This window comes from Anopheles marshallii, chromosome 2, assembly GCF_943734725.1.
Source record: "Anopheles marshallii chromosome 2, idAnoMarsDA_429_01, whole genome shotgun sequence".
Classification (NCBI taxonomy): Eukaryota; Metazoa; Arthropoda; class Insecta; order Diptera; family Culicidae; genus Anopheles; species Anopheles marshallii.
Genome location: NC_071326.1, coordinates 37950708 through 38089595, shown reverse-complemented (window position 1 = coordinate 38089595; position 138888 = coordinate 37950708). Strand labels below are relative to the sequence as shown.

The window sequence follows — 138888 nt, the reverse complement described above, 5'->3', positions numbered from 1 at the left end:
GAACTAACTCAATACATTCTAGATCAACTAGAACAGAATCCAGAAATGGTTCCAATTTTGTCACTTGAGTTTGATAGCCCTGTTTAATTCATGAATATACATTGTCACCACCACAAGGGCACTGATTCTAAAATTTCTGACTTTGATTTGTAAATAAAGTTACAATATTTAAGATTGTTTATAGTTGTTTCGAGTTTGAATAAAAAGTAATACGAAACAAAACTAAAAACTCAGGGTTTTTATCACAGTACTATGAATTTCCATTGCTTTATTACCTACAAGACTTTATCTGTCTCTATCTCTTACCTCTCATCACATTAAACTTTCATAGTCATTGTGAAAACCATTCACCTCGACATTTTTATTACAACAGCGAACGAATTTAAAATTCCCAAATTCCAACCCTTAAAAAAATGCTTCCAAAATGTACAAAATCCAAACAAAGTAAAAAACAAAACAAACCATTTTTTCATTCATTTCCCAACCTAATGCGTCTTTTGCAAATTTTATCTCACGAAAAGTGGCTGAAATCGCACGACCGGATGATTGCACAACCTCCACCACGCGTACGGGGTTGGCATAGCACACACTGGAAAGCCCGTGAAATGTGAAGATTGGGGCGTAAGTGTTTCAGGGGATGGGTAGCCTGAAAATGAATTTATTCAGCGTACCATCATCACCGGCAGCGGCACGGGTACTCCAACAAACAAAGTGGCAAACTTTTTCATCTCCGTGCGCGCCACTCCGTGAAATCGTGACACAACGTGGCCGTGGCCTGCCCGCAGCCTTCTATCTCCCTAAAGCGGTGGAAAACTTCCAACTGGCTAAGTTGTTGATGGGATGGGGGGTAGCGATGAGGGGGAGATGGGGGAAGGTGAAGAGAGAAGGGAGCAAACAATGCATGCTGGTCGCTTTTTGGTGCGTAATTTTCACACTTCACCAATATGTGCCTTTTATGTGGATGTGTGTATGTGTAATCGACTCCAAATTTTTATTTTTCGCTAAAGTCAAAGATCATTCGCCAACGATACGTTCCAAGAAATGTATGCCATTACCAACACATCAGCTTCCCTCTGTTCAGCCTTGCCATTTTACATGGTTGACGAACATTTTCTTATTTTCTCAACACTCTTTCTCTTCCTTGTGATTTCAGATGCGTACGCTTTTAATACACGCTTCACCTGATCAGGTGTTTCACAAAACGCATCATCATTCTGAACGATGAATGTGAAAATACTCAACTCGATACAGAGCTCACACACTCACACAGCAAAAGGCATCAAACTAACCGACCACGATTGCATTCCTCCCTGCGAACGAAAGCGTGGAAGAAAACGAAACCAAAAAAAGCTGTCTTCTCGCTCGGTCACGATGGGTACGTATCGAAACACGAACCGAATGTCCAAGATGTCTCCTATGTGATGGCCAGTCTTATGCTCTGCCCGTCAGTTTACCGTTACTTGACACCGTGCGTCGGTTGCGTTCGTGGCAGAGAGCTCGTTTGCTCCGCACGGTTTCTTTGGATAGTGGGTCTGTTTAGTTCGATAGCAAGTAACGTTTGTTATTCGCATCCACTTCAAATAAAAAACTCAACAACAACAAAAAAACGCAATACATTCCTTGCTGCACAGGTACAGGAATGCGTTTCACAGTACAACGTTCCGACCAAACATCAAAAAGGTGTTGTTTTCTATGCGAACAGGCACAACTGCAAAGGACACACACTGAAGGATTTTCGGTTTTCGAGTACAGACACAGAGGAAGGAATTTCGATCACTCGGGTCGTATGCGGAATGGCCCTACACCGCTTTTCGACTAGCCTTGAAGTCTTCGCAGACGTCGTACATATTTTCGATCAAAACTCTTTGATGTGACGCAGCACGGTACGGACGATCCCCGATCGCACGACGAAATTTGGGTGAAAGCTTCATCTGACCTCAATCGCATTCAAAATCCCATTCTGAACGAGTCTTTTTTTTGTTTTGTTCGATGGTAAAGAAAAAGAAACGTTCATAGTTCGTCGACATTTTTTTCGAGTTGTTTCCGATTTCGAACGTTTCGATGTTTCACGAGCTTCTTTCTTATGGCGAGCAAAATATGGTCCATTCCAAAAGAGCTTTTTTGTTTCTGTTTTACAGTGTTCACTTCTCCAAAGGATACATTGGCGCAGCTTGACTCATCGCAGTAATATTATTGTTCACAGCTACATACCGCGTACATACCGAAAACACACATTTTCGATTATCGAAAATATAATATGAACCTGAGCCCACCACGATTCACGCCCCAAGATTATGAAGTAGTAGCAAAGCCCTTATTATTAGTCATTTTATTAATCTGAAGTTAGTATTACCTCCTAAAATCCTAACAACGTACATAAAAATTTCAAACTATACGGGACAAAGTGTTAACATATTAGCAAAAGTGTAAAATATAAATCATAACAAGTTATGACGTTTTAAAAAAGTATACATTCACAATAAAATTAATACAATTTCAATCATACATTTTAAGCCGATTACAAAGAAAAATGTATACCATATTTTATTAAAATCAAGTCTGATTTCAATCCAATAAGCTACCGCTGTGGTTGGTACAAAATATAAAGAGGCAACAATTAGGACAAAAAATTATAAAACCCTGTTGGAACTGATTGGTTCCGTTTTCATTCAGCATGTACAATAGCAACAGCACTTCTCTCGCCCAATCTAGTACCCAAACAGTTCCACCGTTCCATCCCATATGCTAATTAACGAGTACTGGCGGTCAATGTTGGAAATGGAAAAATCCTTCCCCTTCTTTTCATACTACATCCACAGAAAAAGTAGCTGACAGACCGGAAACTCCCCCCAACCGGTAGTCCCCAGTGGTCGATTATGCATGGGATTAGGATTTCACATATACCGCAAACATCATCCACATGTGCCACGGGGAATCTTTCACCACATCTGTTAATTTAGCAAACAAAATAATCCACCACCCATCCGGCTACCCCGCGCTAACCTTCCCATGTCCCACCTTCAGCTTATTGTTCTCGTAGTGCTGCTGGACTGAATGACGTTGCCGACGTGGGGCAAAGCAGAGATGGCAATTTGCCATCCCACCGTACGTAGCGCTCGGCTTTCATCGCACGAGCTAAACGATCATCCCCTTTTCGGCGGAAGCCAATCACTTTGGACTGCGTGCGTACTGCCTTCGCCGTGCGGCAGGTGTGCGTGCCCACCGATCCGTGGAATCATTCAGATCGATTTAGCTTTTTGAGGTACGCCACACAATGAGTTAACCGCACGCTGACCGTTACCATAACAGACCGCACAACGTTCTATATCACACCGTGTGAAACCGCAACGCCAAGCAAGGACTTAAACCGTTCCGATCCGAGGGTTGGATTTGACGGTGGATTATGTTTTCGATATTTCTGTCGGTTAACCAAAAACAAAAGAAGCGTTTTTATGCGTCAATGCGAAACGGTTTGAGCGCATTAGCACATACTTCCAACAATAGTCAGCTGTAGAGTGCGAGCGACAGTGAATAAAAAGAACGTGTGCCTATGCTTATTTTTTAATTTCGCAATTTCCCACATAAATACTACAGCGAAGGAAGGTAAACTATTTTAATACGCTCACAATATCCATATTGCGCGAACGTCTAGTATAATCCGAATGCTGATATAATGTGACCTTGCATCACCTTAATTAAAACTTTTCACTGAATGTGTCACCATGTTGCTTTAAATTGCTCTGAATAGCTCTGAACTGGTTGCGATCGATGTCATGTCATGGATTGTTGTCGTACTATAGAAGAAGGTGAAAGCTATAGCAAAATCTAAAGAATAGCTTATACGCAAAAATAAGCCACAAATAATCCGTGAATTAGTAGAACATTCATTATGCAGTCCAATATCTAGTCATCAGCAGTAAAAAACAGGAACGATCACACAATGAGGCGCATATTTGAAGTTATCAATTAGTAGTATAATAATAATTTATATAATTTTGATATTAAAAAGTGTCATTTATCATATGGCTAGTTTTATTGTTGTTGGGTTGCTTAAAAGGTATGGTATGCTGGACCTGGGCAGCCCGGTGACATGATAATAGCGGCACCGGTCTTCACACGAACGGACCGGTCCAAAATCCTATCCAGGGACCAATCCCCCAAACGCAGGACTGACTATCCAGCTACGAGTAAATACAGTCAAAGAAAGCCAGAAATGGTAGCCCTAGACCTCAAGAGGTTGTTGTGCCGATATAAAAAAAGACTGAACCTAAAGTGACTAATCTGGATATTCCATCCTGAGAGCATTTTGCGATTTTCGGCTTTTATTTTGCTTGCCGCGTTTCGTTGATTTCTGGTGAAATCAATAAAGCATATCTTAACGAGATGCCAAATTTGAGTCTCTATGGCAAGGAGGCTATCAAACCCTACTAGACTTCTTATTAATATTTTTATTTACTTCGGTGTGAATGATTCTACAACCGGAGTCCCATTGTTGGACCTGACCTACCTTACCCAAAAATTAGGATATGCATGACATGAGGTCAGCTATTCATAACACGCTCAAGTAACAAATCCACCAGCAGACTAGGCACATCCAAACCAACAGCTCCATAGACAAATACGAACAAATACGTTCGTATTTCTATTTTAATTCCAAATTTCTACAAGTCATTTTGAAATTTTACAATCATTGGGTTAATGTTTCAAAGCTTTCTGACTGATGATTCTTTGTCAGACATAAAACCATTGTCTTAAAAATAAATGTAAGCTAAAATTATCCCAATTATTTAAAAAAACGTACAATTTCGTTTTTTATACCTTACCGTGCAAAGCTGACAAATGCAACCAGTGACATCGGATTTTTTATCATTGTCAAACATACACAACCGCACACGTGCCACCAATGTTTAGACCATTCTAGCGTGATTGTTACTATGACACAATTTCTCACTTCCTCACAAGGGCCCCAGTGCTCATCCGGCAGCGCATCCTCAATTATCCTCCCAACAACATCCGCCCGAAGAAACTCGCAACCTTACGCCGCCGGTGAAGAGTGAAATTTCCATCCCATCCACGAGTCCCCAAGGGCACTTGAGCGCTGAGATATGTTGTTAGCATAGCAGCCTTTGATGTTGCTTATCAACGGCACATTACATCGTTAAAAGTACCCGGGGCCGTACCGGGCTTCTTAAAGTTCAGGATCGAGAGTTTTGCCTAAAGCTTCAGTCGAGGGGTTTTTTTTTCTCTTCAGAATTCTCCTGCATCCACTTTTGCCGGCGTGCCCGAAAGCTTTCTATCGCACCCGGCAATGCCTTCGGGTTCGGCGAAGTTATTCTTGTACGGCGCGCCGGAGCACTTTGATTTACGCCTCGTTTATCATTCGACACAAAACCACCGGTGTTCACTGGTGCTACACAGTTTCTTCCTACGGGTCAACCGCGTGGATGGTACGCTCGAACGTGGCGTGATGGGTGAGAGAAAATGAAAATTTAATTAAATATTTATTCCGATGCTGTTCGTTCGCAATCTTCGCAGGGGTACGGTAGCTTTGTGTAACATCTTGCTGCTGTACATAATTTATCCTCACCGCCACTACTACTGCACGGACCATTATACGGCGGAGAAGAAAAGAAAATATGCTATCCCGCTAATCATTATCCTTAACCAGCGGGTTTCCGGTAGCCAGCTGGAACTTGCAAGTGCTCCATCAAGGACAGACTGCGAATAAACACTCCGGTCGCAAAGTGTCACAAGAAAGGAAGGCGAAAAACTAACGAACGCCAACAGGCGAACTCGGCCGAAGCCGTTTGCTGTCCATCCGGCTACGTCATAATATTATGATTCAAGCCCGGCACCTGGCACGTGCACTAGTTCTGGTTCATTATTTTCTGGACAATTTGTATTTAAATTAAGCCCGTACTTTTCGTTCACTTCAAACTCGATGGAACGTTGTGAATGTACAAGTGCACTTCTCCAATCCGCTACCGTCACCGGTGAGGTCCTGATGATCGTTTCTGACATTCGGGAATGCCAAAGATTTGGCACCGGGCGGGGTGTCTCATTTCGTAATGTTTCGCGTACTTCAGCACGTTCTGTCAGCGACGCTAGGTGCGGGCTGAAAGTTTTATTCTTGGCCATTGACGCAGGGTAAAGGTTGCGCTCGAGAAGGCACGATGTTCAAATGTTTTAAAGCTTTGCAAAGTTGTAACACGAAATGCAACTTCAGCAGTGTAGTGTACGTTTGCAATTTGTATCGTTTTTTTATCCCGTTTTTACTTTCCATTCTCTCAACACAACTTTTGTTGCAGTGAAGTAATTGTGCACAAAAAAGAACAGACTCAAAATGTACACTTTTTGTAAAATTGCTCCCACTTGTTTGAGAAGTAGTTTTAGGCCACAAACGGGGTAAAACCCAGCAAAGCGAATGTTGTTAGATTGCCAAAACAATCGGATTACGTCCTGGCCGTGTAGTTTTACTTCACGCGGAAAACTGGCTTGTTCAGCAGTCGGTGCACCCATAAGTTGCATTAAGTTTTCGTAACCAGACATCGTACCCGTAAGATGCGCTGAAAGAACAACCAGTACCGGAAAGAAGTAAAAGCCTTGCAAGTGCGATATCCTGTAGCCGGAAATGAACCAAAGCATGCGACGAACCCGTGCCAAGCAATGGATCCCACCAAACGCGTGGTTCATTTTCCATTTTTCAGAACATTTCAACCGTTCCTTCGCAAAAAGAAATCATAAGCATTAATGCGTTTCTGGTGCGGCTTGAAAGAAAGTATGCCAAACACCAGGGCGCACAGAGCAGGGCGGGTTTTGCTTTGACAGTTAAAGGCCCACAGAACCGAACGGCCGATCTTCCGTGCCCCGAGTGCAGGTCAAGTGAAATGCAATGTTCGCTGAACCCGAACCCGTACCGAACCAGGGCTAGATCCATTATAAATATCATCAATTTTCCTTTGCCCAAAGCACGATGTCATCCTGGCCGGAACAAAACGGAAAGAAACACTTGCTTACCGGTTTTTGGCACCGATTTGCAGCTACAATGCAATTTCCCCCGACCCATAAAGACCACGGCAATAAGATTTACGTGCGCGAGGCAGCGAAGTTTGCTGAAAGCGGCAAAGTAAAGGCATTATGCAAACGACTGACATGAATCCACTTGGGGAGGGTAAATGGGGATCCGGAACGGTAGGAGCGGTTAAATCTCGACCACAAATAAATCATGTCACTTGGAATATTGCTCCAGATAATGGTGAATCCGTCGGTGTTGTTGGACACTGATCGTGCAACAACTGGTTCCCGAATAATGCTGCGTTGCCAATTGCTGCTAAACCACTGCCAGATAATAGAGTGTTTTGCATTTGTCGCGTTGGTTTGGATTTACCATTATTGCAATTTTACCAAGTCTGACAGTAGCGTTGAACAAGAGCGTTCATTTATTTGTAACATAATAAAAAAAACAAACCCGGGGTCCAATCCATCCCATACATAAAAGACACAGAGATGTTTCTGGAATTCGTTTCTAGGAGTGTGCCTTATCAGTACTTTTTTTCGGTCGTAGCATTGAAAACAAATTGTCAACAAAAATATTCTCGAACGCACTTAGGTTTATGCCAATACTTGAACCAAAGCTTATCAAATGTGAGCTGTTATCAACTAGCACCAACATCGGCATTGAAGATTTCACAAAACAAATCAATTTAATAAATCTTTCTTGAATTACTCTGCTCTGTTTTGACTACTAACCACACTTGCTGCTGTTCATGTCCTTGGATATTCTTGCTTATGAAGGAGCCTAGAGACCATTGCTTGTGATTCTTGCTCGATTGTTAACTCGTTATACCACGCATAGAACTTCTCATTATGGTAATCCACTGATGATCCTTTAAAAATATAGGGTCAAAAATTTGTTTGCGCTGAAGAAGTTCTAGTCAGCTTCGGACAATGTTAATGTCTCAGGGGTGCACATGATTGTTAACAGTAACAGTTTAAATTTTTTTAGCAACTTAATGCATATCTTTACAGCAACGCTATAATCGATTCAGTCCTTTTATCTCAAAGTATGGAAAATGTTGGATTTGAATCACCTACTACAGATGTAGTTTAAGTCTGCATAATACGGGTAACAAATGCACCGATAGTGATATCATCATTGTTCTACCAAATCTTATGATTCAATGCACCTGCTACGTAGCTGGACCGAAACATTTCTTAAGCAAAACTAGCTGCTAATCTTAATAACACCAACGGCACGTGTTTTGACTACCAGAAGGCGAACAAATTTTCAATCTAGCTATGTACTATCTCAGAACCTCCGATTAATATCCCTACAAACGCTTCTTAAATATACAAATCTTTAGAATGAAGATGTACAGTAAACATAAAAAAAAGATTAGAGAAACGCATCTCCATTGCTGCACTGGACTGGAAAACGATGTTGTTTAGTTTATTGTGCAGCGGAAATTAAATTTCATCTACCATTCAAACAACTCCGGAAGCGATTTTGTGCGAACTGGCAACGAACTCCCACTCCCCGGCAATGTTGGCGTAGATGAATAGCTATGGAAAGCAGCCGAGTGGGCGGTAAAAAAGGAAACCATCATCTTCAACTTTATTTTCCGAGCATCTGCAGGCTTAGCAGTACTGCCACGCCACATTTCCACCGGCAGTCGCCAGTCTGCCGGAAAAGAATGAACCAACAGCACTGGTAGGAACGTAGGTTTTAAGAAATTAATTTCATAGCCATCCAAGCTGCATCCTGCACTGTCGCGAAAACCAGCCCCGATAGTGTACCTTTCATTTCGTGAACGTTCCATCGGATTGTTGCAATTGTTTAGTCAGCTGCTCGGCTCGCACAATGCGCGTTATGTAGTGTACGGCTAAATTATACCACCACCTCCAAAGGATGGTTCGAGCGCATCATTCTTCTGATCTTTGTTTTGCAACACAAAGATAAATACGGAATGTGAAACATTTGCCTCCATTTGAGGGCGCTCGGTATGCAGCAAAAGTTCGACTGCAAGTTTCTGGCGAGCGGCATGGATACATCTTAATCATACACAGCACAGTGAGCACAGCAGTATCAAGTTTTGCAACGTATGAATATTATTTAAAGACATGTGTGCGTCCTTTTTTAAGCGGATTACGCAACAACCAATGTCAAAAACTGTTTTACGGTAGAGATATTGTCTCGCGAATCGAGCACGAAACGGTACAGTGCATTGTGCCATCGTACGGGGAGTTCGCCATCACTACAATGCACCGCAAAACCGACCATTTCGAAGTGTGTCAAAACTGTTTCAACCACACTACCGCTAGCCAGCTGACTACTAGCTGCGTTCGTGTGGATCATGTTTCCCTTCCTTGTCTACTTTAGTTCCTCAAATGCGAATGCGATTACACCAGCATCGTTGGTAGGAAAGGTGCCAAAAACAAAACCATATAATGAACACTTTACTCTTCTCCCTAGACCCTGTTTTTCACCATCCGCGATGTACCGATAGACTGTGGAAGATTATCACAATCCACTCCTCCCTACTGTCCCTTTTTTCTCTCGCACACCCATTCCGTGTGCAAGGCTGGGCGTTTTACCGTCCCAGCGACCACTGGAAGGAAACCGGTAAATGGTATGTGGCATTACTGTGTTCCGGTTTGCTGATGATTATGCCGGACGCTCGGTTCGGAACGAAAATGAAAACGAAAAACTTCCAACTTCCCAGGGAGGAATTTCTGTCCATCGAATGCATCTGCCAGTTGACATACGCTCTTGATACATCGTATGATAGGGCAAAGAAGAAACTCGACATACGGGTTTGTTGGTGGGCACCAAAGTGGGTCACAAAGAGGTTTTGATACACCTGTTTGTAACATACTCACGAGTGGACATACAGCCCAACAAACTCGAAGATCGTGATCGTGGCCATTCGACGCTTTCCAATTAAAGTGGACTGTCGATAGTTTTTTTCCTGCTACGATTTTTACAATTGAACAATGATGCTGCACCGTTTGTATAATCCCATAATACGCACAACATGTTTTTGATCCAGCGAAACAATGCAGTTTCCATTAGTATGCAGGTGTGTGTACCGCTTAGCATTTCAGTTTACCCCGTTCAGCAAATGACAACAACAGCCAACTTAAAAAGAGAATCTACTACTGCAAACAGACACGACGAATGCTCCACGTGGATTAATTCATTCCAGTCTCGCAAAAAATTGTTTCTCCAAGTTTTCCTCCCGCCGACAGAGCGAAGGAATAGCGAGCCTGTTTTAGTTTTTCCTTGTCAAACAGAATGAAAAATGCTAGTCGAGATGGCATTCCCCGTTTGCCGTTCCACTCAACGGACTTAAATTCTTCACAACCCTTGTCCCATCGCCCATTTCTGCAATGATCCGATCCCACAAACCCACAAAACAAAAGATCCCACCTCTGAGCATCCCTTCCGGTGTGTTCGAAAACCTTGGTGCCTTCTTGATATCACCGCATCCGGCACTCTGGGACGACCGGGTGGAAAATCTAATTCGACATTCCGAAAATCGTTCCGAATCCGTCCCGGGTTTGCGGACGGGAAGGCGAAAGGCTCAAACCGGAAACGAACCGATTTGAGCAACATCCCACGCCAGTGTCTTTCCCAATGTGCGGGAATGATCGAAAAAAAGGAATTCTCAGCAGAGGGCCTACCCTAACAACCGGGAACCCATTGCTCTTGCGTCTTCGTACCGGATTTGGAGCGTTAACTCCGGTGAGGAATGTTTTTCTTTGTTGTTTGCAATCGTACCGATCGGGTCTTTGGTTTTGGGTGTCGGAATTTTGGGTCACCGCTGGATTCATCCGGAACGAACGGAAGAAACGGATCGGCGAAGACACGGAGAGCACTAACTAAAAGCGGAATTGGCATCAAAATTCTACCTCACCTTCGGTAACGATGCTTTCCGTCGGACGTGGAATTTTAGTAGCAATATTAAAATCTTCAAATCCTTGAAGATTGTGACGGCAAAATAGGGTTTTTATAGATTAGTATACGCAAGTCAGACAATGATATTGACATTCGAATTTTATCAGACGAGGTTCTAAGGAGTTTTAAAATATTTTAATTTCAGTATAAATAACGCTTGTATCCAAAGTTGTACATTTAGTTCAACTATTTAATAATTCTTTAAACCTTTTTTAAACTAATTATAAACATTCTTTTCTGCCTAACATGTTTTGCTTTATTCTTTATATTTTGCCAGTTTATTCTTCGTGTTCGACATTACTCGAGCTTGTAATGAAAACACAATCGCGCATAGAAACCAAAGCAGTTTTGTTGAATATAAAACAATAAAAATTAATTACACACAATAAAACAAAATAGGACACTGCCACAATTCCTTGTTACGTATTGCTTGCCAACATACCGTGATTGAAACCATATTATTACTTAATTAACATAATTATATTCCCCAATAGGATTTCATTTGCACAAACCACAATAAACTGGATTGGGCTGCAGAGTTACGGAGCTGAAATACATACATCCTGTCTAACGTAACTTTATACCTTCCGAAACATCCCAAACATTCGCTGGAAACATTCAAGAGGACTTTTGGTTTCGTGATACCATTGTGATTGTTGGCATTATGGTTAGATACTGATGTCGACATGATTCTCCCGAGCATTGGTCACACGGGATACCGTGAATAAATTTGTTTCCATGCTTATGGTTCACCGTCAGCTGACGTCCACAGCTTCAACCGAAAGAGGGGTATCCCCAACAAACGAGACCGGACGTGCTTGAACGTTTTCACCGAAAACCTGGACAGGATGAACGCAAAAAGGAAAGGATTGTTTGTTTTTTTTTTGTACATTTATTTTCCCCCCACCCCCCGAGCTAGCCTCTCCGTTTGCAAATCAGTCGGCTCACCGGTTCCCAAATGTTTGGATCCTTTTGCAAAAAAAAAAAATCCCATAATTTCGCCTAATTTGAATGAGCATAATGATACCGTTTATTATCTGTACGCACCGATCGTCCAGTGGCTTCCGGATGATTGCCCCGTAGCATCTAACGAACCTTTTCCTCCGAAAGGGGATGCTATATCGCCAGAGAGACGAGAACTTCTCGATACAGCTTCACATCAACGGTAGCAACTGACTGTAACCCTCGCACAGAACCCACCGGACAAATAACCTATGCAAATCCAGGAAAAAAGCCCCAAAAGCGATCTTTTGGTTTCCAACCCATGATATATTTCCTCACATGGCAAACACACAAACATACAAGGCTGGTCCCTTTTTCCACATTTAACAACATAAAAAAAGTGTTACGATGCGGGACGAACGAATAGGTCGAAGTCGGAGTGCAGTCAGCTGAATAGGTATAGGAGGAAGAGAAATAAATTCAGTTCAACATATGATTTGTGAGCAATCATAAATACGATGAGGAATCCCAATTTGTCGGTTGCTCCCACCGCTTATTGATACCGAAATCAACATCCTTTTTGTTTTTTTGACCGTATAAGCTGAGCCAAGAAGGAAACAGTAAAACAATACTGCCTTAAGTAGGGATTTAAGGATTTGCGCAGCGCTTAAGGATGTGCACGGAACCGAAAGGCACTCCACAGATGAGAGCACTATGGGGACGAATTATCGTTGTGAATTTATGATACACCGATGCTAAACCCTTACCACCGTACGTACAGTCTCATTTGCAATCAGTTTAGCGTGGGATGGGTGTGTTTGGTTAGGGCCACACACGAAATGTTGTCGGGGAAGTAACTGCCGGACAATAGGACGGATCCGGGATGGATCTGTGCGGAAGAAAAATAGGTTTGTGCTGATTTTACTGTTTTACAGAAACCTAAAGCATAACGATTTACTTTAATAGAGGCATTTAACTAATATTTGATCAATAATAACAGAGATCTCATCTTAACCACATTACCAACATTATGCTAAACTACATAATTATCCCAACTGGAAAATTAAAAAAAATCTAATAGACAAATTCATAGCATTTTCCTCAACAATTTTTTTTCAAACAAATTTTCAATTTTATTTGCTTTTTAAATGCGTTGAATGGGTGTATGTCTCTGTCACAAATGACACCAAGCACATAGACGAAGTTAGAGAAAATGGTTGAAATTACTTAATCGCAAGAAAGTACTGCCTTTTTCATAAAAAAAATATCATAGATTGGCTTACAAACGATTGAAAATAAATGAAAACATGATTATATTATGTTCAAAAACGTGTTTCCCTGCTTCAGTTATCACCACCATTCATTTCCACCAAGTGTCCGACTACTCATCGAAGCTGAAAATTGTATTTACTCATTCTAAACGCTGCACACGCTGTGCATTTTATTTTGCTTCTCCGATTACACTTTCCGTTTCCATTTGTGACCACCCTTTACACGGAACCAACATGGAAACAAGTGTACGGTCGATTCGGGGCCATCTTTTGCCGTGGTGTTCTACAGCACACTACAACGTACCGCTTGGTCCGTCCAGCTGATACACTTACCGCGCACAGTATGGCGTGGAAATCGGTGGAAACATATCGCTACAATAAATTCGGATTGTAATTCAGACTTGTTCGCTCTGCCTCGTTCTCACGAACGTGGCCACTTGCATCCTAACAACGGATTTCTTCGTAAAAACATACAATCATAGAATTCTGTCCTTTCTCAATTGTACTTCAACATTGTACTGGCTGTTTTTTTTTTCATTTTGTGCAACCATCTTTCACCAGTTTTCATACTTTCACACCAACCATCACCATTCGTTGTGTGGGTGCATGTTTGCTTCTGTTCTGAGCTGATGGCGCCAACTCTAACTGTAGGGCTTTTTTATATGTTTTTGTTATCATTTTCTATTTGCCAAAGCACAAGCAACAGAAAATAATACCCCTTTGGTAAATGGTCGAAAGGGAGAAAAAAATGAGGCGAGTCACACTGCCACACTTACGCTTGTCTGATGTTTTTCAAGAGCAGCCAGTTTTGTTTTACTGTGCCAAAAAAAAAGAAACACTTCTTGCTGTGCTTTCACATGCCACACGTTGTAACATCAACATCGTTAAGAAGTCTTTTGAAAATCAGCAGCAGTGACCGAAACAAAAAAAACGCAGCCATTTCACACGAAAAAGTGCAACGAATGCGTCTTCAAACGAACATTTGTTGCATCGAGTATTTCAACACAACCGTACTTGCAAAACGTTGCAAAACCATTCTTCATAAACATCCCGCAACCAAATGACTAATGTGCTGTGCGCGGACAGACAGAAAAACAACCATTCAATGAAAGCCCTCCAAAAACGACGGCTAGAAAAGAACGAATTTACGCTGGCATTGTTGTTTTTTTTGCGCTCCCTTAGATACGCCTTTGACAAAGCAAAATTAAACGCTTCAATCACCGAGACCTAGTAAACCTCACTTTGGTAGAGAGAAAATGCAATGCGTGTGCGACAGCTTTCAAGAGAAGCTACAACAACCACAAAAAAGCACCATCCCTCCCTCGGTGTTCGAGATGGACAGCTTTCTTAACGAGTTTTGCCATCAACGGGAAGCTGGCAGCTCAATCAAAATGTAAATCAGTTTGATCTAGCAGTTCGTTCGGTCCAACTGGAACACAAACGGCCTGTGAAACTTGCCGGTTTTGTTGAAAACCAATGGACAGCTGTGACCAAAACCACGAAAGAAAGCTCCTTCATTAGAATGCGATTCCGTTCAATAGCGATCAGCATTGTCCGGGAACAGCAATTAAGACCAGACCCGTACCTTCTGCGATTGTACGATTGAAGCTCACGCACTCGCCATTGTCGACATTGACCAGCTTTCTCGTGTTTGATCCGACCGTTAGTAGGCAATTGTTTGACTGGTGTTAAAAATGGAGTTACTTTTCTTTTGTAGTTTTATTTTCCACCCTCCTTCTTTCGACGAGTTTTAGACGACTTTTGTTTCTCACTCTCAAGAAAAAATAAGACAAACGTTAGATATGGGGCAGGTCTCAACGCCAGGAACATTAGCTTCTGAACAGTGCAAAGCAGACGCACTGTAAGACAAGGGTCGCCTATTCATAGAGTTCCGAAATACCTCCTTTACCTTCCAACTTCTAGAGAGCATTCTGATTCAATGACTTCCACCAAAAGATGTTGACCTCCCTAAAATTCTTTCCCCATTCCAGCGTACGCTCCCGACAGAAGACAGAAGGGCACACCAAACCATTCTCTCGCATGTAATTCACGCCCTGGCTCACAGGCAAAAGTTTTCCACTTGAATATGAAATCAACTTCCCAGTGAATGAATTTCAAATTGGGTGCCGTGCCCGACTTTTGTACCGAAGCTCACAAGGAAATCAGTGTTTCAGGGCGGTGATGGTGACGGAAACTTTCAATTTTCTTCCTTGCCAGCCGGCCCCGTATGTCCCGCTCGATCCCTTCGCCATCCCATGCCTGCATAACCACCGTGCAATCAGGCAATACAGTTGGCAATGGATATTTAAGTCACGGTACAAGCACGGTGGTCTAATTCTATTCAGCTCATCATAAATGCGTGGGATGGATGAAGAGAACTTCACCCGAGCGCCCACGCAAAGCACACCGGTGCAGGGACAAACAACATTCTCTTGTGAGTTTGTGCCACACATACACAACATACACACATACACTCAAAAAAGTACTTACCTTAATGTTGATACAATTTCTTAGCTCAACCGGTCGTTGAATGTTGCTATGACCTCTGGCAGAAATGCTGCAGAATAACCATGCCTGAGACACGGTGGTGAATGGTTCGGTTTTTTTTTTCAACTTCAACTTCACTTCATCCGTCAGCTTCCTTCACTACCTGCTGCCACGAGAGGGATGATGCTGGGCTTTGGAAAGACAAAAGAAGGTTTTTGTCTTAACCGTGGGCTGTACGTCGTCTCATTCACGCATCAGCTTCCGGGGCCCTTTTGCGGTGCCTTTCGCTCGAGGTACCACACCGCCGAAGAAGGTGGCTAAAGTGCTGCAATGGTGTTAGTGTGGCTGCTAAATACCTATTCTTCTGTTACGGGATCGGATGAGAACTTTCGCACCAAAAGCATAACTAAACTACGGCCTACTAAGATATACGTTTTTGCCGTTTGCCTACTAGTATCCAATAAACTGTAAGTTGTTGTTTGGGGTTAAAAATCAAATATTCTCTTAATGTGCTAACAAATGTTTAATCTCAAGATTAAAAAATAATATCAGCTTTGATTCAAATTTTTTTACATTTTTTTTTTGCCAACCGAAAGGAAGCACTGCTCAACGTTACATGAAAAGCAAACACTTTTCGATGCCACATGTTAATGTGCTAATTTTGGTGCGAATCAAACGTGTGAACAGCTCAACCACACACAACTAGCCCAAATTCCAGCGAGAGAAATGAACGAAACACCACGAAAGGTTGGGCCCTCCACCTTGGTGCGACCGACTTTGTACGGGTGGCCCCCTTTTGCAGACTCCAAGCGTAGAAAATGGACGATCGTACCAATACCATCGTACACGGGCCGCTTCACACGCCGTACACGCAAGTTGGACGATCAACACACGCTATAATGGAGCAAAGGGTTGAAGGTGCCGTGACGTGATGAATGGACCGGAATGGAAGGAAAAAATTTCCCAAAACGGAAACTATGCTTGTTGTTTCTTTTTTAATTAATTATATCTCTTTATCTCTCTTTCTCTCCTAAAGGCCCTTTTATACCAACACAATTTGAGACGATAGACACACTTTTGAGGCTTTTCTGTCGTGATTTTTCTCGCCCAACGCGTCACTCTCTACCATGGTACCAGCATCACTTCACCATGTTTTACCATTCTCTCCCCGAAGAAACCACACACAATGTGACACACACACAAACACATTAATATTCACCATCAGACATCACGGAACGAACATGGTCAACCCACATAAACCGTCGTTCCAGCCGCCACGGTAGCTGCCACGGTGTTAGGAATGGATCTCGCCCGTGACTACAATGGTGACGATTTCCATCGATCACAAGATCTTCGTTACACGAACAAACATCACGACAGACGCACAACTACGGCACATGGCCCGCGAACTGCACCTGACCTTTGGCTGACCCAACTTAATTCTCCACCAACACCGCGCATCAAACAGCACTTAAGCAATTTATTCGATCAAACAACGCTCGACCATTTTAATGCGTTGCTTTTACCATCGATCACGAACCACGTATTGTGAAGGTGAAAATACACAAACAAACAAAAACACAACTCTTCCGCTCACTTGTATGATCGTGTAATTTGGGAGTTTGATGAACTTTTCTATTTCTTTTCATTTATTTATTTATTTTTTCTCACCAAACCTTTCACTCGTGCTTCGCCTGCGTAAGCAAGATCAATTTCTTCTCGCGTTTCACTCACCTTACGACCGCACCGAAACGTTGACGATTGCTTGATCGCTTTTGTTTTTTGCGCTCCGTTTCGCACACGACAACGAATCTACCACGACCCGCAGGACCGACCAACCATTGGCCAGTCGGACGATTCACCTTTTGAAATGGCGATCCAGATTCCGGTTCTGTTTCGACTGCCGCGAGACGCACATGCACTGGCACAGTCGCGCGTTGCTTCGCGGTACACCTAGAAATGATGAATATTGTCGCGATCAGGCCACTGCACAGCCTGCCCGTAGTGCCGTAGACGTTCGTGCCGTGTGGTTTGGTCTCGGTGTTGGTGTACCATCCGCCCAGAAGGGAACTTGTTTGGCAACTTTTTCTCCACACCACGGAGTTCGACGGCAACGGAGTTGAAGTGTGGTGTAGTTTTTTTTTTTGTTACCTTTACTTTGGAGTAACGTTTCTTTTCGAAGTGGTCGCTCTCGCGGCTGACGACTGCTGGAGATGACGAAGAGCGTATATGCCAACAAACAACACAGCGTGGCATGTGCAACACCACCACAGTGAACCAACGCTCCGGGAGATCCCCGGTCTGAGACGCGCGATCATGTGCGGGCAGGTGCGTCAAGATCGGTGGTGGAAAGAAAATGGTTACGAAAGAGAGACACAGCGCAGGGCAACAATAAACGCCGGTAGAGATGGTTCGCGTTTGGGTGAGCAAAGGGACGGAAAGGGAGAAGCACAACGCGCTGTAGCATAAAAAAGTTTGTGTATGCTATGAGCGTAGCATAAACACATACAGCTACCGCAAGTGATCACGCACACATACTGGGGCGAGGGTTGAGCGTTGTAGATCAGCTGTTCCAGAGCGATCTAGAGCAGGGGCGCTCAACATTTGAGTCATTGCATTTGAATCAATTCACAACCGTTTCGTTGGGTTTGTTTTAACTATATTTTTCATTTACATTATATGTTTGACGACGATGCATTTGCATTGGGTAAAAAAAATAAATTATAAATTTTAGGACATCTGGATAACAACTTCGAACCTGCATTTTATCCCCTTATTTGATCTCAGTTTGTTCTTCATTTAACTAACGTCATACTAACGAAATCTTCTGCTTGACTTAATAACCTTTTCTTCAGCTCTAGGGTTTCTATTTTCCCACAAAAAAAAACTATCCAGCCATGGGTGTATGAGAGACAAGGAAAACAAGAAATGGCAGAGCAAATGGCAACACATAGTGATATTGACAGTTCCAGTTTCCGAGATACAATCTGTTTGAGATTAAGTATCTCCAGTGAATTCTTGACATTCTGCGCTGTTCCCAAAAACGACCAAAAGATTACATTCTAATTGGAGTGATACAACTGACAAATTTTGGAAGAAATTCGTACTCTGTCCCGTAAACTCCAGATCTCCGAAAAATCCCAGATGTCTTTGCATTTTTTTAAATCTACTACTTTTTACGGCTTTAACGGTTTGCTGTTACGAAGTGCAGTTTTCTAACTGCAATGGCTAACATACAGTAACTGATAGCAATAGCTGTGGGAGAGTGCGTATGAAAATTTACTTAAATTATTTTATTTTGAAATGCTGGCCTTAGTAACAACCAAAATGATCAACTAGCCAGAGATCAACGAGACGTTTCCGTTACAGAATACCTCAATGACCTTCTAGATGTATGGCATTATAAATACTGCACCGCAAACTGGAACACATTCTCTTTCACAACATGCTGTTCAGGCACAATATAGCAATCCGTGTCACACACATCCAAAAAACTTCGAAGGTTCGTTCTGATACTTCATTCACAGGATTCAACATTATAATTGCAGTATAATAGTTTGCTTTCACTTCTTTTGTCTGACGCCTTCAGCAAACAGACTGCTCCTGTTACCTTTTTACTTCCTGTTAATGTATATGGGCGTACACAGTCTTAAATAGGAATGAACCAAGATTGTTTTGTAAAGTAAAGCTCTTTCCCTTACACTCTTACTTGTCTTCCTTATAAACATAAAGAGCACAGCGCAAAATGACTTTCTATTATGCATAAGTAGAATCATTAATTATGAATAAGTTATGCAAAGTACATGCAATTTCATCGTCCAAATTATTTGATATATTAAACGGAATATCACATAGCTATTTTATATACACCGCTTGATGCATGTACTTCTTAAAATTATAGTCAGTACAACTTTTTCTCATAGAATTTAATCATGAAATACACTGATTAACAACAAACTGAGCTAAGTAGTTTTACTGTAGTTTTAATACAACACTAGCGGCTCATAAATTCCTAGCAGAACCTAACACCAGAATAAATCTCGATACACCAGTGCTTATCCTCCCTGCAACATTCCTGCATCTTTGAAGGCACCAAAAGCATTCGCCTTATTTTCACAGACCGTCCCGCACAAGGGGTAGTGGGATTCAATTACGACATAAAACCGGCACAAAAAGCAGCATAGTAGCAAGCATGAAAGGCACGCAAACGGAACGAGTAATGGCAACCTTTGCCATTCCATTCGACAAGTATGAAGGCGAAAGAAAATTAATTTGCTTTATCAAGTCAAACGACAACGAATAGGTCCTAATTCATTCGAGGGTTCTGCTTGCTGGCTCGGCACCGGGAAGCCTTAGATACGGGACCGGGATTCACTCAGCAGGGTACCCGCGTACGGCGAGGGTTTGTATTTTTGTGTCTTTAGATGGTTGACCTGACCCGTGAACCGAGTCCCCGGACGGCGAAAGTTCCACCCGCCCTTCCGGTCCAGATGACGATCAAGATATCAAAAGGAAGACAACACAGGCTCTAACGCACACCGTCACGCTGTCCCGGCATATGGTTCCGGCAAACGGTTCACGATCCTGTAGCGCCCGTTCCGTTTCCTTTTCTCATAATGATTTTCGTTTTTCCATTTTTTTTTTCGTTTGCGCGAAAAATAGATTTCCACTTCATTTAGTATGATTAATGAGGATATACACTCGCTGGTCGCTTTCGGGTTTGGACCGTTGATGGGTCAAAATGTTGGGCTGGGCTTTTTCTTACTAAATTAACACGCCTAAACATGTTATGCAAAAAAAAAAAGAATAGAAAATCAAAAGCGAGTTCAAAAGATTATGGCATGGGACTGGTACGAATTGTAATAAATTGAATCATTAAAGATACAATTTCAATTGCACGTGAAAGCTCGCTACAATTAATGATAAAGTATTTAGTAGCATTTAAAATGCTTTTCTTTAATTTTTGTTTTGATTGCTGCTTAGAAATTGGTCCGCAATCGCAAACGGAAGAATTCATATTGCTGCCTTATTTACTTATTTATTAATACTATTCATAGATATATAACAACTATGTTATAGTTTAAGCAATTTCATATACCTTATCTGACAAAAGATGATGTTGTTTGATCATAGAAACATGCAATTTTTCCACAAAGCAACGGTAATCGCAAATGTTTATGTTGACATCTAGCGTCTCACTTTAATTGGATACATCTTCTGCACCAGGAATGTGTCTTTGCCACCACCACATTTAACACCACAGTGATAAAGCTTAAATTTTTAGCATAAAAGTCACCATTGCCAGGGTTCACTAGCGCGTCATTAAATTAGAACTACTTGATGGCGTTTAACGATGTGCCGCTTTTCATTTCCTCTCCAGTGGCACCATTAATGTAGCTTTGTCTGATTTATTACCACACCTTGTGCTGAGAGTTCCCTGTTCTGCTGTATGGGTAGGATGCGACCAGTTCGAAAGGTGGAAGCTGTGAAGAGCGAATGGAAAATGTTAAACAAACGCAAATAGAGCACTGGAATACATAATAAGTATGCAGATGAGAGAGTGCGTGAAAGCGGAGCTTGGATTCCGTTTAGCATCAAACTTTACAATTCACTACCTCATACTTATTCATTCATACTGCGCAATGAAACAAAAGGATTCTTCTAGCAACATGGCGACCGCGCGACGAGAAGTGGGTGAAACTGTCCCTTATCAAGCGACAAAGTCTGCAAACTTAAGCATTGTGGAAGGAACAAAACTTCCACAGCGTGCAGAGAGCAGATGGGCGGCAGGGAAAGGCTTAACAGAGAAATGTCAACAATTTTCCTGGCCTCACGCTTCCGTAAGACGTGAAGCGTGGATGGAGAAGCTGAAGGAAGAACCGGTAACCTTCGTCGTCCTCCAGGTCAACCAGGACGTTAATACGTCCGGCACGGGAACCCTCCGGTTAATTCCGTGCCTAATGATGATGGAATGTCCATTTCCACCGGAAGTGAAGTGTAAAGCAACTGTGGACTGGGAACGGCTTGGGAGGCGGACAGTAAGTAGTTATTAAAAACTTGCTGTTGCTTACATAAACAGCACTAGCAGTGCTGTGTGCGCGAAAGTTGGACATCCAAATGGATGCCGCTAGCAAAAGGATTAACGGAGTGCGTTGGGCGTTGATCTGGTCAGAATGACGGTATGTCGAGATTCTTTCCCACCTTTCAGCGACTACCTTTATTTACTGCTAATGCTTTCATTTCATTTCACGCCTCGTCCCATTAACGTACCAGTAGTACACCGTAAAGGTTTCTTTGCCATGGCTAAGGGTATCTCGGAAGCAATTAGCACCGCTGTAGTGACGTGAGCCCGCGAACAGCTAAGCTGAGGGCTTACGGTTTTGTGATAGTGATAAAGAAAGGGGAAGCTTAATGACGTTCAAAGTACTGCTGGATGGGGTGGAAATGGTCACTTTGTCATGGTGGAAAATTTTGCTACATTCGTGCGTTGATAACGAACAGTCGATTTGATTGCTAGTGAGTGTGAAATAAAAGCGGTGGATGGAGGGTTGAATGTGCTTGGTTTGCGGATAAAAGTCTTATTAACTTGATCTAAGGATTTTTTTTGTTAAAGCAAGTTCATCGTTAAATTGGGATTAAAACAGTTAGCAAACATAATTGTTAAACGAAACAATATGAATCACACATTTGAAGTGAGTTTTATTTACTACAAAAATGCTACAATTATAATATGGAAAGGACTTCATGTAAAAACATGAATAAACTATTGGTAATATTTTTAAAACGAACGTGTGCCGTGTAATTTTTGTCTTAAGCCATTCCTGATGAATTTTAAATTAGTACGTTGCATTGTAGGTATGTTAAACATTGTCACATCACAACAACATCACATTGTTAAAAATTAAAAAAATAGACATATGAAAATTAAGGATATAATAATATCAATAGAACCTGATTTTAACATTTATGTGGTATTCATTCATGGATTTACAGTTTTTATGGTTTATTTCTGTTATTTTGATTGCTTTTATCGTGTTTTTTTTATTAGGGTTATTTATTATGAAACTTTTGCGTATATCATACAAATAATTTCAAACCACGAGATGATAAATATGGATGTACAAATTGTGTAATGGTAAAAGCTAAACTAAAATTTCAATTTTAATCAGACAAAGCTCATCAAATAATGGATTGGCAGACGAAGGCGCTCGACCGTGATCGGTTTAGAGGACTTATGCAGCCAGTGACGGATCTAACGGTGGGCGGAGTAGACGGTTTTCTAGGACCCCCGCCCCCCCCCCCCCCTCTTCTGGTCAACGTTTATCAAATCTGCACAGGATTCCTCTCTGTTTAACTGAATTCTATGAGCGATTGTTGGGGAGCCCCAAGCAACCACACTTTAAGCTTCGTCTCATGTCAGGGGCCTCAAAGCTTCTTCCTCCCCCCCCCACGGAATTTTTTTTAAATTTGATCATGACAACCACTCCCCCACTCCCAAACCCCCCTTTTTTAACACGGGGCCCCAACTATCACTCAGCCCAGGGCCTTCAAAGGGATTGAACCGCCACTGTATGCAGCAGTAAAGTAGTTATTTAACAGTAAGTATTTAAGATCATCAAAATTATATTGGAGCAGCTAATTCATTATATAATTTAATAATAATCATATGAATACAGTCACTTTAATCTGCGGTTCAAAAAATCAGACAGCTTATATTCTAACCTTGCACACTTGTTTTCGCCTACATCTATGCAATCGAACCAATTACCCCATCGTAAGGGCATACCAATTATCCCGAGAATAGTTTACGACAATTTCGAACAATTTATTTTTTACATTGAACATCGAATAATTTAACAAATATTATTTTTCTTTTCTGATACGACGTATTCCAGTGCTAGGATCAACATTCCAGACCGAAAACAGAAAATTCTCTTACTGGATTTTTCCACTATATTAAACTTCTTTAGTTTGCAGGAACAAAACTGCACTTTACGGTATTAGCGAAAAAAAAAATATTAATTGATTTCTCAACCTTTTTTAATTCTTGCTTTCTCGAAACACTTGCACGCCCAACCACACACATGCACACGCATCGACCCGGGAAAAACATTTGCGCTCCGGTTTCCGTTTCGCCCGTCCAACGATCGGTGGCGTGTTGCGATAAATTCACCCAAATCCAATTAGGTCACAGTACTTTATGACAGTTTGCGAGATAAGTTTCCCCCTGCAGCACTAAACGTGTACCGTGCGGGAGAAACTGTTCCGGTCAGCTGTTTTCCGTACCGCAGCGCTTTTGTATCGAGCTCGATCGGGACTTTAAAATCTGTACCGTTTTGGCAAGCGAAAAGTTTCACCGGAGTGAATGTATGGGCAGCCTCGGTTTAAGATGCTACACGTAGGACTGCACTGCACCGCCCTGCCGTGGATCTTTGGATGTTCGCGCACCGAACGACCAAAGTGAAAACAACAGCCCGACCTTAAGTTGCACGCTTGTGCCAGCACCACATGGCACACGAATGCTTGGGTGTTGGTTGTAGTCGAGGGTGGAACGCTTTTCGCTACCGTGCTGGCATATTCTTTTTCGGGCCATTTTTGCCCCACACTCAAGATGGTGTGTACGCTGGCGCTGGTAACAAGCACGTTGGCGCCAAAACTATTGATGCGTTGTGATGATGATGGCAATGATGGTGTGCATGATGGTGAATGATCATGATGGGGCTGGAAGCGGTGGTGATGGCTAGAGGTCGTACCATTGGCAACAATTCACTCGGAAAAGGAAGCAGCAAAGGCAAAGGAGATAAAACTTAATAAATTACCTTCACACCCGGTGGCGGTCGGACAGCGTCGAGCTTATATCCGGGGAAAAAAAACCCCTCCGTCGGAACCGTGCGCGGAAGGAGGCCCGAAGTGTGGCACAGTGACACGGTGTGGAAGAAACGAATTCGGGGTGAGTGATAAAAAATAGGACAAAAAATGGAAACTACTGCTGGAAGAGTAAAGAAACAACCAATCCTCCCCCCCGCGTAAGGATCAAACCTAGCGCTAGCGAAGAGCTAACCGAGTTTGAACGAGAAAAATGAAACGAACCAAAAAAAAAGAAAGAAGTTAAATGATATTCGCTTTGGAATCATTTTGCCACGCTCTCCGGATTGATTTCAGTCCCACGAATGGCTGTTTGGGTTCCCATTTGGGCCACATTTCTTCTGCGTTCTTCTGCCATCGGGCGCGCTTCCGCATCACGTGAAGGCTACGGACAGACGAGATAGTGCTGGAACTTCCGCCGGTAGCTGGTACGTGGCTACGGTTTTGCGATTGATATGCGAAATTCCCCTACAAGAAAGAGCTGATCCAGGATGATTCCTTACGCTACGAGTGTTGGTGTGCATCGTCAGTTTGGTAAAAAATATAGCCCCACCCTTACATTCGACAGCACTAACATAGGGACGCATTTCAGCACATACTGTGGCTCGACATGATTGATGAAGTGAGGATTTGGCACTATTATGAAAAATTTCTTCTACGTCTACGTGCCAATACTAGTCGCGGTATTATGATGTGCGAACTAGCAAACGGGGGCATGCGGATGCAGTTTAACGATAAGAAATTCCCTGGTCATACGGAGTGCACCGTGCATGGTACGAATGATTGGTTATTGGATGCAAAATCAATATCCCGCACATCTCCATCATAAACACACGCAACGAATTATTACCACTAGCATGGTTCTGGTGTATATTAAAGGCATGCCTCTGTTTGCGCCCAAAAGATAAGCCCAAAAAGCATCAACAAACTACCCACCATCGAAATGGTCCTAGCGTTTTACCCAGAATTTCCGCTTCCCGTAATCTCAGCTACGTTATCAATGTTATTTATATCGTTTCTTCCCTGTACGACTGTTTGCATCGTTTTGTGTCCGATGAAGGGATAGCGTCATCCCACAAAATCCCTTTCATCAATTTGTCTCTATTAATTTTTGATTATACCATCCCATACACGACGCGGCGCACGGATAAATTTATGCTGATGCCTGCTGCTTCCAACGTCATGCGGGGAAAAGAAGGCTGTGGTCTATAGGTGAAAAAAAAATCACATTCCAGTATCCTTTGCAGTTCAGCTTTCATAACCGTTCAGACGAACGTCAGCGCGTGATGAGGATGAGCTTCTCAACACACGCAGGCACACTTACACGCGTGTATACAAAAAAAGGGGGACAAATTGGGCAAACGTGAGTGGAAAGAATTTCGAACCGACAAAACAGAAATCCCATTTCGTGTGTCATAGGCTAATGTGAACGAAATCTAAAACTGATGACGCGTGCTTTGTAGCGAAGTGATCCAGTAAACGGTTTTAAATGCGTGCCTCATCGTAGTTGCTATAGTGAACATTAAATAGTGATCGAATGATCGAACGATAGGTAACTAAAACATCTCACTGTGTAATAGTCATTTTTGTGCGAACGTGATTGATTAGTTTACCTTCGTGCGCAGTCGTAACATCAATTTACAAACATCAGTACAATCAGCACCATATTTCAGCATCAGTACCAACAATGCCAATTACGTAAGACTAACAATAACCAATACATGCAATACGTCAACAATGAGATCACTTTCAGAAATTATGTTTAATTAAATTATCTGTTTGCACAGTCACGAATGAAAATTCTGGTTGCATTATTAATAATTACAATGTACAACAATGTTTTTGATGTAAAATGATGGATACATTTTAAAATTTCTCATTAAGGTACTCATCTCCCATTATGTAATATTTCCAGCATTTTCTAACCAATGTGTAGTAACTACAATCTCTATGAAAGAACGATATTCAATTCCGTTTTTTTTTCTCATTGGACAATTTTTTCATCTCAAAATTTCTACTTTCACTAAAAGATTCCTACAATTTTTGTTCATTCACATTGCTCTACCCCCTGGCGTTTCGTCAAAAAGCACTGGCATCGAAAACCAACACCAGAAGCGTAATCATTCTAAGAACTCTCGTCAAGTGTTAGCAAACCACGTAAATAGCTGATGATAGTTACATGTCAATCGGGTGATTGATTTTCGAGATATTATAGGATTCGGTTTATCAACTCAATTGTTCCGGGATAATTACGTTTGCCCATTGTCCCATGTGCGTTTTCGCTTGAAGAGGAGATAATAATACGCACGCTAATTTGGATATTTGTCGGGGTATTGATTTCAAATTTAAAACAAATATTTGCGAAACCCGTATGCTGGCTGTGTATCTTCCCTTAATTAAACGCATTTTCCTTGAACTCATTTTTACATCGCCATGCGAAACATTGGCATATCTTGTGCTTATGACGGATGCTGATGCTCAAGGCACTGTGCGCTTGTCTAATAATCCCCGAATGCTTTTATTTTATAGCTCAGTCCTAGAATACTCCACGTATCTTCCATACCTCTAGAAGATAGACAATTTTAAACGGAGCACCTTCATCTGACGTACTCCATGTACATCCCTTTATGCTGCTTATTATCAAATGTTCCAATCTAATCTGCAAACATAAATGTTACCAAGAAGAAGCCAAAAACCATTTTACCATTGCAGCCGTTGGTGCTTTTATTTATTTATTTATTTTTTTGTCCCGTCAACCTGTCATATGCCGGCACATTCCATCCTCCCATGGGATCTGTCAATAATCGAGCCTACGCCGTTCGGTTTGAAGCGGGATCGAGCTGGAGCGTGGGTAAAAACATTTGGCGTGTTCCGTAAAACAGAACGCCATAACCCTCTTAACCACATTGCCTGGCGCAGGATGAGATGAAGCGAAAAGGAAACTTCGCACACAATCACAAAATCTTACCAATTTTCCGGTGTAATTTGTTCACGCTTCTTACACATTTTGCGTTTTATTCGTGCTTACACTGCCACGGTTACACGGTTGAAGACAACAGGCAACGGCTTACAGGTTGAGATGTCTTCCGACAGTGTCAAAAAGTTTTAATTACTTTTTTTGCTTTTCTCGTTTTTCGTTTTTCTTTTCGTTTTCGATTATTGACTGAATCCTTTTCGACACAACGTAGCGGGAAATGTTGGCGATGGCATGATTAGCCGAAAATTCACCTGCGACCATATTTACTTTAGTTTCGGATGATGCTGCAAATCGGGAACTTTTTCATCCGCTTAGCAGTATGTACGAAATGGAAGCAATTGAGGAATATTGGTAAATATTAACTAACAAAACTTTCTGCTTGTGTCAACAACCGGTAGAATTCGAGCCGGTTTGCTGGAAGGTAGCAAAGATTCCACAGTTTTGTCCAATCAACTCCATATACATTTCCGGACATTTTGTGAGTAATTAATACGTGTATCCATTGAAATATACCACCTAGCACATCCAGTTTTATAACAAGATGTGCCTCATTCAATTACAGTACGAAATTGACAACAATTGAGTACAAAAGGAACCTTGAAGCTAACAATAAAATTTACCGTTTAATCAACCGCCATCATTTTTAAGCCAGTTTAAAACGAATTCATCAACGCAACGGATCGTACTAAATTAGTCGCTACTTTACCGTGCTTGTGCTAGTGTGTGGATATAATTAGACACTCACCATCATCCGCTCCTTTAAAATTAACAGTACCTTGCCTGTTGAACTAAGACATTCATGTTCTTCCCGAGTCAATCAATCTGCTGGTGGTGTACGGTTGGACCACGAATGCCACTGTGGGGATATTTCGAACAAATTTCGGGATAAAATTGTGTGTTATATTGCTTAACGTTGCAACAGTGAAATATATTTCCGGTGTTGTTCTAAACTATATCATCTAGAGACACTAAAAAAATGTTGTTATAAACATTTGAACTTGACTTGAAAAATCCTTTGACACCATGGCCGTTATTTAGCAAATAAAAAAAATGCTTAATGACCATCAACATTCGAATGATGTGTCAGCTGCTGCAAAAATCTATCAATTGCATAAAGCAGACTGCAAAATAGTAGGATGTTCCAAAAAAAACTGAAGAAATATACAATTAAATAAATAATTATGGTGGGGACGCCTAGTAGCTGGTGCATCTGGTACAACAGAGCGTTGATCTGGATTTTTTTATGTAATTTCTTGATTATACAAATTTTCATATAATAGTGGTTCCACTGTGTAAACTATTTATATAGTTTTTTTCAAATTCTACATGCAAAGTCTAAAAGGGCTATTATTCAAACAGTTGTATTTTCTTTGATAAATGTCTTATGAGTGAAAGATGCAAGTTCGGTTTGTTTCTAATGCTAAATTAAATTTTCGGACTGTTATTCCAACCAAACGCCCATCGTGCATTGCAATGGAAACGTTTGGCTGTCGTATTCCGATGATAAATATGGATCATTTGAATCCCCCTGGGAACGTGCCATCGTGAAGTGAAAACTCACGACACTTCTCACCTGCCACAGCAAAACATTCAAAAAAGCAGAAAATGCTCACGCATCACAGATCGGTTAAAGGAATGAGCGTATCATGGGGAAAAGTTTTCCAATTGTTTGTCAACTGCCTGCGTGTTGGTAGCTGTCGTGTTACCAATTTTAATTTAAGATTTGTTTCCCACTCTTTCCCTCAACCTGTACGATTAATTTATTCTTACGCTTTTAGTTGTATAAAACAAAAGCTCCCGACAAACAATTGTAACGGTTTTGTCTGTAAAGAAAGGTTAGACACAAAACAGTATGACGGCGAGCGAGAATGAATACGATGCGGGACCACAAGGAAACGGGACAAGGAAATAAAGTAAATACACAAACGAACGAACGAACAAATAGCAAGAGTCGTCCCGATTGTTACTTCTTGCGCTAGTTGCTTCCGGTTTATTTAACCTTTCTCGTTCTCCCGTGCGAAATGAGGGAAAGAAGCTGTCACAAAATTCATGACAAACCTCCCCCCCTCCCAAAAAACAAACACAAATTTAAACCATCGACGACAATGGTTGGGCTGGGAGTAAAAGCACTGAAAAATGCGTCTGACGACAAAAAGAAAGCGAAGAAAGAAAAAGGGGAAAAAAGAACACAAAAACCAAACGCTTCCTTCTACCGGCACGAAACATTAGGACAACTTTTAATGAGTTTCACCGGAACATGACAGAAAAGGGAACGAAAGCAAGAGCGCCGGGACTAAACGGGGGCTGGCCCGCCCCCTCATTCGACCTTATTTCGACCGCGGTTAAGGGACGTCATTTTGAAGGGAAACAATTGATTTCATTTTTTACCCTCCCCCCTAATCCACCCCGCGCTACGGTGACAACGGTGACACATCGGCTTGAGTAATGATCGACCGATGGGAAAGGTTGGGAAAGGCTGGGCAACGCCAAGGAAGACAATCTATTTGTAACAGCAGCTGGAGCAAAAAAAAAAACGCAAACCATTCGGACGCCACCGGCACCCTATGACCCAAAAATTGACCCCAAAAACACGGGATGAAGTTTCCGTTTTTATCGGTTTCGAAAGTTAATTGCGCGGGTTTGCGTTTTTGGTGTGTTTTTCGTGCGCTTCTATTTTTGAGATCAGCTTACTTCTTCATTTCATGTATTTAGTATCTTTCTACGCACCTTACATAGCATTCGATTCCGTTATGCGTTTGGGCGAGCGAAAACGTGAAACATTTGTCTAACACCGGCAAATGTAACATTCGGCGCCTCCATTTCGGTGCGTACGATTGTGTGTGTGTGTGTGCGTGTCGTGATGATGATCATAAATCTTGTATTCTCGAAAAGTTCGCTTTCTTTGGCAGCCATTCTGGGGAAAAGGCAACGAAGCACCCAGCACCCGAACCGGCACCATCGAATCGGACACCGGAAACATAAAACAAACACGATTGCGATTAGATATCGGTGACAGGCAGGGCAAAGGACGATAAATTCAAACGCTCCGTTGACTGCACATTGTCACAACCGTGGCGTGATCCATTGTTTTAAGGCCACGAAACAGACGTTAAACAGGCGCACCGGGCAGGGTGGGACCAATGCCGTGTGCGTAACCGTTTGCGACGATAGTTGATGCCGTATGCTGTCACCTCCCGAAAGCTTTCAATTCGTTTCTCGCGAACGGGCAGAATGGTGGGAAAAAGATTACGTACGAATGTCTGCGTGTCTACACACTTTGCTAATACATTTCCATCATTTGTGGTGGGGTGTTTGGCACGTTCGGAAGGAAGGCTGAAGGCTTTTCTCGCTGCAAATAGAGTGAAAACAAGATTTATGAGCTCTCTCAACTTCAAACGCCCCCTTTTGCGCATTTAGGTCTAGCGTGTGTGTTCGCCGGTGAGCGTGAAGAAATACTACCACAAGCGTTACAATGTCCAAACTCTTAAAAGGGTGTCAAAAGGATCAGCCACCAAAGCAGTACGGCTCGTTCCGGTACCGGGCACTGTGAAAGATGTCGGTGGGAAATATTTCCCAAGTTCACAACACGACAACGACGGAAACACGATACGTTCGCCGAAGACGGATGTTCCGGGTTGGCCGTGATGGGGCGCGGAAGGCTAATTTTTAGCCATCCGCTGGTGGCTTCAACTGGTGGCATATTGACTAAGGCATGCTGGATGGAGGCTGACATTCACTTTCACTCGCTGAAGATGCTGAAGAACAAAACACGCGTCGTTCCGTGCTAAAGTCGGTTGGACACTTTGTTATGGGGCACCCTTTTTATGCCGGAATCAAAACGTTGGGTGGGAAGAAGAAAGAACTGGGACACGAAACACACGCCAAGGACATTCGGAAGGATAGGCCGTTTAACTAATCTTTTTATTGCCCTGCTGGATCTTGTTTATAGCGCGCTACGCGTGAAACGTGAGCTCGATTGGGAAGGAGATTCGTTGGGTATTCAGGGTAATTTACGCCTATTTTCGTCAAGTGCAGACTGTTGTATTCGTGGAAAGTTTTGTATTGCAGTATTTACGGCACAGCTCGGCTTATGTTTAGCGATTTGATCTGCCTTACACGTGAAGTCGGGGAACAATTTGTCAATTCAGCTTATAGCAAGATATTATTCTAGACGAGCAATTATACTTTGGAGCCTGCGTTGTTAAGAGGTTAAATGTTTCCTGATAAAAATCAATCATTCTATTCTTACACCATTCCATAAATCCACTATCACGGACAGAATGGATGCCATTTCGGCACGACGAATCGGTTTCCATCTCTCCCCCAGTCATGTCGTCAGTACTAACAGCGTTGTGCACTTCGGCCAAACCTACGCACTAAGTGATTAATGTATTTTGCAGCAACAAATGTATTCCCCCGTTGAAGTAATGCAAAAACACTGACAATTAATGACATTGCTTCGGTTTAAATGATTAATCTTCTACGAGGAAATGGGATCTGACATGGTTCAGCCGGAAACGGATCCAAACAGATTTAATGTAATTAAATCTACAAAACTTCGAGTTGATTCGTTAAGACGATTTTTTTCTCATTTATTTCTCTTTGTTCTGCAAACAGTTTGCTGTTAATGATAAAATAAATGTTTACATTAAACTTTTAGTTACATCCAACCTGCTATGCGTCCAAGTAATGTAAAACTTTCAAAACACATTTATGATAAATGTCAGGCAATTTTCCATCGAGATTTTCCCGTAACCACAATAGAAACGAGTCGATGGTGGTACCATTTCTCGATTCTTTTTCTGGTATTCACACCTGGGTAAAGCTTGCAATGGAGCAACACGATTAGCTGTATAGTTATAAAACTATAGAAGATGTCCAATTCTCATTTACCTCTGTGAGATAATCCTCCAATATATAGGCCTGGATAATCCAGTATCGTGGCCCTTCCTTAGTTAATCCCCAGGTTTCAACATCACATCCTCAACTATCTCTATTTACTATAGAACAGACAGTTAAGTCCTAAAATGTAAAACAATGTTTCTTCTTCTTTGTCGGCAACAACAACCTCAAGAGGTCTGTTTATGGATTTTTTTTTACTTTATTGAAAAGCAATCGGATTGTCAATCCTCCGAGTGCAGGACAGACTATAGTATATATATATATAGAGTGTTGTGTCAATAAAGCAGAAAAAGGATAATCAGTCCTGCGTACGAAGGATTGTTCCGGATGGGATTTTGGACAGGTCCTGCCGTGTTAGGACCGACCCCGTTGCCAAATACTTCACCAAGCAACCCCTAACAATGCTTACGAAAGTTAGAAACATAAAAATATCAACTTTATTAAGTTCACATTAAGGGTTTCTATGACTAAACAGTCCATTAAAAGCTCTTCCAATAAACTTTTTCTAGCTCGCATGTTAACGTTTTAGTTTTCATACTATACAGTAACAATCGTATTTGTCGAGCAATGTTCCTTGTGGTTGTATGCATTTTATTGCAACCAAAAATTAACTAATGTATCTGTTTTATGTCTGTGTTCCTCGTGGCGTTGACATAATATTTCTTAAGCTTAGACATACATTATTCGTCCATTACTATCAATAGATATTATTATATCAAAGTTATTCATTATTATTATTTCATTTTATCGCTACACGTGTTCAAGTTTAAAATAATTGGAAACCCTTTACCTTTCAAACACAAAAAGCGGGAGATTCATTTTATACTTTACATTGGTAGCTTGTTGAAGATATTTTTTTTTAATTTTTATCAATATATTTTTCTTCTCAAAGAACGAAAAAAAGGACAATTTGTGTTGAATGTGTTAGACACATCCCTCGGGTACTTTATTTACAAACGCTTACTCCTCAGTTGATAAACTTTGTAGGGTTGTTAGTGTCGCGTGGAACGAGATGGATCATAATTTTAATTCCCTCGCCCTGCGATGCAACCCGGAATGCCTCATGCACGTCCTGCAGATCGAAGTGATGCGAAACCAATGGCTTCACGTCGACGTATCCGCTGGCGACAATTTCCAACGCGGCTGGGTAGCTAAAAATTGGAAAAAAAGATAAACATTAACCAATCGCTGGTGTAACTTGTCGCCTCGTCACCGGTCTCCTACGCACTCGTGATTGTAACGCATGGCAGTGATGATTTCGATTTCCCGCGAGATTGCATCCACCATCGGTAGCTGCACATCTTTGTTGCCCAGCCCCACCAAACAGATGCGGCCGGCGTTCCTCGTTGCCTTGATCGACACTCGCATACCGGGCTGTGAACCGGAACACTCCAACACACGGTCGGCTGGACCACCCAGAATCTCATGAATTCTTTTCACCAGATCATCTTCCGTGTCCTCTTTGCGTATTCCGATCGTACCGGTAACACCGAGCTTTTTAGCTATCTCCAGTCGGTGTTTCGCATGCTCCAGGTCTAGAATCACTGTACGGGTAGCTCCCATCGCTCTGGCAGCAATCAAACACACCAACCCAATTGGACCCGCGCCAAAGATGACCACCTTGTGTCCCAAACCTATCTGAGCTCGCCGGCCAGCATAGACGGCAACCGCCAACGGTTCCAGCAATGCGCCCTCCTCCATCGTAACGTGGTCCGGCAGCTTGAAGCAACAGTCAGCATACTGCGCATAGTAGTTCGAGCAGTTTCCGTCATGCTTCTGGGTCGTACAATGTTTCCCATCCAGGCAGATGTTGTACTTGCCCACTTTGCACAGATCACACGTGCGGCAACCGGCTGCCGGTTCGATCGCGACCCGATCGCCCACCTTCAGGTGCGTCACTGAGCTGCCCACCTTGCGCACGACACCGGCCGACTCGTGGCCAAGCACTATCGGTTTGATTAGGCGCTGGGCACCGAAACCACCATCCTTCAGGAAGTGGATGTCCGTTCCGCAAATGCCACAGCTATCCACCTCCACCACTACCTCGTTAAAGGCGGGATCCGGTATGGGACGCTCGTCCAGACGAAGGTCATTCGGTCCGTAAACGGTCGCAGCAAGGTTTTTGTTCGGTGCCATCGCAACTTGCCGTCACAAACACTTTCTGCACCGGTTAGACAGATGACTGGCAGCGTAACCCAACTAAGCGCGTGCCGTGATGTGCACGAGCTTATATAGAACCGGGCGCAATTTCCTGAGCATGTTTGTGTACGTCCGCCCAACGCTGACGTCGGTGCGCGCGTAATCAAATAAGTTAACGATTACGTTTGCGATAAAGTCCAACGAATCCGCAAGATGCCCATGCAATAGGCAGCGTTATCAACCGTTTCGCACAAAGCTTAACGTAGGTGACATCGAACAGCTGATAGTAACGTTCAAGATACTCAGTAAACAGTTCATTTTTATTGACATATTTCGATTTTACTAGCTCAGTTGACAAATTTCGACGGGTTGTTGGTGTCTCGTGGAGTAAGATGCACCATCACCTTCAACCCTTCGCCCGATGCAGCCACCCGGAACGCCTCGTTCACGTCCTTCAGGGCAAAATGATGTGACACCAGTGGCTTCACATCGACGTACCCACTGGATACGATTTCCAATGCGGCCGGATAGCTAGAAGTAATATACGATCGCAATGTTACCTCTAATTCCACTCAATTTACACATCAAAGATACTCACTCGTGGTTGTAACGCATGACAGTAATGATTTGAATTTCGCGAGAAATTGCATCCACGATCGGTAGTTGCACTTCCTCCTTGCCCAATCCGACCAAACACACGATGCCGGCATTACGCGTCGCCTTGATGGATATGCGCATTCCCGGCTGCGAGCCGGTACACTCCAACACACGGTCAGCCGGACCGCCCAACACTCCTTGTATCTTTTTCACGATGTCCTCCTCCTTATCGGCTGCACCAATCGGTATTACTTCCGTAGCACCGAGCTTTTTCGCTACTGCCAACCGGTTGCTGGCCTTTGCCAGATCCAACACCACCGTTCTGGTCGCCCCCATCGCTTTCGCCACGATCAGTGAAATCAGTCCGATCGGACCGGCACCGAAAATGATGACTTTGCTTCCCAATCGAATGTCCGCCCGCCGTCCGGCATACACTCCGACGGCTAACGGTTCCAGCAATGCGCCTTCCTCCATCGTAATGTGGTCCGGCAGCTTGAAGCAACAGTCAGCGTAGTGCGCGAATAAGTTCGAGCAGTTGCCGTCATGGTTCTTCGTCGGACAGTGTTTCCCATTCAGGCAGATGTTGTACTTGCCCACTTTGCACAGATCACACGTGCGGCAACCGGCTGCCGGTTCGATCGCGACCCGATCGCCCACCTTCAGGTGCGTGACTGAGCTGCCCACCTTGCGCACGACACCGGCCGACTCGTGACCGAGCACCAACGGACGAATAAGCTTTTGATCACCGAAACCGCCTTCCTTCAGGAAGTGGATGTCCGTACCGCAAATGCCACAGCTGTCCACCTCCAGCACCACCTCGTTGAAGGCTGGTTCGGGTATCGGGATCGACACCAAGCGTAGATCGTCCTGACCGTAACACACGGCGGCCATATTCTCTTGCGGTGGAGCCATGTTTTCGACAGTACCCGAACCGTTACTGATGATGTCGTACAAAATGAAGTGATCTTTTATACTACACCCCTGAGTTAGATTATTCCAGGAACTCTCAATACCCCAACGTGGCGCCGACCATGGGTCAGCAGTTATATCTTCTTTTCTCATCTCACTGAAAGGGTCGGAGGTCAGTCCATTTTGGTAAGGTTATGTAGCTGTCAATAGTGCATCAATTGAACCTGATAGTAGTCCGGTTGCTGGTAGATTGTTCGAAATGTTACGATCGCGACCGTAACACATACAACCATTTGGCCACGCAGGCACGGGTCTTTTATAATCATTTTAGTAAAGTACACCCATAAGGCTTTATCATTTTATTAGGCAATACTAACACACCGCCCTGCCATCTCCTGATGTCATGTTTGCAGCCGTATTCTCGTACAATTCCTAGGTAGATCATTAGCAGCGCTTTTTTTTCTAAAACATTATACCACTTGGAGTTTGTTGACATTTTGAATGCGAGGTAATCTAATTCTGACTTCTTTCAATATTTTCCGTTTTATTGGCATCAGTTGCATGCGCGTATTTCCTAGCTTTTATGATGGCTGAAAGGTTATCTAATCGGCTGTGTACATTAAACTGAGCGAGGGTACTCTATTGGTAGCACCCCCTGCTACGGAGGAGGCTGTCGATACGTCAACATTGATGGGGGCCTCCCCTGCTGATACCGATAATACTATTTTCAGTCGCATCTAAAAAATCGCCTGGTCTGGTTCAAACCGACTGGTCCAAGTGCGAATCCCGCGCACCGCGTTGGTGCCGTGCGCCACTCGAGACTCGAGTGTCAGAGATTAGCAAGGCAGATGTGTCGGAGTACCGGGCCAATCAAATTACCCTCAATGATTGTTCATTCGCATACAAATGTGATACAGCCGTGCCCTCCCTATAGGTGCGATCTATCGTATTTGTCACCGCAAATGGCGATGCCTATCATCAGCATCGCGGAAAGAACTTCGGCTGAAAAGTGGCGGTGGTACAGAACAGTAGGTCAGGGATGCACTATATAAACCATTGCAAAAAGCGTGCGTTTTGAAGGTGGAAACATCTGAAACCACTATCAGTAGATACGGCCACAACATAGCGCTATGTAGCGTGACGCGGAAGCGAGCGATCTGGAATGCAGGTCACGTTGTGTTGATAATCGTACGATTTGGAATGGGTAATACCTACAAAGATTTATTGATGCAACACCACCGCTTTACAACTTTCCTGACATATACGTTACGAACGCATCTCTTTTCGACCGGAGAGTTACACCTTTCGCTTGGGATTGTTTTTGTTTCTTGGCTGACAGTGGATCATTACCTTTATCGCACCGTCCAGACCGTACCGTGCGGTCTTGAACGCTTGTTCCGATTCCGCCAGATCGTAATGATGCGTGATGAGTTTGAGTGCATCGATCGTACCGTTGGCCACCATTGCCAGTGCTGCTGGGTAGCAGTTTGCATAGCGAAACGCCGTTCTAATGTCGATCTCACGTACCAGAGCGGTTGTGATCGGAATGCGCTGTTGTATGGCTCCGATACCGACCAGCGTCACTACACCGCCCGGAACGGTAGCTGCAATACTCAGCTGTACGCAGGCTTCGGCCCCAGTACATTCGATGCTAATATCAGGGGCCGTACCGAGCAGAAGATGAATGCGTTTGACAACATCTTCCTGGGCATCGTGTCCACTGACGGCCAATGTTGCATCGGCGCCGAGAGTTTTCGCCAGCTCGAGCTTGCTTTCCAACAGATCAATGACGCACACCTTGGCCGCTCCCATCGCTTTTGCTACTAGCAGCGTAACGAGCCCGATCGGTCCGGCGCCCAGAACCAGCACCGTATTACCGATTCCAACTCCACCCCGTCGACAGCAGTGTACGGCCACGGCCAGCGGTTCCAGTAGTGCGCCCTCCTCCATCGTGACATTCGGTGGCAATTTAAAACAGCAGTCGGCCGCGTGCGTGTAATAGTTGCACAAATTCCCGTGGCCGGTCGTCGCACAGTAGATACCATCCGGGCAGAGATTGTACCGACCGGCCTTACAGTGACGGCACGTCCGGCACCCAATGGCTGGTTCGATGGCAACACGGTCGCCAACCTTCAAATTCGTTACGTGTCGTCCAATTTCCATCACCACGCCGGACGATTCGTGGCCAAGCACTAGCTTGTCCTTCAGTTGGTAATCGCCAAATCCACCGTGCGAGATGTAGTGCACATCCGAGCCACAAATTCCCACACAATCCATCTCGATCAGAACCTCATGATTACGTGGCCGGGGTATTGGGATTTCTTCCTGAAAGCCAAAATGTTGCGACACTGCTTGATATACTTGCTCTATTCTCGATACTGCACTCTACTCACCACACGGAAATCTTCAACTCCATGAACCACACCGGCCAGATTTTTAACCATCCGCTGAGCCATTCTGTTATGCTGTTGATCGATGCAAGATTGTGTACTCGCTCGCTCAGCTCAGTAGCTCACGTTAATACCTACTGAAGCATCTGGATCATCCTGCTGCGGTTTATGTATTGCGTCAGCTAATGCATGCTGACCATCGCGCGCATTGTGCCGAGCAATCGATGAGTTCTACTGACGGTAGCATTGCTGCAATGGCCAGTTGTTTGAACCAGTCACGTGAAAAACTAATCAACATCACAACATCTCCTGGGCGACTGAGAGCAAATTGCCTCCGTTATGCACATTAATCACCACTTCACTAGCGACTTTCATTAATCGAATCGCATTTTTATTGGATCGATGTTGACATCATTCGCAACTACAATAAAAGCTAAATTATCATTAGAAAAGTATGTATGAAACATACCAGTTTATACAACGTTAACATAAGCTTGTTGTTGGGACAAGAACGAAAATCAATTCAGTTAAGTTGATCAATACTTTCACATACATTCGTAGCAAACTGATAAGAAAGTTGTCGTTGTGCTTGTAGCATTGCAGAGACCTCTGATAAGCTAGTAAATGTGGCCATACATGTTAGTAGCAAGTTACTAGTCATTTGTTTTGTAACATTTACTCTTTAGCAACACTTTGGTCATAATCTCGTTTCTTCAAAAATAGTTTGAGCTATGAACACAATGTTGGTAAATCAATGTACTATTTCAATTGTTACACCTAGAAATCGTATAGATACAAACGATCTTTACTAATCGAAATTAGAGTAGCAATTATAAACACCAAATAATTATTCATCGAGTTTAGAACCAACACTATGCATGACCATGGCCTACGGATGTCAACAAACTCGAGATGTCATGTAAACAATCTGCGGTTTACAGTGCTCGCCGTGCCTTCCTTATCGAACAGACCAGCAGTTTATCTTCTGTAAATTCTCTTCCGATAAATCTCTTGATTGGACGTAAAATATTAACTAGATAAACTCATTTTATTTATGAACCATTAAATCAAACGTGTTCAAAAGTGCATGGTTTTCTGAGTTTTCGTGCGTAAGTTTTGTATATTGGAGTTAATCAAAAGTACATTCATTATGGTGTTTATAGAATGTCTATAGGCATTATGTTTTTTTTAGATAAAAAAGTAACGTAATTACAGTAGATAGCTACGTTTCGTCGAAATCACATCGGTTCATGTTTACGGTTTAATCTATGCAGTCAAGCTGATTCCTACAGGCGCGTCCTCTAAACTGTATCATTGAGAGTGCAGCAAACAAAATAAAACCATCTGGCCTACCACATCCGCCGCACACACCAAGTAAACCACGGTTCCAATTGAACATATAGCGCTGCTGTACCTTACACGATCAAAGTCATTTTCGAGTCCCGGACAAGCACAGCGCGTCCTATCAACAAATCACTCGTACCAGCGTAGAACCCAATAAAACATCGGCCGAGTGCTAGCCACCGGGGAGATAAAGCCGGTCGCTTCGTGGGATTCGATTTCAGTCGCATTTTAAAGTTTGGACCGATCACAACACCGTACTAGATCGTTTATAACAGCTGCAATGGCCAACAAAAGTGACAATCTCACAGCCGTCCTGTACGGCATTGAGGATCTACGCTTGGAGCAGCGTCCAATCCCAGTTCCAAAGGAGGATGGTAACAAACGGACTCATTTTTTCAGATTTGATAAGCATACTAAAACCGTTTGTACGCATCATGTTTAGAGGTGCTGCTGGCAATGGATGTCGTCGGTATCTGTGGTTCAGATGTGCACTACCTGGTCAAGGGACGCATCGGGGATTTCATCGTGAAAAAACCCATGGTCATAGGTCACGAAGCGGCAGGTATTGTGTCCCAGGTAGGGTCTAAGGTGAAGCATCTGCAAGTGGGTGATCGTGTTGCGATCGAACCCGGTTACGGATGCCGTACGTGCGAGTACTGTAAGAGCGGTGCGTACAATCTCTGTGCGGATATGATATTCTGCGCCACGCCTCCGTACGATGGCAATCTGACCCGGTACTTTGCCCATCCGGCGGACTTTTGCTACAAACTTCCGGACCACGTAACAATGGAGGAGGGAGCCTTGCTGGAACCGCTCTCCGTCGGTGTGCATGCATGTCGCCGGGCAAACGTTGGATTGGGTTCACAGGTGTTAATTCTCGGTGCAGGTCCCATCGGTCTGGTAACGCTCATAGTGGCCAAATCAATGGGTGCCGGTAAGGTGCTCATTACCGATCTGCTGCAAAATCGTCTAGACGTGGCGAAGGAGTTGGGCGCTGACGAAACGTTTGTCATACCCAAGGATGCGACCGAGGCCGAACTGGTAAAGGCTATTCATGAGCTGATGGGTGGCGCACCTGATAAAACGATCGATTGTAGCGGTGCGGAAGCAACGGCTAGGCTAATGATTTTGGCCACCAAAGCTGGAGGTGTGGGCGTAATGGTGGGCATGGGTGCACCCGAGGTAAAGCTGCCACTGGTCAATGCACTGGCACGCGAGGTTGACATCCGTGGTGTATTCCGGTATTGCAACGAGTAAGTATTGGCATCTTTGATTTCATTAAAGAAAAAAATCTTATTGTAATTCTTTTGCAATGCAATTTTAGCTACCCGGTGGCTTTGAGTTTGGTTGCGAGCGGTAAAGTGAACGTAAAGCGGCTCGTTACGCATCATTTTAACATTGAAGAAACGGCCAAAGCTTTCCATACGACCCGTCACGGCGTAGATGGTGCAATAAAGGTAATGATCCATGTACAACCAAAAGATAAAAATAATCCGAAATAGATAAGTTTGCGCGATAGAAAGTAATAAAGCAAGGATGCATAGAGGGGTCGTATATACGGTGTCAATAATGATTAGTTACTGATAATTTAAACGTCTTTTCGCAAATTGAGGGAGTTTTTTTTCGATAGTATATTGAGTAAAACAAATTGATTTACATGTATAATTATACGATACGTAATTATTGTACGCACGTTTTCGGTATTTATTTTCTAATTTCCGACAAACTAGATGTGACTCTTTCCCTCGCACAAACTGCAACCACTAGGCACTCGTTGAACTGTCAAAACAAAAGTTTGCTTGCGTTTGTTTCTGTCGGAAATTTCAGATGTTTTGTGGAAAAAAAATTAACTCCGAAAAATAAACAGCCTTGCACCATGAATGTGATACAGTCCAATATTTCTACCACGATCAGAAGCTTCAACATTTCGGACGACATCCGAATCGAAGTGAAAAAGTTCCGCACCAATGCGAGCATCGATGAGGTTGACATCGAAGACGACGAGGATGATATTTGTAAGTGGCAGCAACGATGATCCAATTGCCCATGGGGTTTTACACCGTTCGTAATCCTATCTGTGTGCCGTATTTTAGCCGTTATTCAGAAAATTCACAAAACGTTTGCCGATCCGCACAGCACAACGTTCGATCCGACCACGTTGAAATCGATCATTGCACGGCTGGATGAGATTGAAAAGAAGCTGGAAAATGTCGTGTACATGAACCAACAGGCAGACGCGCTCGAGGCAGCCGCACGACAAACCGGAATCGTTAGCTTACCTTCTGCGGGAGGCGTTATTGTGGGCAGTACGGGCGACGAAGGGTTGGAGCTTAAGCTGGAACTCGATTCCGACAGTGAGCTGATCGGGGAATTCATCGAACAGGACGAACTGAAGCTAGTCGAGTTTCCCATCAACCGAATCGAGGAGCTGAAGGAGCTCGAGGAGTCCATCACATCGGACCAAGAGTCATTCGTTTCGCTTGTAAAATTGATTGATTTATGTCCAAAGATGCAATACTAGTTTCAATCTCTTCCATTTTATTGCATTCCCGCAGGTTAATTTCATCGGCAGCACCGTACAAAAGTACAACCGCAATCTAGAGCTGGTGCTGAAAGATTTCATCACAGAATCACTTATCAACGAGCTTGGCTACAGCACCACCAAGGAATCGATGCTATCGTTCTACATCTTCAATCAGTTGCTGTACGGTGGGTAGCCGAGTTATATATAGATCTATACTTTTAGTTGTTTATGCAATCTTATATTCTTCTTGGCAGATATCTGGAAAAATGATTACTCAACCATAAACGACTACAACAACAAGCTGAAAAATATTGTAATTAAAACGCAAAACCGATTTTTGCGATTAAACAAAAACAAAAAATAGGGGCGGCCCAGTGGTTTAATTCGATCCCATCCTCCGATACAAGGACTAACTATCTGGCTTTGTGGTAAAAATAAATCTAATACGATCTGGCCCTTCTACGAAAAAATACAATATGTACATTTAGTTTGATTCAACGTTGCGTACCTTTTTCTCCATTTTCGCTCTAAGTGGGATGAATGAGTGAATTAAATTATTCCAGTGCGTGAGGAGGTACATCCAACTTTCATGAAGAGCTGGAGTTAATTTAGAATTTATTTCTCCGCAGTGACTAGCAACTAAGTGGTATAACACGTTGAACCCGAATTTGGGTAATTCCAATGGTTATCACCTGGCTATATCACCCGAATGCAAGTAGGTTATCATTGACAACGTACCCACGGTAATTATTTCTTTTTTTTCAAACGGCGTGCAGCGAATTAAAGCATTAGTGAGTGGATTTGTGATCGTCCTGTAGAATTAAATCAAAGAAATTATCTCTTAAAAGTTTCTTTTCTCAATCTCATTAAGCCAGATTTTCCGTTCAAGTCAACTCCTCAGAGGAACTCGGAATATCTTCCCACGTAACACACGTTATTGGTACCGTCTAATTTTCCTTTTATTCAACGACTTTGGTGTATTGTGTGTTGTGATTCACTTCTTTGGATCTATTCCCTCGCACAGCAAGCCAACACCCGGTCTGGCTGCAACCTTGTTGACAGTAAGCAAGCCCGCACAAGACCGTGGGCTCTTCTTATCGAATTTCAATTTGCACACGATGCAATACTGGAATTTACTATGCCGCCACTGATTTTACTGTTTCACTGTTTGCTAATAACTTCCGCATAGCGAAGCGACCGGCGAACAAGACGTGGCTTGTAGGAGGCGTCCCAAGCGACTAGAATTTTCTCGTGTATGGTTATTTTTTCTTAAAATTATAGGGCATTAGATGCATTCGTGCATTGAAATTGAGTGATGTGAAGATATTCATCCTTAACAGAAGATATTAAAGTACGAATTTGGGAACGAAAGGAAGGATGGGAAAGGTTTAGGATATCAAGGTGAACGAGTGGTAAGTGGTGTTGTGGTTTACTGCACTCCTAGCTTCTTTTTCAACGACTCCGGCATCTCTGGCGGTGGTGGACGTGGAATCGAGAGGGCTACCTTCACACCATCGTAGATGAACCATTGCAGAGCAGTTAGGGTACCGATCATGATGATACGCGGCATAAGACCGTTCCACATGCCCATGAAGCCAAGCTGCTTCGCCACATCGATCGCAGACGATCCCTTGGCCTGGTTCAATTTCGATACAACCACATCGGCCGGGTGGGAAACGATGGCACAGAACACACCGGCAATGTAACCGGCAGCGAACGTCACCACCAGCTGTTCACCCTTCGAGCATTGGTCACGTGGCTTCGGTACGACATAGCTGTGAAAATAGGGAACAAAACGAGAAACCATTCATTTAACCAACCCAATAACAATATTTGCATGAACACTCACGCATAGAGCAGTTCAACGGTCTTCTCAAAGCAGGCGAACTTCATCATCGTGTACGGGATCTGACGGCACCAGAGCGGAACGAGACCCTTGTAGAACGCCATAATACCCTCCTCACCCATCATCTTCGGCATCGCTTCACGCAACGTGTTGGCATATCCTGGCATGGTCTGGATCTTAACCTTGGCCGCCTCGAACGGAGAAAGCGCCATATCGGCGAAGAATTCGGCCGATGCAGATGCACCCAGGTACAACCAGGTGCGGTAGAGGTAGGCATTCTCCTCACCCAGCATGTTGGCATACTGCACCTTGAACACCTCATACAGCCCGAACTTGAACGCACCCTAGAAGAATGGGGAAGAGCAGCAACGGAAAGCAAACAGTTACGCTGTGTGGTGCTGATAAGCGGACACAGAGAATGTCATCGCAAGATCACGCTTATTGGTTATTGTGTGGAAGCGCACAATGTGACATTTGTGTGCTAAGCCTATTAGTGTTCATTATCTGGTAGCTAATGAAAAAAAAGTGAATCGTCTCGTGTGTACAATGCGACTGTATACTTTTGACTTATGGATTAGTATTAAAAACATAAGATGTTGCAGTACGAATACAGGCCTTCCTACGACAAAGCTTGAAAGAAAATGCTTATCTCCCATGTCCCATACCTGTGCCGAGTAGCCGAAGAACGTCGGTGCCCAACCTTTCACCAGACCACGGGAACCATCCTCGGCGAGCGTCAGCTTGAATCCATGGAACACATTCTTGTACTTGGCCTGGTCAACCTGCAGCCGACACTTGACCAGATCAAGCGGCACGACGAATGTATGCGTGGATCCGCAGGAAATGATACCACCGAGACCGCACAGCAGGAAGAATTTGGTCGAACCGAACTCAACCTCATCAGTGGCAGCGGCGGCGATCGAGCGACCACGTACTGGTGCAACGGTACCGGCATCGCATTGTGCCTTCGTGAACGGAGTCTTGAATGGCGAGTTACGGGCAGCGTCCAGCAATGCGGTAAACATGGTGTGGCTGTGTTTGGATTACTTCGGATACTAACCGACGATCAACAGGTGTAACTACTCGGTGTAGGAGTGCTAAAACAGAAAGGTGAAAAAACAGAAGCAAATATGAAACTATATGCACGTTAAAGATAAGGTGAATTGGTCCCATTATGTAAGTTTGCCATCAGCCGTTTCGAAACCGAACGTCATCAGCTTCCGATCAGTGAGTTACGGTTGTGGACCACCAGTTAGAAGACGTCACAGCATAAACAAAAGATCCCCCCCCCCCCCCCCTCCATATTACCCAAGTCCCGAAATTTTCAAGTCCTTCGAAAGACACACATCTGAGAAGGTTCAATGTTGCATAATGACCTCCTTTTGTGTTCTCTTCACAACGACTCGTGGTTGCTCTGATTGCTCGTAAAAATAGTTGTAACCGTGTAACACGCGGCGACACAACGAGTTTGTAGTAATTGCCGAGCGGTTAACCCGTCACGAGGCCGGATGATCCGAAACGATCTGTTGCGTTCGATTGTCTAATTTCGGCCAAAGAGGATTACTTTCGCTATCACCACACACCGTCGTAGTCTTGCATCTTTTCGCTCCATCCCATCGTTGTTTCTGCGAATAACGGCTATATCGAACCATCGTGGTCCGCTGGTTGTGGTAGCTGTATGCAGGGAAAGAGCCACATCTCGTGCAGCTAACCGGGATAGCTTCTTTTGTCCAAGTTCAAGAACAACCCGTTTCGAAATGCTTGCCAACGGGTAACGATCGACAAAGCGCTGATGATGAGTAGGACGAGGACAAGTGTGTCTAAAATTAAATTTCGCTCCACGCGAAGCAACAAGACGACATTGGGGCACACACACCGCACATCACCACCTTCATCCATGGCGCTTTTTTTTTTTTGTTCGCAACCAACTTGATGTAATCGATTCCTTTACATTTTCCAGCAAATTTTAGAACATTCGCAAATGGTTAAATTATGTTGATACTTCTCGCTGCACCGTAGTGAATGATATTACTGTTGCGTGCATAACGCTTGGTACGCCCGTTTTGAAATGTTTCTTTGATTACATAACCTCAAGCATCTTTAATACAACGCGCAACACTCCGGCTGGGAAAATACGCTTAAAGATAAACGATATTTCTTCCAGTTTCTGGACGGCGTTAGTAGTGCTACAGTTTCAGTCCAAATAACTTGAACACAATTCCATCGGCTGCGTTTGCTCCGTTGTGCAGGAAGTGTTTGATGCAAACAATTTTCTTGAAAGGATTCTCCCACAAACAGTAAACTGTTCGTCCACTACACCTTCTTTCGCACGATTTTTATCACACCACAATTCGCTCACTACGATTGCCTCACCACCAAAAATATGCGATAACGGCCTACTTATCCTTTTGCCCACCGTTTGCGATTAACCGGACTGTGCTTTACCTTCAATTTCCGACGCCTTCTGCGATGCGAGATCTTTCCGTGCTACGGTCGCTCTGAACCACGGTTCCGTTCAGCGAATGTACTCTGGCTGGCCGCTGCTAAAACCCAACGAGGGGGGTAAGAGGTTTTGATCCCTTAACGTCCGCTCTCTCCTTACCATCTGCCGTGCGTGTGTATTTGTGCAACAGCGGCATACATAATTCGCACCGTTCGTGGCAACGTCGAGACACGAGCGGATCTCCCGCAGATCGCTTTTTCCATCCGTTTTCAGTAGGAAAATTCTGCGAGCATATACACATGCCGCTGCTGCAAGAGAGAAAAGTATGATGAGCTGATTGAGTACATGTTAAATAGTGAGAGAAAATGTAAAGGTTTCGCGCGTTTGCAGTGAAATGCCACCCCCCACAGGCAATATGTGTACGGAGCCAAGTGAGAGCAGAAGTATCCCTTTTACTTCTGATCCACAAATGCTCCCTCTTTCATTATTTTATTCTCGTGTAGTAACATCATGTGATTCGCGTGGTTCCGATGGAGATGAGATATATCCGACGCTTCCATCGATGACGTCACCGTAAGACAAAGCATTAGCGAATGTGTGTTTCGGGTTTTATCAGCTGACGAAGGACAACTGCCAATGGATTGTAGTTTTAACCCTCTCAAGGAAATCAATCTGAAATGGCCGTACAGGTTACATGGTCTATTGAATTCAGATCACAATCTACAACTGTTTGCAACATTGTTTTGCTTTTTCCGACCACAATATATTCACATGGCACCATAATCATTCAGCAACTGAATTTTCTTACCTATATTGCGTAAAAACCGAGTCAATCAGTAAGAACGAGAGCAGACACAAGCAGAAAATTTATCAATCACCCACACGTAGTTGTAACACGCAGCAAGCATTCAATTGGCACCAGAATCTCCATAACAAACCTTCAAACCTTTACCCTACACGTACTCAATACGTAGAACCAAGACGAGAACCGGGATGAATAGAAGGACATTTCTCACGTAACAAAAAACATACTAAACGTGCTGTTATGTTTACTAATCGTATCGTAATTCACTCGGTTTCAGGACTTTATTCACGATGATGTTGTCGCACTGTGGAACGCTAGGCTCGCTGGGCATTTACAACCACCAGGGCTACTATGACCGCACATTTCACACTCACACACGTAGTAGTTTTTCTTCCCATCATTTTTACCATAAAACAAACACCGTTGGGTACGCTAACGGAATGAACCAATCGAACGTTTGATTACATTGCTTCACAAAATATCATTCGGTAGATGGAATCTCCGAGTCAAACCCCCTTTCTCACATATCATTTGCATCACGTCACAAGTAACATTTTCACTTAAACACCTTCAAGCCTTGCCCGGTAGTACAAATCATTCCATTTCCTTTTTTCCGTGCTGCTCAGCACGAGAACCACCGAAAGTGGTGCACCATCACTAAATAATTAACTCCCTTCACTGTAGCTAGAATTACTCTACGTTCAGCTTCTTTTTCAGCGACTCTGGCATCTCTGGCGGTGGTGGACGTGGAATCGAGAGGGCTACCTTGACACCATCATAGATGAACCACTGCAGGGCGGTAAGCGTACCGATCATAATGATACGCGGTGTCAATCCGTTCCACATGCCCATGAAGCCAAGCTTCTTCGCCACATCGATCGCAGACGATCCCTTGGCCTGGTTCAGCTTCGATACAACCACATCAGCCGGATGCGATACGACGGCACAGAACACACCGGCAATGTAACCGGCAGCGAACGTCACCACCAGCTGTTCACCCTTCGAGCACTGGTCACGTGGCTTAGGTACGACATGCCTGTCAAAGGGGAGAAAATGTTCAAAGTAAAGCATCTTTTAGTACAAGCTTACTCAATAGCAGATCCTACTCATACGTACTTGTACAACAGTTCAACGGTCTTTTCGAAGCAGGCGAACTTCATCATCGTGTACGGGATCTGACGGCACCAGAGTGGAACGAGACCCTTGTAGAACGCCATAACGCCTTCCTCACCCAGCATCTTCGGCATGGCTTGTCGCATTGTGTTGGCGTATCCTGGCATGGTCTGGATCTTAACCTTGGCCGCCTCCAATGGTGCTAGTGCAATGTCGGCGAAGAATTCGGCCGATGCCGATGCTCCCAGATACACCCAGGTACGGTAGAGGTATGCATTCTCTTCGCCAATCATATCCGCGTATTTGATTTTGAATACTTCGTACAGACCGAATTTAAAGGCACCCTGGAAAAGAGAGGTTTTTTTTGTAGTGAAACGTATGCAGAGAGATGTTTAAATAAGAATTTGACATCAATTCATGTTCATGTTTCAATCAATTCATGTTTCAATCGTTGTACCGAAAACTATGTATGCGGGAGACTACTTTCTACACAATTTATATGAAAACTGAAATAATCCGTTCCAAACCGAAATAATGCTCAGATAAAACAACCTATTAAGCTTTTAACTCCTTTAGAATATCTTCGGTTGATTGGTGATTTGTTTTATCGTATGCAGAAGAACGCTTTGATTAGCCCGCTAAGCGAAAAACACCTTAAAAGGAATACTTCTTGTGAGGGTATTCATTTTTCAATATCTCAAATAGATTTATCATCTTCAACTATATGCATTATTGATTTAAAACATGCCCACACACTGCACAATGCATAAGCCGCTTTCCATGAGGCCGTACGTTGGATTGCGTAAGAGGCATGATGGCATCTGCCTCAAGGGCAGTTCAATTACTCATACATCGGCGTACAGCGGAGTGCTGCTTAAAACGGAACGATCGGAATTATCTCACGACTGCACATCGTGCAGCTAAGCTAGTATTGGAAGTTATTCCCAACCACTTTTAACAATTGATTACCGTGCCAAAATAGTCACATGGCTTCTTACTCAAGCAGCATAGCGCATTCAAAAGCTTCAACTCCTACAAAAAGGTCATGGGCGGTGGTACCAAAGAAAAGTTGTGTCCATCACGTGAAACATGATAAGCTGATATCTCTCTTAAGCTTCCGGTAAAAATGTTCTTATCTTACCTGTGCCGAATAGCCGAAGAAGGTCGGTGCCCATCCTTTGGCGAGACCGCGTGCACCCTCCTCGGCGATAGTGACCTTGAATCCGTGGAACAGATTCTTGTACTTGGCCTGGTCGACCTGTAGCCGACATTTGACCAGATCGAGCGGCACAACGGCCGTGTGCGTGATGCCACACGACAGGATACCGCCGACAGCGCACAGACCGAAGAATTCGTTCGAACCGAACTCTACTTCGCGGCTTGCTGATGCAGCCTGGACCGAACGGCCCGGTACGATGGCCTTTTCCGTGCTGGGTGTACCATCGTCGCAATGGACACGTGTGAACGGTGTGCGGAAGGGTGAATTTCGTGCGGCATCCAGCAGTCCGGCAAACATGATGGTATTGAATCTTTTGTCCTAGCGACACCTGTGTACGGAAGGAAAAGCAAAAACTGTCATCGATTAGTTTTCTGTTGCAACGCCTGCTTTTCTCATGCTGTGTAGTATTAAATCGATATCAAGTGGCCGAGGGGCATTACGACATCCCAGGTTGGTAAGAACACAGGCGTATTCTTCACCGACGAAAAAGCTTACAACGAACCCACACGTTTGCGATAAGATAACGTCCTTTAAAACACCGTTTTCTGTTCACGTACGGTTATATAAAACCTAATTCCACATTTTCAATAAAATGGCAAAGTTTTTATAGTATCGTTATGCGAATAATAAATACAATAATAATTTATTCAATAATTGATAAAGAACACAATGATTATTTCATTTTGTATAATTCCAAACAATCAGAATGGAACAAAGATAATAAAATGAACCATTTGAAACGGAGAATATCCTTCCAAATCAAGCTATGGCCAACTCTTCGAGCTCATTATATAACCCTTCCGAAAAAGCCGCAATATGTCGTAAGCGCTTGGCTCATGTCTGGGAACTTTCAAGCTTCCCGTAATAAGGTTGAGGGTTTTGCACAACCTGTAGAAGCCATCTCAATATTACTCCAGTTGGAAAAGTTCCTCTTTTCGCACCAAAACGTTTTGTTCACACATTCCGAAGCATTAACGAACACAATTAACGCCTCCATCTGGTGGGCAAACGAAACCGGTGCAAGCCATTGGCCTGGAGAGTGCGTCACGAACTGCTACAAAAAACACGGGAGTAGGAGAGTTTCTGTCACGTGGAATTGTCTGCGTAGCATATCGCCGGAACATTCTAGATGCGGTTAGCATTTGTAGTCCGAACATTGCAGTACGAAAGTGTCATTCTTCATAACAGCATTTGCAACACATATAAACTGTTTTACTAATGGAAAAATTCCGATTTGTAAGCCACAGTTAACGCTAGATGTTGGCTATTACCAATCACTCCCCAATGGCCTTGAAACACAATCAAAGCGCATAGCAACCGAGAACGAATGTTATGGTACAGCATTGCTTCATGTTGATGTTGAACACACTCTTTTTTGCTGATACGAATGTGCTGTATATTACCTAAACATCTTTTACTAACTAGAACACTGGACTTACCGGCTCAATCAGACAGAGAACAGGCACCGCAAATGGCTGGCTTTCGATTAACAGCTTTGCGCACAATTTTTCACCTAGTGATGGACTTCTCCAGCCGGAACGAAAGCTCAGAACTAATCCGTTCCAGGCAATGCTGGAGAAAAGTCAAGAAAAAGAAATCTCCCTTACGTGAAACATGCTTCGAATAATTGTTGCTTAAATTATGTTTTAAATAGTCTTATAATATTGTGATAATTGAAACGAATGGTAGAATAAAAAATCCATTAGCCTTTAATAAATGAACATAATTTATTGACTTGTTATGTTTTTTTCTCATTGGAGTTTGAAAGCTTCGAGGAATTCGCTCCAGTCACTAGATGTTCTGTGTTTCGCTTTATCCGGGCATCCATTTGTTATTTTGAAAATGCAGTTACATTATTATGCAAATGCTTTTTGTGAATTATAACAAATGCATTACCCACAACATAAATGTCCAACGTTATAAAATTAATGTAAATCAACAGTTTTCTTGCACTGTACATTAACAATCGTTCGGAAGCAAATTAATATTAGACAGCAATCTGTAATCGGGTTTCATTTCGGAATTCTTTCCCACAGAACAGACATGCGGCAAATTACCACTCAAAGGTTAATTGTGTTTTTAACGTCGTTCAATTTATTTATGTTTTGTCGATATAAACAAAGCGTGTACAAACATGGTAAGACAATAAATTCGATTCGCTGGTTATGGCCAATTGGTAATGATTCTGCGAAGTAGTATCGTTTTGTGAGAAATCGTCTTTGTCCAGGAGTGCTTTTGCGTTTGTTTATCTTATCCTACACCTATAACCGATCGGGCGAGATAGGGGATACAAACAGAAAGGAACATCAACTCTGCTCCGCACAACTTACAAACGTAACACATATGTAATGAAATTTTGTCCGATGGTTGGATGACGCGTAACATTAAACGATCAATGAATCAAACGAATGCACATCCACCTGCGCACATTTACAGACACACAACACATAGAAGGCACGTTTTGGGATACACTTAAGACAATTCGATTTCAGCGATGGGCGGTGTACGTTCGGGCGATAGGAGCGGTGTAACGACTTCTCGCAGCTCATGCTTACCTCCCTCAGCGGTGGACAGTTCTTGGAGCAACATCTCTAGCTCATCATCATTGCTAACTTCCAGCAGGCTGCTTTTCAGGGTTTCCTGCAGGAGCTTTCTTACCTCACTAGATGACCCATATATTATCAGTGGAATCTTTTTCTTTTCCAGTTCTTTGCGCAGCATTTGCAATCCAGTCGCGGCAGTGTAGTCAAATTCTAACAAATAAATATTCGATAAGTGGATATAAACAACATTACAACGTTAGAAAGATACTTATCCCACACTTACCGTTCACTAACCGACAGTCGAATACGACCGGAATGTTACCGTGCTGTTTGATAGCTTTAGACGTAACGTTTCGAACCCACTCGACGGCAGGGAAATATATAACGCTATGGTTTGGACGGATCAGAATGTACTGCGCACCGACAGTAGTATTCGCAACGCTAACGGTCAACAATGGACGAGCAGTTCGATACACGACGAAGGCCAGATCGGTCAGCACTCCAGCCAACAGTCCCAGCTCGACGCCGACGATCAAACTCAGCACGAACGTTACGGCACCCGGAATTAATTCTCGCTTATTGCAGCGCCACAGCGGTCGAATCACTTCGTACTCAATCATAAATATAACCGCTGATATGATCACCGCACTCAGGGCGGCTTTTGGAATGAACTGGAAATAGGGTGTCAGTACACCCAACGCCAACAGCACCAGCGCACCCGTGTAGATGCCACCGATCGGGGTCTTTACACCACTCGCATGATTCACAGCACTGCGCGAGAACGACCCAGTAACTGGAAAGGAACTGAAGAACGATCCACAAATGTTGCTCAGCGAAAGGGCGACCAGTTCACGCGTCGGATTGATACCGCTTCCACCGAATGCTTTCGAAATGGCCACATTACCAAGCACGGCAATGATTGGGACGAGCGCAATCGAGGCACCCAGTTCTTCGATCATACCGGTAAAACCCAGCTGTACCGGGCTGGTTCCGTTCGGCCCTCCACCTTCCGGTAGAACTGTACTGAATGGGGGCAGCTGGAAATCCGGTATGCCACTCTTAACCGTGCCTGTCAGGATAAAGGGTCGTTCACCTCGCTGATCGTAGTAGAACGCCACAAAACTAGTAATCAACACTACCAGTGCATTCCGCGCCGTAGCAACTAACCAGCACACAAGCCCTACGATTTTGCGTCCTCTCGTAGCGTCTGCGGGTGTTTTGATGTCTTTCAATTTCTGAAACAAGAGTGTCATAGTTATACCAGTTTGACTACGGCAGCTCCAACAGAGGTCAATATTTCTTACCCTCATGGCGAGTAGCACCGCTATTGAGACGACCCCGAGAATACTATCGGCTACACGTGCTTCGCCGATCTTTTCAAACACAGTACGTACGGTACTGGCGAATCCAGACCCAGAACCGCCACGAATACCGAGCAACGCCTTTAGCTGGGACGCCCCTATGATGAGCGCCGTGGCCGATGTGAAGCCCACGGTAACCGGGAGTGAAATGAGATCCACCAGTGCACCTAGCCGTAAAACGGCCATGAGCAACTCCACTACCCCGGACAGGAAGCACAGTAATATAGCGAGCTGAGGGCCAGAATCTCCACCATAGCCCGTGTGTCGGCTGGTCATAAGCGATAGCAAAGCGGTCGGTCCAATGGTAACCTCACGGCATCCGCCCAACAATGCGTATACTACCCCACCGATAAAGGCGGAGTATAAACCATACTGCGGATGATAGAGAAGACACGTTATTATGGGAATGTGTTATCCTTCGTCGGTACTATCTTACCTGTGGTTCCAACCCTGCAAGCGTCGCGTAAGCTAACCCTTGTGGAAGCACTGTCAATCCAACCGTTACACCGGCGATCAGATCCGCTACCACGAACTGTGCCGTATACCCGCGCAGCCAACGTGCCCCAGGAACGAAACGTTCCACGCGCGACAAACCCATGTTTCAGTGGCGTTCAGCTCACTTCTGCCTCGGTACGTATGGTAGATGCTGCAAAGGTAATAAACCACGGCAATCAGTACTACATCAGCATCACTATTGGGTGTACTAGTTTTACTCAACGATCGGTGCTTGTTTTTGCGTTTATATTGTCACAACTGTTTTTTTCAGGTACACATTTTTCAAACGAATAACAACGCATCTGGCGCCGAAGTTCAATGTCGCTCACCAGTCCTTCGAATATGAGCGTTGTTTGGAGAGATGCGCGTGTAACAAAGTAAAATGGTGCACCGTTTCCTCATACGGAGGATTGACTATCCGGTTTAGTCTAATAAATCTGTTATGCACTACACCTGACCGCGTAGCTCGGTCGTTACGCCAAGAAGCAGAAGAAGTATTTTCCTAGTACATAGTACAACTACTGCTTACTATTACTGTGTACTCTTTTTACTCTTACTGTTTACTATTAGCCTATTAATATCTAACTTATTAGCATTTTAGCATTTACCATTTTTCAAAGCTTGCTATATAGGAGAGAATGTACGCCATAACGCCATACTAAGCCATATACAAGATAGTTCATAGAAACAGTGTCTTGCCCTTATCACTATAAAGCTCTGCAAACGGAAACAGAAGCGAATAGTGATAGCTTTATAACTTCCTTTTTATCTCTGCAGATGCAACGTTGTTGATGATCAGGCATCTGCTTACAGACCCACGTGTAAACAGGCCCACCGTATCGTCGAGTTTTGCTCTGAGAATGGTTTTGATTACCTTAATACATTTAGATGCTTCCTCAACAACTACGAAATGCAGATGGATCAATAAATTTGCTAAAACAATACAAAAAAAACCATTCCTAAACTCGTTCAGACACTGCTGCCGATCCATTGGTCACCAGAAGACACAACACGGTGGAATTCCGAAACGTTATGTTGTTTACGAAGATGAAGAAGACAATTTGAAAAGAAACCGGCTTAAAACCGGCCAAAGCTTGACCACCCGAAAGGGGTTTGTAGGAGATGGGAAGGGTTCAACCTCACGCAATCCTCGAGAGTGAGAGGGTTTTTGTAGGCGCGCAACCACGTTTACTCGATTTACTCCCCAATTTTTTCGCCGAACTGTAGCGCATATCCTACACAGAGACGAGCCCGTTTTATGAGTGTGTTTTTTTTTCCACCAAAATACCTTTCACATCCTAACAAGTTTCCGTGGGATAATTGTATCCTTCGTGCAAACTGTTCAATCACTGAAAAATGTAGGTCCGAAAGAACTCGGAGCAGAAGAAGGTTGAGTAGTTACAATCTCGGGTGGTGCGTATTATTGGTGAGTTTTAATGCTGTTGTTGTTTTGGAACCGCGAAACGATATGCAATTTCGCCATCGCGGCAGAACAGATCCGATCGGAAAGGAGATGAGAACGCAAACGGATCATCCACCACGAACCAGTCTCATCCAGATCAAACTAGTCTTTGGTGCTTGAGAAGGAAAGACGAAAAACCCCGGGCTTTACCATTACGGTATGACCCTCTTTTGTTAGGTTTAACCTTGGGAGGCCCTGTAATGCGTCGATTGACATCTCGTTTTTCGTGGATTTTTATTTGAACCCTACAATTGAGCTGTGTTGTGTAGCAATCACGGGGGCCTGTTTTTATGCGGTACGTACTTCAATCACAAACGCTCTGTTTATTCGGTACAAACATTAATAATTCTCCATTCAACCTGAAGCTGGTCACAACTATATCTACATTTAGCGGCAAACACGTGTACCACGGTCCGTATACGGTTTGCCACACACCCGTTCGCGAAGCCACATAGAAAATCACCATCATTACGAATCGCTAAATGAAACGGTTCTACCACATCAAAATGGTAGAATATAATGCCAAAACAACCATGCACAACAAAACGAGCTAATTATGGGACGGTCATATTCCAATGTTCAACAGCATTTGGATGATGAGTAGTGGGAAAAAAAAAACGATCACAATTCGGTACGGTAGAAGTCGCGCGATCGCGATCGTGTGCGTACAAGATTATAGCCAACCTGTTAGTTATTTCACTACAACCGGAGGAGGAAGAATGATGCCAAGGATCAGAGGATCATCAAACCGGCTAACCATGAACTGGTCCCAGTTCGAACATCGTTTGTCAGAACCATTCCGGACAGCACGCTCGATGTCATTTCTAGCCGTTTTGTCTTAGGAATGTGGTTTAAGCGTTTAGGCACTTTCACTAATTATCACTTACCGTGCGGGCAAGGGCAAACAGTTGAGGGAAGTTTCGTTCTCCGTGTTACAGTTCTACTTCCCAAAGCCTGCAGGTTGATAGAACCTTCTCATTAGCCTCTAGGCCTAACTCACTACAGTTCGGTTGAGGGTTTCGTTCCACTACCACAAACCACGTCCTGTTGAACATGCGCATGTGCGCACGTGGCTGCAAAATGCGTCACTCGCGTTCCTTCTGCGTTACCGTAAAGAACGCACAAAACTAATACCACAAATGCAAAGTGCCGAAACCGTTTTCGATATAGGAGCGAAGCTTTTCGAACCTGTTCGCCTCGACGTCTGGAACGATACAGCGCACAAAACCGCCAGCCGGTGGGGTAACAAAACAAACCTCCAGCAGCGGAACCGTTTGGCGTGTTGTGTTCGTGAATGGAAGGCTTACGGTGATGGATTGCGTGGCGTGGTCGCGGGGTACTCTCGCGATCCAAGAGAGAACTTGATATTTTCGTTATGGTTCTTCATCCTTTTTTTTGTCCACTTCTGCTCTAATGTTAGAGCAAACGTGTAGGATAACATAAATTTAGCATGATCACGAAAGGAGTTTACGTTATTGTATGATAAAGGTAAAATCCAGTACTGCCGTTAGGATCAATGGGTATATGAATTTTGCGTAATTTACGAGATATCTTCAAATCCTTCGGAAACACGTATTAATTTAAGAACAATAATCTTTAAAAATAAAATCCACCCATGTAGGCTTTGTGAATAATTCTTTGCAGTGCATCTTATTTTTTCTTAAGAATAATCGTATCAAACCGCCTGAGGGTTTGCTTCAATTTAAACCCCCTCAATGTAGGATCAAATCGCAACTGGATCAACATTGTCCCGACTGTCCTGTAGTGCGCATAAAATAGTCATACAAACAATCTAATAAATATTCTGAAACAACCTAACACACTTCCTCTTTACGGGTTTAAAGCCGGCATGTGGTTTTGTCCACCTTCAATTTCCTTAATAGACTTCTTAGCAGTTGGCTTTGTGGTCTTAATGGGACGTAATTTTGTTGCTGTTGCAATATACATTCGTTGGCCTGATTTGATACAAGCACTGTTTATCATAATACACACACACACACTGCACAACATGAATAAATTAATGGCTAGGAGGTATGGATTAGTGGCACTGATTTTGCTTAAGGATGAAACACATAGTTAAACGTTATTTTAAACGAAGAACGGGTTTCAGACGACTTAATTCACCAGAATGCTACAATTTGATGCTACACAGAGCAATTCAGTCTCGCGCGGTTGCTAACGATCGTACCGATCATTCCTTTCCTGCATGATCATTAGCTCAGTAGGGTAACTTTTCAGCCAACATATGAAAGCAAACTTTAAACAGTAAAGTGCACATGTTACGCGAAGTATTCTCACCTATGCCGTGGCCATTAAACGTATTCTGTAAGGTAATCCATTCCAACGCGACACGGCTTTTTCCTTCGTTTCACGTAGCACAGCACAGCAAATGAAGTGTGCAAAAACAAATTCTCCGAAAAACAAACGCTAAAATAAACTTTTCTCCCAGGTGGCATATATTGACAGTTGACAAACCGAGTTCAGAGTGACAGCTAGCAAGAAAAACACAATTCCGTGACGTCATTGTTCAGGTCTGTCATGTGATATTTTTCTCTTCGCATCTCGAACACCACCGAGAAAATCGATCGATCCCGTGCGGGGTAAATAGTGGATTTTCTGGTTGCTAAAATATCCCCAAGCTTTCCCGGATACTACCATGGGTGCTTCAGCGCTGCCGATCATCATTTTCTCCGCCATCTTCGGTGTGGTTGGCATTGTGCTGCCGATTGTTGCGCCCAAGGGCCCGAACCGTGGGTACGTATCCTTCGTTCATCACGGGTGAGGAAATGTTTGTGATTCATATTGTCCGTATGTCCTTCTGTACAGGATCGTTCAGTGCGTGCTTATATTGACGGCGGCAACGTGCTGGTTATTGTAAGTAGTTCAACAAAGTATCTTCGGTGCATCATGATTAATCACATCATTCTTTTGTATCACCCCTCCTACCAGCTGGCTGTGTTGTTACATGGCCCAGATGAATCCTCTGATCGGTCCGAAACTGCACCAGAATACGATTCTGATTATGGCACGTGAGTGGGGCAATGCACTGCCCGATATGGATGGTTATCAACCTGAACATACGGATCACTAATCGGTTGCACAGCCACAACAGGCGTATAACATCAAACGCCGAAGCTTAAGATCCACTCGGTGGAAACATTCCCATCTTTACTGCTAGAGCGAACAAATTCCGTGTACACCTTGGTAGGTTTTCATCAAACAGCATTAAAGAACCTAGCATGGTACGTTAAATACTTTCCTGCCTGTGTGACCTTCATAAGAAATGGGGGGTCTTTCTGTTAAGCACCCTAATCCAAAATTAAGTACATTTCATTCAACCACTGCTGGCTCCCTTTCGTTCAGATACCTTTGGAAGGTGAAGATGTATAGTTTGTTGTGTTTTATTCGTTTCTGCTGGTATGATTTACCCCAGAAAGATGTATTATATGAATAAAGTAACCTAAATCCCAAAGCTGTTAGCGAACAAAAATAGAAAATAAATTTTACTTTCCCCATGAAAGAAAATCATAAATTGAAAGTTACGATTTTTTTCAAACACGCACCGAAGATGTTATCTAGAAAATATTCCTTTGACATGTGATATGTCTGGGACACAGCTGTGACGTATTGCCGAGGAACCTTTGTTTGTTTACATTTTTGCACCGATGCTTTCAGTGTTTGGCCGTCGTAGTTCCTCAAGCGGCGAGAAAGATAAACGATGCAAAGGATTTCAAAATTGTTTCAACCAGCTTTAATTACCCCGAAAAATGCCACTATTAAATCACAGGACATTACTTCTAAAAGTCAACGGGTATTCGTACTGCTGCACTAATTAACCGTATATTGCGTTTTTTAAATCAAGTTATTGTTTTTCTAGCTCATGCTGGAACAAGGGCTCATCAGGCAGGCAGGAAATGGGACGTTTTACCTATTACCGCTCCTACAACGATGTCTGCAGAAAGCAATCAATCTAGTCGACCGGCATATGGAAGAGATTGGAGCACAAAAGCTAACACTTCCATTGTTAACATCGGCGGAACTATGGAGGAAAAGTGGTCGCTTAGGTTCGAGCGATAATGGAACGCCAACAGAGCTGTTGCAAACTACCGATCGTCACGGAAAGGTGCAAATACTGGGACCGGTAAGTTTATACATAATTGGAAACTATCCACTTGCAGCTTCTGTATTTGTTCGTTTTTGCAGACCCACGAAGAATCAATAACGTCGCTGCTTGCAGCCATAGCACCGGTTACCTATCGTCAGTTTCCACTCCGGCTGTACCAAATATCGACCAAATTCCGGGATGAAATGAAGCCTCGGTTTGGGTTGATGCGTGCGAAAGAGTTCCTCATGAAGGATCTGTACACGTTCGACGTCGATCGTGCCCACTGTCGGGAAACGTACGAAGAAGTGAACGAAGTGTACGGCAGACTGTTTAGCGAAATAGGAGTCCCATTCGTTAAGGTAGCCGGAGACAGCGGAACGATGGGTGGTTCGGTTTCACACGAGTATCACTTCCCCAGCGAGTTGGGAGAAGACCAATTGATTCAATGTACCCGATGCGGTATGCATTCGAACGCCGAGCTGTTTCCCACATTAGCCCAACGATGTAAAAGTTGTAACGGAAGCGAAACTCTCGAACAGCAGCCAGGCATAGAGGTGGCACATGCTTTCATCCTCGAGGATCGATACACAAAGACACTGGGTGCAACGTGTCTGCAACCTAATGGCAAACCTATGCCCTTACAGATGGGATGCTACGGTATCGGAGTTACCCGTCTAATTGCCGCCTCTATTGAGGTCCTTTCCAACGAGAAGGAAATAAGATGGCCAGCTCTCTTAGCACCGTACCATGTTTGCATCATTACCCCAAAGGCGGGCAGTAAGGAGGAATCGCAAGCGTCTCCGTTGATTGGAAAACTATACAACGATTTGCAAATGATGAAGCACTGTAAAGGAGAAGTCATAGTGGATGATCGGACGCAGCTTACCATTGGCAAACGGTTGCTAGATGCACGGAAAATGGGCTATCCAATCATCGTGATCGTAGGCTCGAAAGCCATGCACGAGGAGATTCTAGAGGTGCACAATTTAACCACGGCCGAAGAGCTAAATCTATCCTACGGTGAAACCTTGACCACCATCGGTGCAACTCTATCGCCAGCTAGTAAGAAACAAATCGGGCGAACACAAAACCATGATAACAAAGTTGCCCAAGAACTGTAACATAGTGTGGCGAGTGTTGTTTATTAGACAAATTCCTGTAACAATCCGCTAACCCGGGTCAGAAAGTATGCCTTTACAATAAACGCTAAAATTACGATCGAACAAGACCGAGATCGCGCACACTCACTTACGACCGAGTGCATCTGGACGAGCGATATTACAAAGTACATCAGCACTAGTATGATATGGATGGCCATACACGTCTCGGTAGAGCTCTCCCGCCAGATGCTGATGGGGATGAACATAAATTTTCCGATGCTTGCTAGAATAACACCGTGCAATAACATGTACGGATAGCTATTTCCATTCCCCGTCACCTTCGGCACAGTGCGATATAGGACGCGTGTGAATAAATAAATAAAACCATACAACAGCAAAAATCCCACCACGAAATGGATCGTCGAGAGATAAAACCCTTTCTCGGACAGGAAAGGATCGTTCACGCGCGATCGATAGCTGATGCTCGTTATGCCGCGGAATGCATCCGACCAGAAGCAGTAGGCTTCCAGCAGTATAAGAACGCAGCCGATTTTCCAAAGATTCTGAAAAGGTAGATACCGTAGGTAGATAATCGGTCGAACTTGCCATTTTCCAAGGAGTGCTTACCTTACAATCGGAGTTATATAAAATATGTCGATATGCGGGTTTCGAAAGCAGAATTAAGTCGATCAGTATGATAAGCACCTCAAATTCTATGTACTTGTCTGCTGGTTTTTTGCACTTCTCCTGAAAAAAAAATCATTGTCAAGCCTCGGATCGAGCATTATGTTTCGCTGATATGTGCATGTTTCGTACTTACGCATTCTATCATTTTCCATGCTGTTGAGCTGATCTGACGATACAATCCTGAAACAGGACGACCACAGTTGATGCATACGAACTTTTTCTCACCCGGTTGATGCTTCAGAAGATCAAAATATCCTTGAAATGGTAGTGATAATTTCATCTTTATTTCCTTAACCAATTGATTTCTTCTCCTTCTACAGCCGTATTAGGATGTGTCTTCCTACGTTCCTTTGGGTTGATTGGAAAATCCCATGTTAACACGTTCACTTTCGCATTTGTTCAACCTTCCGGCTAGGTATTCTTTAATCGACTACGAGCTGTTTTGTTGCTTTGATGAAAACGTACAGTGCAACTGTCACTCGCTGTCAATGTGAAATTGGCGCAAACACAATCGAAAGCAGAGTGTTCTGAGCTGAATAGCTTCCGGAAAAAACTGCAGAAACAAATTAATCCCGCATGTGTCCTACCGATTACCGGAAATGAAGCTAATTTGTGAAACCTGCACCATTAACCGTACCGTGCCGGGAGGTAAACGAGCGTTCCTGAAAACAATCCTTGCCATCGGAAAAGGTTCCGAACGCAAGGGGGATGAAACGAAAATCATGCTAATCACGAGTAGCAACAAAAGTGGCACCAAGTACAACGTACTAAACAACATAACCAAAATATTCACCCGGTTCCTGGATGAGGGAAAGGTTACAATTTCGTTCATTACCCCCGCACACGATGTACAGATCAAAAGTGATAAAGTACAGCTGATGGCATTTTTGAAGGTGCTGAAACTGGTGCTCACTGGCGGTGGTAAACTGGCAAACTCGTCCCACTCCATTATGGATCCCTGCCCACCATCAGTGCCGCTTCGATTACCTTGCCTTACGGTCGGTAAGAAAAAATCATCTATTTTAGACTCACCGAGTGTCCTGTCCACCAAGTGTATAATAACGAATCGCAAGGATTACCCAGCAAAAGGATTTTCCCGACTGCTCGTAACGTTGCAGATTTCCGACATTAAGCTTACGCGCTTCGACTCGAAAATATTGCTGTTGCAGAAGCTGAGGAACTTAAGTTTATCGAAAAACTGTATCCGAACTCTACCGCGCACGCTTGGCCAGCTGCGTCTCAATGAACTCGATATATCCGGCAATAATTTGGCTGACTGCAAATGGGAGTGGTTGCTTGAGTCGAACATACAATCATCACTGGTCCTGCTGAACATTTCCGACAACGGGTTGCCCTTTCTGCCAATTAATGTGATACATGCGAGCCAATTGGAGGTACTGACAGCGGATAACAATCACATCCGCAAACTACCATTTGCGCTTTGCAACCTGAGCCGGTTGCGGATTCTCTCGCTGGCGAGTAACTGCATCGATGCTGTACCGGAAAGCTTTTCCAGATTGCGACTGGACCGGATAGATCTATCAGGAAACGAGCTGCACTCACAAGGGGCGACTGTGCAGGATTTGCGGATGAACGCGTCGGACACGCAACACCACCAGCCATCCAGCCTGTTTGAACTAGCCGCACGCACAGTGATCTTTAAGAAAATCCCATACACGTTTCCGGGGAAGATTCCATTCACCGTGCTCGAGCTGTTGCGTCGTGCGCCTCTCTGCAGCTGTGGCCGACCGTGCTTTCAATCAAAGGTGTACCTCCGTACGAAAGTGCTTAAGCTAAACTGTTCCTGCATGGTCATTAACTCCAACCATCAGCTATGGGCAGATTGTGTGTATTGCAGTGAAAAGTGCTTGCGGAGACTTTACTAATGATTTTGACCTTAGTTTAATACATAATTTTATACTCACGATGATTGAACACGTTTTCTTTCGCGGTAGATTTGAAAGAATAATCACCCTATTTTTTATTACCGAATTGCCTCTTGCGATGCAATTCAGCTTTTCTCGTAGATTTTTATTGTTTTCTCTAAATGGTTTAGCAGAAAAATACGTATTTTGATACGTAACAAAGAAAAGTCAGCGTGTCGCCATCGGGCCGTCCCCAGCCTTGGCGAGTATACGCCGCATTTACAACGCCCGTGCCAAAGTAGATATAGCTCCGAAACCACCACACGTGGGAATAACACGAACAGCTCCATATACCACAGGCACAAGTATGCACCCATCGGAGATGGAGTAGCCGCCCTCAATTCGTCGCTGTCGAAATTAATCGAACAGACCGAAGCCCATATCTTCATCCTCGGATTCGGACTCTTCCTTCTTTTCCTCGGCCTTCGCTGCTGGGGCAGCGGCGGAAGCAGCCGGAGCAGCTGCAGCCGAAGCACTGGCGAACTTGCTCGGATCCTTGATGAACTCCTTGACCGTTTCGGCCTCCTTGAACTCAACCTCGGTAACGGCGGCGATGGCCAGCAGGTTGCGGAAACCGTTGGCAATGCTGTGCGGTACCGAAGCCAACGTCGGGTAACCGATCTGGAGCGAAACGGCAGCCAGATTGGCAACTCCGGCCTGGAACTTGGCGCGCAGATCCTCCGCCTTGATGTCGAGAATTTCGGGCGAGAAGATCGAACCGGAATCGTACACCTGCTGGATCTGCAGACCGTACGAGAACGGCGAGATGTTCAGCATGTTCAACAGCGTGGCTTCCGAAGCGCCGACCTTGTCGCCCGGCTTCAGGATCGGCACGTCGTTGATGATTTCAATCGTACCCTTCGAAATCTTGGTCGGGATGGACAGAGCCTGGAAGAAGGAGGTTTTCTCCGGTCCAAGACCAGTGTTCTGGGCCGGGATGACGACCTCCAGCGGAGCGATGGCACCGGCACGAGCCGGGGCACGCACCTTGCTCTCAGTCAGCTTGTCGCGGACCTCGGCCAGATCGCCCTTCGTAAATACGAAGCCAACGTTGCCCTTGATGTGGTTGAGTAGCTTCTCCAAGTTCTGGTTGTTCTCCAGATGTCCACGGATGGCCTTGCGCATCATGGTGTTTTTGCCCATCAGCACCACGGCCGATCCGCGGAGCGACATACGGATGGTTTGCATCTGACGGGAACCGACATTGTCAGCACCGACGATGAAGCATCTCGGGTATTCGTCGAGCAATTGCTGTGAAAAAAAACACATGTCTTAAATCATACCGACCAACCGATTTGTGAGGTTATGTTCAAACAGGGGTGCATAAGTGCGGTCGAATTAACGCATCAGACCAGATTATTTGAAGCATTTATCGCACAGCCAAATCTCCTGGGTTCAGCTTTGTTCAAGCAAGGAGCAGCATGTACGCATATTACAGAGTTTTGATCATCATGTAGCGTAAATTCGACACATAACCAGTCACCACCATGATAACATCGGCCTGCACGCACCTACTGCTCGTCACCTTCAGTTATACGTACCACGACTTTCAGGAAATAGTTGGATTTCCAGGTAGCTTTGTCCTCCCTACCCATCTTGATGTGATAATAGGGACTTCGTAAAGAAATTTAAGAACTACAAAGGACGAAAAGCAACATTCTATTAGATATTGACAACCATTACCACGTGGAAGTACGGTAGAGCATTGAAAGCTTTTTGCAGTCACATTTCCAATGAGCGAAAACAGTCCTCAAGTTAAAATGATTTCATTAGCTTCGACGAACAAATGAAATAAAAAAAGAACCTAATTTTACAGGAAATCCATTAAATTAACACAAAATTAGCTCTTACCAAAGCGAAAGCTATTGACAGATCGGCGTCTGCGGACCAAATGGACGAATTGAACTGAGGCCATCCCTACTGATTCATTTCGGATCGGGGAACGAACAGTTCCGGAACGGAACAAATGATTCAAATATAATGGCGTATAGCAACTAAAACCGTTACACCATTATTCTTATAGCAAATGTACGTTTGCTACATAAACTGTAGAAAATGTATTGGAGCAAACCAATTTGAATTGTTTAAATAATTTTATTTCAATTCTACTAAATTATCTGCACATTCTTAACTTGCTTTTCGTGCAATCACACATAGCAAGTTTCGTCGTATCTCACTGTCTTCTATCATATAAAAACCATAACCTGAACCATGTGTTTCAATTTTATTAATTTTATTGAACTCTGCTCTAACAATTTTCGTCAAGAACAATTGTAAACACTTTAACTTTAATCTTTACTATAGCATATAATCGTCGCAAACAAGCAACGCTAGAGAGATGTTCGATGTTCAACGTATTTTAAAACACGCGAACAAACACCAAAATACAACACGCCATCGCTTCACCTAATTTTGTTTTATAAAATCATGTTTACGATTCCGAACTTCAGTTGAGATATTTTCTTAAGCACGCTTAAGCGAGAGCAATTAGTAGTTGTTAGCAACAACGGTTAAAAGTTACATACCAACGGATTGTGCTGTTTGCTGTACATAGCTCGATGATGGGGATTTGTCCCGGGTTTAAATGTGAAGAATAACTCTGCAGAATTTTTTTTTATAGTTTTTTCGCCAGTTAACGAATCGAAAATTGTTTATAGGAGCTGTACTGCTATCGATTAAAGCGTGATTAAACTTTCTAGATGGTTTTAAATCTTCCCAGCATATGCATTGGCAACGGCGGATCATTGTGAACCAACAGACGATAAATGCAGTATTTAAATGCTTTTAAATTTAAATGCAATATTTTCAAAGCAGCTTTTTGGCCTAGACTATTGGGCGCTGCCAGGAGAACTGTTTGGAGTGATGAACGATCCACTACTGTTAGATAGTATTTTAAAATTAAAGCTTTATCCTTCTCTGCGAACTGGAACAGTGGTCGTTCGGTTCGTTAATATTGTGCTGTTTGCATTGTCCTGTCCTGTGAAGGGTTTTTGATAGTCTTTTGGGCCGGATCCGACGAATGGAAAAGGTTCGCACCATCGGTTTACTACTTCCTTGTGTAAGGATTTCACTTCCGTGGCAAGATCATCAGATGATCGTTTCATTTAACATGCTAGGGATTGTCATTCGTTTGGAATCGGATATAGGGAGCCGTGGCGTTAGTTCACAGTACGAGTGTAAGGATAAATGATATTTCAATTTTACAATGCGCGCCTGTGTTGGTCGTAACTTTGTTGACAGGGACACATTGTTTTGGGCAAAGTTCTGTGTGTATAAAAACAAACCAAAATCACGGTCACTATAATATTAACTATTTGTAGTTTTTGTGTTGCTAGTTTCATAGTTTCTGTTGTTCACTTCACAACCATTGTATGCGTGTGTGTGTTGCCTTTTTAAATAGAATGAAATCTATGAGTTCCTGTTTTTATCCAGCTCAGCGTATTACCTCTCCTGCGTACAGCTCAGCCGCTGTATGGTTAGCATTTGGTAAAACGACATCGAACCACATGTTTGGTCAGAAATATTAGCAGATAAATACGTGTACGTGACGTTCTGTGTCTAAGTATATAATCATCGAAAATTTAAAGCTTTCATTTCTTTATCCATTTACCCTACGTGCGTAAGTGGGGTCGCTTTTTGTTGGATTGGAGAGTTTCCGATTGCATTTTATTACATCGTTTCGCTTGCGTGCAACTCTTCCCCATTTGCGATTTTAACTGATTAGTATCAGTATTCCTACCTGCTAGTTAAGTGTATACTTTAGAACCTTGTTCAAAACCTCAATATTGATAAACAACGAACGCACGTCTTTCGGATCACGGCGGCAGACAAACTTTCCGTTAATTGTTTGCCCTTCCTTGACCGGTACCGGTTCCTCCAGGTAGAAAATTGTCTGCTTCCAGTGGGTCGGCCGTGAGTATGGCGATGTCGAAAATTCGATGTGTTCCGGTAGTTCAAAAAATGTGTCAAAGTAACCAATCAATGCGGTCAGCTGCGTATCTCGCTTCACTTTCAGCTCAAACTCATAGCTAAAATTAGGACAGTCTACGTCTACTTCCATCAGGTCAAAGTTTGCAATAATATTCGCGTTTGTGATGATGTGCTCCGGCTTGCACACTTCGACCGTTGCTTCCCGGAGCACCTCCTTCTTCATGCACGACATATCGAACCCGTACACGTTCTTCCAAAAGCCGATAAATTCATTGTGCCGCTCAAGATCACCGTATCCGGCGATGCTGATGTTACAACGGTTAGGCAATATTAAACCACCATCCCGGAGGTACTGTTTGCGAGCATATATTACACTGTCCATCATACCCTCGAACAGCAAAAAGTAACCCATCCATTCGGACACAATGATATCGACCTTTGCTACCGGCAGTTCGGTGTCCTCCAGCCGCCCTTTCACGAACCGTATGTTGTCGATGTTGTTCTTACGCACGATGTCCATCGCCTGGTAAATGATATCCGACTGATCGACAGAAATTACCTCCTTTGCTCCAGCTTTCGATGCGAACATCGATAGAATGGCCGTACCGCATCCCAAATCAAGCACCGTTTTATCCTTCATAATGTCGGTATTACGCAGGATCGCGTCCCGATAGCTCGAGGTGCGTACTTCATCCTACAAAAGCAAAACCGTATTATAAAATTCAGAATAGTAATAGCTACGTTTCGAAATTAATAACCAAAAGTCTACCTACACTCAACATATCATGATGAATTCCAAAGTGAGAGTACGTGTTAAAATAGCTCTGATCATCATCCACGGACACGCTGCTGACACAATGCTCGAGCTTGCGCTTGATCTGCTCTAACTTTTTATCGCCTCCAGGGCTATCTTCCTCGGCTTTACCATTCGGTTGCTGCTGTTCCGCCAGCACATTGCGAAAGCTTTCCTTCATTTTCTCTATACTGCTCGCGGCATGCTGCAGCAGGTTTTCCTTCTCACGAAGTTGCGCCGTTAGGTCATTAATTATTCCCTGTAGTTTGCGGTACTGGTCCGTGGTAAGCGTCATCGTATCCCCGATATCGTTCCCATTGTCTTTCTCTCCCGATACACCATTACCACCCGTACTACCACCACTGCCATTATTAAGCATAATTTCATCTAACTCGTCCAGATCGAACATCAACCAAGTTTCGTTCTCTACGGGTTGTAAATACTTATCATCAGCCCACGGTAAACTGCTTCCTGTAGCCGTTTTAAATAGTTCCGGGGATGGTTTTTCGCGCCGAATATAGTTGATCATTTTAATGTACGAATACTCGTCCAAATAAAACCTTCTTCGAACACCGGCAAGATCAAAATCGTGCTGCTGTTTGGCATGACGTATGGCTACCGTCATCGTTGGTGAGATAGTTTCACAGAACAAACATTTCACCGGATCGTTTTGTTCCTCGGCAATCTCCCATTCGTCGTCCTCCCCATTGGAATCATCTACCGTCGTGTCCATATCGCACAGCGGAGGGCAATCTGGAAAACCAATGTCTTATTAGTTGCTAGTACCAGTCTAGCCTAGGATGCAATTGCAGAGTAAATTTCTCTCACCTTCTTCATCACTCATTTTCAATAAGTTTACAATTAACTTACACTGGAAGCAACTGGTACAGCAAAATTTGATATGTAAAACAAGAGAAATACTAACAGAAAACCCTACCGAAGTTCGGTAATATTGGAAACAATATATCTACAAATATTTGCAACATGCAATCGACAGACAGCAGTGTATGATTAGGGAGAACGGCAAAAACCACACTCAAAAACACGATTCCGCAAGTGGATCGAACGAAAGGACCCAGCACCGAAATCACCGCACTGCGCACATGCTTTTGTTGTTGTTGCCACTGTACCGCGTTGTTTGACAGTTATTGTCAAATTACATGCTGCAGAAAACATGCAAATGATGCATATAGCATTTTCCGCTTGTATTACATGCTAATAAGTTTCGATAAATTAAAACTGCTCTGTTTGTTCTGCCGACTTATTGTCGTAACACTCGGGAAAGAGCGAAATAGGGAAAATCCCTATTTTTGCGAATTCCTTGTCAATACCACCATGTTTGCTAACTGTCAAAAAGCTATGAGCCGATGACAGTTTTACAACCACAATGGATTTTTGTTAACAAAATCTTCAAGACGCAAACAGCAAAGTGAAAGGATCGCAGAAAAGTTTCAAAAATGAATGAAAAGTGTCGCCTTTGTCTTTGCGGTTTGCCAAAAGGTACAGGAATATCTATTACGGACGAAGAATTGCAGAAGGAATTGGAGAATATCTTCTGTTTCGATGTAAGTGGGTGGTTCTGCAGGTTAGAAAAGTTTGCATTGTTGATACTGATGCTTAATGTATTTCTACTCTGTTTCCAATGAAGATTGTGTATGAAGAACAATTACCAACACATGTTTGCAAAACATGCCGGAACTCTGTATCGTACATATACTCCTACTCCCAGAAGATTCTAGAAAATCAGCAGCAATTGCTAGACGTAGCAAACAAAACCTTCCTACAACCAGCACAACAAATGAACATTGATGCTCTGTGCGATACCGTTTTGTCGGAGGAGGAAACACTGTCGAAGGAAAAATTTTGGCAAAAACAAGTTACGTTTAATGTCGTTCAACCTACTAATTTGATCAGTGCAAAGAACGGAGGAAGGCGAATCCTTGAAAGTAGCGATGAACATATCCTTGTGAAAGACGAAAATCAGCAGGATGAACCACAGCAGCGCAGGAAGGTTACGGTTGAAAAAAACGTCAGTGGAAATGCAAAAAAATCACGTGCAAAACAATGTGACTACGAAAAGATTATACAGGACTTTTTTAAACTTGAATGTGAGATCTGTTCAGCGTCACTAGACAGTTTTAGATCAGTACAGGACCACTACCGTGAAGAGCACAATACAAATGGGTATGTACGTTGCTGCGATAAACAGTACTTCATTCGGTCTTACTTGGTAGATCACATCGGAGCTCATCTGGGTTCAATCCGGTGTGAGATTTGCCAAAAGAGTTACAAAACCAAACGGTACCTTCAGCAGCATATGAGCGAAAATCACAGCCACGCGGAGGATAAACCTTTTAAATGCACCCAGTGTCGTATGACGTACTCAAAGGAGCATCTACTACGAGCACACATGCAGATGCACGTGAAACAACAATGCAAAGTTTGCCAAAAGGTGTTGTCTAACCGTAATTCACTCAAAGTACATATAGCTCAAGTTCACAGCGGCGATGGAATTCAGATTTGCGCCACGTGTGGTAAAATGTTTCGAACAAAACAGGCCATGGATCGGCACGTAAAGTTGTATCACCAACCCCAGCTGGTTAATTGGGAGCAGTGTGGACAGTGTGACAAGTGGTTTGACTGTAATCAAAACCTGAGGAAACACATCAGACTGATACACGACCAAAGGGGGTCTTTTCCATGCGATAAATGTACTCACCAGAGCATTACCCGGAGGGCACTGTCTCATCACAAAAACCGAATACACAAACAGAAGCAGCCGTTTGAGTGTGAACAATGTGGAAAAAAGCTCAATTCGAAGTTTAGCCTGCGTGAACACTTGGCAACACATTCAAATGTTCCGCTTTATTCCTGTGACTTCTGCGAGATCACGTTCAATTCGAATGCTAATAAATATAAGCATTACAAGAACAAACACTTGAAAGAATGGGAAGATCTGAAACAACAAAAACTAATGCAAAAAATGGCCACCGGTATCGTTAGCACATAATAGCACGTGGAAATGTGTATAATAGTGGGATGGCGCAGTGGAACCCTAGGATCAAGGTACAACATGTAATCTTCTTGACAAAACGGCTTACTGGGCCTTCTAATTTTTGACGCGACGACCTACTAGGTCATTTCTACCATTTCTTATTTTATCACGTAGCCGAATAGTCAGACCTTGTTACGGAGGAACGGTCCAAATGGGATTTTGTACTAGCCTGTCGAATGGGATCGCACACCATGTAATGAAGCAATTGAATTTAAATAAAGAAGTTTGAAATAAGCGCATTCCAAATAGGTCTCTTTACCGTTAATATCGTTTTTGTGAAGAATTGCGTTTTAGATAAGATTTATCTTCTGGCTATTTCCACAGCGTTCCATCCAGTTATTTGATGCGGGTCACTGCTACTGGTCTAAGATCTAAAATGTTCTTCATGGTTGTAAAGGTTCTTTCACTCAACTCGCATCCGGGTATGCCCTTGCAGGAATCGGAAATTAGCACAACAGTAAACAAAACAACGCGGCTGTTTAGGATTCTGGATTGAACATGGAAGGTCAACTAAACGCAGAGCTTAATTGCCATAAGGGCTGCGAAGCTTTATAACAGCACCAGCCACTCTGTTTAAAAAAACGAAATGACTAACAAAGGTGCCAAGAGTATTACTCCTGCAACAGACTAAGGTCTTTTCTAGGTGATCTCTAATCGTGCATCTACACCTAGCGGTCTTCCAAGGTATGCTGGCCAGCGTGGATTGTGGTGCCTAACGAGTGAGTAAATATAAGCATCACTACTATGCATACCTAAATCAACAACAATAATGTAAGTTGTTTCCAAGCATGCTATTGCAATCTTTCAAAGCCAGATGCTTTACCAGTTCATGATGTTTAAATGTTTGAATTTGTCCTCCACGCGATTTTCTGATTCACAGCCTATGTATCATTCTAGTTAAATGTTGAGGTTATAGATTACTGACAGCACTGCACATGTTGCTGTTGTCAAATCGGTATCGTGCATTAAACCACGCGGTGTTGTGAATGGTGCAACTATTTTTCTAGTAGATTCTCTGTTCTTGTTACAAACCGAAATAAAAGTTTCAATATGGTTAATGTGGAACCTGCTTTTCCCCGTGGACATAAAGAGCCAACTCATGGTTTAACGAACCGTATCAAGAAACCGAAGGCTGCGGTCAAAGTAAGATAAGATTGCCGATGCGCTCACTTTAGCCACGCACATGTTAATGTTTTCTTTATGTTCAGCATTATGGTGCTACAATTTTAGCAGAGGAAAAGACCCGCCGACTTCGCCCTGAACAGCGCCGCCAATTGGTGATGAATGAAAAGAAAACGGACGAAGCTGAGACGCAACAAGCATTAAATGCATCGCATTTTACATTTGCCAAGCTTCCGAACGGCATACTAACACTGGCCTGTGTAAAACGCATCACTAAAACGGGTTTAGAGTTGATATTGCCTGGGCGTATTTTGGGATATGTGCCCATTTCTAATATATCTGAGGCATACTGTAACCGACTGCAGGAAATGATCAACACTGGTTCCACCGATTGTCCATCATTGAACGATCTGTACAACTGTGGAGATCTAGTGTACGCAAAGTTGCTGTGCAAATATATGGGAAGGGAAAGAAAGGCGATCCTTTCGCTCGATCCAAGTGAATTGCATAAGGAATTTGTACCATCGCAGCTCGTCGCTGGTCTGGTGCTGGCGGCAACAATAGTTCAAAAGGAGGATCATGGATATTCCATGAACGTCGGTATTCGCAATGTGCGCGCCTTTTTATCAGATGATAATCTCGGCCAAAATCAGGACGATGTGGGTCGCAACCTTTTTTGCTCGATAGTGTCGGTTTCCTACGTTGGTTCTGGAGCAACAGTAATTTTGAAGGCTTTTGATCCGAATGCTCCACGGGTGCTGAATGTCGAGGAAGCAGATATGGACGTGATAGTACCAGGATGCAGACTAACATTCACAGTCGGTGAACCGGTGGAGTTCGGTCTACGCGGAATGCTGTTTGAAGATATGGTTCCCGCGTACGTTAATGAAAACATGCTCACCAAAACAACGAGCACTCCGCAAAAGTACACCATGTTCAAGAAGATACCTGCTACACTGCTGTACGTGGTTCCCGTTACGAAGCAAGTATTTGTTTCTTTGAAACCGTACACCAACAACCGGGCCGAAACGAATGTGACCAATAGTCCCGGTACCGTAATTGACAAAGCCTACGTGAAAGCGATTGATGGTCGTGGAGTTTGGTTGCAGTTCGGAAATAAGCAGCGCGCTCTGCTTCCACGAAATGTCATAATGAGCCAAGCTGCTTCATCGGGCAATGTTGACGAGAGTGTTGTAATGGGTAACTTTCAAATTGGCACTAGCCACAAGGTGTTTGTGGTTCATTATGATCCGCTTGAGAACACGTACATGGTCAGTAATGAGCACTACGATGATGAAGAAATACGGACCACGGACGATATCATTATCGGCAATACGTACAAATGTCGGGTAAAAAAAATTGTCAACGGAGGAGCTCTCGTTACTGTTGGCCCTGTGATAGGATCATTAAGTTTCGGATATTATAATCAAGCAACACCGCTTAAGATCAAAGATACCCTTTTAGTGAGGGCAGTTCATCGTGAAATTGGATCATCATTCATCAAATTTACCAACATTCCGGAATTGCTGGACGAAAAAGCAAGCATTTTATATGACTGGGATCAACTGGATGCAACAAAGAATGATCAGAGCTTTCTCGGTATGGTTTTCAGAATAACACCCGCCATTGTTTTAGTAAGATTCTTTAACAACATTTGTGGCGTACTAGATAAAGCGCAACGCAAATCAGAAATGGATGTTGCCAAAGTGGGTAATCTTCGTTTGGATACCGTTGAGAAATTCACGGTGATTGAGTTCGATAAGGCAACCAGAAAAACCTATCTCACAATACCGAACACTGCTGAAAAGATTCGTTCGGCTATCATCGTTAACGCCACAATTACCTGTGTGCATGCCAGCGGTGTTGATGTGCGAACCGAGGGCGGCGAAACTGGCACCGTCCCATCAGAATGTTTCTCCGAGTTTGGTGAGCATAACTCGCTTTACATGAGACTGCTCCAGGAAGGACAGACGCTTACCGTAGTTAAGACAAACCCCGGTACGTACAGCGTCCGATTGATACCATATTTCAAGACGCATCCCATGAATGTTGAATCTGTGGAAAGAGGCATGTTGTTGAAGGGCAGCTGCATCACCGTGAATGGTGTGCTGTATGTAACTCCGCTGCTTAGTAATTTTTCGGAACAAATCGAGATAAAAACGAATGAAAACTATCGCAAAGTGGAGGACGGTTCCACCATCATGATGCGTGTGTTAAATGTGAAAAAATCCTCCGACAAAGGATATGAACTGGACGTGAGCACAGGGCTGCTTAATGTATGCGAACAAGGAATTATGGACGTTTACAAATTCATGGCCGAATATTTGAAGGACGTTAATAATTTGGTTCAAAGGTTTGTACTCACGTGGCAATGGGCAACAATGATATTAATTAAAAACACTTTATTTTTTTATTTTGCAGATACAAAGAAGCAAAACACGCCTTTGCCAACTATACGATCGGTCAGACTGTTGAATGTGTAATCGAGAGCATCGTTCCAGAATCCAACAAATACGCTGTGGTGGTTCATGCGATCGATAATAAATCGAAATATGCTGCAAAAGGTATTGCCACCACTGTCGTACCCAATCAGTCAGTCACATTGTACAAGGCAGGCGAAAGGGTGCCCGGCCGTGTCATTTGGATCGACGTGGAGCGAAAGCTGGTACAAGTCTGTTTGGATCAATCGCTATTCGAGTGTATTGTACTGCTGGATGAACAATTGAGTTTAAACCTTCACAATAATGTGAAACTGTGCAGAGTATTGTTTGCAAATAATTACATACAAATATGTTGCCCTACATCGGGTCCACCCAACGCATTGTTGATTGTACCGGTGAGGCATCATTACAATGATATGATAAACAGCACAAATGATACCGTCAATTCGCTCGAAGTACGATTGGTGAAGCAATTCGGACAGATGATTTTAGCCACACATGAACGAATGTACAAATTTTATTGTACGTGCCGTGCACAAGCACGTGCTATGATAGACGACGGACTATCGCAACAAATAGCACCTCGTATTTTCTCAAATCACACATTGATTAGTTGCCGTCAAGCAACAGATACTTTTCATGAAACAACCATGCTTGAAGAGGAAGAAACGGATGCCACGGATCAATCGGCTTATGATAGTGACAGTGACACACAGCAGGAAGAAAAGGAAACAGAAAATGCAGAAGAAAACAGTAACGAGCAACAAGCTGATGCCAGTTATGATTCGAGCTCCCCAATAACAAAAACCAACGGCCCCAACAACGCTACACAGAAAAAGAAAGGTTCAGCGTCTAAACTTTCTAGTAACGGAAGTAATAAGTCCAAGCTGAAACGATCGATCGTTGCAGATGTAAAGGAAAGTGCTCCACGTGAGCAGTTGCCGTTGAGGAAGAAGAAAAAAAATTCACCTTTTGAAGAAACTGCTGTTTTTGAAATGCTGCCTAAAAAGCTATCGAAAAAAGCTACAAAGGTTAAGGGAACGAAGGAAAGTAGCAAGAAGAAAACGAAAAAGACAAAATCCATATAGAAATCTATACTTCCAATCCGTGATTCTAAGATTCTGCGTAATTAATCTTCGCGTAAAGGGTTTTTTTTTTTCAACTGAGCTGTAATTGACCTCAGCTCAAAGATTCAGAGGTAGCACGTCAGATATATACAAATAAGTTCACTCTCTTGCGACGAACGCTTGCACCATTAGCATTGCCCAGGGCAGGGTATTTGTCGGTTACAAGAACCGTATACACTATCAATCAGCTTTTTGAGTATATTCATTCATGTTAATTTTGCTTTTTTGTTGTGATCATACAATAAAAAAATAAAGAAAGAAAGGTCAATCGACATATGTTACACCCTTCATGTAATAAGGGAAATAAAGTAAAATAAAAATAACCCTTGCACGTTGCGCACATGTTGAGGGTACTAGAGCAGGTAACCCAACTACGGTTATGATATGTCATTAATGTAAAGATTAAAATCTTTTAAAAGTTATTATTAAACGTGAGTCCTCTTAGGGGCCATTCAATTATTACGTAACGCAAGAATTGAGAAATTTGGACCCCCTCCCCCCCATTGTAACAGAACGTAACGCTGGAATGAACCCCCTCAATTAATTACGTAATATTTCGTTAACCCCCCCTCCCTGTAATAACCAGTTAATTTTTTTTATTTCACAAACTTGGTAGAACATTAGGAAATATGATAAATTATGCGATGAAATTCATTTGAGACTGCATATCGCCATTTTTTTCATATTTTATATATTTTTATATATTCTTTTTTTCATATCCGACGATAGCACAACAATTGGTGCTAGCACAATTGGTACACTTACCCTATCGCTAACAAACACTCTGTAAAAAATCGTATTACTGACATAAACCGCTAGACAACAAGAAGAACAAATAGGCTTGTTTACTGACGCCATGAATACCTTATCAAAAGAAATATAAATACAAACAATAATGATAAAAATGAAGAATCTGAGACTAAATCTAAACCGAAATTTATACTTAATGTATACTGTATAAAGGTGCGAATACAAATCACATAACTAAAATAGACCCAACCAGTGAGGTCCAAACTATGCAGCAGTGGCAATGATGAATGACGAAAAATATAATCATCAATAATTTAGCCATCTGAACAACTTATTCTATGTTACGTAACATAAAGTTGTACCACCCCCCCCCCCCCCCCCCCCCCCCTTCCCTCTATGTAACAAACCGTAACGTTAGGAACCCCCCCCCCCCCTAACAGCGTTACGTAATAATTGAATGAACCCTTAGCCGCTCACAGTCGAGTGCCGCCGTCTTTCGATCCAATATTCAGTTTTTTTTTTCTGACGGACACGTTAACGCCATCACTCCATCTCAATTTGTGCCTACAACATTCTCCCGGAGCATGCGGACTGCGCGAGGCACATAATGCGGAGGCATCTCTACGATTAGGTGAGCAGATCATGAAGGATTTGATCAATCGACGAACGCAGCAATCATCGATAGCACCGAATGTTAAAATAACTGCCAGGCACCTAGGTAGATACGTTGGCAAAAAAATGTTGGTACTGACCAACATGTAATGGTCGTTTATGGCAGCAGTTCGGTGTTGTATTGTACTGCAAAAAAGGATCTTTGTTACTGGAACGTCTGGGTTTTTGCTTCTGACAAATTTTGCAAAATCGAAGGAGCAGTTCGGCAACGCCGACAGAACTAGTATGCATATGATACTGTCCCCATCCTTGGTTGGCAATCAACACATCGATTCAAACATGCAACTGGGAAATTTAATATTTTTTTCGCGGTAAGATGCGAATATGAAATGGTGTCGGTACTATCGTGCCCGGCACCTCAACCGCCTGTACCAGCGGGCTAGGATATCCCAAATTAAAGGTCACTGTGCAATAAGCTTCAGATCGATTCACTGTGCGGATCTTCTGTTTGAAACTGCATTCCGTTCTTCAAAATAGTCGTATTCATATTAATCATACTCGCGATGGAATATTCGGTAAGAATTCGAAAAATTGACTTAAAGCAATGAAAATGAATTTAATAAAATACTCGAAATTAGTAGGAAGTATTCCTACTATACATGGCGATTTGTCGTCCACGCGATTATCGGAATCACAAACTTGAAAAAATCATGTTAAAAGTTGACGGGTCAATCGTTTAGCATAGACTATTGGTAACACTGCACCTGCTGTTGTCAAATCAGTATCGTGCATTAAAACACGCGGTTTTGTGAATGGTGCAACTATTTTTCTAATTGATTGTCTCTGTTCTTGTTACCAATCGGAATAAAAGTAACATGTTCAACGTTGGTCGTGACACAAAAGGACCAATGCATGGTCAAATAAAGTGTATCACGAAACCGAAGGTTTCGATCAAGGTAACAACAGATTGCCGGTACGTCTCACTGTAGCCACGCACATGTAAAAGTTTTCTTTATGTTCAGCATCCCAGCGCTGACAAACTTCCAGGAGAAGATGCTCACCAACATCACCAAGTGTCACCAAGTGTTGCCTATCAGCGTCACTCTTCATTGGTGAAGAGTGAAAAAAGAAAGGACGAAGCTGAGACGCAGCAAACATTAAATGCTTCCTTTCTTACGAATGATACACTCCAGAAAGGAATGCTTATGCTGGGCTGTGTAAAACGCATCACTAAAGTAGATCTGGATTTAATATTGCCAGGGGGTATTATCGGCAATGTGAACATTTTAGATGTATCGGATGCATACAGTAACCGACTGCAGGAAATGATCAACACTGGTTCCACCGATTGTCCATCATTGAACGATCTGTACAACTATGGCGATCTGGTGTACGCGAAGTTTCTCTGCTCTAAAAGAATCCAGAAAGACTTCAGGATGTCGTGTTTTTCGCTTAATCCAAGTGAATTGCATAAGGAATTTGTACCATCGCAGCTCGTCCCTGGCCTGGTGCTAGCGGCAACAATAGTTAATAAGGAGGATTATGGATACTCTATGAACGTCGGTGTTCACAATGTGCGCGCCTTTTTACCAAATGAAAATCTCGGCCAAAATCAGGACGATGTGGGTCGCAACCTTTTTTGCTCGATAGAATCGGTTTCCCAAGGTGGTTTTGGAGCAACAGTAATTTTGAAGGCTTTTGATCCGAATGCTCCCCGGGTACTCAATGTTGAATCGGCCGCAATGGAGACGATAGTACCAGGGTGCAGACTAATGTTTACCGTCGGTGAACCGGTGGAGTTCGGTCTACGCGGAATGCTGTTTGAAGATATGGTTCCCGCGTACGTTAATAAAAACATGCTCACCAAAGTAACGAGCACTCCGCAAAAGTACACCATGTTCAAGAAGATACCAGCCACACTGCTGTACGTGATGCCCGACACGAAACAAGTATTTGTTTCTTTGAGACCATATCCTTATAATTGGGTCGAAGCAGATTTGTCTAATCGTCCCGGTACTGCAATTGACAAAGCTTACGTGAAAGCGATTGATGGTCGTGGAGTTTGGTTGCAGTTCGGGAATAAGCAGCGCGCTCTGCTTCCACGAAATGTCATAATGAGACAAGCTGTTTCATCGGACAATGTTGACGAGAGTGTTGTAATGGGTAACTTTCAAATTGGCACTAGCCACAAGGTGTTTGTGCTTTATTATGATCCGCTTGAGAACACGTACGTGGTCACTAATGAACAGTACGATGATGTAGAAATACACACCCTGGAAGATATCATTATGGGCAAAACGTACAAATGTCGGGTACACAAAATTTTTAACGGAGATGCCCTCGTTAAGGTGGGCCGTGTGATAGGATCATTAAATTTCGGATATTATAATCAAGCAACACCGCTTAAGATCAAAGATACCCTTTTAGTGAGGGCAGTTTATCGTGAAATTGGAACACCATTCATCAAATTTACCAACATTCCGGAATTGCTGGACGAAAAAGCAAGCATTTTATATGACTGGGATCAACTGGATGCAACAAAGAATGATCAGAGCTTTCTCGGTATGGTTAGAAGAATAACACCCATGATTGTTGTAGTAAGATTCTTTAACAACATTAGTGGCGTACTAGATAAAACGGAATGCGCATCAGAAATGGATGTTGCCAAAGTGGGTAATCTTCGTTTGGATACCGTTGAGAAATTCACGGTGATTGAGTTCGATAAGACAACCAGAAAAATCTCTCTCACAATACCGAACACTGCTGAAAAGATTCGTTCGGCTATCTTCGTTAACGCCACAATTACATGTGTTCATGCCAGCGGTGTTGATGTGCGAACCGAGGGCGGCGAAACTGGCACCGTCCCATCAGAATGTTTCTCCGAGTTTGTTGAGCATAACTCGCTTTACATGAGACTGCTCCAGGAAGGACAGACGCTTACCGTAGTTAAGACAAACCCCGGTACGTACAGCGTCCGATTGATACCATATTTCAAGACGCATCCCATGCATGTCGAATCTGTGGAAAGAGGCATGTTGTTGAAGGGCAGCTGCATCACCGTGAATGGTGTGCTGTATGTAACTCCGCTGCTTAGTAATTTTTCGGAACAAATCGAGATAAAAACGAATGAAAACTATCGCAAAGTGGAGGACGGTTCCACCATCATGATGCGTGTGTTAAATGTGAAAAAATCCTCCGACAAAGGATATGAACTGGACGTGAGCACAAGGCTGCAAAATGTATGCGAACAAGGAATTATGGATGTATACAAATTCATGGCCGAGTATTTGAAGGACGTTAATAATTTGGTTCAAAGGTTTGTACTCACGTGGCAATGGGCAACATTGATATTAATTAAAAACACTTTATTTTTTTAATTGCAGATACAAAGAAGCAAATCACGCCTTTGCCAACTATACGATCGGTCAGACTGTTGAATGTGTAATCGAGAGCATCATTCCAGAATCCAACAAATACGCCGTGGTGGTTCATGCGATCGATAATAAATCGAAATATGCTGCAAAAGGTATTGCCACCACTGTCGTACCCAATCAGTCAGTCACATTGTACAAGGTAGGCGAAAGGGTGCCTGCCCGTGTCATTTGGATCGACGTGGAGCGAAAGCTGGTACAAGTCTGTTTGGATCAATCGCTGTTCGAGCGTATTGTACTGCTGAATGAACAATTAAGGGTACAGATTCCGCAACAACCGACACGACGTTGGGTATTATTTGCGAATAATTACGTTCGAATATGTTGCCTTAAATCTGGCACACCAAACGCATTGTTGATTGAACCGGTAAGGTATCATTACAACGATATGCAGCACAGGGAAAATGATACCGACAATTCGGAGAAATTACAACTGGTGAAGCAATTCGGACAGATGATATTCGCTGCAAGTCATCACTTGATGTGTATGTTTCAAACGGTCAGGGAGAGAGGCCAAAGCAAACGTATAATAATTCGTTGTCGTCAAGCAACAGAAACTTTCGATGAACAGTTCAAGGACAAAGAAGACGAATCTGAATATGATAGCGACAGTGACACACAGCAGGAAGAAAAGGAAACAGAAAATGCAGAAGAAAACAGTAACGAGCAACAAGCTGATGCCAGCTACGACAGCATGGATGAAGATGAGGACGAAGAATACGTCTACAATCATGATGAGACGGATGATGAATCGAGCCCCCCAATAACAAAAACCAACGGCCCCAACAACGCTACACAGAAAAAGAAAGGTTCAGCGTCTAAACTTTCTAGTAACGGAAGTAATAAGTCCAAGCTGAAACGATCGATCGTTGCAGATGTAAAGGAAAGTGCTCCACGTGAGCAGTTGCCGTTGAGGAAGAAGAAGAAAATATCACCTATTGAAGCTCTAGAAACAGCTGCTATTGCAAAGTTGCCAAAAAAGCAATCAAAAAAGGCCAAAAAATCTATACTTCTAATCGGTGAAGAAGCGAAATCGAGAAAGTCTGCATTGAAAAAGAATATTTCAACATTTGTAATCGACCAGCTTGATGGAGCGAATGATTTCTACCTAGCACAACTTGACGGTACAGAAGATGACCATATCGTACCGCGCGATAGTAAACTGGGAGCTAAAAAGCGAAAGCGCACTACGGGCGTCACAGGACTGCCAGGTGCGCTGAACTTTTGGGATAGTACACCCGTCTACAAACGTTCCGTATCCGATGCGAGCGACAACGAGGCCGACAGCAGTGACAACGAACATTACAACTCTGTCGGTAAAAAGCGATCCACTGGAAAAGAACGGTTCGAGGCGATGAAGCAAGAGGAAGAACGGTTGCGCAAAATAGAGGATGAGCTGGCCAACCCATCGGCGGATCCGCACACACCGGATCAGTTCGAACGACTGGTATTGGCACAGCCAAACAACAGCATGCTTTGGATTCGTTACATGGCCTTTCATATGGAATCGGCCGAACTGGACAAGGCACGAGCAGTCGGTCGAAAGGCTCTGAGAGCGATCCACTTTCGAGAGGAAACTGATCGTCTTAACGTTTGGATGGCGCTGTTAAATTTGGAAATTCGATACGAGACAGTAGACACCTTTAAGGAAGTGTTGCAGGAAGCGGTCCAGTACAATGATGCGTTTAAAGTGTACTCGCGCGCGATCGATATTCTAATCGACTGTCAGAAACATGTCGAAGTGCAGGAGTTCCTGGAGTTGCTGCTGAAAAAGTTTCGCAAACATAACGATATGTGGTTTCTGGTAGCCGACGCATGGTACCGTATTGGGCAGGGTGACAAAGTGAAGCCATTGCTCAGCCAAGCATTAAAATCATTGCCAACAAGAGAGCGTAAGTGTTTATTGTTCAAATTTGTTATCGTTTCTCTAATGCTATTTTCTTTACTTTTTCTTCCTTTAATCCACAGATATTTTAATGATAGTAAAGTTTGCCTTTCTGCACAATCGTAACGATAACCGGGACGAAGCACATCTGCTGTTCGAACAAATTCTGACCTCCTATCCGAAGCGTACCGACATCTGGTCACAGTACATTGATATGCTGGTGAAGGACAATCTGGTGGGAAATGCGCGGCAAATTTTGGAGCGTGCGATCATGCAGCGGCTACCGATGAAGAACATGAAGACGCTTTACACCAAGTACGTAACCTTCGAGGAAAAGCATGGCGATCGCGATAGTGTGCGTCGTGTGAAACAAATGGCGGCCGATTATGTACAATCTCAGCTGAACAATGCTGGCATACAATAGGTACCGGCAGCATTTCAAGATACGGTATCCAACATTTCAAGTTATGTGAAGTATTTTTTGCATATGTTTTGCTCATTATTACCGTAATTGCCGTAAAATGCGTATTAAAGTACTAATACAATAAAACATTTTTTTCTTAAAGGTTTAAATAAATGGTATTTGAATATATTGATATGTAACACTTCGGTTCGAAAGATGTTGTATGTATGTTCTGTATGTAATGTTCTGTACTGATGACTAGCACCAATACATTATGGTTTTTTCAGTGGTTTTCCAGTAGTTTTCTGCACTGGAATTCCTACAATTTTCTTCCGGGTCTAACATTCCAACTCATTTGGATTTTTCCTCCATTCGGTGTGAGACGGATTATTACACTTCTTTGCATAAAACATATCGAAAAGATCGTTCCACATGAGGAGCCTTTAAAGAGAAGGTAGAATCGATGTTAAATTGTGTGCATTCACAACTCTAACCAACGATCTTTTATGATTTCTATAACCGTAACTTTTCAACTATGAGGTAATTCATGTGACAACCATTAGGATAGGTAAGGCAACACTTTCGTGGGTTGTATAAAGCCAGTGCGGATTTTACGGTGGGCGGTGTATTAGGGGTCTTAAAGAAAGCAATTATTTCTGAGAAAAAAATTCTCGGCGCCGGTTGTTGACCATCAGTTGTAAAATATCACACAAATAGAAAAATTTGCATAGCCTCTTACAAATTACGTTATTCAGTCTGTTCAGATTACTGAATCGTTCTGCCTGCCGACCATACCGATCGATACGATCAAGTTGTTGACGGGACAAATGGGTACTTATTATAGTTGACTTGCACGAAATCGACATATATTCCCGCAACGCATGACGCACCGAGAATCTCACCCAAGGCAGAGCTGAAACGTTTCAATGTACAATGGGGTTATGGACGTGGGGCATCGAGACGGTTCGGCTGCAAATATCCGTTAGCGGAAATGTTAACCGAAGGGGTAGCACGATGCCGTCAGTTTGCACTGCCTGCTAATTTGCATACCGAAACTGTACTAAAACATTCGGCAAATATATTTATAGAAACCGCGTTCAACCAACCCCCGAAGCGTGCTGTACTGTGGACCTACGCATAAAAAGATAAACTAATCACAAGCCAACACCAGGGAAGCTATGTTTCGGAAGCAGGACGCAAATTGTGTATACGAACACCAGAGAACTGCCGTACGTTTTCTCTGAGTTTGAATTGAATTATGCACCAAATTCGTTTGAAAGTGGACAAAAGATTAACATTTGAATTTTAAGTTAAAAGTTCCATTTTTCATGTTAAGCTAACGTTTTCACAGCGTGTTTGTTTAACCAGCAAATACATAAGTTATAGATGTAAAACCTTAACGTTACCAATGTATTCCCATTTTCTCTGATAATTTTCAGAGAGTAATCCGTTAACAAACAATATTCAGAATGTGGTTAAGGTTAACACATTCCATTTCACCATTTCTATGTATGATCATCTTTATTCCCTTGTCTCGTATTGTACCCATATTTCTCGCAAATGCCCGACTCAATCGCATCAACTATTGTCGATTCTTTTGGTTCCTGCATTCTTTTCGTTTGGTTGTTTTCCGTTCATAATATAACGCTCCATGATGGTCCCACCACATACCAAATGACGGAAACTTCCGATGATTCCAATTTATTTTAAACGATGGGAAATAGCTTGCAGAGGTACTCCACGAGGCTTTGCGAGGTCTTCTTGCGTTTGTAATCATTTAAACATATATTTTTTTAAAAAATATGACCGTTCCACTGTACCTCCAATGCCCCATGTTTCTCTCGGTAGCCACTGTTTCGTTCTCTCATTTTTCATCGCTAAACTCTTTGATGATTGTTTAGTGTCTTTTCCTCAGACACATTTCTTCGGTCTCCGGTAGTAGAGGTATGCTCTTAGCACATACAGTAGATGCGTCCGTGCGTGTATGAACCAAACCGAAAGCAATAGAGTCGATGTGAGTGTGAACAGTGCGGAAAGATTGCGAATGATTTTTGGAAACCGGGAAAACCAACATCCATCAATCGATTAGGGGGAGTGTATCGTGAAAAGTATAATCTCAAAGGAAGACCAAAAGGTGTGCGAAGGAAAGAAACAGGGGAGGAACAATTGTGCGTGTTACATTTGAGTAAACAAAAAACTGCTGCAGACTGTAAACAAGAAAAAATAATGTGCTTGCAATGCAAAACATTCCTTTGATGAAAAAGTATATTGTTTCTACATTGTAACGTCTCAAAACAATGCAATACATAGTTCGTAGGATGGCAGAAGGCCATTTTAAAACTGCCCATCGGAAGATTGTAAATTATCTGTTACAACGAATATAGTATATTACTTGAAGCATCCTATACCCATCTAGGAGGCACCTGTTTGCGGGCCCTCCCTGCAACCGACATCCTTATGTAATGTTGCTTCTGTACTGGTTACTAGGAACATAACAACATCCCTGACCAAAGCAACCGTGACAGCACTACTACACTGCCACTGTCGTTCGTCGGTGGGAAGGATATCGATTTTCACAACCACCACTGTCCTTACGAAACCGTTCGCCAAAGAATACACAAGTTAGTCCAAGCAGCCAGCAGAGGTATTGTCGTCAGCACCGGCTCAAAGGATTCTCATATCGGTTGCACTCAACGTTGGCTCATTAAAAGGGGATAAAATAAGTGCAAAACAGTGTGGTAAAAAAGGCTCCACGGGCGGTTTTGCAGACTCGTTTCCATGTGTCAGTGTTGTGTTGTTTCTCGGAGGGACCTCTTCCATCGTTATTATAAGCTGTGGATAGTATAGAATTGTTAAAGTGTTTTGCATACCGGTTTCGCAACCCGTTATACGAATTAGTGGGCTTGAGTGTTTATTTGTACGTGTATGTCCGATTTGGCAATGTGCCATAGAGCGAATTGGAATAGCAAACAAACCCGGTAAATACCCATCAGCTGGTATATGATATCGGATATTCGGAAGCAACAAATTGGCACCCTTTTGGCGGTGTAAACCGAAGAGAGCCGCTATTGGACTTGGAAGTTGAGAGTTTGTTCGTTGGTTGTTGACTTTTTTTTTCTTTCGTTGGCAACCGGCAACGTTTGCACATTATTACTTCGAAGCTTGTTCTTCAAAAACCAACCAGCAGCTAATAGATTGTTTCCATACCTACAACACGCAGTTCATGTTTTATCCGGACCATATCAAACCCGCATGTGGTAATTGTATTGTGTGCATAATTTATGGTTGCTTTTATTTTGTTTTACACTATTGTTTTGCTGTTACCATTTAAGTTCTAGCTGCTAGGTTACCGCAAATAATTTCGTTCGATCCAATTGTACCTTACCATATCACATTAGCGGCTAAAACCATGCCGCCATCTAACCGAATGAATGCCAACATAAAAATACAACACCAGAAGCAGATATCATCAGTAGGTTCTATCATGACAAGGTGATTGCCCGATCGCAATCAAAATTGAATGGCAGCTACAAAACAATCAAACGAATGAAATGTTCGACGAATGCGTGAAAGAGGGGGCCGTGTCGAGTGGAGAGACGTACCGCTATGACGTACGCTGCAAAGAAGCGATCGCATCTGATCGTGTATAGCACGTGTTTGGGAGCAATTTCATGCCAACGCCGCATTGGCTGTTGCGCTAGCGCAGTGGTCGGCAAACTTTTCGAAGCAAATCCAAATTGCATAAAAATGCACATCGTTTGGTTTTGAAAGATTAAATTATGTGAAATGTTAAATTTAAATTATGTGTTTAAATTACGAGCGAACGAAATGGTTTGAAAAGCTATGATGAAAGATTCTCATGAAGCAACAACACGGTACAAATTCAGTTTACCTTGAACAAGCTCGTCATGGGATGGATAATTTTCGACGAATAACTAAAAAGAACCGCATGCTGCTCGTGAGTGCCGAGCACTGATCTAGGCGATGGGATCGACCATGAACAACCCCATTCGGCGAATCATTTTGTATGCCAACTAGTAATGCTATCATTTCTCAGTACGTTCCGTAGACTATCGTGTGGAAAACCAGATACACTAAAAAGAACGGGACGGGTCGCGAGTAAGTATTCACCGGAAGCATTATACTGTGAACAGCAGTTGTGTGGTATGTGGTATGTGGTTTCAGTTCGTTTATGACTGCACTCCAAAAACAGAGAGACAATTATGCGCCTTGGTTTAGTGTGAATTCGTACGGAATTATTGGCATATGTTGCTGTCCAAGACTTATAGGCAGATATTCTCAGTTTAAAGAATTGTTACCGTAATGATCGTCGGTAAAGCACGACTACACAACAGCAAATCCGGTGTTGCGGGTTTTTTAGCCTTGACTGGATTGTGCCGCCCATCGTTAATTTAGTAATGCGTAACACAACTCTCAGATAAGGCCCACAGTTTACAAGCGAGGAGAAAATACAATATTTGCTAGGGTGGAAGCTGTAGAGCAGAACTAACATTCTTGTAGATGTATGAAACGTGACACGCAAGGGAGCAATGCGCAAGATATTGTTATTGAGAGCGATCGTTCAGACAGCGTGATCATAATTTCGGATTCAGAATTCGTCTTACAATTGCAGGATGTTTGAGGCTACCATGTTTGCTCAGCAAGAACTAAACTTTTATTTACGGTGATATGGAGTTCCCTTGACTGTTTGCTTGCACAACAACCAAATTTTTATTATTTATGTGACTCATATTTATATGGAAACAGTAATCTTTAGTTACTCCGCTTTCGTTCTAGTTTAGTATGATTCATGACTTTATCGTACTTAATTTCAACTAAAAAGAAGTCACAAACTACGAGCGGTGCTCTTTTTCGGTTAAAGATCCATATTAATACTGTACCAAGTAACCACACCAACCGATAAAGCTTCGTCCGAAAGCAAACATGTATTTTAATAGTTGGTCTTGGCGTGCGATAATATTTGATAACGCATCTTCTCAACATTTGCCCAGGGTGAATGGAATCCGGGCTGAGTAGATATCGGTTTCGTGTTTAACATTATTTATGTTTTTTTTTTGTTACGTTAAGACGGCCATAAAGCCGTTTGGTCGAACTGAGTTTGCCGAAAACAAACGACGATGTTTGGCATTTCATCCCAGTTATGAACCTTATCACGGGGTTTGCACGGTTAACTCTGAAACTGTTCATCAATTTGATTTAATTTACGTTTCTGTGGAAGTGAGTAACAATTGGCCGAATGCAACAAACAACCATTGCAATAGCGAGAAGCTGAAAAATTCTATACGAATTTAGCTAGCAACATGGTTGGTATCTAAATTTTCTACAAATATGCTGAATGGTCAACGAGTGTATGAAACGCGTTTGGAAAGAATACTTCGTTGAACGAAGTTCACCAGTGGATTTACAGAATCGAGCGCACAAAACGGACGAACTCCGTCTTACGCTGCATTATGTACCAGTGTCGCAAGTTTACACGAAGAAATCTGCTCTTTCTGCTATCGATCGGTGTAGTATATTTGCTTCTCGATCACTACTTCAATGGCGAGGACTTTGGAGATAACAGGGAAAAACTGTAAGTATCCTAAGTTGACGACAATGGACAACCAAGTGTTCAAAAGAAGTTTTACAATTATTTGCTTTTTTATTATTGCAGTGTCTTAATTGAAGAATCAATTAAATCGCTTGCCAACCAGGGTGCGTGCAAGATGCCAAGTTTACCAGTGGACTCGCCGGAAATGTTGAGCTTTCTCAAAGAAGAACCACCCATCGAATGTGGAAGCGAACTCCAGGACTGGGTGGAATGCGAGGTTCGTGTTCGAAATTGAGTTTTGAAATCCTTTCCTTTGCATTGTACCTTTATCTTTTTCTCTCGTTGTTTAGAAAGCTGTTTGTAATATAAAACCTGAAGTTATCAAGGCAAAGGGTAAGATTACTTGCGACTATGCAGACATCCATCGGCAAAGTGACTCTAAAGTGTCCTTTGGAGATACGATCAGCACATCGGGCAGCTACACACTGCAGGGCAGTGACTTTGTGCGTGCCAAGTGTTGGACGGACAGTCGAACAGAACGGTGGCAGGGCTTGCTAGTAGGTATCCGGCATGATGATCAGTTACGAGCAAGGTCTAGCTGGAACAAGGAATCCGCCCTGAACGTGCTGATGCTCGGGTTCGATTCGCTCAGCCGCAACGCATTTCAGCGCAAGCTACCAAAGGCGTTCAAATATCTCACCAGTTATCTTGGGGCGGACGTACTGAAGGGATACAACATCGTTGGCGATGGGACACCCCAGGCATTGATCCCGCTGCTGACCGGGTTTACTGAGCTGGAACTGCCAGACACACGGCGGCGTATGAAGAATACCGAATACGTGAACGTCTATCCGCTAATCTGGAAGGAGTACGAGAAATATGGGTACGTGACCGCGTTCAATGAAGACGTACCGAATATCGGCACATTTTCCTATCGGTTGAACGGGTTCGACGAGCAGCCGACAGATCACTACATGCGTACCTACTATCTAGCGATAGAGGCGTACCTAAGTTACTACAAGCGTTTGTGCGTTGGGGCGAAACCGCGCCACAAGGTGATGTTGGACTATACGCGCGATTTCATGACGAACTATCGGCCCAACACGCCCCGCTTCGTGTTCAGCTTTCATGGCGAGCTATCGCATGATTCGATCAATTTGGTCGGTGTAGCGGATACCGATCTTACCAACTGGTTAGTGGAGCTGAAGAAATCCGGCATTTTGAATAATACGATTTTGGTGCTGATGTCTGATCACGGGAACCGTTTTGCCGAGGTGCGCAACACATTGCAGGGTAAGCAAGAGGAACGATTGCCGTTCTTTAGTTTCACCTTTCCCGACTGGTTCAAAGTGCATTACAAAGAGCAGTACGACAACTTTCGCCAGAACCTCGATCGACTCGTAACACCATTTGATGTGCACGAAACACTACAAGATATCTTAAGTAAGTAACTGCTAAACTTGGTATAATGTTGTATCTTTGCATTCAAATTTACGCTCGTTTCGATGTTTCCATCCAATCACGTAGCACTTCAAACGCTCAAGGCCAAACAGAAGCCTGCCGTATCACGTGCCATCTCACTGTTCGATGTTATACCTCAGAATCGGTCGTGCGCGGATGCCTATATCGAGCCACATTGGTGTGCCTGTTTAAATTGGCAACCGATTAACGATACGACCTCATCAGAGGAAGTGTTCCGGTCGGCAAAAACGATCGTCGATACGATCAATCACCACACCGAGCGACATCGAGGGATCTGTGCATTGCTCACGTTGGACGAAATCCGTTGGGCGGCGCGTTTGCAACCACACGAAGGATTGGTACGCTTCAAGCAGAATCGCGACACGGACGGTTTTCTGGGCGATTTTTCGTCCGACGCGATACGCGTGCCGCACGACATGTACCAGGTGAAGCTCGTTACCAATCCGAGTAAAGCGATCTACGAAGCAAGCGTGCTGCACGACCGGGTGAACAATCGTTTCCGGGTGAAGTTGGGCGATATTTCGCGCATCAACAAGTACGGCACGCAGGCAAACTGCATCTACGAGCGAGACCCGGAGATGCGTAAATTTTGCTACTGCAAGGACGACCATTGAAATGCTACAACGCTTTCTCGTACTGTACATTGCCGTGTTTTGTTGTTGTTGTGCTGTGTCCTTGTGAATGTTTGATACCCAGTCTTTTATTCCTATAACCACCCAGTGGTCGCAAGTGTGCACGGTATTAGGCGGTAGACTGTAAAGCTTACCTCCCATTCGAAAGGACAAATGTAATACCGTTGTCCTATTGACTGATCAACAGGGTCGAGTGCTGTTACTCACAACATGACCGCTCTCTACCCTCCAAAACCTCAGCCGCCTTCTCACTCGCTACGCTTCATTTTGAGTACACGGCGAAGGCTTCCTTTGTAAATACATTTTACCAAACATGTCCAGGGAAAAGATGGTATAGCATTACTGCGGTATTAAATGCAATTCACATTAGTGTTTTTTGATATATTTAAATCTTATTCGTGGATCGAATAAATCGATTCTCTGCAACAACCGGCGCCAACGACCGTCGATTTGCAGATGTTAGAATGTTTAGGAACCTCCTCACCAAGTACACGCTAACGTAACGGAACGAACGTTCGAAAGGTAGGAGTGCTACGGTACGTGATAGACGGACAAATTGTTCAACAAACACATTAATCCTCCTTTATCGGTATGTGTCCGTATGCGGCATCATTTATGCTTCATGCAGCTTAAAGTATATAAGTGTGAATCTCATCCTTGTTGGTTAGACTATGGTTTAAGGCAAGCACAAAACACAAAGTGTTCGTAAGAACGTAACGAAGTGTCATTTAAATCACATTTCCTACAACACATTTTAGTTGTTTCCTTATTGTAGCAAGTCTGGCGTTGCAATTTTCAAAAAAGGTACTGAAGGAATGAAGTGGTCTTTTAAAACTCAGTTAGGTTATAAGTACAGTTAGGCGTAGCGGATTTATTTTAGTGCGTTAAACGCGCTCTACACCCTTTTGGTATAAAATTTGCAATGAAAAATACTACGAAAAGTTAAACATACTGGCTTAGTTTCGCATTCAGAAGAAGCTTGATAAAGTATTCGCATAGGTTTGTATCCTGTTGTTCAATTTTGCTATTAGCAAAATGGATTGAAAAAAAAAATCTAATGAAATAAATGCAAAACGTTCTTCTATATAACTGTGTTACTTACCGTATGTACCGTATGTTGATGTAATATTCGAACTTCTTTCAAATGCATGAGGCCAAAATTGGCTAAAAACCTTGATTTGATTTTCTGAGAGTATGTGTATTTTTTAACGGTTCTTTTCATTGCATTTACCTCCAACTGTGTCATTCCCAACCGATCCAGACAGCATAATCCTGCTGCGTTTGGTAGACCACTTGATAATCTCCTCGCACTAGTAGTTAAGAATCGTTTGAATTGTTTGAATAATCGACATTGAAGCGATTCACAGCTGCTGACCTTTACTGCATTCACCATAAGAAGCGTTGCTGATGTTGGTCGATCATTGCCGTTGGTGCTACAGTTGGTGGAAATGGGTAAACAGTCCATGGTTCTTCCAGGTTTTGTCGGTAGAATCGAGAGCGGCTGACTTCGTCTAATACAAAAAAGTAACACTATCCTATCTGTCTCCCAAAAGTTCTGTGTGTTGCTTTGTGGTTACTGCGAGTTTCTGCTGGTGATATTGGATTACGATTTGAAATGTAATGTATGCAGAACGGTTTAAATTAATTTTCCTTCAGTGGCTCGATGACGGTACCGCCGCGAATCTGTCCCCATCCAATTAAACTAATGAAAGAAGAAAAAAATTGTTTAAACTCTGCTGTCCAAAATTACATAGTGGCCGTAGACTGTCCACTGTAAACTTACCGCCAATGATTCTCGACACGTCGGCTGAGCGCAATCTTTTCGTTCTTCTCTGTGCAGACAGGATTCGTCAGAGCAATCTTGGCCAAATCGGCACGTGTGGCCACAACACGGCCGCCCGTACTGAGCGAACCAATATTAACCAGTAACATTTCGTGCCGAACGAGCTTCTGCACTTTGGCACCCTTCTTATCGCCCTCGGTACGTACACCGAGCAAGCGTTTCAGCAGATAGTACGACACTTCCAGCTCGATGAAGATGTTGGGCAGTGCACCGACCGCACCCAGCACCTGACCCACCAAACGATCAGCGCGGCAAAGCGTTGGTTCAATCTTGGTTCCGACACCGATCAGCCCACCGGGCACTGCGAACTGCAGCTCGTTTTGCTCCGTGTACAGCGATACGATCTTCGAGAAGATTGGCTTACACGTCAACCGACCCTCCGCGTCTTTGCTCACCAGTCCCGGACGAACCTCAATCTCTTGGCCGACCTTAAGCACTCCGCGCAGGATCGAACCACCGGCAACGCCACCCTTCAGATCGTTCACCTCGCAGCCGGGTTTGTTCACGTCGAATGAACGGATCACGATCAGTCGCGGCGCATCGATGAAGTTACGCGGCGGAATGGGAATCTTCTTCGTGATGTACTCGCACAGCACCTCAATGTTATACTTGAGCTGAGCGGAAATCGGAATGATCGGGGCGCCTTCCGCCACCGTACCCTGCACGAACTTTACGATCTGATCGTACTGCTCCTTTGCCTGCGTATCCTTCACCAGATCGATCTTGTTCTGCAAGATGATGATGTGCTTCAGCTTCATGATCTCAATCGCGGCCAAATGCTCGGACGTTTGCGGCTGCGGGCAGGATTCGTTGCCCGCAATTAGCAACAGGGCAGCGTCCATGACAGCGGCACCGTTCAACATGGTTGCCATAAGAATGTCGTGACCAGGGCAATCGACGAAGCTGACATGGCGCACCAATTGGAAGCGACCGGTACAGGCCGGCCGGTAGCATGGGAAGCTATCATCCTTGCTTGAACCCCCGGACGTGAAGCACGTTGGTCGTAGACATTTTGGATTGTCACACTTGTAGATCTTCGCGTTAGCATAACCTGTTGGATGTAATAAAAGAAAAACAAGCACAATCAATAATACTTTTCTAACCCAACTACAATGTGATTGTAATGTCAATAACGCTAAACCAAGTGTAACCATTAACCATGAATTCGACGATAAAAGATTTCCTGATGGATAACTCAACATGGCTGCTAAAACTTATGCAGGATCGACTGAATCTAAAATGAACCCAGAATTTGCACATTTTCTTTGCATTTTTTTCAGATATGTAAACATAATAAAGCGATAGTTTACAAATACAAGAAACACTACAAGAACTCCCCAAAACCAGCAGTTAGGATAGATGAGAACGAAAGAAGCAAGATTTTGTTTACAAAATTAGTGATTTTAGTTAATAAAATGCAGGTAGACGGTGTTAGAAATAAGATTAAATAATATAGTTGGAAATGTACCAATCAAAAACACGCCATGATCTCAGCATATTGACTACGAAAGCACATCGACTCGAACTTCGGTTAAAAAGGCATTTAAGAAGAACGAAAACAGAACTGGCGATTTATTAAAAGAGTATTATTTCCATTTATTCAATTCTAATTAATGACCATACTTAATGCATATACAATGTTGCAGGCAATACTTCCAAACAGTTTAGAAAATGAACTTCCGACAATTTGCACTTCCACACCGGCACTCGGTAACGCCTTTGGCATTGTTACGAACACTATCGTTGACGGTAGTGTTTTCTGTGGCATCATCGACCCCCCCGTTATCATCTAAGTTATCCGCTCCCTTCTTTGCGCTTAGCGACACATTGCTCGTAGAGACCTGGGCGTGATAGTCGAACGTAAGCTCTTCACCGATTTCAATGCGTCGTAGGGCGAAAAATGCCAACCGCGGCAGGTAGGGATCTAGACAATCGATCCACACTGACCATATACCACAGTTGGGATCGCACGAATGGTTGAAGAAGCGCGTCACATTACCGTACCGGGCGGCGTCCAGCGTGTAAGGATTGTCCGTACCGTTAAAGTCTAAATCAAACAGGTATGTTCGACCGACGGCATCGTACTCTCGGCCCCGTTTTTCCGCCTCATCATACGATATTACCTCGCCGCAGTATTCCGAAATGTGTTGCCCATCGACTATAACGGCATTCGTCCGAACGCCCCAACCCCGCCCGTTGGACGTTTTGAACAGTGTCAGCTTACATTTGCCCCCGTTTTGTACCACCCGGTTCAGGCAGTCCGGGCCACATTTACACTTTTTGTTGCACTCGTAGATAGGAGCACCGGGTCTTAGGAGCAGCCGCTTCCTGACGCTGTAAGCAAACCGACCCTCGGACAGTTTGCCGCAGCAGGTGCTACGCCCATTGCATGGACTACATTCGCAACCCACTGGGGGATCGTTCGGTATGGAGATCCCTTCGGCAGGTATGTTCGCCCGAAGGTAGGTGAAGTTATTGGGCGGTGCATCCAGATCTTGCTCGTTTTCCACCACTATACGAAGTGTAGGTTCGTGCTCGTTGATTTGCTGCTCGAACTGGCGCAACTGGTTTAGCTGATCGCGTCGCTTAATGAATGATACTTCACGGCACATATTCTTAACGATACGCTCCCAGATAACCTTACTGCGGACACGGGTGCTATTATTCTTCATTTTGGCCATTAGGATCAGATCGGCTCGTAGTTCATTCCAGTCGAATTGCCTATGCTCTTGCACTATGTCGTGAAACGATTTCTCACTCTTCGCATGTTTCTCTAGCATGGTCAAATATTCTGCACTCTTTTTAATTTTATTCTGAATGATATTTACCCAATATTGCCAAATCGAAAGATGATCGGTCAGAAAGCGATCCAACAATGAGCAGGTAGTCACGTTGCGGAGCGGTTCCCAAGTGTTTTGTTCGCTATGATATCCAAGCCATTTTACCAAGAATACAGGTATTTCTCCCATTCGCTGGATATCTAGGATTGCTTCCACAGTGTACTCTTGCGTTTCTAGTGTGGTAGAAATTGTTGTTTGTTTTGTGTGTTTACTTCCACCGCTCACGCCGTAAAGAGATTTATTGTGCGGTGTCGCGGGTTTGTTGCTTTTCGCGGGTTTTGCGGCGGGTGAGGTTTTCTGTTCATCATTCGACGTCGAATTCGGTAGCGATTGCGAAAATTTCGGTTTGTGGGATTCTCTCCTAGTGCCACTGCTCGTCGTCGGTGTCGTGTATCTTTCTATACACTGTTCCTTGTCATTATCTCTAATCGATGGATCGATCTCCACCTTTACTGTGATCAATTTGTCATTAATACTACCGTTCGATGGTGGCGTGGTGGATCTGTTGGACGATGGTTCCTCTTTTATCGTTGTAATAGCGGGAATGGAATCAACATGCTTGTTTATGGTAAATAATTCTTCAGTACTCGCGCTACAGCCCATGTTTTCCCCACAATCTACCAGGGGCTCTTTTTTTATGTGAATCAAATGATCTGAAGCACGGTTTGTCCTACCGTTAGTAGTCCAGGTTAAGGAAGGTGTGTGATGCACCACTGGGCAAGATTTTCTACGATTGCGATTTCTGGTAATGCGCGCTGGGGATGAGTTTTCGGGAGGCGACATTTGAAAAAAATCTAAAATTTTTGCCTGTTTCATGCGTTGCGATTCACCAGAACACGTTGGACCTTCCTCCGATCCGTTCGCGACAGCCGAGAGTTTTCGTTTCCGGCTTACGTTAGGTGTAATGCAATTCATTTGTATCATCAATTCATCATCATTTGTACTACTGTGGCTGTACGGTGATTTATACTGCTTATGTATCTTTTCTAAATAACTTTCCATTTCTTTTGGATCATTGGTTAAGGTATCGATTAAACTCATCGATAGAGATTCTGGTACACGACGTCAACCGCCGAAGAAACAGTGCGCGAAGATGCAGGTTTGTGCATTTTTGTGCCGCGTGGCGAGATGAAGAGAAAGAGAGAGAGAGAGAATACGGAAAATTATAGATAAAATATTTATTTCAAATGATAAAAGAAAGCAACGGGGGGGCTTCATATACCTAGAGTTCGATTCTAATTAACAGACATTTTAATTTAAGTCACATACTTAAGCAAGAAGTACTGCTCAACTAGAAATGGTGTTATTACTGTCTGTATTTTCTCTTGCTTTCTCTCATCTCACCTCGGGGCACAACACGCATACGGCATTTACACGAATCCTTATTATACGACAGATAATCAAAAGTGGACAATTTGTTTTCCAGATGATGTTTGCAATGGGTATCCCCCATGAATGAAAACCTTGGTCGTAAGTGCCGCCAAATTGAGTAACTGCAGCATTGATAGACAGTGATATGGTTTTTAATCCAGGCATAAGCACACTCAAACAGGATTTGTAATGGATTACACTTAAAAGTACAAAGAAAGAGTACTGATGAAAGCAAGACAGAAAGCAAACAGAAAATAAAGACCTCATTAGGAACACATGTATGCACAAATCATTATATCCAGCGAAGCAATCAAACCCACGACGATGAATGCTTTCGAACAAACACAAAAACTGATCAACGGTTAATCTGATCTTATACCTTGAAGCAGAGCGGTTAGGCGTTAAAAATAATGGTCAATCATCGTCAGAAAGAACACATGAAATAAGTGACATGACCAACATACTTGGGCAGTAGTGACATCTAACATATTACAAGTTGCTCCTGTACTTACCGAGTTTAATTGTAATGTTGCGCTCCAATTCGTTCTTAAAACGAACAGTCTGCACACCCGAGATGGCTTTCACGACTGTCGATTTTCCGTGTGCTACATGACCGATGGTGCCAATGTTAATTGTAGCCTGTCGCGAAATAACTTCCGGCGAGAGCGGTGTCAGCTTCGTAATATCCTAAAAGTATAGCCCGATCCCCCAAAAGTGATACAAAAACATTAAATGTCATGTTAATGATATAAACCAGTATTTGAAATCTTCAAAAATTCATTAGAACTAATCGTGACTGCTAATGGGTATGTTTCTGTACAGATCTAATCCTGTCAACCGTTCCGAACACCGGACCGATGAAACATAACCTCGAAATAAACCATCAAAGAACCCATTGCATCAGCACGAGCAAACACTTTTTTCACATAATATCGAACCCACAATTTGAGGGTCGGTCGTATTGGTTGGCCAACATACTTTTGGAACTAGTTAGTAAACTTTTTTTTCATTACTATTCAGCCAAATGGTCGTAAGGTGAAACCGTCTTGTTGGCATCTTTCGAGGCGAGGCAGTCGGTCAAGCCGAGCCTATTCCCTGGTCGGAAAAAAGACTTCACGGTCAACACTTACCAACTTCGAAAGGTCCTGTTGCTGTAGATGCGGTTGCCCTGTAGTGGCAGTGGACGTTTGTTGATCACCGGTGGACATTATGTTCGGACAATTTCACGCGTTTCTTTCCCGAATTCGCGAACTCCAGAATGCAGCTTACAAATCGAAAACCTTTGCGCGCACACATACACATACACGCTTTGATTGACACATGCTCGCATACTTGCGTTCGTGTGTGTGCGTACGTTTTAGTACAAAACGGTACAAACTGTCAATGTAAATTATCGTAATTTTCTTTACAAAATTAAAAATGTTGTAAAGCTCAATGGTGCAAAGTTTTGCCAATTGTTCTCGTTGTAGACAATTAAACGCACGAAAAACGAGCTCTAGTGTAAAAACCCAACCCAATGTTGGTCGTACAAATTCAATTGCTAGAAGTACAACACCCGCGGTATTAGTACGGGCGTTTGCAGTAATCGAATGCAGCTTGTAAACGTACAGCATAAAATGTACCGGTTTTTCGCATTATGCCAAACTCGCTCACAAGACGTCACATCGTGAAAAAGCATAATTGTTGTAAAGCATAAGCAACAAATTTTATCCGGCATCAAATTTTATCTCAGTTAACAAAAAAACTGAAGAATTGGAGTTGAGTTGCAGCAAAGGAAATCGTACTTTAGCACAATCCACCACACCAATTATTCAGCGTACTTTGTACTTTGTTGAAACGCCGGCGATTGCACTTGTTGTGTTTGTGTGTGTGTTATGTTTGTGTGAGCGCGCGGCAAATTGCTTGGCGCTGTTTGTTATGCTGGTAGGGTAGAGGGTGGAAAAAGGATCTTAACAGTAAAATAGACTCCCGGTTTATTGTTTCCCAATGGCATCGACGGCAAAGAAGGTCAAGAAATCGGCCGAAGCTTTGGTCGATGAGTCGGAGGCACTGGAATTGGTGGACGGCTGCCAAAACTCCATTGATGCGTTAAACGAGCAGGCAAGTGAGGAGATTCTTAAAGTAGAGCAAAAATATAACGAGCTGCGAAAGCCGCACTATCAGAGACGAAACGACTATATTAAGCGTGTGTCGAATTTTTGGATCGTTGCAATCATGAATCACCCTCAAATTTCGTGCATCTTAGAGCAAGAAGAAGAGGATTGTTTGCAATATCTGGAGAAACTTGAAGTTGAAGAGTTCGAGGACATCAAAAGTGGATATCGAATTCTTTTCCACTTCGAAGAAAATCCATTCTTTGATAACACTGTCCTGACGAAGGAATTTAAGTTAGGCTCAAATGGAGGTACGATTCTATAGGCTGTTGCAATCAAAAGGTACAGCATTATTTGAAACGAGTGTCTTTTCCGGTTTTTAATTTTGCAGAAAGTCCTTCCTCGACAAGCACCACGATCAAATGGAAACCGGAACACGATCTTACTAAAATGCTGCCAAAGAAGATGGATAGTCATCGTCGGAAGCGTGGTCTGGAGAATCGGACCTTTTTCGATTGGTTTACGGATAACAATGATCCCATCAACGACGACATTGCCGAACTGATCAAAGACGATCTGTGGCCGAACCCATTGCAATACTATCTCGTACCAGATATCGAAGTTGAACCGGAAGATGACGAAGACGGCGAAGGGGGTGAAGAATTTGGCGAGGAGGGTGACGAAGAAGAGGTCGACGACGTGGAAGATGAAGAGGATAAGGCCTCTTAGATCGCCATGAGTTACAGATCGTGGGAAGAAAAAAGGAGCGAGGTGTTACAATTCTTAAAAAAAAACAGCAAGGTATAAATCCTGATTGTCGATGGAAAACATCAATCTTTACGCTGTCGTCTTAGTAATTAGCGAGGAACAGAAGGAGTGGGAGTGGACAGACAAATCTTCTAATTGAAATTCCATAACCTATTAGACTAACATTATTTATGCTCAGTATTTTAAGCAGACATAAACAATCTGAACACTTCATGGTCAGTATAAGCGATGACGTTCCATTTTCTATTCTCTATGTTGAAGCTGTCCATCTGCACCTACAGTTGAGTCAGTAGAGGTGTTTCAAGCTGTTTTTTTAATGGATGCTACTTTCACTTAACCGTAACTGTGAAACGCATATTTCAGTTGTGTGATCACTTCATCCTAGCAGGCCTAAACGCGCAAGGAACTTTTCTTAGCGTAACTAAAATTTCATTTAGACCAAACCGGGGTAATTAATTATTGCACATATGTGAAACTTTTTTACCAACTCGTCTATGTTAACGATGACTGAACGTTGCATCCTTTTATTATCACCATTAGAATAGAATCGAACAACAAAACAAGCAAATAATTGTAGTATTCTTTGCACTTGTGGAATGGTTCTTTCCTTAGTGATTTCGCTCATTACGTGCTAAATATATCTGTCTATGATGGAAACCAACAACAAAGAAACGTCTTACTGATTACAACAAAAAATACTAGCCCTGGTATTTGTACAATGATGAGACTTATGAAGTTCTGTTGGGTGGTCATATCATACTAATTATGATATCGGAAGATCAACCACATTAACTTTTTATATAACGTTGATATGGTCGGAGGAGATTTGGATGAAACTATTTAAAGTGGAACAATGCCGTTATTTGCTGTCAGCACGTGGTTGTAGTACTCGATAAATCGTGTGACTTGTATATACATCAGTTTTTAAATTGTTTGCCAATTTAAACAGGTGTATTCTGCACTAACCAGAACATGCTCATAAAATAGACTGTTCAAATGTCATGCTATATTTTAACTATATGTGCCTCTGTAAGCCTTTTGTTTCGTGCTAGTGTTATTCGAATGTGCACATAAAAAGGCTCTGCAACTATTGAATCCTTTAAGGAGCAATTATTTTTATTTTTCGGCTGTACTGAAGTTTATGTTTCTATATGGCTAGCATATTCGCAATGATGGTCTCAGATTAGCATACATTGCAACACACTAGCCGCACGCTAGGACGTAACCGCCCAGTGTCTCCCGTAATCCACACTGCTGGACAGCATGTTCCATTTCAGGTTTCGCTTTTAAACGGGCGACGTAATGATGTCGGTGTACTTCTTGATTTTGCTGGCAACGCTCATATCTACATATTTATCACCGATCGAAACAACCATACCGCCAATCAGCGCCGGATCAACCTGAGCCGTTAGCTGGATCGTTTGGTTCGGCTTCAGGAATGCCTAAAATAGTAAGCAAATTTAATTAATAGAACACTTCCCATCGTTCACCATTATCCATCATCGCACCTTAAGAGCATTTTCCAGCTGTTTGCGCTGGCCATCGTCCAGTGGTTTGGCCGTCTTCACTTCACACACCACCTCGCCCCGCTCAGCGGCCATGATCAACCTGAATGCATTGATGATACCGTCCAGACGACCGAGGCGTCCGTTTTCTGCCAGCACAGTTAACAGATTACCGGTGGCAGCGTTGAACTTAACTTTCGCGGCAACATCCTTCAGAGCGGCGGCCTTCACGTTACGTTTCGTGGTTGGATCACGCAGCAGATCACGCACCTTCGGATCCGTGCGCATCTGGTTCTGCAGTCCCTTCAGGTCCTTCTCGACTGCATCGAGCGCCTTCGTCTTCGAGGCAGCCGAATAAAGGGCACAGGCATAGCGCCCCTCCAGGCCAAATACCTGCACCGGTGGTTTGACCAGCTGAGCGGCGGCGGAGCTGGTGCTCAGTTGGCGGACCTGCAAATGTTTTTGCCGGAGTTAAAATTACATAACCCACATATTGTGTATGCCCGACTGGCCATCACATAACCTACACTCCGGTCCAGCGAGTAAGAGCATGCTGCACATTGGATGAGAGTAGGAACTCATTGCCAATGAAAATTGTTTACCGCCGTAGATTAGGAGGGAGGGAAAGTACTTACCAGTGCAGTAAATTTTCCGGATGCTGCCATTTTTCCTGTTTCGAAGCGGATGGATAAGACAATTTCAAGGCGATTGTTTTTGTCAAACTGGGTGGAAAAGAGGTTGCACAATGGGACATTCCCTTTCGATGAGCTGTCATTTTTTGTTGACAGTTGGGCGCAGGACGAAACCTTGTAATTATTGCAGTTTTGAAATTCATATTTTAGTAGATGTGCAATAATAATTAAATGTTATGTAATTTTTGGTCTTTGTATAAAATTGCAATAAACTCACCTTTTCTTTTGATATTAATACTTTTGCTTATCTTGTTACTAGCCGTACCTCGTGGATTTTTTTTATTTTAATTTGTTTTGTATGCAATATGTTTACGTTCAGTATTGATAACGCGCATAATAATACAAGTGCAACGCATTTTTTAAAGCTTGCTACACAATCTTCACTTGAACACATACACAAAAAAGTTTCACGAATGTGCTTCAATCGCGCGCGAAAGCATTGACCCAATACCTTCATTGAGCACCGTTAAAGAATTCTAAATTCGAGGACAATGTTTTTAATAATAAGCAGTTTGTTGCCTTTAATTAAAAAAAATCTGGTTCAATTGATCCGTTATTGATTTATTTATTTGACTAGGAAAGGCGACGAAACTTTTTGGGTATGTATGCGCTATGCGGCTATGCGAACATGATAAAGATAACCATAGTCGAAGGTCAAACGTGAATGCAGCTATAAAGACCATTGTAGATAAATAAAATTATTTTCTACCATAATGTATTAAAGGAATCAAGCCATTAAAGCACTCGGGACCACTGGATCAAAGGATGTTTAAAAATTAATTATGTAAGCAATGTTTTTTTTTTTTATTGCCGTCTGAAAGTTAAGTCTGATTCGATGTGAGGTCAAAATGCCACATAAAAAGTGGAATCATCAGGCAAACAAATGATTACTAATTAAAAATAAAACAAAAAAAGGTACACGATTGAAAATATTATTAATTGTTTTTTTTTTTTTATTATTAAGATTGTACAGTACTAGCTTTTTGCATACATTTTTCACCAATACCAGTTTTGTACGAGCAAAACGAATCGCCTGGCTCGCTGGAATTATCGCTGATTGCTTAACGATTCGTTACATACTAATGAAAGAAATGATTCCGTGCGGCTATCGAGACCATCGCTGAGAGTGAAACCGTGTGCGTATCATTTCACGTTCATGTGGCAACAAAATTCAGTTAGGCACGACCCTTTGTGGTTAGCAATCGCTTAGTGCTTAATAATTTACAGCTGACTAAAACAAAAACAGCAGTGCACGCAACGAATATCCTCGATCATCCTGTGAGCTTCGCGTGTGTATGAATGAATGAGCTTCAATCGATGTGTCCTTACAATACAGTACAAGAAATCTTTGAACATCCACCGGAACGATTCACAATCACGCACGGTTTGATATCATCTATCTGGCTTACGACACTAATTAACGCTATGCTTGAGTCTTATCATCTATAGACGTTCGCTCTAAAGTCGCTACAGCAGGTGTTACACAATGGTCCACCCTTAAGTAGTAGACGAATTGTAAAGCATGTAAAATTCGTCCCTAATGCTATTGCAAAGTCGAAACCGGCCGGATCAAAAAGCTCAATTTCATTCCTTTCAAATCTGTTTCATCTGGTTCAAACAGGCATGTTTCACTGGCAGCGTCCAGGAAGTAATCAGCGTTGAGCTCCCGGTCTTGGATTCCTAGTGGGCTTGATGGCGATGGGAGATAATGGCTCCTGGTTTGCGCGTTCATCCACAAGCCAGTGTGACAAGCCCACGCTGTGAGAGCTCAGAACCGATCACAGTATAAGGGCACCGGTTGGTTAGCACCGTTCCTGTTGTGCGCATCTAATTACTACCGAACCCGACAAACGCACGATGCCGCGTGGTCGAGTAGCTGTCCTCCATCGTTTTGTCGATGGTCTGGTAAAAGTCCGGTTTGCCGTTGCTGTGCGTGGTCGTATGGCCGTTTGCGATGTTCTTGTTCGGCACCGACTCGAGGTTACCGTTGGTGAGTGCCATCTGTTCAGCCTTTTGCTTCTTTGCCTGGTGGGATGCGCGTGAAAATAAATAAGTGCGTGAGTGAAAAATTGATTAAAAAAAAAAAAAAAACATCGCCGGATCGAAATACGGCAGCCAAGATGGTAACCCCTTACCTGTTTTCGCACGGTGTACGCTTGTTTGTAGAAGTTCGAAAACAGGAAGTAGAACATAACGGCGTGAGCTCCGATAAAGTAGGCAAACGCGATCGGGTAGTTGCACTCGTTCCAGATCAGCAGCTGGAAGGCATGACCCATCACCAGAATGAACTGGACCTGTTGGACGATTCAAGCAGAACATGATGAAATGGCAACCAGGAAGCTGTAATACTTTTGGGATAACATAACTATAATGTTCCTTTTTTGGAGTGTTAAACCATTACGAGAAAAACATGTGGGAACCGACACGTGAACTTAAACAATTGCGACTATCCTAATTATTATTCCCTTATCCAAAGAGCCTTAAAGCTTAAAGCTAGTATTTCGGAAAATGATGATACGTATCGCTAAAAAAAAAACTGTCGTTGCTGTGCCAACTGTGTTGTCGTTGGCAGTTAAACAGCTGACGGTATACTTATGCTACGCACTGTTTATTAGAGGTGCAAAGCTTCAACTTACCATTTGGAAAACTGTGAGATACTTCTTCCACCACAGATACTTCTGTACCTTCGGTCCCATCGCGGCCAACATGTAGTACGCGTACATTATGATATGCACGAAGGTATTCAACAGACCGAAGAAAGAACTGTGTCCACCTGGGGAGGAGCGGAAAGGAAGGTCGAAGAAGAAGAAAGGAAATGAAGACGAAAGTTTTTGATTAAAGAAAAAAACAATTTTAATTAGCTTGAGAGCATTCCTAAGCTGGATGCAAAATCCATTAACCACGTTGGATGCCAGTTATTTTCCGTCTTATAAACCGCCTCATGCGAATCAGCATGATGCTGCATCATTGCTTCAGTACAGCAACTCAATGAGCTGGCAGAACTAAACAAAACCGTCTTTCGGAGGTCAGAGGCAGAATTGGTTTGGTCTAGTTTCGTTTGCCTTCGCTGCATTTCGTCAATTGCCGAAAGTTTCGGGAAGGAGAGGGAATGGAAATAAATACCCCTGTTGCCATTTGGTTACAAAAGGCCAAGTGCGGTAGCAAGGTGTGACACGCCGTGAGTGAACGTGGCTGCTGAAGTGACACATTAAAAGTTGGCGCGTCTAAATGAGGCGTTACTGCAGTAACCTATGGGAGTATACCCATTCACGGCATTGTAATGATAAATGAGCATGTATATATATATATTTTTTAAAACGTTGACACCAGGCCCTGTTGTTGGCAGGTCGGTTCAACGTCAGCGTTAATGATTTGCTTCGCTAAACAAAAAAAGAAATATCATTTCTTCAGCTCTCCGCGAATGTACGGCAGGATTGTGTAAGGTCTGAGAAACACCTGGTTGGCTGCTGCTGTTGCTGCTGGTGGCAGTAATCAATGCGTCGCAGAAGCGTGAAAAGAAACACGCAGCATTAGGGGCGTTAAAGGGTCGTCGGGGTCCGCATCTGTAGCGTGTCAGGTTGGGCAAACAAAGCAAGCCAAAGTGCAAAAAAATCCCCAAAAAGCTTTTCACTGCAGAGTTCATGCGTCTGTTGTTGACGTTAGCCCAATACTAACCTGGCGTAAACTTCACTCCCCACCAAACCGAAGCCGGCATGATGCCGTGATGGATGACGTGCAGGGTCGACACCTGATCGTACCGTTTTCGCATCACGAAGAAAATGGTGTCGAAGAACTCGGTAAACTTGGAGAAGTAGTACCACCAGCATCCGGATGCCATCTGTATACAAAGAGGAGTAAAAACCCGGAACATGTAAGGGTGCTGAAGCTGAAAAAATCACGGTTTACTTACCCTCATGGCCATTGGTGAGCGGGAGTAGTCGACCGGCTGGCAGCGCAGACTGTACCCGGCGAGCCATCCGGAAATGCATGCCTGCGGGAATCGGAACAAGAGGGAATCGGTTAATGTGTTGCTTGGTTGAAAAGTGAAAGGCGTCGAGTTGCGCGAGGTCAACGAAACTGTCCAACCTTACCGTTGTTTTGGGTTCGGGCATTGGGCGAACGTTCTTACCTCGTAAAACAGCCACGTACTGAACAGCACCTGCAAGAAGTTGTACACGATCAGCACCTTCCGCAGCTCGAAGGGTTTCCTGTTTTCCATCAGCTTGGGGCCGAGGACCTGTCAAGGGAATGTAGAATGGTTGGTATTAAAAGCGTTAGTAATGGTGTATCCTTGATGAAGGGACTTCCCATCTCAGGCGTAATCTAGAGTACGCGGATGGCTTTACACCGTGGTGCAATTAGGCATGGGTTCTAGCCAACAAGACAATTGTATTGCATGTGCTCCATTCGGCTCAGGCTAACGAACCTGTTTGCGGGTGAATGTCTGAGATTTATATCGGATGTAGCATGTTGTGCGGGAATGGTTTTGTATAGGAACATAAGATTCCTATATGGAGATAGTATGGTTGAGGGTACAGCCATGGCAAGGTTATTGTTGAGAGATCTTTGTCCCTTTACCTTGCATGAAATCCAGAAGTTTCGACTGTCTGTAACTTCCAAACTTGAGACAGGAAACAAGTTCCTGAGAACTGATGTTTGCAAAGAAGCCTGAAATATTGGCAAACAGCAGATAAAGGTTGGTATTTTTATAACAATTTGCAAGCTCATCTCAGTTTTGACTATCTTTCATTGGTTTTATGAGCATCCCGCTACAAAATGTGTGCAATTTACTTCACTTTTAAATATTAGTTTTGAAGTATTGTCGTGCAAAACGGAAGTCGAATCTTGAACATTAAAGGTAATCTGTGGAAATTCGAGAATCGCGTATGTCCACGATCTAACATAAGAAGTGTATCTCGAAGACTACTTTTACTTGTTTATTTTCAACGAATTGTTACAGAATTACACTAACAAAACAGACTAAATTTCTTAAATGGTTGTTTAGTTAAGCTGCATGGAGCAACTAAGAGCAGAAAAAATGTGATGGTGAGTGCTGCAAAATGGAAAGAGCTTACAGAAGTTACAAGAAGTTACATTATTGTATCTATCTCTGTAACAAACTGTCCAAATTTATCCTGCTTCAAATTGCTTCAAATTTGAATGTTTACGTATGTTTTCAGCATTAGTTTGTGTTGTAAAATTGAAGATTTTTATTATTAAAATTTCTTTCTATCTAGCTAACCATCTCTTTCTCATTTGAAACTTCGGACTTTTACGTCAAGCAAACGCCATTGCCGGTACAAGAAGATCTCGTGTCTGAAGGCTCTAAAAACACCATACAAAGCATAGTACATGGTTTAAACCAATACAGGAAACCTTTATGATTCGTTGGCTGCAACGTCCGCCGGAAATGCAACTCACCCTCCCACCCCACACATGTCCTTTGCGGTTGAAAGCTTTTGGAGTATGAGATTCGAAACAACAAAAAAAACCTACCTCGAATCCCGTCATGCCCAACCTAAGACCCTAGGAAAAAGGGGTTTGTGAGGCACACCAAACGCACAATGTTGCACACCGTCCACACGGTTACATATGGCCAATCGAATGGCAATGAACTTGGTACGGCCGTACGGGGTACCTTTTCTCCCCGTTCAGCATCGGTTGTTCAACCATGAAAGTCATAACTTTGTCACGTTTCAATTTACACGTCACCTCGGCATGTGAACTCGAGGGGGGGCCATACGGTAAATATAAAATCAGTGAAGGTTAATGTGATAAACTCATCTTGGATGGCGAGGTAAATGAATCGGAGTTTTGTAAGAAAAAAAAAACGGACCGTGCTCGAAGAATCCATTCGTGTGAACGGAGCGGGATGTTTCTCGAAATCGAGCATTACATTCACTTGTTGTTTTGTGGTTGCTATTCAGCAAGGTCAGTCAGTCAGTGCTATCAGTGAAGGGAGTAGGGTGTTTGAGATTCAGTTGAAACTCGCCGCCATCCTTTCGGGGGGATGCTGCAGTGCTTGATGCAGTTTGGTGAGGTTTGTCGCAAAAGTAAATGCATCAGGACAATGCATCCCGCATGCTGACGCATTTTTCGGTTTACTCTAGTTTGTAACGCGGTTGGCATTCTGCAAGAAGATTTATGTTTCGAATGGAAAGTGATACAATGACCTTATGCTGGGTCGGTACCGAAGTAGCAAAGTAGAGTTTCTTATGGCTTTCGGTACGGCTAAGATGCAATTCATTGCAACATCCTTTCAAGGGTGCTACAGTTACAGTTGCAGTACATGAGCTGGAGCTTTTTGTCACATTTAGAGTTGTTGCATTTAAACATTTTACACATATTATTGGTCGGATAACTGCTTGGAGGTTGCAGACAAATACGCTGGTTATTATACGCATTGAGTATCAATTGAATGGCCGAATCGCGCCACTTCATTACGCGATGAACTTCGTGTAATATAGACTATATTGTTTTTTTTTTAATTTTATAACACTTTTTAACACGATTTTTATACAACTTCTGCTAAAGTTTTAGATAGAATATTGAAACAAAAGCGTACCATATCTCAACGTACGTACGTACGTTACTGCAAGATTAATTCTACTAAGAAGTACTTGTTTAGAACTGTTTTTAGTACTGGTAGCAATGTACTAAACTAAACAGTATGATACAAGCCGAAAGCCTCGAATCAACACTCTTAACAACACTGTTTTTAAGGAAGCAATTGTAACAATGTGCAGTATCGGTTAGAATGGTCTCATGAAGCAGCAATATGGTTTAACTGCAGCACTAAAATATGTCAAGTGGAGCTTCACCAGTGCTGGTTGGATCATTATTCGGTAAATAACTGCTATAAAAATAACAGCGAGCTTCACATTTCCGATCGCTGACATAGCTTGGAAGGTTTTAGATAGCTGCAAAGCGGTAAATACGGGCGATTGGTTTAATTTTATTTTTATTCCTAAAATCAAACACGGAAAACAATTAACACCAGTTTAAATTTTTATCGTTTAAAAATTCTTAGACAGCTAAATTTGGTTTGCCAACGGGCAAAGCACACTATAAAAGTGGTTGTTTCGGGATCGATTACTGGCTACAAAGTATTGTGCGATATTTACTAGCTTATCTAGTAAGATACTTTCATATTCAAACCATATTGAAAGTTAAAGAACCAACATTTATAATTGCACACAACAAAAATTCACCATTTGGAACATAGCATTATCCAGATTTCAAACGAGAGTAGCAACTAGCAGGTGGTACAAAACTTCACCAGCCAACAGGAACGGGGAAACCAAAAGTCTATCTCATGTGGCACTGTTTATGGTTCAACCGGTGCCTTGCTTGCCCATCTTGTAAAGAAGCGCCAGACACTCCTTCCGTACTTACCTTAACGAAATAAGCATAACACAAACTGATACCGATGGTGGGAAAGGGGGAACTCATCAGCGGCCAATCGCGCGTCCTTGGATCCGATAGTTCGTCCATCAGGTACCGCCAACCCTGGTGCACATTTGTGATAAGCTCCATTCTGTGCCGGTGGTTTATTTTATGCTATCTTGCGACTATTGCTGTAACGACGAAAGGAAAAACATGATACGTACATTAGCAAGCAGACCTGGTAACGAAAGTGAAAGGTTAGTTCTAGAAGTTGCCATAAAACTAGAAAGTGCTGTGATGCCCCGCGCAATGATTACTCTCACTTGTGCAAATGTTCGTTTTGTTGCAATGACGTCAAACGTCGCAGGTTGCCCGGAGACCGTTTTGCAGTTCCGGAACGGGAGTAACGGCAGAAGACGGTCAGGTTTATTATTTTTCCTTCTTTACTTCAAACACTCGACACTGCTTGTGTTGGGATTTATTGTATGTGGGGAACATTTGCACAGTTTGACGATTATTCGCTTCGTTACGCGTACGCGAAGTTGGTGCAAAGTGAGCGAGCAGTGGAAAGTTCATGCAGCAGAAGTGGCATTATATTTATCTATTTATCTATCTACCATTTAACTATTGTCACATTGATATACATTAAAAGCCTTCTAGATTCTTCCATTGACTGGGAACTCTTCTTCATCACCGTGAGCCATTTTGTTGTAGAAACAACATAAGCGTATTTATAAAGTTAGCAAAACCATCAACCAAACCCCGGTAAGCAGAGTTGAACGGTAACGAACGAAACAAAAAAAGAACTAAATAAATAAACAACGGCTGTAGTAATAAATGGGTATGGTGAAGCTTCGATCATAAAAGTGCGCAGCTTCCGCTGGTAGCAATGCAAGAGGCGTTCTCCTTGCATAGCTGGTTCCAAAACAGCTGGCCGTAGTAGCTTTTGGATCGATAGCTGAAAGAATCCGTGATCTTGTCCCATGATCTTGTGTCGGTTCGTCCGATTTCCTGATATTTGCAAAGCTTCGCAACAAACAATAAAAATCCGGCTCCAAACATGTGGATCTGACTGGTTTTGCTGTGCGTAGTTCAGTTTTGAAGAGCGCCTCAGGATCGGGTTGGTGTGTGGTGGGTGCGGGTTGAGGAAGGAAAGGCCAGTTTTTGCGCTCGTTCAGCAAGAATGAATATTTATTCCAGGCCTGAAATAGAATGTTGCATACCCAACCAGACGTCCTTCTGGGTTGGGAATAAAAGATCGCGAATAACAGTAGCTGTGTCGGAAGGATGTGGTTAACGTTTCGATAGGAAATGTATACTTCTACTCTTTTTTGTTTGTTTGATAAACTATGCAGAAAAAAAGGTTAAAGTTATAGTTAAACAGAGTTAAAAGAGAAGAGGGCATTTTAAATAAAAAAATGACATTCAAGTAAAAGTGTACTTAAATTGAGTAGTAACTGATAACTAACGTAACTGGACTGTATAACTAAAGTAACTGGAGATAACTGAGTAACAAGTTGAAGAGTAGAATAACTAAGTAAACATCAGTTTTTTTTAAATTCCAAATCCTTACTTATTTCGATTTCGATATCCGCTTTTTTTTTGTGATCAACGTTCGAACCAAGATTGTTTATGTTCGTTTTGTGCTGTCGGCATTCAGATATCTTAAATCTGAATATTTAATACACCCAAGGTCGAATTTGTAGAACAAGATTTGATAGTGAATTAATTTTGAATTATGTTGTTGAGAATGGAGAGCGACACATTCAAAACAATTAATTGATTTAACAATTGTATAAATCAGTTTTTTAAACCTTTAAACCCTGTTAAGAACGAGTTTTTGAAGCCATAATCATGTATATATATAAACTTCAACATCCTTTTTACAAGTTTTATTTAGATTTTTCCCCATCTTACAGTCCTTGCAAACAAAGCCTGTGGTAGAAAGTTCATGTAAAGATAGTTGCGATGGCTTACAGTCAAATCTAGAATTGTAGCTCCCCAACAAACGTAGACCGGTTAAAGCACATACCGTTGTATACAAACGTCGAACCCAAGAAGCAGTAAAATAATATAAAATAATGCACAGATGGGCAGGATTACGAGCCCGTTGCTAATGAAACAACCCAGGCACGGATTACGGTCACCGCTTCTAAGAGATGTCCTACATCAAGACACCAGCCCCACGGCAGAACGATCGACGTTTCGTCATACATCGCAAACTGCTGCCAGATCGCGACTAAAAGCTAAAGCAATGTAAAGGCGTAAAGGTCACCAAAAGGAGCCGTAAGCGATCGTTTTATTATACACCTTCTTGGCCTGTACCAATTGCCAACCGATGGGTCACCAGCCGAGGTTGGTGAACTTTCGTTAGTTACCTTTGTGATGGCCATGTTTTCTGTCCGTGTGTGTGTATGATCATTGTGCCATCGCCCATAATGAGATGGTCAGTAATGGTGCCCATATTAGCAGGTGCACTCGCCGTGTACATGCAGCCTTCAGAGGTCGTTTGTTTTATTTCGTCTTCTAATCGTGCTGACCCCATATCCACGCTTCTCCAACAGCTGGAGAGGAAGGGGCTAACGCTGCTGGACGTTGGGCGGGGCACGGATTCATTGCAAATGAACGTCTTTAGTGTCTCCCGCTGGGTGGGCGATGAGTTCGCATAATGCTAAAGAAGGTCAAACAAAAGCACCGCACCGGCATGGAATTTGCCGGGGGTTCGTCGCTTGCCGCGCCGTTATTTAGAATCTTTCGTCACTGTCGTACGCGACCGAGCTCCGTTAAAAGGGGCGCACTTCTCCGGTGCTTTGACGCGTCATTCTCCCGTACTCTGGTTGTCCGTTAGTCGGGCGTATCGAGGCACCGTGCTTACATGCTGAGCACGCAAGACAGGACGCAGACAACACTTAGGTGATTAATTTGTTTAGCCATCTCGCTACACGTACCCGGTACTGTTCACGGTGTGAACAACGTTACACGATGTCGCGGGGGTATCGATGAGTTCCATTCGTTCCACCCCTGTGCGCGTTTAAGCATGCATGGGAGGACATTTTTCCCCCTTCGTTCCGGTATGCTCGCAGGCTGTAAGCAAGCCGGCCACACTGCTAATGCTTCGAATAAAACTCGCATACTACCAACAAAGCGTAGTTGGAGCAGTTTATGGTTATGAAAATGATGCAATTTATATGCACTCTGGCGAACGGGGAAGTAGCAAGGTCACGCCAAGTGGCGTGTCCAGACGCGCCCTTTTGCGGACGCTCCTTCGGATTAGAAACTCGAAATAGAATTCATAAGGCGTTGCGGTAAGGTTTGCACCCAGCCGCTTGAGAGCAATTTGGCGTAACGGGCCGGAAGGTTATTTTGTGTGGAGCGGGTAACGGAAAGATCGATCAGTCCCAAAGGTATGAGCCGAAGATATAAGACCTCAAAAGTCAGCCTTTTCAGGCCGCAAAAGCGAAAACGATTAGTTAATAAGATTTGTTCATGCAAAAAATCCACCACATCTAGGACGTTGGTCGTGACCATCGTACCATAGCGAACCCTTTTCGAACGGGAAGGTTCATTAGCTTTGTTGACCTCCGGCAGGAGATGGGTAATAAAACAAAATCCTTCCTCCGAATCGTCGGTGCGCTAGAACGAACCATTTAAATGGTGAAACGATTCGTTAGTTCTGCCCCACTCACGATCGGAACGCAATCCATTAGATCCGTAGCGATATTGTGGATTTATTGCTCGTTGCCGCTCAAGATCGAGGTGTCGATTTGTGCGGATCATTGCCCAGCGTACGATTGCGCTGGCCCGGTAATTCTTGCACGTGTTGTCACTGTTTTTTTGTTTTTCGTTTCCATTTGCTCTATCCGCCACCACCAATCGGACAGTCGCAGTGCGACGTGTTTTATTAGTGTTGCGGTTTGGCAAAAGTTGTAAAGCACGCTGTCATAATTAACGACGACAGCCACACCAGCAAACGACGCAACGTAACTCACGGTGGGCAGATGGTACCGTTTAATTGACGCATCGGTTTTCATGGCAGATGGGTTTGCAACACCAATTGCCACGGTGACGCGTTGGTGAGCGCATTCCGGTACCTGGTTGTGGCAAGATTGCAGCCGAAATGGGGTCAATGGCAAATGGGCAATTATTGGACGCACCGAACACAGCACCAGTTGCCGCAAGGAGTACCGAGTTGGGATTACCTCTCGCAGGAATGTCAAAGCCGGTAATTTTTGCAGCAGTTGGGCTGTTGTTTGTGAGAAGCAGCAACGAGCTCTTGGTGCAATGGGTTTGTAAGCAAATAGTAGCTTTGTGGTAAGAACTTTAACTGCAAACTTCATTAGGAATGATTAGTTAGACTGTTGAGATACAACCTACGACGATCTACTGCAAGCAAGTATCAAGATCAACTTTCTTGTTGAATAAATAAATCCACAAAGCCCCCGGTGCATACGAATGGTGAGATTAGAAGCAGTAAAACTCAACACTCGCGTGAATAATTAATAGATTTTTGCCGAGCTTGTTTGGCTTGTTAAAATGTTGTGCAACTTCGCGAGGATGTATTTCGATTTTTACGCTTTGCGCTTGCCATTTTAGGATTCGGTTTACGAGATCCTGCTCCGGTTTTAATTAAGATAGGATTGTTGTAAAATTGTGTACAGCGTTGTCTGCACGCTTACAAACTAGCTTAGGGCGCGCTGCTAGGTAAGTAGGTTGAAATGTCAAGGAACTTGCAAAAAGGTTTAACAATTATGACTGAAACGCAAGTCATCGGTAACAGCAACGCACTAAAGAACACTCCCTCGTATTGCGAACAAGGGATTGTCCGGCTCGTGTGTGCATCCATTCGCCAACAGCACAGTTCCAGGATGATGGAATGATTTGATTATAATCAATTAATGGCCACCCTACCGTACGAGAAAATAACATCAAATCGGTTATGAATATGGAAGAGTGCGTGTGATGCTGTGACGTAAAGACGATACGATCGATAGATGGGATAGCGTCGACTCTGGAGGTGAGCGTAGCAGTTCTGGAACTGGAGAAACCTCATAGCACGCTGAGCCGGTACACGGTGCCCACGTTAAAGTGAAGACATCCAGCTTGAAATGGACGAGACGCAGGGGAACATTAAGTGCCGGGCTTGTTGACAGTTAGTACACTCGATAGAGGGCGCTGTTCTAGAACTCTCGATGTCTAGCCGTTCAATTGCACTTGATGACGTTAGGCGGTACCATTACGCGAACGTAAGTAGGTCCAAGCAAACCTACACCGGTTGGATGGCGGTGATCAATTACCGTTAGTAAACAAGGGGTTGCAGACAGTTGGACTTGTTTCGAATGGCCCGACACCTGCCATTTGCCTGGAGATGTTGTATGACGTTTCATGATTGTTGTTGGGGTGGTGTTTTCCTACCCGTTCTTTTTTACTTTTCCGGTCTTTACATCACTTCCATGCGTAGTCGTGAAGAAAAAAACCCCCAGCAGGTCTGAACTTCAACTTGATCTTGATCAGTCACTGGTGGGCAGGAGTTGTTGCAAACGGGTAATTAACACCACAGCCAGTTACCATTCCCGGCCCCATGCCACCTGTCGGGTGACAAAGTGAAGGAAAATTCCTTCAAACCACACCAAAGGCCTGAGTGCCGGTGGTGACGCACGGCAAGCTAACTGTTTTTCGTTTCCATAACGTTCAGTCAACTGTTGCATAAGATGGGACGTTGATTTTTTTCATCCTCCTCCGATGGAATGTTTAGCGAGCAGGCGCATAATGATGTGAATGAAAAAAATTTTGGTTTATCTTATTTATTTTCTGCCGTGCGCAAATATTATTAGCCTTTCAACCCATTTTCCAAACGGTTCATTTGAGCCGATCGTATCGCCGAATTAATCCATCATGTGTGTTTGCAAGTGCACCTCGGTGTTTGTGTTTGTTCAATTTCGGGCGCTTACCATTGGCAGGCAAGAGGGTCGATCATCATGTCATTGCGTGTGATGCTTGATTGAAAGTGTGAAGATTCACACCATGCAAGGGTGCGGTGTGCTGATGTCGAGGTTTTTCCGCATTGTTTTAACGTGTGGTGGTGGTTTGCCACTTCGTACCATTCCATCAATGCCATCCCGGTTCGGGGCGCTTGGATGCTGCGCCGTTCTACTGTTTTTGACCCGATTCCGGTATCAACCATGGCATCGAGTTTGTTAGGCAAATGAAAGGACCGTCGCCCATGGCGTGATGATGATAAGCAAACATGAGTAAACTCAATGCTGAATCACATCGTACAAACACTCTGCCACACATCCAATCCGATGGTCCCTCCAGGTGATGAACAGCGAAACGCACTTTAAGCTCTCGGGCACGTACGGAGATACATCCGTGAACGGTGCGGATAGCGTTTCGGTTGGTCTTCCTTCACTGGTAGATGGCGAAATGCGTTAGGACCATGCTCCAATCCCTAATGGGCACACTTTGTATGCTGTACAGATAGACAGTGTCGGCGTTTGGGTGCGGGTCTCGCGCAGCATTAAATTGGTAAGAGCATTAGCACGGCTAGGCCCAATTCATCCAATCTCAACAGTGAATGGTGAATGTACCCATGAAGCTTTTAAGCCCCCGAACGCTGTGTTCTGTTTAAATATATTCACTTGATTGGACTGCATTGAAATGGCATCGATAAACATAAACACTAAAACACTAAAATCTACACAACTTCCGCAAAAGCTAAGGTCTCAAGCAGCTTTGGTGAGACCCTAAACTTCTAAATATAAGCCTCCAAAAATTAAATATGCTAAGCGAAAACGAATATGTGCCAAGTCTCTGTTTATGGTTTGCATATCGAACTCCATAAATTTTTAAAAAAACGCTAAGAAACCGATCGATTTAACATTTTTCTCAGGCTCTCTTTACGCCATTTACACGGAATGACAATTCTTGTCTTTGAAATTGACGTCTTTTTAAGTCAAAAATCATTCAATCATTATTAACATTCGCTATTTTGTATTAAATTTAAACCTTCAAACCCATTCTGGCATCTTAATTTTTTTTACGATGAATTCTGATGAAACCCCAGTGAGTGCGGCATTCTCGTGGCTACTTGGGAATCTCAAACAGTGCTCAATGGAAAGTCCTATAATAATGTACTTTACTGAAAATTCTTGTGAACTACCTTTTTGTTAAGCGTGTTACACCCCTGTAATGAGGCAATGAGTTCTACTTTCTGGATTATCATTCATTCATTCATTACTAACACTCAAGAAAAATCATAGTAGATCTTTACGCTATAGATCACAACCAGGAAGTTTGTTTTCCAGAAACTTCAAATTCCTACACCAAGCACGCGTACCTCACGCACTAAAGGACGGCTAGGAGCCCAAAAGCTTCGCTTGAATTCCAACACGAACAGGTAGCGTCAACCGTGGGTGGTACGTTTCCCAAGGCTAATTAGGACCGTTTGCATGCATGCCAAAGGATCAAACGTGCTGTAACGTTGCCGAAAATTGCGCATCGCTACAGCCAACCGAAAACCAAGCGTCGATCGAACGGTGGCTAAATATGCAATGCTTGCATAGTGCGTGGAGTGTTGTGAGAACTGCACGTTGCCCGAGAACTTGTGGACGACCTTCGGGTGGCCGGTCGGCCCTTTGGCCAGTGTGTGGATGGGTATGGTATTTACATTGGCCACGCTTATGCGACCCCCCGTTACGTACATGGTGATCGGCATTCGAAGAAGAAGCGGCCCAAACGAAGGCCCGACACGACACGTTTATGCTTTAACGTCCTCCCGATGTGTCTCATCGCGCAAACAAACAACCTTGAGCTACGGTCTCGCCCAACATTGGCAGTACTGCGAAACCGCTATCGGTGTCTGTGACCGGTCTGACCTAGGGTAAGAGACTGTCCGGTTGGACGGTGTGCCACACACGCACCCGAGCGATACCTCCCTAAAGCGCCGTACCCTGTATTACATCATGTAATGGCACCGAAATGGAACCAACCTGGAAAACCTGGGCGGCTCGAAAAGAGGCCACCGGCCCATGGTTGCAGCATCCGATCCGGGCGCCTTTGGAGAGGTGGCCCGGGTACGGTACGGATTTGAATGAGCCGTTTGTTGTTATGTGGCGAGCGAATATGCGTAAAGCGTACGACGCGAAAGCGAAAAGCGGGACGAGAGTGAAAAGCAGTAAATGAGCAGCAAACTGCGAACAAAAAAAAAAAACCCCCCCCCCATGATGCATTATTCATCGCACGAGGTTTTGCACGTCTTTTACGCACAAGGGACGCGATGCTGCGCTTGGGACGCTCGATGAGAGTAAGATGGGAGATGCAAATATCGCGAAGTGAAAGAAGAAAATGCGGCACAACAACAACACTTGGACATAGGAGTCTCATATACCCCCTTGACTCATAATGATCGTCGTCGTCACAGGCAACCGACGATCGACGATCGATTGAACGGTGCAAACGGGCACTGGGATTAGGTCATGGTGTTGCTGTTTGGGACTGCCAAAAAAAGAAAAAAAGAAGGAGAATTGCTATTCGAACCGTTCCGAGCAAACGGGCGAACAGGGTGTAAAATTAAATGGACGCCAAAATGGAGCAAACCCATACCCACACGCGCAACCTGCAATGACACAAAAATTATCGCACCAGCCGGAGTACGGGTGCGAAAGGTCATTTAGGGTACCATTGGCTCACCGCGTTGGGACGATCGACCCGCGAGCGAAACTGAAGAACCGACGCGTGAGCTGCAATTTTATTACATGATTTACAACCACCAGCCCCGGGCTCGCAGAAAGCTTGACGTGACTTATGGGGCAGCATCTTCAGAAGCGAGAAAGAAAAAAATCGTATAGACAGAAGCAAAAATCAAACAACAAATATGCTGCCTGGCGAATTGATCGGTATGATGTAACGGTGCGCATTAACGCATACACTTCAGATGGAAGCTTGAAGCCTAAAGAAGTCATGAACAACGGAGAGAGCCGTATACAAAAAAAAAACCTCCCAACGACAACGATGCTTTCAATCGCTTATTGGTTTGATTGTGGCTTGGTTGTGGGTTTTTTTTTTTGTGTGAGATATCTTAGCCATGGAAATAAACAAGACGCGTAGTACTCACTTTTTTTTCTCTTCCTAATGTCCATTCTAAGTTTAGCAATTTTAGTCCACAACGCTCTCACCGTCCGTCCGTGGAACCTCCTGGGGAATGACATCAACTTGACCGCAAGCCGTACCATTAGTCTTGCGCTTTTATTTAGTGACGCTCGTTTTGGAGTGTGATGATATTAAGTTCTTCAGACACTCTTCAGCCAGAATGCGAATCAATTTATCACTCGAAAAACGTCACATGACACTTAAGTGTGTACGTTTGGGACCAATTGTCGCGTAGCAGGAAATAACCCGCACCAGTTATAGTGCGGGGTTTTTTTCGGGAGGTTTTATTTCTGTTACTTCCATTTGTTAGAATTGTTTGTGCACGAGCCACAAACCAACAATCCATTTGCCTGTTTATATCAATGGAATTCTTATGAATTGCGTAAAATTCACGCATCATATTCCAAGCCTTGCTGAGGTTGAATTGGACTTACTGGACGTGGCCAATGCTCTGGACGGATGGAGGGCTTTCAAATTTTGAGAAATGACACCTTCAAAGTGGTGCTTTCCGGGAGATGATTGCGCTACGGCCATTTCAATCTGTACGGCCACTAATGAGACCCCGAAAAACACCCATTAGCGACCGTGCCAAAAGCATTCGGCAATCGGCAAAGGAAGCAGCTACGCGATAAGTTAATCTCGTCACCTAATTATTATCCACCCAAGACGAAACCATTTTACGAACCGTTCGAGCGTATCGCGACAACACCTTCGGGTTGGGCCACAACGCCACCACCGGTGGTGATGCATTTGCTTTCGGGTGGATCTTCCGTTGGTTGGGTCAGTTAGCACCGGACCTTGACAGAACCATTTTCACGATCAAACACCCAATTCACACACCGGCGGTCGCTTGATGCAATATTCGTTCCGTACCGGTGCCGAGGTTAATCGATGCGGCATGATTTTCATTTTCAAACATCACCCATTTTTCATCCCGCTACTAAAACCACCGACCAAAAGCTTGAAAAGTCCTTCGGTCGGAAGAAGCCGTTCCGTTCGATGACCTGGCGCGTGTTATGGGGTGGGCCACCCTTGAGGGTTATCTCAACCTTCCGGTCGTTGAGTGGAGCCGCACGTAGTTATCTATCTCACGACTGTTTTGATTGATTTGCGGGATGTGAAGTCAAAACGGTGTGCACGGCACGTGGCGGCAGTGCATGGGGGCGCTAAGGAGGTCACGCTCGTACGGCAAAGCTTTGCTTTCACTAGGCTCCACACAGTGGCGGGAAGTGAAATGAAGGCGCTTAACGTTGACGTTGCGTTATGGCGGTGTTTCATTAGTACAGACTATTGTGTGGGAAGTGACACCGTACCATCGGAAGGGAAGTCTCGGAGTGCTAGGCCATACAGATTCGCTGTCGTCGGGGGTATTGCTTAACGCGTTTGGCGCCAAGCGCGAATCAGTGAAGTTTCCTGCGCGCTCAAAATGTCACTATTGCAATTTGGAAAAATTGTTCGAAAGCAAAAAATATATTGATAATTTTGCATTTATTGCATGGAATCGTAAATGTACGTTTACGGTCTAAGATTGGTCCAAGAATAAAATAAGAAAATATGTATGAAATGAATATCGCAAAGGTGAAGATGATTATTAAGATGTCAGAGGAAAACAGCGTAGACAGAGAAAATTATTGAACAAACAAACAAACAAACAAACAAACATACTAAACTAATTTAATAACATCTTTTTGAGTTGTCTGAAACCTTCAACTTTTTTGGTACGCAACGTGTTTATGGCAATAGTTTCCACTGGGTATACATTGATGCAAATATTATACTCATTCGCACTCATTAGGGTGTTGTTTGATGTGACCTAACATTCGCAAGAACGGAAAGCATCGGCTAAGAACAATAAGCAAATGATGATAATTTACAAAACAAAGAAAAACATAATAGAAACTAATGGGAAATTACATAACGCTTTGTAACACCCGTTTCTACTTGGGTAAATAAGCTACTTAAGATAATACTAACTGTGCTCATGTAGTTATAGCACAAGATTATTTGCTAAAAGAACATAAATATGGATTAACAAGTATTTTTAGCAATTACTGAGAAGACATAACACAGAACAGGTCAGGTGGTCGCCGATATACGCAGATTTTGAAATGTGACAGCTTAGTGTATTTATTGTACAAAATTAAAGCAAAAAAAAATAACTTTGAATTTGATTTAAAAATAATTCTTAAATTTATATTTCAGCATTTCTTAGTAAATAGTGTCTGGAATACAGTACGAGCAAATTTGTTATGTCTAGTTTATAGGATTGGCCTGTAAACCGCATTGCTCTCAGATTCCATATTCGTGTAGTCCACTTTACAAGTACATCTTGGGAATTATAAAGTGTACTATAAACCTGATCCATTATGGCACAGTAAAACGTGAGTTTTAGTTCTTCCACTATAATATTAGGTAATGCCATTAGGTAATACATTTAATTTCTTCACTGTTACTACAGTTAATTCTTGTGTTAATCTCGTTAAATTCGCTACGTTAACAAAAAAAAAAGATCTATTCAACAACACTTAAACCCGCAACCCATTTTCTAAATATTTTACTTATCATTGCTTTCGTTCGGTTTGCCTTCCATAACCATTCCACCACCTTCGCAGTTTCACCGCTCTGATCGATCGAGGTTAAAATTTCGCTAGTTTTCTAACACCTTCACCTTTCGCACAAATTTTCTGCACACTTGCACTTGTGTCCCATTCAGGCGAGAAACAGGGGCCGCCAAAGCGTTCACACTCCGTCCGTGGTGAGGCGGCAGAATAAAAAATGCGAACGCGCAGCATTTAATTGTGCCTTGGTGTGGTGTGTGTGTGTGTCTGTGTTTGTTTACCGGTGCGAATTATGCCCCGTTGTATGGGCCATTGCTGATCGATCCCTTACATTGGTATCAGTTAACACCGTCACCGGGCGGGTTGTTTATTTTCCGCTTGTGGGATTTGGGGTTGAGTGGTGTTGTTCGAAAGCGCCTCCTTTTTTACTATTTTGGGGACCGGGACGGTTTGTGCTGCTCAGTTCGGTCAGTATTATGGATCGCACCCAAGTGACCTTTGAGCCATGCGCACGAACATTCATCTTGAACGTTTCGCGTTGTGGATCATACCAATTTAACCACACTTTGCACATCAGAAGCCTTGATCGAGTAGCGTTTATTTTCACCTCGCTCCAAACCGTTCTTCACGGTCATCGAGCGGGGGAAGGTGCCGATGATATGATCATCGATATAGCTGGGTGGGTTGATGCAATCGGGCGGACATATCATTTCCTTCCATTCCTGCCACCGCGTTAAGGTAGCCTCGAAAATTGAAATAAATTAACCAACACGACGATGACACACCGTACAGGTCGGCATGGACCGCACCTAGGCAAACACAAAAGGTCTGCCGAACACCGGTGACAACGCTGGTAAAAGTGATGCTGCACAGCACAGCAGGGTGGCGTAGTAGGGACGCGACAATCCCAACCGTTCGGCAGAGTCCGGTAAGCATGGTCCCGATCGCCGGGTTTTGACCGAATTTCGCTTACATAAGAACCACCGTAAGATCCGTACGATTGAGCTGCGGGAACCTCCGCGTAACCGACGGGCTTCTTCGCGCGTTTCGTCGGTTCGCTTCAGCCGGAACCCACACGGACACAAACGGGCGCCCCCGGGGCGATGGCAAAACGTTCCACCAGGTGCCGAATTCCTTGTGGCCGAAACCGGTTCCGGAGATAGGCCGAATTAAATACCCTTCTTTTTTGGGCCTTCGTGCCTTGTACTGATGCCATTCCAATCAATCACAAACCAGTGGCCACCGATCATGCGCTTACCTAGTAGGAAGGCGATCTTTTTGTTGCCGTAAAACACGCGCACATGCTGGGTAAAGAGTTCCTTCCTCCCGGGGAGTAACTTATCGATTTCAAAGAGAGCGAAAGTAAAGCTACACTATTGTGGATATATTGTGGAAGTTTCTAGTACTGTAAATTCTCCATGGAAATCACACATCAGTCGCATCTGTAACCAAACGAAAACTAGCCCCACATTTCCGCTCGAAAGCATACAGATCCAGGCACACAAACACACGCACACACTCGCACACAAGCGTATGCTGATGATGGTCCTAAAGGCTGGGACTTACCTTTCTAATAAATTACAACTCCCACAGAGCGCCACAGTATCCCTCGCACGGGCGTCGAGCGAAAATGTGCTGTCACTGGGGATGGTAAAACACAACGGACACTTGTGCGCACCTCACTGACGATGCTGACCGGTCGGTCAGTTCCAGTAAAGTCGTGAGCGATCCAATTTGAAACAACGTCAGCAGTGTTTGAACAAAAAAAAAAACTCACAGCCACACCACACCAAACTGTCGCTCACTAGCGCTGATTCAGCACTGACAGGTGGACGGGTGCTAATCGGTTTCCGTTGCAAAACAGCCGCTCGGCACTGGGAATCGTCTCCTTCTGAGGGGAGCACGCGTCGTTGGCGATCGGTACGTTCGGTTCAAAACACTGCAAAAACACTGCCACCGGGGGGAGCGGATGTTGGAATTGTCCTTGCGGGCAATCGCCGTGGGAGTTAGTCCCCAGACACCAAACACTCACGTACTGCGGAAGAAAAGGGATGTTTAGCACCACATACACGACAACCGCACGAATACACATAGACAGCAGGATCAAGCCCTCAGTATGGAGTCAACTTTATCCCTAGGGTTGGGACCACTGCCTAACCGGTCCGTTCGTCGTGCAGCAGGCGACTGTTACGAGCGAAATGAGTTTTCGGCGGTCGAGACATCGTTGTTTTATATATCGACCCCACTCCGCACGGTCGCACCCGCCCGCCGTACCGCCGGCAGCGCCACTGTTTCCCTCCACTACGGTTCAGCCCGGTATGTACAGGGCGACGGAAGGTAGCGCACGATCGCACACGGCGGGTGCTGTTCGCGATGGATACCGCACAGTGCTTCCACCGCGAATCGCTGGATGCGTTGTGGAATGGACGCCCATACAATAATCACAACTACTATTGCTAGTATTACTACTACCACTACTACCACTATCCCCACCACTGGGAACTACCAGTGATTACACTCGTACCGGCTCTTCCCCCCGCCAAAACCAGAACTCTCCGGAGTCTGGAGAAGCCGCACGGAAGCGTACGCCGCAAAGCCGGTTCCGAACCTAGGGGAACATCATACAAAAGCGCCCCGTTCGCTTAAAGCACTTCATTTTCTTGCTCCGATGTGCCGTGTCGCCTTCGCACGGAAATTCCAATAGGCTCGTTACAAATGATTTGGCGATGACCGTATCTTTCACGGTGAGGATGATCATGTCTCCATGCTGTCTTGGGGAAGGAAGTTTTGTAAGGCGCGTTGGTTTTTTTTTTAAATGTTTGTTGAAATGTTGACACATGGAAGTCTCGAGATGCGGTTGCGGTACGGTGATGAGGCTAAGAACATTGCTCCACTGCGGACGACGTTGCTGATCGTGGCAATGATCATGCATCTAGGGGCTAGCCGTGATACGATGCTGACGGTCCGATGACCGAACCAAGTGGCAGTGTCCAATCAGCGGTCTGGTGGTCAAGTGCATATGGAGACGACTTACCCAACCAGTTTGTCCCAGGGGCGATGCAACACAAAGGTGCATCCATCGGGCACTTGTATCTTTATTGTTGTGTCTCTTTCTCTTATCTCTCTCTCTCACACACTCGGCTGTGCTTTTAGTAGTGTGCCGGTTTAACGCACAAAACTGCAGCGAACGGACAGACCGAGTCCGCCGGCAGTAGCAACTGTTGTACCGTTGCGTTGAAGTCTCCCTAGTATGCACCGGTCGCCAAATATAGCTTGTTAAACTTGGCCCATTTTAGGAGCAGGATTTTCTCTGTTTCCCAAGCTTCTTGCGCTCCTGTCTCTTGTACGCATCGTGCCTGTGACCTTCAACTGAAGCTGTAGCTGGACGCGCAGATGGTTCCAGCAGTAAGAAGTATGCAAATCGAACCAACGCAAACGAACATTATCTCAAGTTCCGCGCAACAAACGGTTCGCGCATCCGTTGCCTAATCTGCCCGGCATTAAGCCAAGGCAATTGGGGCATGAACCGGCGTGCACCCGTCAAAAACGCTTCCAAAACAAAGGGCACGCAGACAGCCAAACAAAGAAATTTATGCTGACCTTTTTTTTTTCTTTTAATTGAAGTTGAAAATGGCCAAAAATGGCGTGTGGGGTGGGGATGGGAATTGTTGGTGTGGAAAGATAATGAATTCCGTAAGAAAACGTGGCGTCGCAAAATGTATTAATTAGTGCCGAGATAAAAAATAAAAAAAAAACAGTGGATATTACAGTGAAATAGTCACTGCTACTACTGACCTTAGTGGAGTTTGAAGATGAGTTACCGGCTGTACTGTTTCACAATCAAGCGATCTCAACACAAGTCGGCTGTGTGTTACATTTTTCGTCGTGTATCAATGTTTTGGTCGAATATCTTCCAAGTGTTGTAGAAAACTGCGCACAATCACCGAACTGAACGCCCTTACTGCTCTGGGGTGTGGATTTAGCTGGATGGAAAAATCACACTTTATCGGAAAGAGATGAGCCGCTGGACAGGGAAAGAGATGGCAACGGCATCACGGATGATTAGCATATTCTCAGCGGAGGGTGTTTTCGGCCAGATCCGGCAGGGAACAGTCGGTATTGATCAGGTGTGTCAACGTACCTTGGCGCGAATCGAATGAAACGCACCGGCACCGTGGTACAGCTGACGATAGGTAGAGGGATTTATTTTTGAAACATTTCCCAGCAGAACTTTTCTGCGTTTGGTACACTTACCGCGATGATCGAGTGATGAACGATGCTCAGGGCCGGGTGTTCGACCCGGCTGTGTATCAAGCAAGGCGAACAACATGGCGGAAAAAGCTTGCACGACCATGCTCCAAGGAGACATAACCGTAAACGAACGTGTCCGAGAGCTCACGTCCAGGCGAGAAGATTGGTTTGGAGCGTCCAAAGCATCAGCAATCGGTAGATGTTAGCCACTCATTTGCATCCGGAACCAGGTATTTTATCAACGTGTGTCTGCGTCACAAGAAAGAATTCCGCGACAACAAACATATGGCCGTTTCGTTTCGCCTAAACCGTATCGAAATGTTAGAGACCGGTTTGTTTCGTTCTTTTTTTTTACTTCCACTAGCGTCGCTAGAGCAAAAATTAGATGGTTTCCTGGCATTCCAATGATATCTAATGGTTGGTAAATACGCTAAAACCGAACTCTCTCCGTACCTAAACTGCCACACATTAAATTCTATCCAAGCGGGGTGGGTTTTGCTTGTTTGAAGCTTAAATACCGATAGCAGAATTCCCCTGGGGAAATTTATTGGCTGGCAACAGCGCACAAAGAGCTATCGTGGCGTGATGAGTTTCGGCGTTGTCTAGGCTATCTTTCCCCAACGCAACGCAATCCCATTGGCACGAAAGCAAACTGTAGCATTGTCCGATACCACCATTCAAAACAAATGCAATTTGGTGTTGGTGGCCGACATGCATGTGGTGGCCAAGGTGCCTAGGTACGGAGCATCCTCAAGGACGGTGGTACTCGGGGTGGGCAATTGGATCCGTTTCTTTCCTTTAGCTGTAACCTTTTTTTTTACAGCTTTAACCTTCCGCTTTCCCGGCAACTACCCTCGCTCGTCGATCGTTCTACGAGCGGGTTGCTCACCGAATGGGGTGGAAAATTTCAACGCTACCCACAATTGGGGGCGTCGTCTCTCACGCCCTGGGTCACAGAGTTGACTTTATCCACGCCGAGGTTGTGGATCGGTGAATCACAGCGCGATCGTGAGTGGTGGTATCGTTCGTTTTAATTGTCTCGATAGTGATCCGCGTGGGGCACCATTACTTTCTTGCACGATTCGTGAGAATCGATTAGCGCTTGTTTGGTTGTTGCGTAAAAAGCCCAAACAGATGGACGGTTGCTTGCATACTCTCCTAGGTGTCAACTGCTCAACGTCACAATGAGCATGTAAAGTTCCATTCATGAACGATCGTTTCAATGTAATTGCATCATCGGCTGAACATGTTTGGCACCATGCTGAACGAAACAGGAAAAATCTAATTGACGCAAATGAGAAAGGTGTTTATTTGCTGTATAATATCGCGCCTGTATTAGCGGGGAAATTTTGCTAATAATATAATAATGCTATAATCTCATCATTAACAGTAGCCTGGCTGATTTTGCGAACAAACTTTAGCGCAACCACTGAATGTAACACATTTCGCTGCAGGAATATCCTGAACATCTATTATCGATAAGTCAATATCCTTCCACATCGCGCGTATGCACCACGCGCATTAGAGATAGTGAGGTCACAACCTTGGCCATGGTGTCCGTCACGGTTATGGCAGTGTTGACACCGCCAGAACCTCGGATGCTGCCGTTTGCTAGATTTGGTGTGGGGTTTTTTTTTTCGTCTCCCCGGTGTTTTCGCGTTACCGCTCCAGCAGCTAATTGATGCCGGGTGGTTTGTTTAGCGTTAATGTTAGTAGCAGCACTTGATTAGCGCCAACCCGAGCTTCGATTGATCGAGCGGCTGCGGGATGTGTGGTGCGTAACACTGCCAATTTGGCACCGTAGTACGCACCTGAAGCTGATCAGCTAACCTTGACATAAGGCTGAAGCTACGAAAAAAACAAAAAAAAAAAAACTCCTAATCGAAAAAGATGGTTTATTTGGGAGCCACCTGTAACGCTGGTTAGGGTATAGTAACGGAATTTTAAACTGATGATTCAAATCGCTGGACACAAGAAACCCATGCAATAAAAACTTCAAAAGTTTTTAAAATCGGAATGACTACATTTGTTTGCATACAAACTTCAATTCCACATACAAAATTACAAATTACGAATTGTCAAAATTTTGGGATTACACATTTCTAGGTAAAGAATGATCTAAATGTAGCAAACCACAGAAAAGCGTCAAGCGTAACATTCAAAATGCTCAGCACCTAATACCGCTCCGTCCATACAGCCAGAGCAAAACCTGTGCGCTCTTAACTGTTTATTCAACATCTTCGAATATTTACCCAAATAGTGATGATCGTTAACCGCACCCCGCAGATGCCGCCGATTGTGTCCCTGCTACACGGGCTGTTCGACGTCACCAAAAACCGATCCCGCGATCTCATTACCATCCATGAGTACACACTATTTCGCACGCAACGCGCCATCCATCATATCAAATCGCACTATTTATTATTCTTTCTTCCGCGACTGCGCAATGAGACGCGCGTGCGGGTAAGTTTTGCAGACAACGCTTAAGGCACTGGAATTAAAACAAAAAAAAATCCGTCCCGAGCGCTAAAAGCTGCATTATCATCAGCGGGGATTGGATCTTTCTGCAGCACAGCGCTGGGGCTAATCTTCAGCGCAAAGTAGCAGGAAGAAATTCGTACCCACTTGAGATGGGACCACGAAAACACCGGCGGGCACGGGAAACAGGAAGACGAATTTGTGTTCAGCCTGAAGAAGCGTCGTCAAAGTCGTTGATCCTGTTTTTATCTCCCCCAGCGCTTGGAACCACAAGGCAAGAAACAATGGCAATCGGGGCCAGGCGTTTTTAAAAGCCATCCACTTATAAGGCGTGCGATATATACACCTGAAGCGTTGGTGAACGAAAATGGAGGTGCCGTGCGTGTACGATTGACATGTAGGAACTTCCCGTTCGTTCGTTGGATGACCTTAGTGTACGGTGTCCCACGACGATGGGATTCGTATTGGAATGAAACATTGCGTCGATAAACCCGCCCGGGGCAATTGTGCCATGTACTTGTTGTTCCAGATATCACCATCTGTGTATGATTCGGGAGATATAGACTGTAGGGTCCGAAGGGTACCGATACAATCCGTACGTTGCGGAGCATTCATTAGCGTTCGTCGTTCAAGTACCGCCCAAATCGAGTGTGGTTCGAGACGTAAAATTATGCCGCACTGGTTTGCGTTGTTGGGCTGCGGATGCGAAGAGAGCCGAATGATGGTGGCATTGGGATTGGATGTTGGATTTTGCAACGGACCGTCGAACAATGTACTCGGCCTGCTCAGGCAATTGCCCTCAGCGCCATCGGCCCTTTCGTTTCCGATGAGGTGAAGATATGAAAAGTCGAGGTTTGGTGTATGTCCATCATGTGAAATTTGCTTTAGCGCTTAGGTCCCGTAACCTGTAACCAATGGTGATGTCTTAGTTCACGTGTCGATTAAGTACACCGACTGCAGATGCTGACTGTACTGGCCGAAAGTTGACGTTATGAACTTATTTGGTTTGCTGCTTGAAATCCTTACCGAGTCGTGGTAAATGAAGGAGGGATCAGACATCCAATGGGGGAGTTGGAATTGGGACAAATGGTGTCATGCTGCCCATGATCGTATGCAGGGAATGAAGTAAAAGTTGGAGTAACATAATCACATGAAAGGAAACTCCGAATTAACCAATTATGTAGATTCATATCGAATGTACTCCGTGAGCAAATTTGAAGAGGTAAGTTTACTGTCCGCCTGGTTTGTAACGTTCAATAACATTTTTTGGACTAACCCTTAAGTCGTTAGAATAGTCATTGCATGCGCACGTTTTTCGCTCGCAATGGACTTTGAGCGAATAATAACGTTTGTTTGGATGAAGAATTTGACCACATCATTGTGTCTGCACGTCACAAAAGGCGGATCCACCTGGCACCTAGGACGTCAGCGTAAGCGTAGTTCTGCAGGCAAACCATTTGCAAGCTGATGTCAACCACTACATGAACTTTGGGCCAAAGCATCACGCTGAGATCGTTTTGGTAGATGATCAAATGATCCTTCCTGAGCGTGATTCTCTCGAATGATCTATTTGTTTTGCTTTCGGCGATCGCGTAGTACCGAAAATGAGACTACAAACAATGGAAGCGAAAGAACCACAATGCCTAATCCGGATGCAACAGGTATACCCATCATTTACGCTTCGCCTTATGCAACCGGATCACCGGAGTGCCTTCTCTCGGTGATAGACATGCTTGATAACAACAAATATTGGCACAAATTGGTTATTCGGGGTAGGGCTGGACGCAATGTTGGAAGGATGGGGGTACGGACGGATAAACCGGTTGCCTATTGATAATTAATTCATATTCATAATTATTCATGATTAATTTGGCCTTGATAATTAGAATGCGGGTGCAGCGTGTACCGGCATCGACCAGTAGTGGTATGAAATTGAAGGTTCGAATATTTTGAAGAATTCATTGCTGTGCACAACTTTCGTTGCAAATGTACGATTCCCGTTTGTTACGGTATTTATAGTGAGTATGCGTGCTACGTAGCAACGCGATAAGAAATTTGTCTAGTAAATTGTGAGGTACTACATCTGTTGGAAGATCTTCCATCGACAAATGATGCGGTGTTCGACTATTTTACGCTCGTATACAATAATGCTGTTAAGGTGTATATGCTCAGTGCGAAGATAAGTAGAACAAAATGGATGTCTGGTCTACTATCCAGTATCTTCGCGATAAGCCAATAACATACCTGTTAAGCCTTAGCGCACTGTGCTTCGAAAAGCTGAACGATAGCGAAATGGACGAGTGCATCAACGAGCTGCTTGCCATTTACGAAACACACTCTCCATTCTTTGACTGGGTCGTAGCACGACTCGGTGGCTATTTTCCGCGGAAGGTAATCTTGAGCATATTGGTAATGGGAGTAAGATGGTTTAAAGGAGAATTCGATCAACTACCCGAGTCCGAGGTGGAAGTGTTGAGTTATCTCGGTTTGGCACATGAGAACGATATGCGCAGCGCGTTCACATCAAGCAACGCGATAAAAAATTTGTCTAGTAAATTGTGAGAAAAAAATGCCTTGACAGAGTAAAACAAATACACAAGAAACACCACTGTCCTATTAACAGCTCAGAATAAATTCATTAACCTTTTTGAAAGTCTTTTTCTGTGATATATTTTTCGTAAAAAAAAGTTGATTCAACAATAACAACACTAACCGTCATTATATATTTTAAATACTGCATGTCCAAAAGCGCACTCACTATGCTGTTGATTTTCTATTGTTGTGACGTTTCTCGCAAATGACGTTCACGGCTCATAAAAATTAACACTTTTGCATTGCACGTAAACATTTGTGTTTGGGGACGCACATGCTTCAATTACACATTAAAACAGGTCTTATTTCAAGTTTATGATTAATTAACATTTTCCCACGAAGCGAAGAGGTGTGTTTATGTGCACATAACGTAAAATATCCCGTGAAATACAGTGCAGTTCCGCCGAACGTGTATTAATCACAACCCGGCGACGACTGTGAACACATTATTGAAGCTTCTGCTATTTTATAATTTGTACATCTAGCCATGATAAAACAACCAGTCCTAGCTGAACTGCAGTTCTTTGTTAAAAGCGTGTCCTTGCTGTACAAGGGAGTGCCGCTTAAGGACACAGGCGCACTTGTAAAAAGTGCACTACACCTGTTGGAGGATCTTCCATTGACAAGAGATGCGGTGTTCGATTATTTTACGCTCGTATTCAATAATGCTGTCAAGGTGTACATGCTCAGTGCGGAGGTAAGTAGAAAAAATGGACGCGTGGTCAAATCCTATATCTTCCAACATGTTTTTGAATTCCGTGTTCCCCAAGAAAAACTTGCCCGACCCTTCTGTGGACGATGAAGCCGTACAGAAAATACACGAAGCATTGGAACGCTTGGTAACCGTAGGTCCTTCCGCCTGGTGTCCGCTCATATCATCGTGGTGTTTGAAGCTACTCGGAGAAGTATGCAAAAAACACTCCCGACGCCGACCACCATCGGACATTCGAAGTGCATGTAATCTTTGGCTTGGGTGCAGTGCTATTCGCTACCTGTTAAGCCTTAGCGCACTGTGCTTCGAAAAGCTGAACGATAGCGAAATGGACGAGTACATCAATGAGCTGCTTGCCATTTACGAAACACACTCTCCATTCTTTGACTGGGTCGTAGCACTACTCGGTGGCTATTTTCCGCAGAAGGTAATCTTGAGCATATTGGTAATGGGAGTAAGATGGTTTAAAGGAGAATTCGATCAACTACCCGAGTCCGAGGTGGAAGTGTTGAGTTATCTCGGTTTGGCACATGAGAACGATATGCGCAGCGCGCTCACATCAAGCAACACGATAAAAAATTTGTCTAGTAAATTGTGAGAAAAAAATGCCTTGACATAGTAAAAAAAATGCACAAGAAACACCACTGTCCTATTAACAGCTCAGAATAAATTCATTAACCTTTTTGAAAGTCTTTTTCTGTGATATATTTTTCGTAAAAAAAAGTTGATTCAACAATAACAACACTAACCGTCATTATATATTTTAAATACTGCATGTCCAAAAGCGCACTCACTATGCTGTTGATTTTCTATTGTTGTGACGTTTCTCGCAAATGACGTTCACGGCTCATAAAAATTAACACTTTTGCATTGCACGTAAACATTTGTGTTTGGGGACGCACATGCTTCAATTACACATTAAAACAGGTCTTATTTCAAGTTTATGATTAATTAACATTTTCCCACGAAGCGAAGAGGTGTGTTTATGTGCACATAACGTAAAATATCCCGTGAAATACAGTGCAGTTCCGCCGAACGTGTATTAATCACAACCCGGCGACGACTGTGAACACATTATTGAAGCTTCTGCTATTTTATAATTTGTACATCTAGCCATGATAAAACAACCAGTCCTAGCTGAACTGCAGTTCTTTGTTAAAAGCGTGTCCTTGCTGTACAAGGGAGTGCCGCTTAAGGACACAGGCGCACTTGTAAAAAGTGCACTACACCTGTTGGAGGATCTTCCATCGACAAGAGATGCGGTGTTCGATTATTTTACGCTCGTATTCAATAATGCTGTCAAGGTGTACATGCTCAGTGCGGAGGTAAGTAGAAAAAATGGACGCGTGGCCAAATCCTATATCTTCCAACATGTTTTTGAATTCCGTGTTCCCCAAGAAAAACTTGCCCGACCCTTCTGTGGACGATGAAGCCGTACAGGAAATACACGAAGCATTGGAACGCTTGGTAACCGTAGGTCCTTCCGCCTGGTGTCCGCTCATATCATCGTGGTGTTTGAAGCTACTCGGAGAAGTATGCAAAAAACACTCCCGACGCCGACCACCACCGGACATTCGAAGTGCATGTAATCTTTGGCTTGGGTGCAGTGCTATTCGCTACCTGTTAAGCCTTAGCGCACTGTGCTTCGAAAAGCTGAACGATAGCGAAATGGACGAGTGCATCAATGAGCTGCTTGCCATTTACGAAACACACTCTCCATTCTTTGACTGGGCCGTAGCACGACTCGGTGGATGTTTTCCGCTGAAGGTAATCTCGAGCATGTTGGTAATGGGAGTAAGCAGGTTTAATGGAGAATTCGATCAACCATCCGAGTCCGAGGTGGAAGTGTTGAGTTATCTCGGTTTGGCACATGAGAACGATTTGCGCAGCGCGCTCACATCAACGGTCGAAAAAGATAACACTTCCAAACAGGCGATTCCGTATTTGCTGTTGTTAGCAAAAGCTTCCGATACGATATCTCAAGCTTTAGTAGCCGTATTTCTAAATCTACGTGAGTAGCATTATGTTTTCATGCTACAGTGCGTTCTACTAAAATGTTCTGCTTATTAATTTTAGATGACCAAAAGCGTTTACAATTGATAAAAGTTCAGCCCAAACATTGGCCATCGAATATCAGTCTTCCGTACGTACTGCATACAGTGGCTGGACTGTTGCTAAAGATAAAGAAACACGCTATTCAAGTGACGCTCATACTTGCGAAGCTGTCCACACAGCACAGCTGGTGCCAGGAGCTGCTAGAAATCATGTTTGTCGAGCTGGAAACGCTCGTGCTAGATAAGCAATCCGTACCGTTGCTTGAAGACATCATACGCGATGGTTCGCGGGAAACCCTATGGAGCAGCTGCACTATCGACGTACCGTACGTGCAACAAGTCGCGGTACGATTAGTGTTACTAGCCAGCTTCAAATCAAACTCCGTCTTTCATCAATCGATCGTGTACCTTTTATCGGTGAGTGATCAAACCGTAGGTTCCGGTACCAAGTCGCATCTTAATGCGCTCGTCCGTATGCTTAGTGGGCCACATGGAACATCAGATGTGCCCAAGGTGCGACCGGCATTTGAAACTGCTTTCGAGAAAATTCTGATCGGACCTAACAAGCGGACAGATTGTTGGAACATTTTGCACAATTTGGCAGAGCTGTTGAGGTTGGAACGTACCGCAATCCTTGGCACCACACTGCGTAAGGTAAACTGCATTGGCATTGTGCACGAGCTGCTGGATCGAGTGTTGAAAATTTGGGAAAATTTTATGAACCATGAAAGGCAGGATACACCAACAAGGTCTTCAATCGTGCTAGGAGATGGGAAATGCTCACCAACGAAAGAAACTTGCAAACGAATGAAAAGCGAACATCCTGAGCCAGAGTTGATTGGTACAGATTGCAGGACAGTAACTTACAAAGACCTTATCCACGAAACCGTAAGACTGATCGAATGTTTAGATATTGGTAAATGCGTTACAATTGGAACCGGCCAAACACTGAAGTTATCCCAGCTGTTGGTGAAATATTTCTTCTATTGCCTTCGATTGTCCTCCAATGGAACTAGTGTGCCAATAGGGAAAACGCCGGAAACACTCGATGAGTCACTGAACCGGGTATACACCTTGCTGGCGAAACACTGCGCCCATCGGAAAGCTGCCCGTACTGCGGCCCTCCGTGAGCTGCTAGAAGGTGCACTGTTCATGTATGGCAATCTGTTCGGTTCCCAATCGGAATCACAAGCGTACAGCTTCGATAAACCGGATGATTTACTGATCAGACTGAACCAGAAGCAAGGCATCGCGCTCAACGCATCCAGGGCGACCGTGCTGCATGCGGGCATCATTGGCCAGGGACCGAAAATTCCCACCAAGAAGGCGATTGGGCCGGCATCCGAAATGCAGAACCACCTGTTGAATGCAATCGTAGCTTGTTGCCAGGATGTAAATGATCATCAGGCAACCATCGATGGCTTTAGCTATGTGTCACTGCTGTTGGTGGAGATGATATCACCGGATGTGATGTACAATGGGTTACCGTGGCCGGAAGAAGACTTCATAAAGGTAACGATGGAGCGTGACCTGCAGATACAGCGCACCTTCCGCCATTCTCCGATCCTTTGGTCAATTTTGGGGCTTGTTGCGTGCTACCGACCATCGCTCTGCTACTGTTCGGTGCTGTTGCGTGCACTTTGCGCGTCTGCTTTGCATCAGTGGCGCTCCAAGACGGCTGAAACGTTGAACGGTCAGAAAACGGACCTGATGTACATGACGACAAAGCTGCTTGAGCTGATGGCTTTGGCCCAGCTGCTGCCACCGCCACTGAGCTACCTGCACATTGTGTTGGAATACTTTGATGGACCGGAGGTATGGCTAAAACATTTCATAAAATATATAAATTATATTTCCTTATTCTTAAATTGTTTTTCAGATCGCTTACGTCCTTAAAGAAAGTGTGTGGAATTATATGAAAGATCACGTTCCATCTCCGGTACTGTTTGTGTGTGATCCTATCGGGTTTCATTGGCGTGATCCACTCACATCGAGACCGCCGGTACAGTATACAAACCCGTTACGCAACACCATGCAAAAGAAACTCACCAAGGTGGGCCATCTGTACTATCAGATGTTCGTTGGGCCGGAGCTTCGAAATCCTACCAACAGTAGTAACCAGCAACAACAGCTTCAGCCACCAGCGCCACAAGGAGCCATCGGTGGAATCGTTGATCAGGGATTAAAGGCTGGACCTAGCGGCGTATCCTTTGGTACAATTCCAATATCGCCTGCACAGGACCAGTTGTAAAGGTATGGACAAGATCAGTTGTGCAAAACAAAGCATGTAAAATAATGCAATTTTGAAAAGTGAAAAGTATAGATTCACGGTTTTAAATAATGTGTATGTTGGTGCAGTGGGAGGGTCACCGCGTTGCGTACAAGTTTAGCTTCAGTTCACTGATATGGTTCAAGCCTGCCAAAGGTTCTGCTATTTGTAATTTGCATTTAGTTAAACTCTGACTTACATTAGAGACAGTTTACAACTGTTCCGTTGCAAGTTTGAAATATGCGTACAATATAGATTCTTTCACATGCAAGTGGTTTTTATTGTCAAGTTTATTCAAGGATGGTTTCAATTTTTTCTATAAACATTTTTATCGCTTGCTCTAGCCTTCTATTTTTCTCTTCCAACAATAGCTTCTGTTTAATCAGCATTTGCAACAGACGTAGTATTGTGAGCTCTTCCGTTTCTCCTTCGACAGGATGGTCAGGTCCATCCATTACCGGTTCCACTTGGGCCTTTATCATTTCCAGTATCTTACTGTGCAGGTACCTGATGTCGTTCAGCTTTGCTATACACCAAAGTTCGTGGTTGTCCATTTCGATGCATAAGTCCTTTAGGTTCTTGTGTTGGGTTGGAAAGTTCAAATCTTTCATTGACTGATTTTTGTTAACTTCGTTATTTGCCATGGTAAGTTATCAAACATAGGTAACGTTTCGAAAATGGTGCTTATATTTGGCAAATAATGTTGAACCGAGCACACATTTACCAGTGGCGGTGCAGTTCGCTTAATTCGCAAATCGCTTGATATGCCTGCTATGTCTTGTACTACACTCTCTTGTCTTGTACTACTAGATGTACAAGCATAGCAACTGCCGCGTCGTTGAATTTCTCAAATGATCGTAGGCTTTGTTTAATGTTCTTAAGCAATAACGACCCGCCCATGGCAGAACTATAAGGGTTTATTGCATATATACAACTAAGAAAGTTCAACACGATACAAAGATCAACTGCAGTTGAAAACGAAACTACTGAGGGATAACCAGCATCAATCCCGGAGGGGAACTAGTTCTGGATGTGCAAGTAAGTCTCAGAACTGGTTGTACACACAAAAAACATCGCCAAGAGGCGTCACGACCTTTTAAGGTCATGCCTGCCATTTTTGGTTTGCTAGACTTAATTTTAACACGTAGCCGGATAGTTAGTGCTTGGACCGGGCTTGTCGTGTGACGACAGGCGCTGCTCCACCACCGGTCAATTGATTCTAATATTTCAGAAACAACAGCAGATCGACTATGTCCAGTACAATGTAATGTAAAGTAATGCTTCGGGTTCAAACATCGATCGTACCAGGCTGCAGTACGGTGTAATGTAATGCCTAAGAAATGTAATGAACTCACGGTCGTTAAATTATTTTGTGTCCGAGATGCTTACACGTGTGTCCAACACCTGATGTGATGTGATGTCAATCGTTCGTGCCCTTGGTATAATGGATATCTTTATCTCTGGTCGAGCTTAAAGAGCAATCCCAAATGGAGGGAGATTATAGAGACTTGAGTTCTAGGAGTATTAGGAGACCAACTACTACGACACAGATCGCAAGAATTAACGCATACTTGTTCATTTCTCAAATCGGAACAACACATCTAACCGAGTGTGTTAAAGCAAATGTTTTGTTTTATTTTTAAATTTATTTATTCAACGCATTTTGTTTGTTTTGTTTGTTTCCTTCTAGATAAATTACAAAATTATATCTTCCTATACCAGTACGCGGTTGCTTTCTCTTTTACTCTAGTCTTAATTATTCTTTTCGCTTAACAAATTGCTTGCTGCTTAATTTATCGTCCTTTCATTCTATGTTCTCTTTTCATCTTTCGGTCTTAGCGAACTAAATTAAGAATGTGTGTGTGTTTTTTTTGCTATAAGCGTTGCGATTTCTGTGTGTCTTCACAATGTTTTAACTTGGTTGTTCTTTCTTCTCTCTGTAACAATGAACAGCTTTTGCAAACGTGAGTTTTGTTTTTTTTTTTGCGTACGCAACAGTATACGACGGAATACCGTGTCGTACCGTGGGTTTAAAGCCCTAGCGCCTCCACCTGCAGGCCTACTAGCGTGTAGAACATTCGTCCGTATGTGCTTTCTACGACTATTTTTCTCTATGGCAAGGAAGACTGTTTGATGCAATGCGGCGTGGCGGTGGGCTAGTAATGCCGTTTTCACTTTTTTTTAAATAATTTTATACCATTTTTTTATCAATCGAAATGATGCTGCTAGATCTGACCACGCAATGATTTCATGAAGTGACTAGGAAATTTGTAACGATTTGTAGTGTTTTTTTTTCTTTACACATTTTGTAACGAATCGTGCCCGGCAACGTTGCGTGAGGCAGGTTAAACGGATCGTCCAGCTATTTCTGTTTGATGTGAACTTTACTACGCCAAGCTTTCGAACGCTGCGAATTTGCGAAATTGACTGCACACAGCCCTATGTACAAAACGATCACATCCTTCAAGCAGCTTCTATGTACAGTAATGAATTGAGGATGGGCTGGGATTACCGATTTCGGTATGTTTTTTTTTGTTCAAACGATACCGTGCTGGCGTGTTGGCGAGTGGTTACATTTTACATAGAACATACATAGAAGTACCGCTTTGGTTATGCTCTGCGTACAAAATCAACCTAGTGGAGTTTAACGCCTTTGTTAACCTACCGTATTGAGGTTTTGTTACATTAAATAAAACAGTACGATTTGTATGGTTGGGTGTAGGTTTTCCAAATCAAAGTTCGACAATGGATAAACACGCATGGTGTGTAACTAAGCTACTGTACACCGTAGGGAACGTAAAACGATACGCATAATTTTGAAGAGGTTTGTTTTGGCAGCAAACAATGAAATAGACATAAAATAAAACCGATCTTAACATGCGCTACTAAACAACCAAGAAACCATTAAGCATGTATAATGTAACCGTTTTTTCTGCTGATGGAATCATCCTAATTTGAATGCGATTCACACACACACACACACCCACACGGCAACGAAAACGTTGAGTGCTTACGAAACCTGAGTCAATAATTCCTTCTCGCATTGATTGATTGGGTATGTGTTTCCCTTTTAGCCCTAAATTCTATCCCTTTTGTATCTCAAGGGTGTGTCATACAACAAACAAGAAAAAGAGACCTTAGTAGACCTCGCAAGCACGGGATCTCTTCAAGATTGGCGGCAGTGGGGCCACTTGCGCCACGATATACAGGAGACGGTTTTGCGCGAGCGTCGTTTGCTGCTGTTGCCCGTCGTAGCCGGACAGCTGCTACCGATCATGTGCTTTATGCTTGGTTTCGGTGACAGTGAGAAGCTTCGCGACGGCCGTTTATCTACGGTGGAACAGCCACTGCCACTGTTTGGCTGCGGCTGGTAAGCACGTCGCGTCGTCCCTGTTTCGCTGCCCGGATCGTCCGAATGGAACGATAGTGACTCTAGCGGCTGTGCCATTAGATAGGTGCGATCGTACAGTCCATCGTCCGTGTAATGATCGTGCTGTTGGCGTGCCATTTCTAACCAAGTGAAACCGAACAAGAAAAGAATGAGAGGAAACGATCTAGATCGAACGGTAAACGATTCGACATTCGTTGTATATTGCGATCGTACCATTCACATCGTGCTCCGTGTAGTACGGCATGTCGCGATCTTTCTCGTAGTGGTGAGCTATCAGGTAAGGCAGCACGGTGGAACATCTATTCCAATCGCCTTT

At 43.6% G+C, this 138888-nt stretch overlaps 23 protein-coding genes across 23 annotated transcripts in view; 10 read left to right on the top strand and 13 right to left on the bottom strand.

Moving 5' to 3' along the window:
* Positions 1–33368: 33368 nt before the first annotated feature.
* On the bottom strand, positions 33369–34537 carry LOC128706935 (sorbitol dehydrogenase-like). The gene is made up of 2 exons (XM_053801878.1): positions 33630–34537; positions 33369–33552 (listed from the first exon to the last, which is right to left on the bottom strand). The coding sequence occupies exons 1-2, from the start codon at positions 34535–34537 to the stop codon at positions 33369–33371; spliced, it is 1092 nt and encodes a 363-aa protein (XP_053657853.1).
* Positions 34538–34887: 350 nt separating this feature from the next.
* LOC128707396 (sorbitol dehydrogenase-like) lies at positions 34888–36049 on the bottom strand. Its single transcript, XM_053802349.1, has 2 exons — positions 35139–36049; positions 34888–35071 (listed from the first exon to the last, which is right to left on the bottom strand). Exons 1-2 carry the CDS (start codon positions 36047–36049, stop codon positions 34888–34890), a joined length of 1095 nt encoding a protein of 364 aa, XP_053658324.1.
* A 1293-nt stretch (positions 36050–37342) lies between these two features.
* On the bottom strand, positions 37343–38502 carry LOC128719655 (sorbitol dehydrogenase-like). The gene is made up of 2 exons (XM_053813283.1): positions 38440–38502; positions 37343–38371 (listed from the first exon to the last, which is right to left on the bottom strand). The coding sequence occupies exons 1-2, from the start codon at positions 38500–38502 to the stop codon at positions 37343–37345; spliced, it is 1092 nt and encodes a 363-aa protein (XP_053669258.1).
* A 1558-nt stretch (positions 38503–40060) lies between these two features.
* LOC128707987 (sorbitol dehydrogenase-like) lies at positions 40061–41282 on the top strand. The gene is made up of 3 exons (XM_053802943.1): positions 40061–40154; positions 40223–41033; positions 41105–41282. The coding sequence occupies exons 1-3, from the start codon at positions 40061–40063 to the stop codon at positions 41280–41282; spliced, it is 1083 nt and encodes a 360-aa protein (XP_053658918.1).
* Positions 41283–41656: 374 nt separating this feature from the next.
* Positions 41657–42668, top strand: LOC128708889 (uncharacterized). Its single transcript, XM_053803868.1, has 4 exons — positions 41657–41795; positions 41874–42262; positions 42336–42489; positions 42559–42668. The coding sequence occupies exons 1-4, from the start codon at positions 41657–41659 to the stop codon at positions 42666–42668; spliced, it is 792 nt and encodes a 263-aa protein (XP_053659843.1).
* Positions 42669–43733: 1065 nt separating this feature from the next.
* Positions 43734–45175, bottom strand: LOC128707925 (phosphate carrier protein, mitochondrial-like). Its single transcript, XM_053802883.1, has 3 exons — positions 44816–45175; positions 44154–44494; positions 43734–44079 (listed from the first exon to the last, which is right to left on the bottom strand). Exons 1-3 carry the CDS (start codon positions 45173–45175, stop codon positions 43734–43736), a joined length of 1047 nt encoding a protein of 348 aa, XP_053658858.1.
* A 2913-nt stretch (positions 45176–48088) lies between these two features.
* On the bottom strand, positions 48089–50027 carry LOC128707577 (phosphate carrier protein, mitochondrial-like). The gene is made up of 3 exons (XM_053802533.1): positions 49653–50027; positions 48515–48855; positions 48089–48434 (listed from the first exon to the last, which is right to left on the bottom strand). Exons 1-3 carry the CDS (start codon positions 50025–50027, stop codon positions 48089–48091), a joined length of 1062 nt encoding a protein of 353 aa, XP_053658508.1.
* Positions 50028–52202: 2175 nt separating this feature from the next.
* Positions 52203–54232, bottom strand: LOC128709149 (sodium-independent sulfate anion transporter). Its single transcript, XM_053804135.1, has 4 exons — positions 54071–54232; positions 53578–54006; positions 52557–53508; positions 52203–52483 (listed from the first exon to the last, which is right to left on the bottom strand). Exons 1-4 carry the CDS (start codon positions 54230–54232, stop codon positions 52203–52205), a joined length of 1824 nt encoding a protein of 607 aa, XP_053660110.1.
* Positions 54233–58247: 4015 nt separating this feature from the next.
* On the top strand, positions 58248–58682 carry LOC128709153 (V-type proton ATPase subunit e 2-like). Its single transcript, XM_053804138.1, has 3 exons — positions 58248–58345; positions 58418–58465; positions 58541–58682. The coding sequence occupies exons 1-3, from the start codon at positions 58248–58250 to the stop codon at positions 58680–58682; spliced, it is 288 nt and encodes a 95-aa protein (XP_053660113.1).
* Positions 58683–59309: 627 nt separating this feature from the next.
* LOC128709150 (probable proline--tRNA ligase, mitochondrial) lies at positions 59310–60817 on the top strand. The gene is made up of 3 exons (XM_053804136.1): positions 59310–59402; positions 59469–59732; positions 59795–60817. The coding sequence occupies exons 1-3, from the start codon at positions 59310–59312 to the stop codon at positions 60815–60817; spliced, it is 1380 nt and encodes a 459-aa protein (XP_053660111.1).
* Positions 60818–60840: 23 nt separating this feature from the next.
* LOC128709151 (uncharacterized) lies at positions 60841–61763 on the bottom strand. Its single transcript, XM_053804137.1, has 3 exons — positions 61617–61763; positions 61424–61543; positions 60841–61359 (listed from the first exon to the last, which is right to left on the bottom strand). The coding sequence occupies exons 1-3, from the start codon at positions 61761–61763 to the stop codon at positions 60841–60843; spliced, it is 786 nt and encodes a 261-aa protein (XP_053660112.1).
* Positions 61764–62082: 319 nt separating this feature from the next.
* Positions 62083–63369, top strand: LOC128708549 (leucine-rich repeat protein 1). Its single transcript, XM_053803526.1, has one exon. It carries the CDS (start codon positions 62083–62085, stop codon positions 63367–63369), a length of 1287 nt encoding a protein of 428 aa, XP_053659501.1.
* A 396-nt stretch (positions 63370–63765) lies between these two features.
* Positions 63766–65003, bottom strand: LOC128707624 (60S acidic ribosomal protein P0). Its single transcript, XM_053802583.1, has 2 exons — positions 64950–65003; positions 63766–64659 (listed from the first exon to the last, which is right to left on the bottom strand). Exons 1-2 carry the CDS (start codon positions 65001–65003, stop codon positions 63766–63768), a joined length of 948 nt encoding a protein of 315 aa, XP_053658558.1.
* Positions 65004–67150: 2147 nt separating this feature from the next.
* LOC128707322 (uncharacterized) lies at positions 67151–68975 on the bottom strand. Its single transcript, XM_053802274.1, has 3 exons — positions 68960–68975; positions 68112–68884; positions 67151–68032 (listed from the first exon to the last, which is right to left on the bottom strand). The coding sequence occupies exons 1-3, from the start codon at positions 68973–68975 to the stop codon at positions 67151–67153; spliced, it is 1671 nt and encodes a 556-aa protein (XP_053658249.1).
* Positions 68976–69588: 613 nt separating this feature from the next.
* Positions 69589–71141, top strand: LOC128719985 (transcription factor grauzone-like). Its single transcript, XM_053813629.1, has 2 exons — positions 69589–69696; positions 69780–71141. The coding sequence occupies exons 1-2, from the start codon at positions 69589–69591 to the stop codon at positions 71139–71141; spliced, it is 1470 nt and encodes a 489-aa protein (XP_053669604.1).
* Positions 71142–72236: 1095 nt separating this feature from the next.
* Positions 72237–82978, top strand: LOC128717930 (protein RRP5 homolog). Its single transcript, XM_053811605.1, has 6 exons — positions 72237–72329; positions 72395–74661; positions 74730–75780; positions 78261–80554; positions 80622–82561; positions 82638–82978. Exons 1-6 carry the CDS (start codon positions 72237–72239, stop codon positions 82976–82978), a joined length of 7986 nt encoding a protein of 2661 aa, XP_053667580.1.
* Positions 82979–88428: 5450 nt separating this feature from the next.
* Positions 88429–90604, top strand: LOC128719893 (uncharacterized). The gene is made up of 4 exons (XM_053813533.1): positions 88429–88550; positions 88632–88785; positions 88859–89951; positions 90036–90604. Exons 1-4 carry the CDS (start codon positions 88429–88431, stop codon positions 90602–90604), a joined length of 1938 nt encoding a protein of 645 aa, XP_053669508.1.
* A 1659-nt stretch (positions 90605–92263) lies between these two features.
* On the bottom strand, positions 92264–97884 carry LOC128710241 (eukaryotic translation initiation factor 2 subunit 3-like). The gene is made up of 4 exons (XM_053805288.1): positions 97807–97884; positions 97189–97363; positions 92406–93516; positions 92264–92324 (listed from the first exon to the last, which is right to left on the bottom strand). Exons 1-4 carry the CDS (start codon positions 97882–97884, stop codon positions 92264–92266), a joined length of 1425 nt encoding a protein of 474 aa, XP_053661263.1.
* A 778-nt stretch (positions 97885–98662) lies between these two features.
* Positions 98663–99498, top strand: LOC128710243 (protein SET). The gene is made up of 2 exons (XM_053805290.1): positions 98663–99080; positions 99161–99498. Exons 1-2 carry the CDS (start codon positions 98663–98665, stop codon positions 99496–99498), a joined length of 756 nt encoding a protein of 251 aa, XP_053661265.1.
* A 1325-nt stretch (positions 99499–100823) lies between these two features.
* On the bottom strand, positions 100824–101707 carry LOC128710245 (ATP synthase subunit O, mitochondrial). Its single transcript, XM_053805291.1, has 3 exons — positions 101678–101707; positions 101046–101492; positions 100824–100979 (listed from the first exon to the last, which is right to left on the bottom strand). Exons 1-3 carry the CDS (start codon positions 101705–101707, stop codon positions 100824–100826), a joined length of 633 nt encoding a protein of 210 aa, XP_053661266.1.
* A 1854-nt stretch (positions 101708–103561) lies between these two features.
* LOC128710242 (elongation of very long chain fatty acids protein 7) lies at positions 103562–109270 on the bottom strand. Its single transcript, XM_053805289.1, has 7 exons — positions 109130–109270; positions 105864–105971; positions 105645–105725; positions 105410–105572; positions 104371–104507; positions 103870–104028; positions 103562–103759 (listed from the first exon to the last, which is right to left on the bottom strand). Exons 1-7 carry the CDS (start codon positions 109268–109270, stop codon positions 103562–103564), a joined length of 987 nt encoding a protein of 328 aa, XP_053661264.1.
* Positions 109271–131973: 22703 nt separating this feature from the next.
* LOC128708033 (integrator complex subunit 5) lies at positions 131974–135163 on the top strand. The gene is made up of 4 exons (XM_053802991.1): positions 131974–132183; positions 132257–132869; positions 132935–134727; positions 134792–135163. The coding sequence occupies exons 1-4, from the start codon at positions 131974–131976 to the stop codon at positions 135161–135163; spliced, it is 2988 nt and encodes a 995-aa protein (XP_053658966.1).
* A 3174-nt stretch (positions 135164–138337) lies between these two features.
* LOC128718920 (serine/threonine-protein kinase stk11) overlaps positions 138338–138888 on the bottom strand; it is a 2216-nt gene continuing 1665 nt past the window's right edge. Inside the window, exons 5-6 of the mRNA XM_053812537.1 lie at positions 138786–138888; positions 138338–138691 (exon numbers count right to left, since the gene is read on the bottom strand). The exon at positions 138786–138888 is cut by the window's right edge and continues 55 nt beyond it. Coding sequence (XP_053668512.1) covers positions 138348–138691; positions 138786–138888 — 447 coding nt within the window. The 3' untranslated portion in view covers positions 138338–138347. The remainder of the gene's footprint in view (positions 138692–138785) is intronic.

Bases quoted from the DNA above. Each gene is read 5' to 3' on its own strand.
- LOC128719655 (XM_053813283.1), bottom strand. From the start codon at position 38,502: ATGGCTCAGCGGATGGTTAAAAATCTGGCCGGTGTGGTTCATGGAGTT. The intron at 38,372-38,439 runs GTGAGTAGAGTG...TTTGGCTTTCAG, and splicing joins GAGTTGAAGATTTCCGTGTG to GAAGAAATCCCAATACCCCG.
- LOC128709150 (XM_053804136.1), top strand. From the start codon at position 59,310: ATGCAAAGGATTTCAAAATTGTTTCAACCAGCTTTAATTACCCCGAAA. The intron at 59,403-59,468 runs GTATTCGTACTG...TTGTTTTTCTAG, and splicing joins TTACTTCTAAAAGTCAACGG to CTCATGCTGGAACAAGGGCT. The intron at 59,733-59,794 runs GTAAGTTTATAC...TCGTTTTTGCAG, and splicing joins AGGTGCAAATACTGGGACCG to ACCCACGAAGAATCAATAAC.
- LOC128707322 (XM_053802274.1), bottom strand. The intron at 68,033-68,111 runs GTAGGTAGACTT...TTGCTTTTGTAG, and splicing joins TTCATCATGATATGTTGAGT to GATGAAGTACGCACCTCGAG.
- LOC128710242 (XM_053805289.1), bottom strand. From the start codon at position 109,270: ATGGAGCTTATCACAAATGTGCACCAGGGTTGGCGGTACCTGATGGAC. The intron at 104,029-104,370 runs GTAAGTTGAAGC...ATCGTCCAACAG, and splicing joins ATCTCACAGTTTTCCAAATG to GTCCAGTTCATTCTGGTGAT. The intron at 103,760-103,869 runs GTAAGGGGTTAC...GCATCCCACCAG, and splicing joins CGTACACCGTGCGAAAACAG to GCAAAGAAGCAAAAGGCTGA.
- LOC128706935 (XM_053801878.1), bottom strand. From the start codon at position 34,537: ATGGCACCGAACAAAAACCTTGCTGCGACCGTTTACGGACCGAATGAC. The intron at 33,553-33,629 runs GTGCGTAGGAGA...TCCAATTTTTAG, and splicing joins GCCATGCGTTACAATCACGA to CTACCCAGCCGCGTTGGAAA.
- LOC128709149 (XM_053804135.1), bottom strand. From the start codon at position 54,232: ATGGGTTTGTCGCGCGTGGAACGTTTCGTTCCTGGGGCACGTTGGCTG. The intron at 54,007-54,070 runs GTAAGATAGTAC...TATCATCCGCAG, and splicing joins TTGCAGGGTTGGAACCACAG to TATGGTTTATACTCCGCCTT. The intron at 52,484-52,556 runs GTAAGTGTGGGA...TTTATTTGTTAG, and splicing joins CGACTGTCGGTTAGTGAACG to AATTTGACTACACTGCCGCG.
- LOC128707577 (XM_053802533.1), bottom strand. From the start codon at position 50,027: ATGTTTGCCGGACTGCTGGATGCCGCACGAAATTCACCCTTCCGCACA. The intron at 48,856-49,652 runs GTAAGATAAGAA...TCTCTTTTCCAG, and splicing joins TCTTCGGCTATTCGGCACAG to GGTGCCTTTAAATTCGGTCT. The intron at 48,435-48,514 runs GTACGTATGAGT...CCCCTTTGACAG, and splicing joins ACCGTTGAACTGTTGTACAA to GCATGTCGTACCTAAGCCAC.
- LOC128719893 (XM_053813533.1), top strand. From the start codon at position 88,429: ATGTACCAGTGTCGCAAGTTTACACGAAGAAATCTGCTCTTTCTGCTA. The intron at 88,551-88,631 runs GTAAGTATCCTA...TTATTATTGCAG, and splicing joins GGAGATAACAGGGAAAAACT to TGTCTTAATTGAAGAATCAA. The intron at 88,786-88,858 runs GTTCGTGTTCGA...CTCGTTGTTTAG, and splicing joins AGGACTGGGTGGAATGCGAG to AAAGCTGTTTGTAATATAAA.
- LOC128707624 (XM_053802583.1), bottom strand. From the start codon at position 65,003: ATGGGTAGGGAGGACAAAGCTACCTGGAAATCCAACTATTTCCTGAAA. The intron at 64,660-64,949 runs GTACGTATAACT...TTTTTTTCACAG, and splicing joins ACTATTTCCTGAAAGTCGTG to CAATTGCTCGACGAATACCC.
- LOC128708033 (XM_053802991.1), top strand. From the start codon at position 131,974: ATGATAAAACAACCAGTCCTAGCTGAACTGCAGTTCTTTGTTAAAAGC. The intron at 132,184-132,256 runs GTAAGTAGAAAA...GTGTTCCCCAAG, and splicing joins TGTACATGCTCAGTGCGGAG to AAAAACTTGCCCGACCCTTC. The intron at 132,870-132,934 runs GTGAGTAGCATT...TATTAATTTTAG, and splicing joins AGCCGTATTTCTAAATCTAC to ATGACCAAAAGCGTTTACAA.
- LOC128708889 (XM_053803868.1), top strand. From the start codon at position 41,657: ATGAATGTGATACAGTCCAATATTTCTACCACGATCAGAAGCTTCAAC. The intron at 41,796-41,873 runs GTAAGTGGCAGC...GCCGTATTTTAG, and splicing joins AGACGACGAGGATGATATTT to CCGTTATTCAGAAAATTCAC. The intron at 42,263-42,335 runs GTAAAATTGATT...GCATTCCCGCAG, and splicing joins AAGAGTCATTCGTTTCGCTT to GTTAATTTCATCGGCAGCAC.
- LOC128709151 (XM_053804137.1), bottom strand. From the start codon at position 61,763: ATGAAATTATCACTACCATTTCAAGGATATTTTGATCTTCTGAAGCAT. The intron at 61,544-61,616 runs GTAAGTACGAAA...TTTTTTTTTCAG, and splicing joins CATGGAAAATGATAGAATGC to GAGAAGTGCAAAAAACCAGC. The intron at 61,360-61,423 runs GTAAGCACTCCT...CTACCTTTTCAG, and splicing joins TATATAACTCCGATTGTAAG to AATCTTTGGAAAATCGGCTG.
- LOC128710245 (XM_053805291.1), bottom strand. From the start codon at position 101,707: ATGGCAGCATCCGGAAAATTTACTGCACTG. The intron at 101,493-101,677 runs GTAAGTACTTTC...AAACATTTGCAG, and splicing joins CCGGAAAATTTACTGCACTG to GTCCGCCAACTGAGCACCAG. The intron at 100,980-101,045 runs GTGCGATGATGG...TTACTATTTTAG, and splicing joins AGCTGGAAAATGCTCTTAAG to GCATTCCTGAAGCCGAACCA.
- LOC128707396 (XM_053802349.1), bottom strand. From the start codon at position 36,049: ATGGCTCCACCGCAAGAGAATATGGCCGCCGTGTGTTACGGTCAGGAC. The intron at 35,072-35,138 runs GTGAGTATCTTT...TATTACTTCTAG, and splicing joins GTCATGCGTTACAACCACGA to CTATCCGGCCGCATTGGAAA.
- LOC128708549 (XM_053803526.1), top strand. From the start codon at position 62,083: ATGAAGCTAATTTGTGAAACCTGCACCATTAACCGTACCGTGCCGGGA.
- LOC128707987 (XM_053802943.1), top strand. From the start codon at position 40,061: ATGGCCAACAAAAGTGACAATCTCACAGCCGTCCTGTACGGCATTGAG. The intron at 40,155-40,222 runs GTAACAAACGGA...CATCATGTTTAG, and splicing joins CCCAGTTCCAAAGGAGGATG to AGGTGCTGCTGGCAATGGAT. The intron at 41,034-41,104 runs GTAAGTATTGGC...ATGCAATTTTAG, and splicing joins GTATTCCGGTATTGCAACGA to CTACCCGGTGGCTTTGAGTT.
- LOC128707925 (XM_053802883.1), bottom strand. From the start codon at position 45,175: ATGTTTACCGCATTGCTGGACGCTGCCCGTAACTCGCCATTCAAGACT. The intron at 44,495-44,815 runs GTATGGGACATG...CCATTCTTCTAG, and splicing joins TCTTCGGCTACTCGGCACAG to GGTGCGTTCAAGTTCGGGCT. The intron at 44,080-44,153 runs GTGAGTGTTCAT...CTATTTTCACAG, and splicing joins ACCGTTGAACTGCTCTATGC to CTATGTCGTACCGAAGCCAC.
- LOC128710243 (XM_053805290.1), top strand. From the start codon at position 98,663: ATGGCATCGACGGCAAAGAAGGTCAAGAAATCGGCCGAAGCTTTGGTC. The intron at 99,081-99,160 runs GTACGATTCTAT...TTAATTTTGCAG, and splicing joins TAAGTTAGGCTCAAATGGAG to AAAGTCCTTCCTCGACAAGC.
- LOC128719985 (XM_053813629.1), top strand. From the start codon at position 69,589: ATGAATGAAAAGTGTCGCCTTTGTCTTTGCGGTTTGCCAAAAGGTACA. The intron at 69,697-69,779 runs GTAAGTGGGTGG...TTTCCAATGAAG, and splicing joins AGAATATCTTCTGTTTCGAT to ATTGTGTATGAAGAACAATT.
- LOC128710241 (XM_053805288.1), bottom strand. From the start codon at position 97,884: ATGTCCACCGGTGATCAACAAACGTCCACTGCCACTACAGGGCAACCG. The intron at 97,364-97,806 runs GTAAGTGTTGAC...CTATACTTTTAG, and splicing joins AACAGGACCTTTCGAAGTTG to GATATTACGAAGCTGACACC. The intron at 93,517-97,188 runs GTAAGTACAGGA...TACATCCAACAG, and splicing joins CAACATTACAATTAAACTCG to GTTATGCTAACGCGAAGATC.
- LOC128709153 (XM_053804138.1), top strand. From the start codon at position 58,248: ATGGGTGCTTCAGCGCTGCCGATCATCATTTTCTCCGCCATCTTCGGT. The intron at 58,346-58,417 runs GTACGTATCCTT...CCTTCTGTACAG, and splicing joins CCCAAGGGCCCGAACCGTGG to GATCGTTCAGTGCGTGCTTA. The intron at 58,466-58,540 runs GTAAGTAGTTCA...CCCTCCTACCAG, and splicing joins GCGGCAACGTGCTGGTTATT to CTGGCTGTGTTGTTACATGG.
- LOC128717930 (XM_053811605.1), top strand. From the start codon at position 72,237: ATGGTTAATGTGGAACCTGCTTTTCCCCGTGGACATAAAGAGCCAACT. The intron at 72,330-72,394 runs GTAAGATAAGAT...CTTTATGTTCAG, and splicing joins AACCGAAGGCTGCGGTCAAA to CATTATGGTGCTACAATTTT. The intron at 74,662-74,729 runs GTTTGTACTCAC...TTTATTTTGCAG, and splicing joins GTTAATAATTTGGTTCAAAG to ATACAAAGAAGCAAAACACG.